At 51.8% G+C, this 126179-nt stretch overlaps 6 protein-coding genes across 6 annotated transcripts; 1 reads left to right on the forward strand and 5 right to left on the reverse strand.

The window, feature by feature from the left end:
* Positions 1–906: 906 nt before the first annotated feature.
* Positions 907–17030, reverse strand: LOC122389123. Its single transcript, XM_043380835.1, has 7 exons — positions 16913–17030; positions 15861–16001; positions 8519–9403; positions 6958–7067; positions 6263–6470; positions 5650–5718; positions 907–2286 (listed from the first exon to the last, which is right to left on the reverse strand). The coding sequence occupies exons 1-7, from the start codon at positions 16974–16976 to the stop codon at positions 1628–1630; spliced, it is 2136 nt and encodes a 711-aa protein (XP_043236770.1). The 5' UTR covers positions 16977–17030; the 3' UTR covers positions 907–1627.
* Positions 11430–13862, forward strand: LOC122389124. Its single transcript, XM_043380836.1, has 2 exons — positions 11430–11664; positions 12583–13862. Exon 2 carries the CDS (start codon positions 12583–12585, stop codon positions 13792–13794), a length of 1212 nt encoding a protein of 403 aa, XP_043236771.1. The 5' UTR covers positions 11430–11664; the 3' UTR covers positions 13795–13862.
* Positions 17031–23732: 6702 nt separating the features above from the next.
* LOC122389125 (nodal modulator 1-like) lies at positions 23733–40001 on the reverse strand. Its single transcript, XM_043380837.1, has 18 exons — positions 39838–40001; positions 39447–39546; positions 39100–39228; positions 38763–38909; positions 38329–38448; positions 37915–38111; positions 36612–36723; positions 35951–36125; positions 35684–35822; positions 35308–35451; positions 34454–34685; positions 30775–31369; positions 30414–30511; positions 29287–29497; positions 28248–28386; positions 26658–26826; positions 25667–25750; positions 23733–24696 (listed from the first exon to the last, which is right to left on the reverse strand). The coding sequence occupies exons 1-18, from the start codon at positions 39993–39995 to the stop codon at positions 24118–24120; spliced, it is 3528 nt and encodes a 1175-aa protein (XP_043236772.1). The 5' UTR covers positions 39996–40001; the 3' UTR covers positions 23733–24117.
* A 750-nt stretch (positions 40002–40751) lies between these two features.
* Positions 40752–93813, reverse strand: LOC122389126. The gene is made up of 5 exons (XM_043380838.1): positions 93651–93813; positions 77329–78261; positions 50360–50543; positions 42869–42988; positions 40752–42391 (listed from the first exon to the last, which is right to left on the reverse strand). Exons 2-5 carry the CDS (start codon positions 78178–78180, stop codon positions 41427–41429), a joined length of 2121 nt encoding a protein of 706 aa, XP_043236773.1. The 5' UTR covers positions 78181–78261; positions 93651–93813; the 3' UTR covers positions 40752–41426.
* Positions 93814–99762: 5949 nt separating this feature from the next.
* Positions 99763–102745, reverse strand: LOC122389127 (D-aspartate oxidase-like). The gene is made up of 2 exons (XM_043380839.1): positions 101867–102745; positions 99763–100699 (listed from the first exon to the last, which is right to left on the reverse strand). Exons 1-2 carry the CDS (start codon positions 102047–102049, stop codon positions 99887–99889), a joined length of 996 nt encoding a protein of 331 aa, XP_043236774.1. The 5' UTR covers positions 102050–102745; the 3' UTR covers positions 99763–99886.
* A 1518-nt stretch (positions 102746–104263) lies between these two features.
* LOC122389128 (adhesive plaque matrix protein-like) lies at positions 104264–107880 on the reverse strand. The gene is made up of 2 exons (XM_043380840.1): positions 107847–107880; positions 104264–106850 (listed from the first exon to the last, which is right to left on the reverse strand). The coding sequence occupies exons 1-2, from the start codon at positions 107850–107852 to the stop codon at positions 104451–104453; spliced, it is 2406 nt and encodes an 801-aa protein (XP_043236775.1). The 5' UTR covers positions 107853–107880; the 3' UTR covers positions 104264–104450.
* Positions 107881–126179: the final 18299 nt, after the last annotated feature.

The raw sequence follows: 126179 nt of genomic DNA on the forward strand, positions 1-126179 counted from the left end.
CATCTACGCGCAAAATTGAAATTTAGCGTCTGACATAGCTTACTTCACAACTAATCAGCCCATCAACTGATCGCCCACATTCAGTGACAGCGGCTGTCACAAAAGCAAAGGACAACCAGATGTTGATGTCACCATACAGACAATTCAAACGTCCATGCGTTTACAATAGTCGTATGCTTTTAAATCCCTGACAAGCCTTTTACGTTTATCATGGAAAACTAAACCACCATCGAAAATCATGACCCGGAAATTTCGCCGAGAACGCGGTTGTTGATTTATGGCAATTAGACCATTGTCCCATTTTTCTAAATGAAATATTGCTCTTGGTATAAGCTCATTTTAATCATGAAACAACGTGAGAAGCGCGGCGAGCGTGTGTTGGCGTTCCTCATCATAACACAAATAGCTCCAAGTCAATTAACGGTCCGGGATAGGGAAGATCATCACATCATGTCAGATCAGGCTGTGGCATGGTGGTCGACAAGTTGGCTAGCTGCAGGATATTTAGACGGATGTGCATACAAGGATAAAGCCCACCTGTCGGGTAAGTAAAACATCCCTTCGAGAAAAAAAAGAATTCCCATGAAACCCGGAGACCGTGCCTGACATCTCCTTTAATGCGTCGCGTGTATGCTAAAATCGTGGTAGAAATGCAATTAATTATCATCGTATATGTTTTATAATTTTATTGCGCTCATTCGTGTCCTACAGTACAGGCTGGTGGCTAAGGCTCCTGTTCCCCATCCTGACCATTGTCTTTGTCCTGACTCGTCAAAGGAAGAATGGGGCAAAACGGCCACCCTAACGCTTCTTACGATACCGACGCTTGATTTGATTAGTGTTTACCACTATACCATTATAACTACCTATATTATAATGGTTATATCAAATACGAAGAAACAAAAATGTATTTTTCAGTTGTATTGCTCTTCGAAATCAACGAAGCATGTCGTCTGTCATGATCAAAAGGCATGTGTCATTTCATGATTATCATCTGCCATAAGACTATTTCGGCTTGATAATACAATACCTATAGTAATGCTGAAATGTTTTCTAATAAAACATTAAATGCTTCGTAACACCTGCAGACACCTGCAGACACCTGTAGACAGCATGCTCAGTAGTCATTGGACCTAAATTTTGTCAATGAATGAACGAATGAAGCCGCGTTCCGCTGGGGTTTTTGGATTTCTACGCCGGTGGTTGGGAGGAGGGTTGCTCGAAAAACCATCCATCTAATCAATTGAAGAAGAAAAAAGCTCAATTGCATCTGAAAGTTATTCTGAAGTGAATGAGCCCAGGCGGTAGTGCTTATCGGAAAAAAATTGTCGGCAAACTTAATAAAAAGTCAACATTGTCCGTTATTAAACATTAATGCAAAACGACCAGTGTCGCTAGTTACAGAGCACGCTCATTGTATGATCTTACACGTAGCGTGTCTCTAAGCGTGAACCGATATACATTAGCTTACGAAGCAAGGCAATAACAGGATTTTCCTTTACCCAACAACTGTAACCGCGCAATGTAGTTATCATACTATAGCATCAGGCCTGAGGCCACGCTGAAGACGGATGTTTCTTATAACTTGTCCGTCCCCACTGACGGTTTGAATGGCCTGCTGGTCAGTTTAGCTATCGGCCTCTTGCTGCGCAGGCTCTGTTGGCGCGTCTTCAGAGGGCTGCTCATTCTCGGTGCTCTCCGCTGGTTCCTGTTCCTCCTCCTTGGGAGCGCCCTCCTCTGCCTCAGGGGAGCCTCCATCTGATTCGTCGCTGGGCGTCGCCTCCTCAGAGGCGTCTGCCGGCGCCTCGCCCTCGTCCTTATCCGTCGCCTCTCCCTCTCCCTCACCCTCTGCCGGAGACTCGCCCTCACCTGGCTCTTGAACATCAGCTCCGTCCGTTTGTCCGGGCTCGTCCAGCTGCTGCTCCAGCTGCTCGGCCTGCTGCTCCAGACCTTGCTCCGGGTCCAGCGTCGGCTGCCGGTCCTCCGGCGGGCTCTTCTTCAGCGCGCCGACCGTCTTCACCCAGACCACGTTCGTCGTCACCAGGGTGCCGATCTTGCGGAACGTCTCCGGGTTCGATATGGTCCTCCCCGTCTTCACCGCCACGTCCCTGGTGGCGACGAGCGTCCTGCCCGCGGCCTCCCTGGTCTTGTCGGCCGCGACTCGGAGCCGCTCTCGGAGGGTGACGTGCTGCTTGCCGTCGGGCTCCTCGAGGTAGCCGTATGGGGACCGTAGAGCGCACGTGTTGGTCCGCCACGCAATGTCATACATGATGGCGATCATGATCACTGAAACAGACAGATTGAAAGCTTCAGGCTGCTGCACTGCAAGCTTTACATGTGTTTGTGTATTTCTTACTTTCAGAATGCAGCCTAGAAATATGTATCTTCAAGTGAACTCAGAAGTCTCGTTGTCAGTCAAGGAATGTGAAATTCGCCCACTTAGTAATCCAAAGTTTGTTGCATTGATAATTTTATTATGTGCTTCTAATAACAGCAAAACGAAACAAACTTTGGCTTACCTAAGTTAAATAATTTCACATTCCTTGCCAAACAACGAGCACTCTGATTTTCATTTGATGCTAGTTGAGGCCATAAGTTGAAAATAAACTAGCGACTAGCGTCACTCGATTATTACCAGGGCCCTGTTCGGGCAGCGCATCCTATTGCAAAATTTTGCACCACGCATGCGCAGTTGGGGTCTCTCGGGTGCCAAGCTCCGCCCTTCGGCGTATGACGTCACACGTGTGACGTAGGCTCGCGCAAAATCTTTCAGTTTTGCGCAAGAAGAAAATAGTAGCTGCAGGAGGCGAAAGTGGCGCGGATTAAAGTTTACCCTCATATATTTCTTATTGATTATTTGAATTGGACAAATTAATTCGTATATAATGTAAGATAAAAACACCAAAACCACCCAACGTTTCGTGTTATTCACTTTTTCAAGGGTGATATGTATGCATATCACCCTTGAAAAAGTGAATAACACGAAACGTTGGGTGGTTTTGGTGTTTTTATCTTACATTATATACGAATATTTCTTATTGTAAGTGGTTAGTATGGTGTTATTTTGGTATCATTATCTTTCTTTTCAGTGGCACATTGCTATTAACCACATTTGAACGCATTTTACTCAGTAATTGAACGAAACACACCAGTCCATCCGCGCCACGGTTCGCCGCGTCTCGCGTGGCCCTCGGCTTTGCGTGGGCTTTGCGGGCCGGCGGAGAGGGGGCGGAGCATGGGCGGAGCCAGGCGGCTGACATCATCGCATGTGTGACTTCACACTCAGCAAAATATTTTGCGCGGACCCGAACAGGGCTCAGTATAACGCCTTTTGTGGCGACTAACGGAGCGAGCGAGAGGGTGGGCCTTGCACGTGCGAAATTGCGAGGGGGTACCTCCAACTGACTTGTGCACGGCACCTTACTAATCGGTCTCTAGCGATGTGCCAAATTTGAGCACAATCGGCTCAGCCGTTCTCGAGATCTGGAAGCGGCACCCTGCACGTGCGCACGTGCAAAATGGGTCCCAACTGACTTGTGCACGGCACCCTACTAACTGCTCCGTAACCGTGTACCAAATTTGAGCGCAATCGGTCCAGCCGTTCTCGAGATCTGGAAACGACCCCTGCACGTGCGCACGTGCAGCAGCACCCCAACTCTGGCACATGGATATGCATTGCCTAGTGGGTGCCTACCTACATGCCAACTCTCAGCGCAATCGGCCCAGTAGTTACCGAGATATTGCAACCATTACAAAAGTGACACCTCTTGGTTTTGCACGTGGCCGGTGGCACGTGCATAAGGGGTCACCCACATGCATCGGGAATAGTGCAATACTTGGTAGAAGGAATGAAGCTACCCTACAAAAATTACCGCATGTAAATCGGTCAAGTGGTTGCTGAGATATAAGCCTCGCAAAAGCGTGACCACGGCCGGCCGCTCATTACGGAGCGAGCGAAGCGAGCGGAGTCTTACGTATGTAGAACCAGTATAACGCCTTTTGGGGCGACTAACGGAGCGAGCGAGAGGGTGGGCCTTGCACGTGCGAAATTGCGAGGGGGTACCTCCAACTGACTTGTGCACGGCACCCTACTAACTGGTCTCTAGCGATGTGCCAAATTTGGGCACAATCGGCCCAGCCGTTCTCGAGATCTGGAAGCGGTACCCTGCACGTGCGCACGTGCAAAATGGGTCCCAACTGACTTGTGCACGGCACCCTACTAACCGGTCCCTATCCATGTACCAAATTTGAGTGCAATCGGTCCAGCCGTTCCTGAGATCTGGAAACGACCCCTGCACGTGCGCACGTGCAACAGCACCCCAACTCTGGCACATGGATATGCATTGCCTAGTGGGTGCCTACCTACATGCCAACTCTCAGCGCAATCGGCCCAGTAGTTACCGAGATATTGCAACAATTACAAAAGTGACACCTCTTCGTTTTGCACGTGGCACGTGCATAAGGGGTCACCCACATGCATCGGGAATAGTGCAATACTTGGTAGAAGGAATGAAGCTACCCTACAAAAATTACCGCATGTAAATCGGTCAAGTGGTTGCTGAGATATAAGCCTCGCAAAAGCGTGACCACGGCCGGCCGGCCGGCCGGCCGGCCGGCCGGCCGCTCATACTCAGAAATTTCCGTTAATCTAAGGAAAGACTACGCTCGCTTCGCTCGCTCCGTAATAACGGAAATTTCCGAGTATGAGCGGCCGGCCAGCCGGCCGGCCGTGGTCACGATTCTGCGACGCTTATATCTCAGCAACCACTTGACCGATTTACACGCGGTAATTTTTGTAGGGTAGCTTCATTCCTTCTACCAAGTATTGGACTATTCCCGATGCATGTGGGTGACCCCTTATGCACGTCCCACGTGCAAAACGAAGAGGTGTCACTTTTGTAATTGTTGCAATATCTCGGTAACTACTTGGCCGATTGCGCTGAAAGTTGGCATGTAGGTAGGCACCCACAAGGCGATGCAGATCCATGTGCCAGAGTTGGGGTGCTGCTGCACGTGCGCACGTGCAGGGGTCGATACCAGATCTCGAGAACGGCTGGACCGATGGCGCTCAAATTTGGCACATGGTTAGGGACCGGTTAGTAGGGTGCCGTGCAAAAGTCAGTTGGGACCCATTTTGCACGTGCGCATGTGCAGGGTGCCGCTTCCAGATATCGAGAACGGCTGGGCCGATTGTGCTCAAATTTGGCATATCGCTTGAGACCGGTTAGTAGGGTGCCGTGCACAAGTCAGCTGGAGGTACCCCGTCGAAATTTTGCACGTGCAAGGCTCACCCTCTCGCTCGCTCCGTTAGTCGCCCCAAAAGGCGTTATACTGGTACTCAGAAATTTCCGTTAATCTAAGGAAAGACTACGCTCGCTTCGCTCGCTCCGTAATAATATTTAATCTCCTTACGTTGGGATGTACCGATTCCAACAACTTTTACAGTGATTATACTGGTAGGTAAACACAGCGACTCATGATTTACGCTACCTATTCATGTAATTAGAAGTATTCCTTTATTGTCTGCAAGTACAGGCGGTATAGTGCACTTATGTAAGCTGTGTGTGTGTGTGCAATTGATTCAATCATAGTCATATAGTATTCATTGAATGACTTATATTGACTTATAGCACATACGATGTCACCCACCTATTCCGATGGCCAGCGCCAGATATCGCAGGTACCATATGGCAGGCTTTGGGACTGGCCCAGGAGGAACTGAAACAAATGACAGATATGCGAATTAAAATGTCATCTGTCGAGCCACCACCGACTTAGTCTTATGAGTGTGAAGGTACTGTGTTTGATGCGTATCTGCATAACTTCATAAAACACGCAATTTAAGAACAATACCCTTTCCCAAAATTATATTCCCTGTTCCATGAGATGTGTTTGCCGAGCTCGAGACGTGTTCCGGGCTGATACACCCTATCGGCGGCGGAGCAGGCTGGCTGGCCCGCACGCCCGCATCGCCCACTGACTACGTCCGGGGGCGTTCGGCCGACCGAGCTTCATTCCGGGGAATCGCACTTAGGAAACGGACCGTCATGAGGGCCGTCCGTGGCTCGACACACAGTCACGGGCAGCAGGATATAGGTGCGCTCTGGTGGGCGGTGTTCTTGGCGAATAGGTGATGTTAACTTGCTGCTTGTTGATTGCCGTTTACCTATATGATCTTATCTAGCCCATAGTCACCCAGCCAGGGCACGGTTCGTACTCGTCCTTTATTTAACTGGAATATAAACAGAGCTCTGTCACTTACTGTAGTAGCTGGTCGAGTTGTCCACTCGGATGTCGGAGACTCCCGACTCGTAGCCGGCCTCGAAGGAGGCTTGGACCAGCTCGGTCATGTTCTCCACCTCCCTGGTGAGGTAGACCTTGTGGTGGGCGATGACGCTGCCCTCCTCCATGTTTAGCACCTCTGAGGTTGAGTACCACGAGCCCAGCGTTTGGCGGAAGATACGGTCCAGCTGTAGTGGCCAAGATGTAGTTTAGAAACAATGCGGTGTTGCCACCAAATCATAACCTACAGGACTTCATCAAATGCCTCCCTCGGGCTGTTCTTTAGGCATTTAGACACAGCGTATACACATGCTGTGTCTAAACGCGTCTTTTGCAAGGATTTAGAAAAAAAACGCAATTAGTCATCATGCCACGTATTTCAATGGCAAGAGAAGATATTTTGTAGAATAGAGAAGATTTTGCTCAGAAATCGTAATCAAAACGATACCGTATTGATTGGACTGTGGACAGATATTTTAAGCGAGAACGAGTTTTCGCATTTCCGGGCGCATGATGGGAGCTCTCCCCTACCAATCCCTTTAAAGGTAACGCACTACGCAGGACACTATCAAACCATCATCGGTAATGCATGAGTTCCGCCTTCCGGTAAAAGTTGGCCAAGCTTCTGCACAGAATGCATGCTATTGAACTCCTATGAGTCCTGTGCAACCTTACCTGTTCATGAATATATTTGGTGGCCTCTTGGTAGGCTACCTCCTCTGGATAGAGCAGCACTGTTCTCCAGTGCATGTTGAGAATTCGAATGGAGCCCCAGACTCCCGCCACTGTAAATAAGACAATTACAGAGATGAAGCGCGCACTATGCAATTATGCATGGATTGTTTATGGTAATAATCCATTTCCTATTTGACAGTCGCATTAAGGAGCAATTACAGCCTATCACGCCCACGTCATCGGTCAACAAAGACGGAACTGATGACGTCATAGGACCACTGCTCATCTCGCGCGAACCCGCCGCCCACTGAGATGGCGAGTCTGTCGCTGCAGGCGCCGCGCTGCAAGGCAAGCTGGAATCTTGCTGTAGACGTTCTCTAGTTAATTGTTAAGTCCGTCTACACACCGAAGTATCTCCTAGTTATTCAGAGTATGTACACTGTACAGTTACCTACAGAGTACAGAATGATGTTCCACTTTTTACAGGCAAATGGTTGCATGGAGTGCTAGGCTGTGCCGCATCACACAAAATGAGCTCACGCGGCTACCGACAGTACCTATAATGCTATGACCTAAAGGCCTGGCTACACTATGCGTTTTCTTCGTGCGTTTTTGCGTGTTTGCGTGTTTTGCGTGATATCGTTCTAGAAAAAAAGAACGATATTACGTTTTTGTGATGTTTTTCACCTTAAATTTTAGTTACATAAGAGTTATATTAGCTTTTGTATATAACCAAAGTAAAAATTATATTGTTTATCACTTTTTTCCTAGAACGATATTACGCAAAACACGCAAACCTGCAAAAACGCACGCAGAAAACGCATAGTGTAGCCAGGCCTTAACGCTGACAATAGACTCGCCTATAATTATGTTATAAACGGCGCAACCGTTCCAGTCAACTGATAGCTTCTGAGGAGTGGAACATCATTCTACCATGTTCTGAATCTTATCAAGCTAGCGTGGCAATAACACCAGTCACACCAACAACGTATTAGTCAACAATCGCTTACTGTTGGCAACCAGCCCTGTTCATAAATCGAGAAGAATAAAGAAGATAATTGAGCTATAATCGTGGTTGCATGTAGGTAAGAGCTCAGTAACGTGTTCTGGCTGAAAATGAATGACACACCAAATCCTAAGCCAACATACAGTTAAAACCAAGTTATGACTATAAACCACGAGAGAATTTCGCCGCGCTTTGGGAGTCGTAGAAGCGACATCGAGTGTCGAAAACACGGCAGGAATGGGATATTTGATTTTCCTTATCGAGTTGAATTCGCAAAGGCAGAAATGCGATGAACGGAAGCTGAGGCATCTGGGGATATTTCTTTGATTTCTATCGAGGCAGTGGAGCTGAAGTTCGGAACAAGTGAGACAGGCCCAGACTGGTGTCAGAAATAGTCGGAACAACTTTGATGGATTAACACTCTGAACTAGGAAACTCTAATGCGTGAGATATGCCTGAAGCTATCAGGAAAAAAGGAAGCCGTTTTACTGACGGCTAATACTTTTCATCGAAGGAGCAAAACAGCATTTGTATATATCTTCTCGGCCTCTTTACCTTTCTCGGGGCAGTGGCAGAGGGAGAGCCGTCGCCGTCGCGGTTGGCCACTGGCCATCACTCCCGGGGGGAACTGACGCTCCGCCGGCGTCGTGGTCGTCACCCGGGTCGTCGTCGTTGTCGTTGTGGTAGTCGACGTCGTTGAAGTCTCGGTGACTGTCGTGTGGACTGTCGTAGTGTTGCTGATGTCAGCCTCGGTAGAGTTAAGTGAAACGGTGCTATCCTCTGTGGTGTCTGTGATATTCTGACATGTCCCGTTGAGGCACAGTTCGGTGGTGTTTGACAAAGTTGCTTCACCGTTCGTTTCTGTGGTGCTCGGAATGTCTGTGGTAGTCTCTACCTCTCTCTTCCTCCTCCGCAGTCCCTCCGGCACCGTCTCGGTTGTCGTAGATAGCTGACTGTCGGTTGATATTTCGGTGGTCGTACCAGCGGCATCGGTGCTTCCTCCAGCGTTTCCTCCCAATGTAACTGATGTCACATTGTCAGATTCTTCACTTAACCCTAGATCATTCACAGCTGTACTGTTGTCATCTGCTGTCCCCAAAACAACAGTATTGTTTGCGTCCAGTGGGTCACCAGTAACAGTCTGCGTTTCGTTCGGGGACAGTGTGGTGGTGGCGGCAGCTCTGGCAGCTTCCTCAGCGAGGAGGATCTCGGCGATCAGCTGCTCCCTGGCCCAGCTCAGGGAGCGGTCCAGCCGGCACAGACACCGCTCCTCCGGCAACAGGTTCCAGTTGGGAGGCGGCGGCGTGGTGGTCGTCGTTGTGGTCGTTGTCGTGGTCCGGGTCGTTCGTCGAGTGGTCGTGGACGGGGTCGGGCTGGTCGAGGTTTCAGCTGTGGTTGTTGTAGCGTTCAGGTCCACAGCCGTGGTGGTGTTCTCGACATCTGAAAAGGAAGCGTTTGTTCCGGTCAGGTTTCTCTGTTGACGCAGGCAGGCAGTTTGCACGGTAAACATGTGAACTAACTAAAACCGACTCACCGCAGTGGAAGTAACGCTTACCCGCTGTGGTCGTAAAACAATGCAAACTCACCTTTCGCTGAGATTATCCAGCTGAGTCGCCCTAGAGCGATTACATAAGTTTTTTGCTGATGTTCTACAGTGGAATGGCGATGCTTCGAGGTCATGCACGATAAAATAAAACCTTCAGAATGAAGCCAGCTCCGAGACAACATCAACATATGTTCTATTGAGTGATAATGTCCACGATCCATTCATCCGCCCACTAATAAGAGCTAGGCAAGGGTCAGTGGAAATGCATATTCATTGTGGGGACAATCTGAGAGTGCACATTGCATAATGCATGCTGAATCAATGCTAATTGCGCTCGTCTGAAAGCCTGCATCGCTTTGTAGGTGAGTTGAATGTGAGCGGGTGCATCCGTGCAATATTCATAACTGCGAATTGCCAAGGATTTCATGACATTTTTGTCCTCCACCTATATAATAAGCTCCTTTGTAAGACACGTGAGTTATCTATAAACTGAAGACATCTTTGAATGAAACTACATCACGTCAATCGAAGGATTCGTATGACTGTTATTTACGCACGTTTCCGTCTTCGGAGATGGTTTCTTACCGAGGTACAGTTATAGTAAACACACACGTCACACAGACTTCCTTCTAGTATTTTTAAAAGCGAACGGTAGTCACTACAGACGCTACTTACTCCGAGAACAGGGACCACCGCGTCGGCGACGCGAAGAACGGTCCAGGAGAAGGGACCGGCCGCGCGCGACCGTAAACTGGCCCAGACGGGGACGGCCTAGGTCCGGGGATCAGCATTGAGGACCAGAGACCAACAACGAGGGACCGGTGGCTAGGGACCAGAGACTAGCGATGAGAGATCAGAGAGAAATGGCTAATAACCAGTGTCTGGCGGTCAAGGACTTGATAACTGACGCAAGGTCACTGGCTCGGTGCCCCGGTGCAGCTGCGGCCACGGTCGCTAAGCCACCAGCTTGGTGATACAATAATAAATAGACTGACTATAGAATCGTTACTGATTGTGCGCCTTTAATAGGACAGTTTCCATTAATCAATGTCCGTTTACATCCGTTGTTGCATGCATTTTTAACGCCAGATTGATAATCAATCGTTAGTCGGAAGTTGTGTCCGATCAGTGGTCAGGACAGAGTATCTAGTTTTGTGCAATTACCGGAAAATGGACTCACACAGCCGGCTATATGTCAGACTAAGTACTGAACAATGTACGGACACTCGTTGATCGATCGACAAAATCCAAATATGTCACGCAGATGCAGTCGGTGAATAAATAGTCTAATCTCGATAAATATTCAAACCATTTAATTCGCCGAGCCGGCCGACCGGCCCGCGTGGGACGGAGGCCGCTCTGCCGACCCTGGCGGTGGAGCGCCGTCCTATAAACCGTTCCCGCGGCGGCCCCGGCGGACGGCAGCCGCCTTTTACGGGTGCCGCCGCAGCGACCACTCGACTTTTTGGGCGGTCGACTCACTGATCTGTCGATAAAGTGACTTGGTAACTAATGACGATGGTAGGTATGTGCTGCGCTGCCTCCAGAAATGGCCTCCTCGCTGGAGGCGGACCGGACCGAGAGACTACTCGCGTTTAATTATTCAGAACGTTCACTCGTAGTAATAGGAAGCAAAATAAAACGAATGTTATAATTTATCAAGCATTAATTCTTTTTTAAATTCGACTCATCAAACACTTTTCAGTGATAGGTTTGCTTTTTTGGCCTCCAGGTACTTACCTAATGAAAATTGTCATTAAATGTAGGGATTTATATGACCATTGGCATAGCTTTTCTGGCATTATGTTACATGCGCCCAAGCCGCTCAGTAAAACAGCAATCATTCGAAACCACTGGTGGATTCGAATGGATATTCTGTTACGGGCGGCTGTGGCCGCCCGTTGTGGCACGCCTGGCGCCGCCCGTGGCGCCTCCCCGGCTGGCCGCGCCCGGCGCCGCCCCTGCCGCGTGGCCCTGGGGCGGGGTCGGCGGCTAGCCCTGGCTGGGCGGGCGGCGGCCCGAGAGACGGGATCGGAGGGACGTGTGGAGCGGTACGCGCTTGTGCTCCCTAAACTGCAAATAGAGTGACGTTCGGATCCGGTGTGTTCAGCTCCCGCAACATTTGGCGCGGTCGGTAGGACCGGCGACGGCAACGGTGAGTCTGTTGTGTTATTATCGTTTGGCATGATTGTGTTTAGACTGTAGCCGATTAACTAATGGCCGGAGCCGAGCGGTCTGCTCGGATCAGTGGTGGATGAGGGGACGGTAGGGTTACCGCAGGCATTTTTCGGGGCGGTTAGCCTTGATTATTTATTATTATTATTTAGAGACTGAGTAGTATCGCAGGCGGTTAGCCTGTGAGACAGCGTCGTGCTTTTTTGATAGGGTAAACGGCTATTGCCTCTGTTGGATGGTGTCGCACTCGACTATGCGCGGCCCCTGTATGAGACAGGTAAAAGTTATTGAAACATAAAGGAGGAAACACTGATACGGAACGAACATCGAGTGGGTCGGTAGCATTAGCCTAGCGTGACGCCGAAACTGAGCGCGCGATGCTCCAGGACACAGTAAGTCAGCTTCAACAGGAGGTTGGGCAGCTGCAGTCGTCCTTGGAGGCACTCACTGTTGCTCGTTTCAGCCCTGATACGTCCAAAACTAGCGGGTGTTACGGGTGTGGTGCTCCTGACCATTTTCGGCGGGACTGCCCAGTGGGGCGTCTTGGTCAGCTGAGGTCCGGGACACCGGGGTCACAAAGTTGAGGTGTCCCTCGTGAGGAGGGGAGGCCGCAGTCGAGGTGGGTGCCCGTTAGTCGCTTCCAGCGCTGACCCACCTCGACCGATGTGTCTTCTCGATCCGGTTTTGCGGCAGAACAGGAGCGTGACCGGTCTATTATGTGACTAGGTCAGGATGTGTGTCAAAGGTTTCAGGCGGGAAATCAAATTTGGTCCCTCCTGATCGAAACCGAAAGTAGTGGAAGACCCTGTTACATCAAGTAGGGTGGGTGGGCAGATATTGACTTGTGCTGCTAAGAAGTGCTCGGGAACCAAAAGGTGATTGTATTTTTAAGTTTCAGATGGACCCTACGCGGCTGGAGCTAGACAGCCTCTGGACGGCTGTTGCCGAGGAAAGGGCCGAGCGCGAGCGACTGGAGGAACAGCTTCAGGGTCTCCTCAGAGGGCTCTCGGGAGGTGGTATGCCTTCCGCGGACGCCGGGCTGCCGCTGATCGTGCAGCAGGACGCGGAGCTGACTGAGGTGGTGACGGAGATGCCGTCCTCCGCACTGTGGTCGTCGCCGGCGCCGTCGGACTCGGACCTGGTGGAGGTGGTGGTGGAGGTCCCACCCGCGGATGGTGGTGCCGCGGGTGAAGCCATGTGGGGGACGCAGCCAGATGGAGAATCGTTCCCGTCTCCTGACAGGAGACGCCCGGGAGACGGCGAGGAGGGCGGCGGACGACCACCCGTATCTCCGACCGCCGCCATCCTGGCGGAGGTTTCAGTCGCGGTCGACGGTGCCGACATATTGGGCGAAATTCTGGGCGGGCCGGTATCTCCGGCCGCCGCCATCCTGGCGGGGGCTTCAGTCGGGGTCGACGGTGCCGACATATTGGGCGAGATTCTGGGCGACCCGATCGACACGGACTTTGGCTTGGGGGACATCGCTGAGGGGTCCGGCGGTTCGCCGGAGGCTGGTCCGCCGGGGTCCGCCGTGCTCTTAATAGGAGATTCTATGCTGAGCGGGGCGGACTTCCGGTGTGACCCCCCTCGGCGCCTGTCCGTGTGCGCGGTCCCCGGGCTGACTCTGAGCCGCTGGCTGCGGTCAAGCGCGACCGGAGTAAGGGCGTGGGTCTGTGGGAAAGGGGAGCTGACGGACCTCCAAGTCATCTTATGGCTGGGCGGTAATGACGTTTACCCAAGGGGGGCCGCCTTCGACCCGGTCACGGTGGTGGTGACGCTGGGGCGGCTGAAGGAGACCATCATCGACGCCCGTAGCCTTGGTTGCGCCGTGACCATCCTCGGCGTGACGCCGCGGCCGGCCCGCGACGGTGGCAGAGTGTGGGAGTCCACCCCGGCCTTCTGGCTCGAACGGGCGCTGTGCGAACTGTGCCGCGAGACCGACTCCACTTTCGTCGCGCTCGGCCGACGCCTCTGCCGGCGGGAGGGGAGGAAACGGCGCTTTAAGATGGACGGCAGGTTCTTCTCGGCTGACGGGGTCCACCTCAGCGCCGCCGGCTACCGGCGACTGATGGACTACCTGCCGGGGTGGCTCAGGCGCGGCCGACGCTAGGCGGCATGTGTGAGGGCGCTCGGGACGGTGTGTATGAATGTATGATTCGAAGTTGTCGTTTTTGTTGTTGTTGTGTTTTGTTGAGGCTGTTTTTGGTGTGGTTGTCATGCGGGGGGTCACTCGTGCTCGTGGGATGACTCGTGCTCATGTGGGGGAGGGGTGTTACGGGCGGCTGTGGCCGCCCGTTGTGGCACGCCTGGCGCCGCCCGTGGCGCCTCCCCGGCTGGCCGCGCCCGGCGCCGCCCCTGCCGCGTGGCCCTGGGGCGGGGTCGGCGGCTAGCCCTGGCTGGGCGGGCGGCGGCCCGAGAGACGGGATCGGAGGGACGTGTGGAGCGGTACGCGCTTGTGCTCCCTAAACTGCAAATAGAGTGACGTTCGGATCCGGTGTGTTCAGCTCCCATCGACAAAATCCAAATATGTCACGCAGATGCAGTCGGTGAATAAATAGTCTAATCTCGATAAATATTCAAACCATTTAATTCGCCGAGCCGGCCGACCGGCCCGCGTGGGACGGAGGCCGCTCTGCCGACCCTGGCGGTGGAGCGCCGTCCTATAAACCGTTCCCGCGGCGGCCCCGGCGGACGGCAGCCGCCTTTTACGGGTGCCGCCGCAGCGACCACTCGACTTTTTGGGCGGTCGACTCACTGATCTGTCGATAAAGTGACTTGGTAACTAATGACGATGGTAGGTATGTGCTGCGCTGCCTCCAGAAATGGCCTCCTCGCTGGAGGCGGACCGGACCGAGAGACTACTCGCGTTTAATTATTCAGAACGTTCACTCGTAGTAATAGGAAGCAAAATAAAACGAATGTTATAATTTATCAAGCATTAATTCTTTTTTAAATTCGACTCATCAAACACTTTTCAGTGATAGGTTTGCTTTTTTGGCCTCCAGGTACTTACCTAATGAAAATTGTCATTAAATGTAGGGATTTATATGACCATTGGCATAGCTTTTCTGGCATTATGTTACATGCGCCCAAGCCGCTCAGTAAAACAGCAATCATTCGAAACCACTGGTGGATTCGAATGGATATTCTACATTCGAATCCACCTAATTACTCACACACTCATCCAAGGCGCCTTCCAAGCCAAGGCAGTCGGATGTTTTCCCAGTAGTGAGCTGGGATTATTTCATACGTCTGTATATATCGTACAAGAGCGCAAACCAGACACTAGTTATATGCAGGCATGGTGGTCACGTCGCCGGTCGTGGCTACTAAATTTTACCGGCCGCCAGAATTGCGGGCCGGGTTTAGTGGCGATCGATCTTAGCTTTAAGTGCACCGCCCGGAAGTAAACCGGTCACGGGGACCAGAGCAGGACATTGAAAGTTAGAAAATCATCCAGCACAAAATCCGGCAGCGCTTTTTTTTGCTCCTGTTGAGATACGTTAGATTTTAATGAGTTGCTCAATCTGATATACCACAGATAACAGTAGTACTACTGTTATCTGTGGATATACCTATCATATATATTGTAACACATAGCAAAAATAACTGTTTTCGCTACACGCCGTACGTGTAGTTAAATTTGGCAGCAATTTTGTGTACATACGGTACGTTGATTTTAACGTAAACGCGGTAACGACCAAAGCTAAACTATATTTTTCCTATCCGCTGAGTGCCGTTCACTGAAAGCTGAATGTTTGCGCCATGCTGAATGTTTGCGCCATGTTTGCGCTACCTAAACATACAAAATCAATATTTTAGGATTGAATTGACGTTTTAAATGTAATCTTAAATTTGTTCAAACTGTGCGCTTGCTAACAACCCATAGGCAAGGTTTTATTGTCGACATTGTGCAACTTTGAAGAAAACGAGTCATTCAGTGTGCTTGCCAAAAGGGGACTTGTTATTGAACAGCTTCCCCTGATCCCAGCCATAAAATCTTATAATATGTGCCCGGTTAATCATTACCAGCTGACATATGGATAGGTAGGTATTTGTTTACATTAGTGTGTCAGCTTTTGCCGTTTTTATGCAACGCCTGTCCAGTGTTCATTGTCCAATATCTATTGTTCTTGTTCAACTGTATGCTTCATCTCCTACCGAGACGCCACTCACCGAGCCCCGACTGAGTCCATCCGTCCGTCTCACTCGTCGCCGATGTGGTGATCGTGTCGTTCCCCGTAGAGTTGTACGTCGTACGACCACCGTCGGGGTCCGTAACGACGGTAGTGCCGTCCGTAGTAACCTCGCCATTTACTGCGAAAAAACGGGGCACGAGGTTACACACCGAGGGCTGAGCTCCCTGCAATTTATTCACGTCAATACACCGCATAATTTTATCAGACATATTATATATAAATAAAGGCATGTATGTTTCACGAAATAACGCAATAAACAATCATAAGGTCATCTTAAGAAGCTCTTTTTATTGCCTATTGCGACATTTCGAGCTTGTTGACGTGGTGGGTGTCTGCAATTGATGAAGACTGCTCACTGAATCAACTAAACTTCAAAGCAGTCCAGCGAGTCTCACAGTCGCTAACGACTCTGCTATAGTTAGCAGTTACTCTGAGTTCTTTGCAGTTGGGCAAACAAGGTTGGTACATAGCTTTGTTGTAGGCGCGGAAACTTCTGTGTGAATGAGCGGCCGATAACGACCTTGTTTCGTGGCGGGTGCGATCGGGCGCTATTGCTATTGCGTCCCAATGCGGCCGCCTGTTCGCCATTGCAAACTTCGCCTCTCAGATGGCCTTGTTCTACACATTAAGAGCTTCAACGGTCGACCAAACTGATACCGTAAGATCGTCCAATTTGGAACTGATTGGCTCACATTGATGTCGAACTGGCCCTTTGAAAATGGACTCAAAGGTGAAACAGGCAAGTGCAATTAGATATCTCAGGGTAACTAGAGGGATGGTTTCGTAATGCCGGCAATATTTATGGACGCAATTGCCAGGTTCCTACTGTTTTTCAGCATGCATTGTTTTTCATCAACATTTTCTAACAATCGTCTACTAGTAGGTAATGGCGCTCTGAGAATACCTGACGCTACGTCCCTGCAAGGACGATTTGTCCCGTATAACTGGGGAAAGAAGCACTTGACTTATTGCTCCCATGATAGAGTTTTTGTATAAACTTTCGGTACCGCCTGCCCTAAGAACACTCACCAAAGGTCACGGTCTGGCCGGAGACCAGCAGCAGCGGCAGCAGCAGCGGCAGCACCCGCCGCATGATGGCGATCCCCGGCTCTGTCCGTGCTCAGCCCACGGCCATCGCCCCCCACCTGAGCGGGTCGTCCCCTGTCCCCTGACCCGCGCACCTGCCCCCGACACACGCGGCCGCTCTCACGGCAATCGAAGGCGCGCTCAATTTCTACGGTGATCGGTAAACAGGACATGGCTGTCTCCACCGGCGACCGCTGGATCGGCGCTGAATTATTCAGAGCCGTGTGCAGCGGCACTCACGGTCAGTGCAGCAGGACAGGGATGCGCCGCTACGTACCGAGACGTGACAGCGGTTAGCAAATAAGCCGTTCTAATATCGGTGGCAGCTAGTTGAAATCGGCTTGCTTGTGCCTATAACCTCATAGGTCAGCGATTAGGTAGCTAGCTAAGCCATGCCAGTTTTGGCCAATTCAACACTCCATTATGTATCGAATTCGAGCCCGTATGAAGTAAAGTGGCGCACGCGCCACGCGATAACAGCATGATACCTTTATACTGCTGTTAGTTTTCGACCTTTATGTACGAGAGTTAGGTAGTTACATGTGCATAAAAGGCAAAGCAAGGTAAAAAAGAGGAGGAGAGAGCGGGAGAAAGAGAACGATTAACAGCGAGAAAAATGGAGCGATGGGATAGAATAAGATACGAGAGAGAGAGAGAGAGAGAGAGAGAGAGAGAGAGAGAGAGAGAGAGAGAGAGAGAGAGAGAGAGAGAGAGAGAGAGAGAGAGAAAAAAAAATAAAAGGGAGGATGGGGAGAAAGGGAGGCAGAGTGAGAGGGAGGATGGGGAGAAAGGGAGGCAGAGTGAGAGGGAGATGGAGAGATCTCTCACCTAATGCAGCGCTGTGCCTGTGCATAGCTGGTCAGCGGTCATGTTGCCCAGCAATTATCACGACTCCTCTACGACCGAATGCGTCAATACGCTAACGCCAAATATATCTACTTCTCTCCGTGGTTCGCTGAATCAACTAACGAAACAGCAACAGAATCAGGATGCAATTTGCGCAGACAGTGGGAGCGGCATTCAGCCGATTGGAGCGTCTCTGAGGAGCTGCTGCGGCTCGTCCAGATAGCTTGTTAGCGCTGCTATTGTTGGCCTACACAGTTGACTTTGCGTCACCTCTCGCGGACGCCTCTGAAGGAGCGGCAACAACAGCTCTCGACAATCCGCGCACCGCCGGTCTCTGGGGTCAATCAGCGCTCCGGCGCCGACCGATGGGTACCGGTCAGGGAGCAGTCCCGGCCGCCCGGCCGCCCTGTAATTGGCCGTCCCCGGCTCCGACCACCTTTGATGCCGTCGAACAAACGCCGATCGTCGCCCTTGGAGGTGTTGGGAGCCGCCTAACGACGCCGGCGCCCTCGTTAGACGAGCACGCCTGGTCGGTCGGTCGGTGGAGTCACTGACGCCGTACACTCCCCCCCCCCTCCGATCTCCCCCGAGGGGAGGGGAGCTTCGGATCAGGACGGCGCTGCTGGTCGACTGAATAGCGCCTATCCGCGTATCTGCATTGACCTGCTCGTTGTGAAGACAAGTTGATGCATAGGATGACATACAGCATACCCGGTTGCCGTTCCCGCAACTAGCTCATTCCTGGGGCGATGGCGCAGTCCCAGGGGCTCGGGGCTCTTAACTGGGGGGGGGGGGGGGGGGAGGGGCGCACGCCGCACCGACTACAAGGTCATTTTGCGGGGCTCTTAACTTGCTTCCCGGTTGCAATGCCAGTAGGCATATCAGCGGCCAGCGACCTATTTCAAGGCCCCATCTGCCATTGTTTGCTTTAGATCGACGCACCCTGCCGCGCATATTCTGTCGAATTGTTAGGGTCTCCAAAGCTAGAGCGGGGAAGCAAGAGTGCCTCAACCAGCACGACTGAGGAACACCTGACACCTTTACAGTTTTACCTCGTTGGCAGTAGTTACTTCGAATCGTTTGAAGCTGCGGAATTGAGTGCCTCTCCAAGGAGCCAATTAGACCGTCAGACTCTCCTACTTCCTTTGTCCGTAACTGGACAGCGTTAAGAGGCACTGGTTAGCGATAGATGAACCGGTGAAGGATCACTTTGGCAGGCATTTCGATCCTCAGATCTAAAAGCATTTTCAGCACTTGAAACGCGGCTATCCAAAAGCGTGAAAAGATGACTTTCGTTGGATCGTGGTTTGCCATAAAACTCGATTCAGCCGTTCGGATGGGCCTATGGGTAGGCACCACAGAGGTGCCGAACTAGTCTATCCACTTCTCGGCTCGCGGGTACTTCACTTCTCGTACTGGGACACTGGACGTGGACACAGTACATACCTACCTAACCAGTCGCGATATTCTTCTCCAGTTTCCAGGCGATATAATGCCGGGCTAAGTCCATAATGTTGCTCCTATGATCCCAACGCCATTTCAGTCATACGAGTACATGTCAAACTTCGGTAGTTACCGCCAGACAGAGCAAAATTACTGGGCTGAGCTTCACTCACAGTCCTGCGGCAGTCTCCATGCACTGCCTACCTCGCGGTTTAGCGCCCTCGACAACCAGAGCAAGCTAGTAACGAAAATGTACGGTTTATAGGTTTCATCATCAGATGGATATTTGAGCCGTTAATGGACGGTAGGGGACTGTCAGGGCTGCGGTCCATTACGAAGGAGGGCTTGCAGCATGTGTCAGTGGAAAAAAAGCCGCGATCTGATTTACCGGATGATCGCCTACGTTCGATATCAATAACATCTAACTTACTATTCAAACAGAATCCGTCTGTGAGTCTGTGAGTCTGTGTGTCCGCACATCGTGTAGTGGGTTCAATTAACCCCGCCCACAGGGCAGACGGTATGTCGTAGGAAGTTGAAAGTTGCACACCTTATAGGTGACAGAGCGGGTCAGCGCCTTTTCTAGGTTTCGGCTCGCTGGGGTGCACGGTTCGCGCGTGGGGCGCGCTGGAAGAACGCCAATGAAATTTTGATCGGTTCGTAGATCTTCATTGAGAGCCGGGGTCGACAAACTTTGTGGACTAAATGCATGCCGATCGGTGGCGGGTGCCTCGCATTGGCGGATGGGCAAGTTTTTAATTTGAATGAAAAGTGGCGAGATAATGTATAGATTATAAAAATGCACCGTGAAAGGTGACCAAGTATAAAAATGCACCGTGTTTGCCGCAATGCGTCACATTGGTGACAACTGGCGTCATTTTTGCCGCAAATCGCACAGTTTTGTCAAATATGGTCCGATAAGGGTACAATTTGTTGCCAGGATACATGCTCAGCCAACAGGTTCAGATGCGCCGCGTTTGTCGCAATGCGCCACATATGCCACAAAGCGCCATTTCCGACAAATACGATTAAGCGTAATGGAATGGCACGAATAGGGGCAGGGCTGGGAACACTTTAAGTCTGATATTTAAGTACTGATTGGATCCAATTATTCTGTGACCTGACATGACCCGGCGGTGTTGGTAGGGGGGTAGGGGTAGGGGTAGGGGTAGGGGTAGGGGTAGGGGTAGGGGTAGGGGTAGTGGTAGGGGTAGTGGTACGAGTAGTAGTAGGGGTAGGGGTAGGGGTAGTAGTAGGGGTAGTGGTAGGGTAGTGGTAGGGGTAGTGGTAGGGGTAGTGGTAGGGTTAGGAGTATGGGTAGTAGTAGTGGTAGTGGTAGGGGTAGTGGTAGTGGTAGTGGTAGATGTAGTGGTAGGGGTAGGGGTAGGGGTAGTAGTAGGAGTAGTGGTAGGGGTAGTGGTAGGGGTAGTGGTAGAGGTAGGAGTAGTGGTAGGGGTAGGGGTAGGGGTAGTGGTGGAGGCAAAAGTAGAACAGTGGCCCGGGCTGATCCGATCGGACGAGAGGCGACCTATGTGACCTGGCCTGACCTAAAGTGACCGGGGCTGACCCCTTTGGCCCATCTTGACCCCGTATCAGCGAAATTTCATCCAACAAAGCCCCCAGAACAGCTCTTTTTTTCTCTTCACATTTCCGTCCATATCTATGCTTCTAGCCAACATATCGATTTGAAACGAACACCATTCGAAAGCAAATTGGCTGGTGCCGCAATTTTTTCCTACCACGCAGCAAAGCAAGTGGCGCAGCCGCTTGTCTATATTACTATTTGTGGTGACGTAGTTTCTGTCTATTACGAAGGTCGCGACATGGTGCTACGTAGCGCGGGTTACAGGTCACACCGTTGCACCTACCGCGCTGAAGTTTGCGCAACTCATAGAACAAGGATGGACAACGTGCCTTTGATGGGTCTCAGCTCGATCGGATCGATAGCGAGCGCGTGGCGCGTGCCCAAAAAGTGCAAATTCGCGTCATAGACTTTACATGTATTAATCGGCTGGCAAAAACGGGCGAAAACAGCCAAATTTGCCCGACACGGGTCCGGTCCCGGTGCAATATCTCGGTAACCGTGGGCCCGACCGGTACGGGGAAAACAGCATCGTGTAGAGAATCGAACGGGCTATCGAATGGTGTGCGGTGCAGGGGTTGGCACGCGCCACGTGCACCGGGGAGGACACTTTCTTTTGAAAAAATGGACGTTTTGGACGGATTTTGGAATTTATATTAATTTTAGGTGATCGTCAGACGGAATGAGTTGAAACAGCGCCTATTAGCAATAAAAATGTACCGTCTCTCATGGAAAAATTGTGAAAAGCTAATTGATCAAAAACAATGTGGAAAAAATCGCTGAATTAAATGGTATTTGTCCAAAATGTGCCACTAAATAATTACACGGATTTTGCTGCTTAACCTAATACGTTTGACAATTGAAAATGCCATCATTGGAAAGAACATTCAATTCTCTCCAAGATCCAATCATCACGTTTGCATGACAAGCAACAGTATTCTTAAAAATATAAATGTTTCAAACCTCTGCAAAATGATTTTTAGTGAAAATTATCTACGCCTTTAATTTGTCATAAAACCAGTATAACGCCTTTTGGGGCGACTAACGGAGCGAGCGAGAGGGTGGGCCTTGCACGTGCGAATTTTCAAGGGGGTACCTCCAACTGACTTGTGCACGGCACCCTACTAACCGGTCTCTAGCGATGTGCCAAATTTGAGCACAATCGGCCCAGCCGTTCTCGAGATCTGGGAGCGGCACCCTGCACGTGCGCACGTGCAAAATGGGTCCCAACTGACTTGTACACGGCACCCTACTAACTGGTCCCTAACCGTGTGCCAAATTTGAGCGCAATCGGTCCAGCCGTTCTCGAGATCTGGAAACGACCCCTGCACGTGCGCACGTGCAGCAGCACCCCAACTATGGCACATGGATATGCAGTGCCTAGTGGGTGCCTACCTACATGCCAACTTTCAGCGCAATCGGCCGAGTAGTTACCGAGATATTGCAACAATTACAAAACTGACACCTCTTCGTTTTGCACGTGGCACGTGCATAAGGGGTCACCCACATGCATCGGGAATAGTCCAATACTTGGTAGAAGGAATGAAGCTACCCTACAAAAATTACCGCGTGTAAATCGGTCAAGTGGTTGCTGAGATATAAGCCTCGCAAAAGCGTCCGCACGGCCGGCCGGCCGGCCGGCCGCTCATACTCAGAAATTTCCGTTAATCTAAGGAAAGACTACGCTCGCTTCGCTCGCTCCGTAATAAAGCACATTTGACAGATTCTGAAGTGGAAAGCATGCTTATCAGACACGGGCACCTCGATGCGGTGGATATTTTTTCCACAAACCAAAACGTTTAGCCGTCAAAAAGCAATCGACCGAAATGGATAGATAACCCAACCGACACAAGAACAACCGACCACCCGCCGATCGAAAATATCCCTTTTTCGCGTTGCGGAGCACGCGGGTCACCCTAGTTCTTAGCTATTTCCCGTCACCTGACCCCGACTTTTTCATTAAACCTTGGTCAAACACATTTTAATCTGGACCTTGGGTGACCTCTGGACTCTACAAACCTCGGTCCTCTGGTCAAATTGTCTCAAATAATTCGGACCGCGAGAGCCATGGTCCAATTATGCATGCTTTTATTTCGCTCAGGTCTTAAATATGAACATTTTTATTCGGAATCAATCACATCTTTCTTTTCAAGGCATTCGTATATAACACTTTAACCCAGGACGAGTTGTCTAAATTCTTAAAATAGGTCTATAACGTCGCACACAATTACTCCGTAGATAAAACTTTCTTCCAAATCTCATCCCAAGCCCTCTTCCCCCATGCCTCATATCCAGTGCGACCCCGCCATCCTTTCGCCCCGCAGTGCCTGTCTTTTTCTTTCTGAATCACACTGTCATCGCCTCCCTCTCTCTCTCTCTCTCTCTCTCTCTCTCTCTCTCTCTCTCTCTCTCTCTCTCTCTCTTTCTCTCTCTCTCTCTCTCTCTCTCTCTCTCTCTCTCTCTCTCTCTCTCTCTCTCTCTCTCTCTCTCTCTCTCTCTCTCTCTCTCTCTCTCTCTCTCTCTCTTTTCCCCCTCTCTCCGCTATATCATCACACGCCACAAGCGTCACCGGTCTCCAATATATGCGGCGCTGGCGATAATAACATCATATCATGTCAGCGAACACGTTGATCGGCACACAAACGGAGCCCCGGTGCCGGCCGGTGGCCACACGGTCAGCCAGATTGTGTAGAGCCATGAACAAAATCAGAGTCCGGTGGTCGGCCCGCCTTAACGAGATGATATTTCCGTGGGAGTTGTGGTCCGCAGTGGTATAATTCGAGTCCGTGCTAGATGATAAGCTATGATGATTTCGGATATTTTTAATTTCAACCAGAACGTGGCGGAAATGATAAAATAAGATCCACTATCCAACGCCAAAAGAAGAACAAATCGAATCGGATAGTTATTATTTGTAACGATAAATCAATACACCATTTCAACCAAGGCACAGTAAAAGTCGTTCACTTGACGCTGCTCCTGAAACACTGACTTAATCGCCTTAGCAAGAGCCGTTCATAAGGATACAAAGGGAGTGGGACAGGACCATAATAACAGGCCACGGCTTTTCTCGGAACATACATTCGAACAACATCTATCCCCTGAATTACGTGATATGAACCAAAATGCTGATCACCATCATTCTAAGGACTTTTCTCACACCACAACATAAACATAATGCTCACGGATATACGCATTGCACATCGCACACGTCCCGTACGAATCGTTCGCTCTACTCCCTCCCTTTCTCTCCTCTCTCGCTCTTTCTCGCTCTCTATCACACCTTCCTCGCCTTCACTTTCACAGTCACGGGCCGGACGATGACGCCGATGCCGTCACCGGCCGCCGCGCCGCCCGACTCCCGGCGCGCGGCCCCGGCCCCAGCACGAGCCTGGTACTTGGCCCACAGCTTCTTCCCCATCTCCAGACACTTGCGCTGGTTGACGGCCAGCAGGACGGCCAGCAGCGTGAGCGGCAGGCCGAGCACGGGCCCGGCGCCCAGCTCGGCGTCCACGGGTCGCCGCTCGGCAGAGAACTGCAGCTCGATGTGTCGCGCGGCCGCGTCCGCCGTGAAGGCCACCTCGGCGGAGCGCACTGTGTGAGTCGCCGCGCTCAGCGAGCTCTCTAGTCGCGCCACGTACTGGCGGCCGTCGCGGGCCAGCGGCGCCGGCAGCACGACCAGCGGCGAGCCGGCCACCGGCTGGGAGATCAGCGGCGCCTCGGAGCCGGCCGCGCTCACCACCAGCCGCAGAGAGGAGAGGTGCTGCGGAGCGGACACCACGCGTACCGTGACGTCCATCTCGCCCAGACGACGGAACGCCACCAGACGGAACCCGGATACGTCACCGTCCGCCACCTGCACACGGAGACACCGCGGTTAGAGAGTCGGGTCATGTGGTCAGGTCACGGGATCAGGTTACCAGGTCAGGTCACGAGTCATTAGAGGGAAAACAAAACATCTCGGTCAGATTGCAGAATTGGGGAAAGTGATGTCAGGCTATTTAGACCACGTCTTGTAGAGTAATACAGAGTATAAGAAAAAAAAACAATTTCAGTGAGGAATATCGGCGCACACCTACAGAGAATATGACTATTGTGCAGAGGACCCCAGCATTCACAGAACGAAGCCCACAGGCCAGTGCAAATATCGCCCAACCGCAAGAGTCCACGGCCACAATGGTAAATCACACACAACATCTCGAGTGCCCAGCATCGCACATTGAACCCTGTTTGAGTCTGCCGGCGGGGCCATTATATCGCTGCAAAGACCAGTTACGGGCAATGATGACCGGGCAATGGCGGTGACCACGCGGCAGCTCAGATGGACCTCACCACCCCTCCAACCGGTGTGGCCTCACGATAGTCTAACATACAGCGGAAACAACCACACAAACATCGACAGACTCCGAGCACGCGTACACAACACGGACAGATTCACATCTGCAAAGATGAGTGCAATGTTTGTTTGTTTTGTTGGGTAAGGCCCTTTCGGTTGATGAGACTATTTCAGAGCCGGAATGATGATAGGAATTAGGGTGAAGCATTGGTCTGGGCGAGCACTCTGGTGTATCGCCGGGGCTGAGCCCGTCCAGAGGACAGGCCGACCAGCCCCCCCCCCCCAAACACTCACTGCACCCCGCTACGGGCGTGCTCTTACGGATATTCCCGCATGGGATAAATTCTCCCGTCCAGCCCAGAACAGGGGGTTGAGGTGTGGAAAAGAACGGTTTGAAGGTCCTGAGGATGGAAATTACGGAACGGAATCGATGAGTGCATGCAACTTAGTCACTGATATATTCGTGTGAACAGGACAAGACCGAACTTACCCGAACCGTCTGCGAGTCTGGAATACCGCGGGAGAACTGCGTGTTTGTGTCCGTACCAGTCTTCATTCGGACCGTGTATTCACACTGCAACGGTAAAAACGGGCAGAATATGCATCACAAGAGTGCTAAATTACATAAATACGCGGAGGTATGGTAATGGGCGGTGAAAAAAAAAACGAATTGATATTGAGCGCGCTTCCTCCCTCCAAGTTCAGTGTTGACGTGTGCTGGGCTTTATGCCCAACCAGGAAACCAGCAAGCTAGTTACTTTAAACTTTCTGTGACCGATAGATTAGTTAAATCGACGGCGAATCTCCCGGTCCATTGGACGGCCGATCGTGTTGAAACGACGAACCCTTTTGAAACGAACCCATCTCCACTATTCAGCAGTGGCTTGCGGAATCAGACTCCAGCCGGTAGCGTTTAGCGAGAAAGCACGATAATTACTAATTCAAGGTTCTGAATGAGACCGCGTTCACAGAGTTTAACTCTGAATCAGTTGGTAGCACGGTGTCAATTAGTTGGAAGCGCAGGTTTCGTGAGCAAGTGGCTCTTCAGTGAAACACCAGGATGCCACGAGGCAACGCAGATGCATCCCTTACAGAGAATCCAGGAAATACTGTCGCAGCACATTACCTCGTTATTATTATGTTTCATCATTATCTGAACGAACCAATCGTCCTCACCCCAATGAAGGCGCAAAGACAAGCAACTGGCAAAATATGTAGAAACTGATTCCAAATGCTAGAATTCGCAGCAATACTCATTTCCAAAACAACATATAAAAACAAAGAACGTTTTAGATTCGCTATGATATTCATGCCTGAGAGCGTTCACTAAACACAGCTGAAAATATGCACCCAGGGGGAGGACGAAACCTTTCCTTTCTTGAGTACGCGTTGCCTCTCAAATAGCCACAGCGACAAAATCTAGAAAAAGTGGTATCTCCCTGACGCATTAAGTCCTTTTTTCAGCCCCGCCCGTCGCTCACCTGGGGCCGGAGTCCGCGGATGCGGAGCGCGCCGGTCGGCTCGCTGGTGGCCTCCTCCTGATGGTGGTCACACTGGGGACCAGCCACCGCCTCCACCACCACACCGGGCTCCGGATCACCGGTCAGTGTGGTGACACGGCCCACCAGGCTGTAAGCCACGCGCCGGCCACTGAGGGAGGGGGCGGGGGAGGTCAGTGACCCGACCCAACAGGCTGTAGGCTACCCGGCGGCCACTGTAGGAGAGGGGGAGGGGTCAGTGAGTAGTGACCTCACCGGTCAGCGTGGTGACCCGGCCCACCAGGCTGTAGGCCACGCGCCGGCCACTGCGGGGAGGGGGTGGAAGGTCAGGGACCTGACCCAACACTGGCTGTAGGCCCCTCTATGGCCACTGGGGGAGGAGGGATATGGGCCAGTCTGGACTACAGGCCACTCAGTTGGGGGAGGGGGGGAGGGGGAGGTTAGCAATCCTTCACACCAGCCGAGGCCATCCACCAGCCACTGGAGATAGAGTTCAGTGACAGTAGTCCCCATACACCAGACTGCAGGTCAGTCTCCGCCCATGACTACCGCCATAATGCCACTCTCCTTTCAGCTCATCCCGCATCCAGCACGTCACCGCCGCCGAAGACGGCCACCTCCCGTGACTGATGGGCCGTACCCTCTGCCAAATGCACCCCAAATCAGCCCGCGGACGTAACGTATCGCCTCGCCGGTCTGCGGGGGTCTCCCGTCAGGGTCTCATATTGAGCTGGGCGGCGGCAGTGATCGGCCCAGAGGAGGTGCAGGGATCAATTACAAGTTACAACACATCTCGGTCCGCAGTAGCGGCGGCTACACCCAGAATAGAGGCCGCCGGGTCAACGGGACGAGACGGCCCGCAGTGCTGTATATTTGGATGGTGAGGGTATAGCTTATAGAATTACTCGCGGTCGAGACGGAACAGTCCCCTGTCGGCTTCTACCGTCTACGGCACACGACTTATGGTGACCTGGGTTGTAGCGTGGTGGGGTTTAGGGACGTGCCAACAGCGGAATCATTGTGCAGATACAGAAGCGGAGAAGTGCATTTGGTAAATTACACAATACACCGACGTCAACACAGAACAGAATTATTTAGGCTGTCGAACGTATTTACCGAGAAGTAAGGGACGACGCATGGCGCGTATTTCCATCCATAGCCATGAGTTGGATATTGCCCATACACTGCCCGCCGGTTACCCCAATATTAAACTGGACAGCTTAGGACAGACGGCGCCTGCGGTCTCGGAAACCGACGAGTGGGCGATCGCGCTGTACTGTGCGGGGTTTCCATGTCAGAGACTGTCCCAGCGGCCCGCAGAGATTCGGTAAATCCGGCGGATCTAGCAGAGCCCACGAGTTAATACAAAGCCTGTCCTAGAGCCGGCAGATATTTCAGTACAGCCCCATGCTATATGTGGACAAACGCACAAGCATTGATCCGTTCTATTAGTAAAGCCATCGACTCTTCAAGATACGGCTAAGGCATCTGCGTCATAACTTGTACAACTGACCTATCGGCTGGTCCGGAATCCAGCTTAGACCCGGCGCTGACCCCGACTGGGACACTCACCTGACGGTGACCTCTAGCGTAGCTCCCTCGGCAATCTCGGCCATCTTGGAGGCGGGCGTGAACTCGTACTCCTTCATCATGGGCCGGATGAAGTACTGTCCGGGGCTGAGCGACAGGAACACCTGACGGCCGTCCTCGTCTGCGGCAACACCATCAGAGTGACGTCAGCGGTGTGTGACGTCAGAGGCGTGAATGACGTCACCAGAGGATAGACGTGGGAGTGTAGACAGTAAGTTAATTAACCTCGCCATGTGCTGACAGCGGGCAGACAGCTGGCGCTGGCTCATGATACGATAAAACACAAACAAATACATGTGTACGACAAACGTGAGCCCATGCTCAGAAAAGATCAGCGCCCTTCCAGGAGCACGAAAGCATAAACCTTTGTACAACAAACGCCTCGCGGAGACCATAGTAACTACCAGCAGCCACAATGCTTGGTAATACGCGTTATTCGGCAGGCTGACATTACGTACGTATAACACAATTAGCGGCGACCGATCAGCGGCCGCGCCGCGAACCCGGACGTCAACCGCCCAGGGATAGTCCAATAATCCCTAACCGGTGGTCATTCGACTAATGCATCTGTCGTCAGCCGAACGCCCGTCATTTTGTGCCGCTGCCGCGGCGGCTGTGTCTCAATATGAGCCGCAGCGCGGCGCTCGAGGGCGACGGCCGGCCAGTATGTACAGATCGGAGTGACTTCCGCCGATCAGTCTGGCTGATATTGACCATCAAAGCCGATATACCGGGCGGGCATATTCCAACATTAAAGTGGAGTTCAGTGGGCCGGTTAAATCATTCCAGCCGGCCTGAAGACCTAACCATGGCATGACAGGACGGGACAGACTACCGGACATACAGTCCCATGACACAGCCCAGAGAGCGGCCCGCTCCGAAAACCGTGGCGTGACGTACTAACACGGGACAGGACCATGTCATGCCAGGAAGGGCGGACGGACACATTCGTAAAGCCCACAGAGCCGCTCCCAGGACCATACTAGGACAGACAGACGGTCCGGTCCCAGCGCCCACTGACCTGTGAGGCTGTTCCTGCGATAGTCCTTCCCTCCAGAGACAGACAGCAGTACTCCGGGCAGCGGCCGACCGGCCTCGTCAGTCACCCGCAGCCGCAGCTCGGCCAGCTTCCGCGCCTCAAAGTGGCCCGCCTTGCCGTCAGTCTTGGTCAGCACGTAACCCTCCTTTTCGGCGTCGACCTCGTACTGGCGGTCCGGAACTAACGGACCGATCTGGGGGAGAGGGCGAGGGGGGAGGAGTCAGAGAGAGCCGACATTTTGACCCCGCTGCCGCCGAGTCCCGCCGCCCCCAGCGCATGTCAGCGGAATCATGAACAATGCAGAACGGTGAATGGTTCAGCCCGCTCGGCGATCGTTACATCTCACACCGACCGGCGCACGCGAAAACCGGCGGCGTCGACAGGCGGTGTTTGATTAATGAAGGCGCACTTTCGCGTGCCACGTCAGGCGCTGCTGTGGGGAGGCTGCAGGCGGCAGAACTCCGTTGGGACAGAATTAACCGGCCGACGGCGGGCGCTTAGCGTAAGGTAAGAGCGGAGGCTGGGGGGTGGGAGGGGATAGTGGGAGGCTGGGAGCGCGTGGTTACAGAATCTTAATAAAAGTAACCTAAGCAGTGAGCTGCAGGATGGAAAGGAGTTTGAGCAATGACGTGTAATTTGATTGTGAGAATATAAACTAAAATACGTAACACAACATTTCACTGTCATTTTGAAGTGAATACTCATGCCAAACGCATCCTGATCTCTTGTCACGATCTGCGTTTTTATTTCAGCTGAATATCGCATTGTTAGTTTCACAACAACGTTCGAGAAGTGGCCTGAAGACTCTTTGGACCGTCTCCGTCCGTTGTAGCCGGTAATAATGGTGGTAGTCTGGCGACTCTCCTTCTGTCTCGGCCGGACAGCGAACACTCAAAATAATGGCACGCTGACGTCTCAGTTTTTCATTGTTATTATTACTTATTTCATTCTAATCAAGAACACCAAAAGATTCATCATAGGTGCGATAGCTCCACCAAAATGCCACTGTCACTATCGGATTCAAACCCCACAATTTACTATATCATCCAGGGACACCCCTCGCCCCCGAGTCACGCGCCCGACCGCGGACCGACCGGCCGCCCGCTGACCTGATAGAAGCCCTTGTCGTCGGTGATGGCGGTGACGGGCTCCATGTCGGCCGCAGATACGGTGATCCGGGCACCGGCCAGCGACGGCGAGATGCGACCTGACGGGGAGAGTACGGGGTTAGACGGGGTATAATTTACAGGATTACATACTGCACGACACAGGATTACATGGAAAGACTGTCAAAAAGCAAATACAATAAATAATTCAGCTATCGATCACGCACGAGTTTAGGTACGAAAGAAATCAGAAACCCGATAGATGAGTTTAATTCAAATCCTTATCCGGCGCTCACCATCCCCCAGCACACCCTTATCCCATTACTTGCTCCATTCCTAGCCTGACCTCCCAGTGCCCACTTACCGCTGATGAACGTTCCTTTCCTGGCCTGGAAGGTGACCGCCTCCTCGGCGCAGTCCTCCCCCGCCGTCAGCTGACGGTACGTCGGCGTGAACAGCATGGTATCCGACTGCGGCTGGAAGGTCATCACCTGTCCCGGCCGGGCCTGCACGGAGAAACGGTGCACCTTCCCGCCGTCCTCTGCTCGAGTCTCCAGCTCAGTCACCTCCGTCTCCACAGTGAGCCGCACGCGGACGTCTTTAGTAGGCTCCCGGCAGCTCACGGAGCCCGAGACGCGGTGGGTGACGGCGCGCAGCTCCAGCGGAGTGGTCGAGGTCGTGTCGGCGCGCAGGGCCGGCTCCTGAAACTGGTGGCAGCCGCGCGGCTCCACCTGGTATACGCCGGCGGCGGGCACGCACAGCGTGTTGGACCCGGCGGTCAGTGTGGCGTAGTCCGCGGCCGGCGCGGTGGAGCCGGCCGAAGCCAGTCGGAACAGTATCTCGGTCGAGTGAGAGGTGACGAGAGTGAGACGGTAGCCGGACTGTATCAGCTGGAGACCCGTGACGTCCGCGGCGGATACCGTCACCGGCACCGAGGAGGCCGCCCAGCACCACTCGTCCTGAGGGAGGGAGACGGGAGGGGGGAGGTCAGACCCGGTACAGGCGACACGGAGGAGGCCGCCCAGCACCACTCGTCCTGGGTGGGGGGGGAGGGGGGAGGCAGCGTCAGACCCGAGACAGGCGACGCGGAGGAGGTCGCCCAGCACCACTCGTCCTGAGAGGGGGGGGGGGAGGGGCGTCAGACCCGGGTACAGGCGGCACCGTGGAGGCCGCCCAGCACCACTCGTCCTGAGGGAGCGGGGAGGGGGGGGGGGGGGGGGTCAGACCCGGTACAGGCGACACGGAGGAGGCCGCCCAGCACCACTCGTCCTGAGGGGGAGGGCGAGGGCAGCGTCAGACCCGAGACAGGCGGCATGGTAAAGTGCACCAGCTGTGGCAAATTAGCCCTTGCATACAGTATATGGGGCGGGGGAGACGGATGGACCATCTCGTTTTTTTCGCGAATAACTCGTGAAAAAGGGGCCGATCGCGGAGAAACTTTTAGTAGTCATCGAGTTATCAATCAATTTTACACATAACCTGAAAATTTCATGACCCTGACCCCAACGACCTTTGACCCATTATTTTCATACAGGATCAAAAGATCGTTAGAATGAGATGCAGGAATAATGCTATGCGATGTGATGAAATGATGCTCTGTGGTATTGCATGCAGGCCATGCAATACGACAGAGCACAACGAAATCCACCAAGCGCGGCCGGCCGTGCGGCTTCCTCACAGTCCCACGTCCCCAGCTGCGAACAATAATCCGAGATTGAACGATCGGAAACTTCGGCACGGGCCATGGGACCCGCCGCGTCACGTCCGATCCCGCTGAAACTGTGCACAATAAGGGAAACTCGCAGACATGTTCCTGCAGCGACCCGCTCAATGTTGTATGGCCAATCGGTTGGGCAATCGCCAGAACGGGCAGCCGAGCTAGAGATGCCACTTTTGAACCCGCGAACCCGCTTTCCGCGGGTTTTCAAAACCCGCAGGGTTTTTGGCGGGTTCGAGAAGAAAAACTTGTCGTGTGGCGGGTATTTAGCGGTCAGACTTAAGAACCTATAAATTTTATCCCTTTATTTTTTTAGATGCAAAACACAATGCCAAGTGCATTTGCTCAGGTTAACAATACAATACCTATTCATCAAAACAACTTTTAAAACAGAACCAAATATAAAAATATATCAAGGAAGCACATTTCAAATGCAAAACTGAAAACAACCAGCAATAGCATCCACAGCCTAGCAATGACCAAACCAGGATACAAGAAACAAACTACAAAGCATAAATAAATGCTGATGAAAGCATCCATAAAACATAAAAGAGCCTGAAAGCAAACTTATAGGAAGCTGAACTGAAGTCTATGTGCAGTGTGCACTAGATATACATTATGGAAGAACCCAGACTTAAATGAGATGTTGAAAATCAGAGCAAATGCCACATGTTACTTTATTTGCGTCTGGTCGGCATAAAAAAGAGCTATCAGCTAAACAAAATTTGATGGAAATTCATTGATTACCTACCTATCCTACTCTGTTCTGTTCCACCCTATATTACGAAAATAACACACCAATTACCCTTACAAAAAATCAAAATATTGACTGGCATGCGGCCCAAACATAACGCAATACAATACTGGCGCACTTCCGACATTCTGACAAGGATTGGCATTTGACTGCGTCAATTTTGATCTCTGAGGCGAAGGAAAGCTGTCATTAATGACGCAATAATTTTACAATCAATTTTTTCTGTCTTGGTTTCTGAATGTCTCAAAATAGTAGTTCTACATGTTACAAAACCACGTAGCTGGTCGCATTTATTTCTTTTTGTCTTTTTACGTCCTTATCATTTGTATGCCAAAAGATGACCAGCCGGAGAGCATTACCAAAACCATCTATAAAATTATTACATTTAATTTAGCATTTACTCTCTCTTTATTTCTTAACCGGTGATTAACCTCTGAATTGTGAAACTTTAGCTGTTGTGTAAAATAATTCTATCAGAATGGCACATGAATATGCATTATACAACGGTGTTTTCGCAACAAGTTCGCACTAACTACGGCCGCAATAATTTAGTCGCTGTAACATTCCTTGCAATCAGCTGTTGGTGACGCTTCTGACGCATGTTTCCAGAAATGCGTGGTTGTTAGTTGGTTTTTGCTGGGATTTTGGATGATTAGTTTGATGTGTAGATCGACTGGATACTCATTATTCACCGTATCACTATCATTGAGAGGGAGCCAGAGTGAAATCTTGATCCTCAGCCAATGCTGAAGGGTAAGGTGAGAGAAAGATTTTACTGAACTCTTTTCAGAAACGAATTTCAAATGTATTGATGCATTTTTCATTTTCCACTATCCAGTGTGCACTTCCTGAGGACTTAGCATAGCAATTTCAAGTCCTTACTATTTGTTTGGCTGTCTTTTTCTGCACAGCAATGAAGCAAGTAAGGTTTATATAGCTCTAGCATTGACCCAGCTGTATTTTTTCTTGCAAAATCAGGTTTTTAAAATTGCGGGTTTTTGCGGGTTCGGCTCAGCCAAAATCAGCTTGCGGGTAGTTGTGGTTGGGCAAAGGGTAGCTGCGGGGCGGGGCGGGTAATGAAATTGCAAATTTGTGGCATCTCTACAGCCGACCCAGGCAGCGGGGAGAGCCCAGAGTGAGACGGGGGGGGGAGCCGGGACGGAGGGGGACGGACGTGAGGTCTGCTGGGGGCGCGGAGTATGCACAAACTGAGACGGATAGCAGACACGGGCGCCTCCAGCAGCGCAACGAACAAAGACCGGGGATATGTGACCAGGGGGAAGTTACGGGAAGGTGGCTCGAGAGAAGAGCTCAAACCACTAGATATTGCTGATGCTATATGTTTACGTGTAAAGGAAAGCTGACCAGAAAATTACGGGCCAATATCTTTTCGTAGACGCCGGTTACAAAGTTAAGATACGAAATGAGATGCTATGTTAACCCGAATAACTTCTATCTAAGTACAGATATCAGACCAAGCTGAGCTAAAACAGCGATCAAACCGTCTCGCAAACCATGCCGCCTAACCTATTCCATCACAACGCAACCACTCCACCTCGATACGTCACTGACCTTGGTGACGGTGACCTCGTACTGTCCAGGCAGGACGCCGTCGAAGGCGAACCGTCCGTCGGCGGCGGCGGTGGCGGCGCGCGGCGGCAGTCCCTCGGCGCTGAGCGTCAGCTGGAGGCCGGCGCACGACTCCAGACAGCGCACGGTGCCCGACACCCGCGCCCGGAACGGCGAGAAGGTGACCCCCGAGACGGGCGCCGACACGGCCAGCTCCTGCTGCGCAGAGCCGAAACTGGACGCGGGGGGGGGGGGGGGGCAGGTCAGACACGAAAAATACAGGGGGAGAGAAAGGAGCAGATAAGTCGCAACACACAATGAATGGCGAATGATGGGCAACTAGGTAACACTTCATAAAAATATGTTAATCCAGAGACGTCGATGTGGCTCGAGGACTAAAACTTATGTCCACATCACTCTTTTGTTTCGACATTTTTTTTTTTATAACACACTACCCCACGCAGTGCCATCCTGTCTTACAGTCCAGATATGTGGCTGTGACCTAAGCTCTGCAGAACCAATTGAAAAGTCATCAGAAATCAGTACTACAAAGTACAATCTACATCAGTCATAGCTTCCTCACTTCCAGAGTCTCATCAGACCTACTGAACAGAACCACTTTTCCTGTCGACAGCATTATCCCCCTTATCCCCACTCCCCAGACCCACCAGATCCCACATTTCCTCCCTATTACAGAGCCCATCAAAGTCCTCGTTTCATCCCTATCCTCACCTGAGTCCCCGTTTCCTCCCGTCCTCACGTGACTCTTAGTCCTCGTTTTTCTCCCGTCCTCACCTGAGTCCTCGTTTCCTCCCGTCCTCACCTGAGTCCTCGTTTCCTCTCGTCCTCACACTCACCTGAGTCCTCGTTTCCTCTCGTCCTCGGAGACCACCACTCTCAGTCGGTAGGTGGCAGGACGGAGGAAGGTGCAGAACGCGCCGTCCGCACCCGTCACAGCCGTGTACGCTGTCTCTGAGCCGGCCACCTTGAACTCCACAGACCTGATATGGAGGAGAGGGAGTGATGTCAGTCAGTGCCGATGTAGGATGTAGGATGTCATAGGATAAATGACAGCACAGTCGGCGGGGCAGCTACGTAGTCATGCTCGACAAAACATCACAACCACAGATTAAAGCATTTTGATTCTCGCATGGAACAGGATGGCTCGATTGTACGTTGACGCGATAATGCACTGCCTCAGCTGAGCATATCACGCGGAGCTGAAGCTCCTACCTGGGTCCGGCGGAGACGCCGTCGGGCAGATTGGAGAGGTCTACTTTGCCGCAGACCTGGAACGCGGCTGCCACGAGGTCGGGCAGCTGGGGCGCCGACGGGCTGACTGTCACCGTGCGGCTCTCAAACTGGACGGAATCTGTGGGCAGAGTACAGCAGTGGCTCTCAAACTGAGCGGAATCTGTGAGACGGGAGTTAACAGCAGTGGCTCTCAAATTGGACAGACTCTGGACGAGGAATACATCATCGGTAAGCCGCCCTACGTACCGGCCTCAGCGGAGAGCCGGAACTGTCCGCTGTTGGCGCCCTCGATGGTGTATGATCCGTCCTTTTCAGTCACCACACTGCGGGCGTCCAGCCGTACGGTGGCGCCACCTAGTCCAACCTTCTTCCCGCCGGCGACAGATGTCAGCACCCGTCCGCTGATGGTGTATCCCGCCACCTGTAGACCGGGGCAGAGGCGGGAGGGGCACAGGTGAGAATTAATTGGGGATAGGCGCGTGTGTGCGGGATAAATGCGGCAGCATGTGTCATTGACCGGCAGCGATGTTACAACTCAATAGACGCCCCTGGTCCACTTCTTTTATTGAGGTGATCTTGATTCTTGGCCCACAACTACCACATCTTGTGTTATTAAACGGTCAGAAATACAAAAGGACGGGCACCGGTCGACCTGAAATTGAGAGCATACGAATAGTTCTGGTACGTTATGGAATACCGGCGATTTACGCCGCTGTCAACTGCACGGCATGGAGTCTCAAGAACAAGTAAAGACACTAAGAGCGCGAGAGATGATGACTCCCCATTCACGTAGCCCACGGCTGCCGTATCCCTGAACTCCCACAGGGCGGCACTGAAGCTGTCAGTCACCGTCTCATCGACGGGAGTTGGCTCTGCTCGGTCGTGAGGAGGGCCAGGGGACACCCACCTGGAACGGTTCGCCGATGGCGGCGCTGTCCTGCGCCACGCGGACCTCGACCTCGGTGGGACGCACGTCGAACCGAGTTCGAGCGCCGGCGTAGAACGGCACCACCACGTACCTGTAGGGGAGGTGGGTAATGGGTATAATGTTAGACGTGTGAATTACACCCAGCACCACAGCACGTAACTGAGTACAAGAGAGCAATACCATTTAAATGGTATCAACTTCAATCAACATGCAGGACATTAGGTGCTTGAACGTACAGGCATGTCGGACGTTAAAATATCAATAACTGACGAGTGCTTTTACATTACCGGAGCACCACCGACCAGATACCTACAAAACATCGCATATGTTACCAGTAAAACGCCTTTTGGGCGAAGGACGAGCGAGCGAGATAGTGAGCCCTGCACGTGCGGAAGGGCGAGAGGGTGCTTCCAACGGGCTTGCGCAAAGCACCCTTCTAACTGATCGCTAGCGGTGTGCCAAATTTGAACGCAATCGGCCCAGCCGTTCCTGAGATCTGGAAGCGGCATTCTGCACGTGCGCACGTGCAAACGGGGTCCAAAATGACTTTTGCACGGCACCCTACTAACTGGTCCCCAACCGTGTACCAAATTTGAGCGCAATCGGCCCAGCCGTTCTCGAGATCTGGAAACGCCCCCTGCACGTGCGCACGTGCAGTAGCACCCTAACCGCAACACATGGGAATGCATTGCCTGGTGGGTGCCTACCTGTATGCCAAGTTTCAGCGAAATCGCCCCAGTAATTACCGAGTTATTGAAATGGGAACAAATTTGACACCTCTTATTGTTGTATTTTGCACGTGCACTGGGGGTCACTCACATAGATCAAGAGTATCCGACCTTTGGTAGAAGGGATGCAGCTACCCTATAAAAATTACCGCAAGACAATCGCTCAAGCCGCTGCTGAGATATGAGCCTCTCAAAATCACTACTTTTGGAAAACAGCTTGAACACCCTTGACTTTTCACGTGGCACGTGCCACGACGGTCACTGAGACGTATCAAAAGTAGTCAATTACGGGGTAGAAGGGATGGGGCTACCCAACAAAAAAGACCGCAGGCCAATCGGTCCAGCGGTTGCTGAGATATAAGCCTCTCAAAAGCGTTACAGGCCGGGCCGGGCCGGGCCGCTCATACTGAGATTTTTCCGTTATATTGAAAAGACTCGCTTTGCTCGCTGCGCTCGCTCGCTCGTAACCACCATAGCCTGAATTACCTCTATCTTATTCTGGCGACGGTTTACGACATGCCCGACCTAAATTCCCTTCCCTAACTAGCACTCACTCTCCGCTCGGCACCACGGGGAAGACGAAGCGTCCCTGTGCGTCCGACACCACCCGGCAGAGCGCCGGCGGCAGGCCCGACCGGGCCGTGTAGCCCGCCGCCGGTGTGACGTCACAGCCCGTCAGGGGCGCCGCCTCCGTCCGCCGGCCGTGCAGCACAAACGTGACGTCAGACACCGGCTCGGAGCCACTCACAACCTGAGGAGGGGCACGGGTGACGTCAGAAAATAGCATAGAAGACACCCATAACCCATCAAATACACACTTCAACACATGGCCAAATAAACCCATCAGTTCAGTTTAACTTTCAACAAAAGTGAAATAACAACGTAACCCATTCAAAAATAAAGCATGGTAAGTCAACAACAGTGATCTGAGGAGAGTCTGACAGCATGCCGCTCCCACCGGTCCGCACCATTCCGGAGACGTCGAACCCGGCCACAGCCAGCTGCGTCCCCACGTCTCCGTTGTCACCTCTCACGGAGACCTGGGTCCGGTGGCGCGCCAGCTTCCAGACAGGGTGGCTGGCCGTCACCTGGCGTCAGAGGTCATATGTCAGAGCTGTGGGAAACCACTGGGTGGGGTAGTTAGTAGAACCAGGTGTGCATGGGAGAAACAGATATCATCTACCTAAGTGTTAACTTTTGTAATGCGACAAGACCATCACAAAATGATGATAGCAATGCCCCATTCTCACGCCTGTGATATTTTATGCATCGGTAAACCTATTAAATACTCCACTTCATCTTCAATTTCACATACAGTCTCGATAACAGCGCTTCGACGCGTCAAACAATCCCCCTCGTCCGGTCGCCCAATTTCGGAGCGCCGGGGGTGCGTGAAACGCACCTCGTAGTCGCCAGCCGGCACGGGACTGAAGGTGAACCGTCCGGCCGGTCCGGTGGTGACCTGCGTCTTGAGCCGGTCCCGGTCCGAGGTCGAGGTCAGGGTGACAGTGACCCCAGCCGGGCCCTCGGTGGAGCCCAGACTGACGACCTGACGGACAGACACCGTGGTCAGTCATACTTGGGGTGGGCAAGGGCTGTTAAACAGGGCATGGGGTAGTGAAAAGCTACAGGTAGGTACCAACAAAGACATGTTCACATGCTTAGTGGTAATGTCTACATGAGCCAGTTATAATTTAAGCGAATGAGCAAAGCAGATTCTATATAAGAGTTTTACATACCTGTCCTGTGACTCCAAACCCTTGGAAGGTGAAGTCGACATCCTGTCCCTGAGAGCACATGTCTGTCTCCCCGTCCACGCTGAGGGCCACCTCTGATGGCTCGAAACTCCAGCCATCGGGAGGTGCCAGCTGTGGCAGGGGTTAGTGGTCAGGTCATGGGTCATTTGGAGGCATGCAGGTGGGCCAGGCCAAAATGCTGCCAATATCATTCCACTTTACAGCAAGATTGAGATACTGATGTATCTGTCAAGGACGGTGGTAGCCTGTGCAAGAGTACAGGCTCAAATGCTGACAAAACACCATTTAAACATTTGAAATGAGTTTGTAAGGCATCTTAGTGAGCTCACCTTGATAATGTAGTCACCCTTATCATAGATGGGCATGAAGTAGTACCCATTGTTGGGTGCACAATCTGTCTGGTACTTCAGGCTGCCTTGCTTTGTGTATCTGAAATACAGAATTTGTGCATTAAATCACAGTTGTGATATTAACTGGGTTCGTGCCTTCATAAAAACCACAATTAAAATGCTGAGGAACACGTCTCCGGACACCAACCCTTCATATTTTTAAAGATTGCAACAAGTTCAGAATGATTTTCTATGCTTATTTTGTGCCTTATGAGTATGAATTAGTCTGAGCTAGGATTAATTAGGGATTCACTTTAAATATTACTATAAAATAGCCTCCAGAGACGAAAGCGTCACAAAATGACTTTCAATAAGCAATCATAATACTTACAATTTCACTTGAACCTTGGAATATTCAATGTCAACAGAACTTCTGACGAATCCACCACATCCCAGGATGCCATCTGAATAGCATCTAGCAGTAAAACAACATAAAATTATGAATATTAGTGGGATATGCCTGAGCGACCCCATCGCCGCGTTCGTCATCTTGCCGGGTGCATTTGGTAGCACTATTTCAGCCATTCTGCAACTTGTACTTCCATATCCGAACTTCCTCTGTGCATAGGAACAAACGGAAATTAAAAGCTATGCCGTTTGATCGTCAGATGATTTCTAAAACATAGATTTCTAATGAAAATATAAAAAATTATCAACTTAATTTCGTACAAGAAAAAAATTGTGCTGCAATGTGTTTTTTGGAAATTCATGCCTAAAGCAAATGAAGAGAAACCTTTGCTGCTAGGTGGCGCTGTATAGTAGTTTTGTATGATACAGGTGGCGCTAAGTGCACACACCTTGCACACAGAACTGCACAGAACCACTCAACTGAGCACTGATAGGAGCCAGCGACTGCAGCCAGTAGAGGCGGAACACCTTCAATTAAGGAGGGGGGGGGGCACTGCCGAATTTTGGTCCCATTCTTTCCATGCAACGCCCATAGGGCTTATGTTAAAATGCCAAAATCAAAGGGGGGCACGGTGCCCCGGTGCCCTCCCCGTTCCGCCGCCTATGACTGCAGCGACTGATGTGGTTCTTCAATGGAAATGTGATGCATGCAGTTTTTTTCGTTCTATCATTCGTTAGCACACTTCATCAGAGTAATTGGCGTTTAGCCGTTGTAGAATTAATAAAAAAGACATTCCAATTTCAAAATACCACCATTTTGTGACCACCAAAATACGGGTTTGGCAATTGACGCTGCAATGACCGCTTACCTACCACCAGTACAGATCACACAAGTTGCAGGTATAAAGTAGGTATATTTATTTGATGGCTTTCATTGAAAAGGTTCGATACAGAAGACACAAAATTATACAAATATATACTAATTCAGAAAGCACAATTCATATACAAATTAAAAGCACCGACACGTCTACAATATACATTTGAGAAATCATTTATCCGTCACAACAGTAAGGAAAATACTTGCCATTCTTGCTCACTTTAGCGCTAGCCTGCAGCGCTTATGTACAAAACGTTGAAAACTCTACACAAATCATCGCTACACGGTCGGCTCGGTCCGCTGAGTCGATTCCAGAACAGTCGCAGAGTTATTTCTGCATCGAGTTACTCAACTCACAATCATACTCGATCCTCTCACACACTCTGTCAGCATGAACGCTCACCGCAAAACTCACTAACATCACTAATACTGCCACACCGGTGGGCGCGGCTGAGGTTGGTTGGTGATTCGGCCACCAGGCGTCACCACTTGCATCTCAATGCAACCACTGAGCTCGTGCTCGGTATAAAACATCCCCCGATAAAAATTGTGCCCGACACGGCCGCTCCAGAGCTGCGGTTTTGTCATTTCCATCACGGACATTCCGGTGCCATGTTTGCCGCTGCCATTCGGGGCAGTCGTGACACCGAGCCGACGGCAGGTGGCACGTCACTCGTTCTGACGGCAGCGCGCGTTCACAGGAACCCACTAATGAACACCTTCTGGAAGTCGGGCACACTGCGCGAGTGGTGGCGGTACACCTCGCCATTGTCCAGATACGAGTAGGGCGTCAGCGCCATCGCCTGGTTGAGCGCCTCCACGGATACGATCTCGGCGCGCTGTAGCCGGTGCTCGGCGCGCGGGCCGCTCAGCGCCAGCAGACTGTGACCCTGCCGGTGGACGATCGCCGTGCGCACCGGCGCGTCCCGGGACCGGCGGCGCGGCGCCGACTTCTTGTAGCGCATGGCGCGCTGGGCGGTGGCGCGGGGACTGGCGCGCTGCCGCGGCGAGCCGTCCCCGGCCGGCGCTCGGCCGCCGCTCAGGTCTGTCTCACTGACACACGGCACGCCGTAGCAGGACATGCGTCCGGCGGCGGCCGGCGGGCGCTCCTCCGCCACACCCGCCACGTCCAGGTCGTTCATGGACAGCGCCAGTTTGCGTTTGAGCGAGCTGGCGGCGGCTGCGCGCGGCCGGTTCAGGCTGGGTCGCGGCGGCGGCGCCGGAGGGCCCTGAGGCGCCGGCGGAGGACACCCCTCGACTCGGATCGTCACACCGGTGGCCGTGGAGCAGATGCTCATCTGGTCGGCCCTCGCCGGCTGCTCAGGTGTCTCTCTCCTACTCTCCGTCTTTCCGCCGAAGCGTTTCGATCCGCGGAACTCGAAGTCGTCGTTGGCGATGGTGGTGGCGGAGTTACACCGCTCGGGACTGCGTCTGCCCGTGCTGAGGGTGGCGTAGATCGGCTCGTCGCCCGGCGGCAGACATTTGATGATGCTGTCCAGACTGGCCGCCTTGGTGATGGGGTCCGAGTAGAGCGGCTCGGAGCGCGTGTCAGCGGCCGGCGCCGACCGACTCGGGTCGTACAGCGTCGGCAGGAAGCGCGGCGCCTTGTTGGCCGGCTCGCCGAGCATGCCGACACCCATCTTCAGGCTGCGAGACCGACCTGCGGGCAGCGGCAGGGGGTCACAGGTAGGTTAGAGGAGGGTTTAGAGGCTAGAATGACACCATTATGACTCAAAGATCGATCTTTGGGCAGCAGAGATCTACTCGCACTACAACCATCTGCGAGTGCCCGGTAGGTACATGATCTGCAGTAAAAATGCCATCCAATATACATACATCCGCAGACCAAATAGCGGTAAGATACAAACAGCAACATTCGCACAGCCTTGACAAGAGGACTCGCCCTTTCGCACAGTCGTTGCTAAGCACCTAGAAATGACGTTTGGCCAAACAAGCACTGGGTTAACAGCATTTAATAAATCACAAATTAACTAACAATTCGTTTCCATTACGAAATAAAATTGGCCTCATCACCATTATGGCACCAATTTTAGCGACATTACACATTGCCCAACCACACAGTGATCATAAATTAGCCACAATTTGCCCCATCCTCCGTTCGCACAACCCGCCGCACCTGCATGCAGTGATGTGCCGTCCTGCAGAGAAAACAGAGAGCCGTTCGTGATGGGAAACTTGGCCTCGGCTGTCTGCGCCGGGTCATTTCCGCGTCCGCGAAACGGAGGACCTGCCACTCCTGAAACGGAACAGGGAGAGAGAAAACTCAGCGGCCAGCTCGCCCACACATGGCAGGCGACACGGAAAATGAACGATGAGCACACCGTACGCAAGGAGGAGAGGGAGACATGAGGCGTGAGTGATGGAGAGACTCGTGTAGAGAATGAGACAACGTCTGCGCTGAGAGTGAGACAAAATTACTAATGAGTTACGCTAGCCTCAGACGTGATCTCCGCATGACCGTCTCGAGCAAGCTATCAAATAAACGCCAGCAGTTACGACGAGGACTAGCATCAGGTCAGCCTGCTATTTTTATTGTCACGTTTTCCGATCCATGACTTGGCTTCTACCATCAGTCCATTCCCCGTCACGCTCTAGCCCTATTCCTGGCGGGCTCCGCCGGGACAAGAAACTGGCGGGGGGGGGGGGGGGGGGCGATTCGGCCCCCCTCTGAGATCTCGAGAACGAAGCAAGATAGCGACAAACGGTAAACGGCATCGGATACGCACGGTCAAGATCTACAATTTTTACTAAGGTCATTTTCAGGTCAGGTCAAAGATGACGTCACAGGGGTCGAAAAAGTCAAAATGGCGGCGCTAGATATGGAGAGTTTTTCTCGAATAACTTTCGAATTAGTCAAGATAGGAACAAACTAAGGGCATCATCGTGATCCTCTCGTCAATCCGCATCGAATGATATATATGTTGACCTCGCAAGGTCAAGGTCAAAGGTTGACCTCAGGTCACGTGACCTCGAGGTCATCATGTATATCATTCGATGCGTCTTGACGAGCTGAACACAATGAGACCATCCACGCGTCTGTATCTTGTTCCTGTACGGAGTTATTGGCCAAAAACCTTTGGTGACCTTTGATGACGTCACATGACCTCACAGCTGCCCAACAGCAAAACAGACCTCAAGGTAGTGAAGGTTGATCGTATATGAAGTCATGTATGGTATATGGGGCCATTCCGACCCGTTTTAGTGGTAAAAACAGGGAGTTGATTTTTCCACCATTGACTTATAATGGGGAGGTCGCGAAACTGACCTGACCTTAGGTCACCGATATCAAAATTCCGAGATATACAAATTGCACATACTGGTACCCTAACTAAAGCCTGAAGAGAAGAAATTGATCGGTCAAAAACTCTAGCTCTGGCGTGATTGCAAACTTTTCTGAGGTAGGGTCACCAAACCGCCTCTGGTGACCTGACCTGAGGTCAGATCAACTCAAAATTTTCAGACATGTTGCGTAGAAGCCTTTTAGGAAAAGTCAGAAAATTTGAGCTTCCTAGCTCAACGCGTTTGGGAGAAATAACCAAAAAACCTCAGGGGGGGCTCCTGAGGCCCCCCGCCAGGAATAGGGCTAGGCGGCGGAACGGGGAGGGCACCGGGGCACCGTGCCCCCCTTTGATTTTGGCATATTAACATTAGCCCTATGGGCGTTGCATGGAAAGAATGGGACCAAAGTCGGCAGTGCCCCCCCCCCCTTAATTGAAGGTGTTCCGCCGCAGTGGTCACGCTCATCCCAGTCGTCCACAGACTGGGACGCGCTACTGTTGACAGACGACATGTCAGCCCTCAGCCACTGAGAATGGCACGCACACCACACGCCTTCGCCTCTAAACATGACAAACGGCCGTTACCCGCGGCCTTGGACTGGGTCAGAGCTGCGCCGCGGAATTATAATCGAGTGTATCGTATAGGGGGGAGCTCAGGGGACCCGGAGAGGCCCGGCGCGGCGACGGGTGTGAGCGGCGAGCGTCGGTGACAGCTGAGAGGTGTCAATGGAGATGGATGGGCCGCTGTCAGTGGCGGAACGTCGGCTGATGGATAGACGAACACCATGAGACGGAGCGAGGTGTGTGTGTGTGTGTGTGTGAAATAGGTGGAGGTAAATGCTGGGGTGGGGTGTGTGATTGGTGGTGAAGCTGGTGTTTGTTTGGGCATCAGGCGGCATTTCTTTCAAAGCTATTATAGTAGGTAGGTATTATTTATTAGTAATGGTTGCACTACGTTGGCTGAATGCCCCGCAGTAATTTACACGAATTTGTGACATAGCAACAGGAATACCTACATAAAATTGTAAGACGTAAAAATTAAAATTTTATGTGCGGATGGACTCTGGAAAAGGAGTTAACTACACCTTATATGTAGTGTAGTCATAGTGAGACACCCTGAAGTTAAAGTGAAGTTGGCTTTAAAAAATCAATTTGTTGCATTCATCAAAATAAGTCATGTAAAACTGTGCCTGGCATGAACTTTGCGTAATGTTCTGCAAGACTCATGCCTAACACATCTTTCAAAAAAACGGCCAGTATTTCCATTCACTCGATTTCAGCTCGCTATAGTTGCGGCATAAAGCTGATACAATTTCCATCAGCTTTGTGCCGCAACTAAAAGTGAAGCACCCTCATGCTTCGCTTTTTACCTATCGGTGAATCGCCTGCAAGCCCTATGCAAGATGTAGGTGGTAAAGCTTGCATACATTAGCCATCAATCGACTTTACGAAATTCACATCACTAAAGGTAGGTATCTATCATGCCGACGAAATCTAAAGTTTTCGGCACGCAATCCTACCGTTCACTGTTCGCTAATTTGTTTTAATCGGCAATCGGTATGCCATCAGCGGTTACAGACACGCAACGGCTGATATTTGAGCCCGGCAACAGTCCCTGTTTGACATCCAGGTGCGTCTGCACCGACAGTCTCGCTTATTTAATGTCGAACAATCAGCGTTTATGGGTCGGCCACTCCTCAGTTGTGACATGAGGACATGACTTACACTGAGCGGGAATTTTAGCAACGCATCGTGTTGGGTAACGTAACGAATAAAAGAGCAGTATCTGAATACGAAATGCGTCGATGAGTGAACATTACACTTCGCGTGTGAGGCAACCGCTGGTCATCTAATACCTACTGACTGATGCCTTGCACTAAATCGTAGATATAATGCACTCAAGGGCAATACATCACATCACAATGCGAGAACGTGTTAATAGTTTTGTGATTTTCTTTGCCCAACAGGCAACGTGCAAGCACTAAACCACTCATGCAAGTCGCAAGACATGAAATGGTGGCCTAAAAGAGCAATGAACACATTAACACGTCCTCTGACAAGAGTAAGTAACAATACAACGACAAATATATTTAGGTGTGAGGCAAAGATCCACTACGCATACCGAAAGAATTAAGCCACGTAATCGGTTAATGCAGAATTTTGGTTAAGGCCGCAATGCTGCAAACTAAGTCATCGTTGAAGGTGCACTGGTCCAGGTCACTGTCAGATGAACGGTATCAAGACGGCTCAGCTTCCAAACAAACCAATATGTAATTACGCGAATGAAGCATGAGGAGAAAGAGGGAATGGAGAGAGGGAGAAAGCGAGGGGGAGAGAGAGAGAGAGAGAGAGAGAGAGAGAGAGAGAGAGAGAGAGAGAGAGAGAGAGAGAGAGAGAGAGAGAGAGAGAGAGAGAGAAAGAGAGAAAGAGAGAAAGAGAGAAAGAGAGAAAGAGAGAGAGAGAGAGAGAGAGAGAGAGAGAGAGAGAGAGAGAGAGAGAGAGAGAGAGAGAGAGAGAGAGAGAGAGAGAGAGAGGACAGAGACGCGATGTGCATCCTGTGTAACTGCAGTCATCGGTCCGGGGCGATTATCCTGTGATCAGGCTCGCCATTGCTGCGGATGGAGCCGTGATGGCGAGCGCCAAATTTACTACGCAAAGTTACGAGCGTGTGAGCATCGTAAAGCGTGATGTTTTGCGGCAAAAAAAGAGAAGGGCGGTGTATCTATGTCAAGCATGTATAGGCGTTCGATAAAGTGATCGCTTCTTATTTCTCGGCCTCTAATTACGGAGGAATCTTCAATTATACCTCCCTGTAATCTGCCAAGGTCAATAGGACATAAATGAAACGTATCATCGACTCTGAGTCGATGTGAACGACTTAGGCGCACCTACACCAATAAGCAATTCTTTGCAGACAGCTCAAGCTGATTGTCTCCTGTCTGTTTCCGAAATGTCACTGAAAAAGCAGGTGTTTGGTAAGCTGGAGATCTTAGTCTCCGCATGCAACATTTCACGTTGCATGATTCCATATGCCCATTTCTACCCGCCCTGCATGCAGCTCGTGAAGAAAGCGTGTTTGTCGGAGTAAAACTGCGTCAAACGATTTACGTCAGGCACGCTGAGTTCCAAGTAGCTGGTCTGTTTCAGGGGCCTCCAACCGAAAACATTACATGATAAAGGTAGCAGCTACGGCTGGAAATTCAAACACAATGCCTACTGCAACATGTGTGCCAACTTAGGCAACCGTCTGGTATATGCGGGCTTGAGAAACGTCCACAGTTCAGACTTCAGAGAATGCAAAAGTGAAAATACAGATGCGTTCAGGCATTTCAATATGGCATAACACAGAATGGCTGAAACTGGAAAGGCAACAATAGTGCACTTGTGCGCAAGGGTGTTCCAATGCATTGCACTTTACCCTTATTACTAACGTAATGGATGGAAGGAAATGCAAGCGAACATTCAGTAAAGCGCACGGACCAGTTTGAAGCTAAGCAGCTATAGGGGATCATATTTTCATCAGGCTTTCCTCGGTTGTGCCCATGTGGTCCTTCCTTCTGACCGCATTTTTCTTCTGTTTATCGTCTGTTCTCTCCTTTTTTAGTCATCCATGACGCGACCAGCATGCGAGTCCCGACATCCAATCTCTCCATCTCCCCTCCGTCTCCCTGTTTCCGTCTCCCGCTGTCTAGCTCCCATCTTGCGATTCCCGCCTTCCGTGTTCGATCACGCCCGCTCACGAAGGCGGCTGGGGGCAGTCCCGACCCCCCCCCCCCTGACCCGACACATGCGCCCATTGTGCTCGAGAGGAACGCCACTTCGCGTTCCGAGGGCACTCCATCTCAGGGAGGCAGCTCGTCAGGGTGCGACCTAACGCAGAAACAGAGGACACACAGAGACTGAGGGTCAGAGGAGAGGAGGAGGGTGAGAGAGAGGGAGGATAACAAGACAGAGGGAGGGAGATGAGACAGAGGGAGCGGTAACGAGGTGGAGTCGGAAGCGGAGAAGATGATATGCGACGCTTCCTCGAGCTTTAATGAGAGCCACTTGGGTGGGTAGGAGATGGAGAATGGAGAGGAAGAGAACCTAATGATCAGGTAAATGAGCAGGCGGAGGAGAAACTGAAATACCGAGGAAGGCTAGGTAAACAAAACTGAGGGAAATGACAACGTGGTCTCTGAGAAAGGATAATGACGCTGTGGTATCCGAGAAGGCTACGGGATACCGATCAGGAGAATGGACTTCTTGCATCCATTCTGGAGACGGCATGAACAGGATCGGGAAAAGGCAAGACCGGAAATACATATGGACCGAGGAATTGAAATGACATCGGGTAACGTAGATAATGACTAATGTGGACGGATAAGACTCCGACGTAAATAATAACTTAAACACCTTATTATTAATGCTCGACTCCGGAATTCAGAATGGCAAAATAAATGCTTCATATCCATCTTTATTTTTGTATATAGGTCTCAGCCATCCTGAGGTGCCTACTGAGAGAGTGTTTGGGGACAATTTGGGCCGCGGCTCCTCTCCGGCTTGGCCTAGGGGCGGGTCACATCGTTAGCGAACTGGGCCACAGGCCGCACCCGTCATCATTCTCAGACTAAGGGTCATTACTGAAGTCTGGGTCGCATCTGAGTATGTGTTCATTTGCCGAAATTTTGCCGGCGGTTACCTACAAATGGAGTGGACAATGTTTGCATGGCGTGCACACTTTAACTAAAAGTATTCGAAATACTGATCGGACACAGTGAGATAGGACGACATACATTATTCTTTCTTTTATGAGCTATGATGCATATTTATTGTAGCGATTGTACATGAGCTGTATGAACTGTGATAGATACTTATGGTAGCGTTTTGATCGAATGCAGTCTATCTTGCTGTTTCAAAAATCTTGATTTTTTATTAATGTGATACGTTTACCCTGAAACACCTTCATTACTCTTACAAGTGCGTTAATTACATACCAATATTGCAAAAGTCACTGTTCTGTGTTTATGTCATTCCACTGAAGAAGGTCCAGCACCGAAAATATATTTTGGATTAGTTTTTGGCTTCCCTTATTATCAGCTAAAGGTTATTAGTCATTCTTATTACGATTTCTGACCAAATACCAGTCTGGCAGCGGTTCAGTTTATTTCAGAATTGGTTAAAATGAGAAACCATTTGAAGTTCGTTGGAAGCATGAGTATAACAATGAAAGAAACAATAATTTAACAAGCCAACGCCGACTGGCGGCCAAGGTGTTAGTACGCCTGTGGTCGCCGGGCGCCCCACCCCAGCACGGGGCCGTCATTATCCATTCCCTTTTGCCTCCTACACATTAGATTAAACAAGTGTAGGTTTTTCCCTGCGCTCTTTGGCTTCAGCGCGGGGTTTTCCCCTTTGCAATAGGCGTCAGGTTTTTTGTTATTTAGGACTTTTTCCCTGACCAATACACCCCACACCAGTACACTGACACCTTGCACAAGTGTATGAATATGTGATGTGAATAAATGTTACCGTTTCTTCATCTGTGTTTTTTGTTCCGGCTTTTTCGGCACTTCGGCAAAAGTAAGTTTCCCCATTAGATTTGCTCACACACGCTAAGGATAGGCTCCCACGTTGCTATTGCTTCCGGGTTAACATAAACCGGCTTAACGTAAAACTTTGTTCCTGGCCAAAATTGCCAGATGTAATGACCCCCGGCTCCAGACTGGCTTTAGGCTGGCGGAGCAAAAAAAAAAAAAGATTTAACGATGCAAATTATTCTGTGATAAACAGCTGGAAATGCTACCATGTCACGCGAATGACGCGAAGACTGATGCCACGCTGGCATGAAACCAGACATATCAATGAGGAAGGCTGAAAATAACTTATTCGCAGTAGTTTTGTTCTTGGGTCTAAGACGTTCGTCGATACACACAGTACATATAGGAGCCTCCAACTACTGACCTGCTTCCTGAATAAATAATACCTTGCTTGCAACATTTATATTTAAGTGATAGCTAAGATATATTACAAAAGTTTATGGTACTCGTCGATGTTGTGTTCAGTGTAGCACCTCTCAGTATATGCACCTACCTGGGTACTCGTCCGTGTTGTGTTTGATGTAGGCACTAGGCACAACTTGAACTCTCCCTATATGTACACTTACCTGGGTACTCGTCGGGGCTCTGTTTGGTGCAGGCGCTGTGTAACTATCACCGCACATACCTGGGTACTCGTCGTTGTTGTGTTTGATGTAGGCACTAGGCACAACTCTCCCGCTACACATACCTGGGTACTCGTCCGTGTTGTGTTCAGTGTGTTCAGTGTACTCAGTCTCATTACACACCTACCTGGGTACTCGTCCGTGTTGTGTTTGGTGTAGGCACTGCGGACCGAGAGCCGCAGCACGGGGTCGACAGCGACCAGCAGCGGCGCCAGCAGGATACCCTCGGCCAGACTGAGCCAGACGGCGATCGTCTCCATCGGCCAGTCGGGCAGCAGGTCTGGCAGGAACGTGCCGAACACCAGCAGCACCTGCAGACAGCGCCAGCGGAGACAGAGAGTCAGTGGAACGTGCCGAACACCAGAAGCACCTGCAGATAGCGCCAGCGGAGACAGAGAGTCAGTGGAACGTGCCGAACACCAGAAGCACCTGCAGATAGCGGAGACAGACAGTCAGTGGAACGTGGCGAAGACCAGCAGCACCTGCAGACACAGGAGACAGACAGTTAGGGAACAGACACAGCTGTGAGCTGACAGACAGAGATAATAGGCTAGTCACTGGTCAGGCACACAGTTACACGGCTGTGCAAGCTCATATGACGAAAATTGAACGAAAGCGTACGCACATGAAGCACAACTTCTTATCTTCCACCCATTAGTCTTTGCTCTAATAAAGCTGTTCAACGTCATTTAACCCCAGCACCGTGTTGGCATTGTTCCACCCTCGACCAGAGGCGCAGATGTTTGGACCATAAAATGCACAGCACCGTGATTCAAAACTTGTAACACACCGAGGACAATGGCCGTCGAACGCACGCTGTCGCTTCTGTTTAGCATTTTACACGGCACGGACAATAGCGGGGCACTTTCCCCGGCCGGCGGCATCGTGCCAGGAGCTTCTTAATCGCCGTCTAATGAAGGGACCTGAGCAGAGCGGCGGCGATGGCGGCGGCAGCGATCACGCGCGCAACATACATGCGCTATTGTTGTCGCTCCAACAATGCTGACCACCTGCGTTGATGATACCGCGTTGGTAGTACCCCGGGGGAAATAAAACGAGAGACTGCATGAAAATTCTAATGGCCAGTCGAATCGATCATTTGTATTTTATCGACTGTAACTTCCGAGAAAAAGCTAAAGGATCCGAAAGATTCGAAGTCAAAGTGGGAATGTCACTACTTCAGTGGTTGGACGGGAGCTGATATTTTCAGCATGGTATGGTCATTGCCATACCATGCCATAAGGTTAAGAGCGATGCGCAACGTTTCTGTGTCCAGTTCCCTCATCTTCGCTATAGTCTGTCTCTTATCAAGCTTGCAGTCGGAGTTTCTTCGGCAGATCGCTCCTCCGCTCAACAATTTATGTCTTAAAATGTAAGAGCTGTATATACAGAAATCACGCACTGCTTTCAGCGTGGCACTTCGGCTGCAAACTTGAAACGGAACAGAGTATAGTGTCATTCTGAGCGACATAGTGAGGCGGACATACCTCCTCAACCCGTTTATCCATGTCGAAACACTGCCATAAACCACGCTCGGTCGTATAGGTCACTCGGTCCGGTCGGAGCGTCGACAGAATCCTCAGATGATCGCGATGGCCGGGCCGGCCGGGTCGTCACCTCTTCTCGAACCAGTTATCTCCCCAGACCAGTGCGTGTAAGCCGGCAGTTCAATTTCCCAGATACTCATCTACAACAACAAGTTTCAATGGAGCAGGCACGGCAGGAACCACAGCGGCGGCGAAGAGCAGTCAGTCACGGTAAGGTGGAGGGAGAGGGAGAGAGAAAGAGAGAGAGAGAGAGAGAGAGAGAGAGAGAGAGAGAGAGAGAGAGAGAGAGAGAGAGAGAGAGAGAGAGAGAGAGAGAGAGAGAGAGAGAGAGAGAGAGAGAGAGAGAGAGAGAGAGAGAGAGAGCGACAACAGCCATATGGCACCGACACCTTCTCACGTTACTCAGAAGGCATATTCAAAGTTGTCGTGAGTCGCCCCGACAAACAAAGAACAGGTGCTCTCAGGAAAGTTCCAATATATTCGTTTTCACTTCTCTCGACCGACATCCAATCGATTCATTCATCCTGTTTGTGAAAACACCCTGTGAATACATACGAGTGGGTGGGGACAAGTATGGCTGAATGCCCATGGAACACATGACGATGTGTTCATTTTGCATGAGGAGCCAGCTTGGCAGCTACCTGATAGGTATAACAACTCGCCAGTGCATGTGTTCGATGATGCGTGCAAAATGTCGCTATAGCAACTAGCAAGTGACAACTGGCAGCCAGCAGGCGAGCGTAAATTGTTTACCGAAGCCATTAGGTCTTCCGGGTGATCCAACCTTTCACTTGCGGTGCAAGTTACCTTTGCAAGCATTATTAGCCAGTTTTTTTTTAACAACGCTGCTGTTCCTGAATGTCCCCATGTTCCAAGATAAAAGACAGTACACATTTAAGTTTTAACAGAAAACTTTTCTCACAAGGAAAACAATTGGTGTGCGTTGTTCCAGCTGTAAATACACGCAGGCATTAGTGATGTAATTTGGGTGCAACGTGCCCGATTCTTAAGAGTTTTGACACGATCGCAGTGGAGATTAGGGGTATGTACGGTCCTTGCAAATGCACAACGTAGCCCTGGTTCATTGAACCGGTGCCGGCGGCTTAGGTTGAGGACCTCAATGGACTGTTTTCAAGGAAATGGGACTGTTATTTGTGACATTGGGATTAACAGCTTGTCTTACAGTTTTCCTGAGTGTTTACCTACAAATTCTGGGACAGAGAAGGAATTCGCAGCAAAAGTCACAGGTGGTCAGAATTGCTTCCGCCTCCATGCGAACACCCTTATTATGGACAATGTAAAAACAGGGCAAGTGCCAATCAGATTGACGCATCTTAAGCTTCGTGTGGGTTAAAACACATGTTAGTGTCTTCACATATGATTCTGAAATATAAATGAAACTCTTGCTCCTAGCATGCCTACCGCCCTGTCATGAGCCGATCGTTCAGCTGCATTCCTATCAATTCGTCTTTTCGGTATGTTATATCGGCAATACCTGCCAGCCTGACCCATGAACACAAAATAATATTTTCAATAAAACCCCCTGTTCCGTTCTCGAACCTGCGCGGAGTGTTGGAAAGCGAATGCAAATTCCGAGAGCATGCCGCGAGCTTTGCTTGGCGATATGTTTGAGTACTACGTTGCAGTCTCTGTCTTGGCGTTAGAGTATTACTTTGCGTTGCAGTCTCCGTTTTGGTGTTAGAGTACTGCTTTGCGTTGCAGTCCCCCAAAAGTGTTAGCGCATTTCTTTTCGCTGCAGTATTCGTCTTAGTGCTAGCGTACTTCTCTACGTTGCAGTCTCCGCTTGGTGTTAGCGTATTGCTTTTCGTTGCAGTCTCCGCCTCGAGTGCTGCTTTGCTAGAATCTCCAGTAGTGATACCGCTTTCGCACGTCGCAGTGTTTACTAGCCGTGTTTTATCGGCATCGTAATCGATCGGTAGTGTAAACATAGGATTTGGCATGCAGCAAACTGTCCAAAAACCGAAGCAGACTGGTATCAAACTGCGCTTTTTTAACTGGATTAAGACTCTCAACTCGGGGTAAGATCGAAGGAGCTCTGCTCGTCTGCGGGTCCCGTCGGCGCCGGACCTGGCGCCTCAGTTCCGGAGCGGTCGGCTTCACCTGATCCCCGGGACCGCGCCGACACCACTGCTCGGCCAATTACCGGCAATTGGATCCGTCTGAACTGGCTGCGGCCGCCGGCGGCGGGCGACCTCTGACCTGTGGCCAGCGCCGCCGGCACCGGCACCGGTAGCCACATGGAGGCAGCGGGAGCCGCAGCTCAGCCCGGCAGTGGAGAGTCCGGGTTATAGTGTCACTCTAGGACAGTCTCTGCACCCCGGAATCCTGAGGGGCAGTCCAAAATCCCCTCTACCACGTCGTGCATTATGCCTGATTGTAATGAAACTCTGCGACACGTATGACATTTCCTTACATTGCCCGATTCCCCGATTCATCCCGCTAAAATGCATTTCGCTGCCATATGAATGGCAGGCATGAAACCCTGTGTTGCTGGCGGAAGGCCATTGTAGCACACTTGCCGGTCACGTTTTGACACTCAATCACGGGAGATAAAGATGACAATATATGACAAAACAACAGCGATTTATCCGTAAAATTAGGTAACAATACACATGCCCGCTTTCTCGAATCTCTCAGCGCGACCCATTAGCTAACCTCAAACCTGGAACAAAGCGGAATGACATTTCCGCAATGTAGCGCGGCGGCTGATTTCACGGCTGTGCGCGGCCGACGCACATTCTCAACGCGTGCCGTGCGTGGCCGGGCGAGTCCACTGCTGACCCGGGGGGAGGTCGGCCGCGCCGGCCGCGCAGGGTCACGAGGTCAGCTTCGTGAGCGGCGCCGGCCCGGCCACGTCGGACGCACCTTCACCTCAGAGGTGACCATAGCGGCCACCCGAGCCGGCGCGTGGTGGGTGGCGAGCGGGAATAGAGGCGGCCTGGGCGGACGGACCTTGTATGGGCATACCGGCTGCACAGGCCTGGCCTGTCTCCTAAGCAAAGTGATGTCGCTTCTTTACAAGATAATGTTTTGGATGATACCATGGATTTGATTTTGTTCACAGTAAATGTCCCGAGCTAGAGACATTTCCCGGTGAAATGGCTACATGACACGGGTGTCAAGATTGCAGGTGTCTCTATTTATTTAGGATGACAGGGCGCGCAGGTAGGTAATTGACCAAGTCACTCGTCATGCTAGTTTGGAAAGAGTTAACCATCAAGGTGAAGGCACACGTAAGTGGCTGCTGGCATCCTCATACGTTGGTGATATTCCACCGGTTGCGCCGTCATGTCTGTGTATGTACATAGGGAGGGAGAAGGACAAAAGAGCAGTAGTCTGTTCCAACAAGAAAGCACCGCACTCCGATAAAACTTCGCCATAGTCGTCCAAAGCCGATGTTGAACTGGCGTTTACTGTTTATTATTCTCCGGCCTTCGGCTGCCGTTTACCTGAACGGCCGAACGGATGTCCCGCCGCCGCCGCCATAACACCTCCCATTCCGACGAGGCCATCGGGCGCCTCTGGCTACCGAAAACCGCCGGCGGCAGCATCGGGCGTGACGGAGCCACCCGACCCGCGGGCGGCACACCCGACCACGAAAACGGCGTCAAAACATCGCCCAGGGCCAGCCGCCGGACACTCACGGGACTCGGAACAGAGCTGACCTATGACAGCAGCTAGACGGATCGGAGCTACGGATTAGCGAACGGCTCCGGATCTTATGTGTCCAGAGTGGGCAGCAGTCATCCTCGTGTGAGATCGCATAGATATAGAATGATATGTTTGAGAGAAGCATGACAAGCGAGACAGCACCAACTCCCACACCAGTTACTAAACCATGCCATGCCACTACCAAAACCCACAACAGCGCACCGGTCCGTTCGGAGATTCTCCGATAACTGTGCCCCAGTTTATGACCACCCACGACAGCGTCTGTCACCATTAAATCCCAGGGCACACCGTTCTACCTGTCCCGGCTGCCAAATACACATTTGTACTCTGGTAAACGATTGTAGCGCTGCGTGACAGAAAAGTGGCGCACAGCGCAGCGCCACGCCGCACCACGAACAGTGCGCCGCATTCGTCGACTGAGCGCATCCATCACCGAGTGACGGCAGGCGGCACGAATGTGGAGCGTCAGAGGCAGTTGTGGCGCGCCCAGTTCCGGCCCGAGCTGCCGCCACTGAGGACATCCGTATCAGCCCCAACCAAGGTCTCACGCCAGCTTAACCAGGCACTGTGCATGCAATAGACCTTGTTAAGGCCTGGCTACACTATGCGTTTTCTGCGTGCGTTTTTTGCGTGTTTGCGTGTTTTGCGTGATACCGTGCTAGTAAAAAACGATATTACGTTTTTGTAATGTTTTTTCATATTCAATTTTAGCTAATATAAGAATTGCATTACCTTTTATACATAACTTATGTAAAAGTTTTATTAAATATAGCTTTCTTCTAGAACGATGTTACGCAAATCACGCAAACACGCAAAAAACGCACGCAGAAAACGCATAGTGTAGCCAGGCCTTTACGCTCAGCACATTCGTGCTCGTTGTTAGGCGTTATGACACCTCCTTCTTGATAAGATCGGGGTTACGACATACGAGTTTGATATGTGCTCGGGTTACTAATTTCGTATCTTGTTTTACAGGTGTTCCAAAACACGTTCGCACGACATGCACACGAACGCTATCAGAATCAGTTAAACCCGACATTAGAACTGAGTCCAGAATTGAACATCAGGAAATAGTTTCACACATGCTTTCCACTTTTCTCAACACCCTATTTCTGGTATCTCGCGCGACGCGAGTGACCCTCCACAGGAAACTTCGCGTGACGCCGGCCGTCCCATCTGATTTGGTCGTGACGTGTCAGCTCATTAGTGCTCTGGAGCGGGCCGCGTCCTATCGGTAATGGCTAATTGAGCGCGCCCGAGGTGCGCACGGACAAAAACGACCACGACTGAGACCGGCGACCTCCGCGGCACGCCGTTCACTGAGCGCTCAGCCTCGGGACAGGGGCGGCCGTGAAACTGACCCAGCGGCGAGCCAGGTCACGGTGTGAGGATGGTGTTAATGGTCAGAAAACCACCGACACCGTACAACTGTCCACGGAGGGAACGTGAGTCGAAGATGGCGTGAAACATCAATGATGTATGACTCTGTTGTGCATGCACGGCGTGGAATTTATTTCGCCAAGGAGGAAGGAAACTTCAGTGATATTGACCGGGTATGGTCATGTTTGACGTCAATGATTACCATTTTAGTGATGTTTGCAATTTGTATGGACTTCTATCGGTCCAGTCCTCAGGTCCAAGGGGAAAAACAACACCAAATATATACAAATTTCCTTGTTTAATATTTCAGAGCCACACTCGGGCCAGAGGTAAACATAAACAAAGACCTCCAGGCTAACATCAGTCATGGGGATGAGGCCGAGTCTCATTTTCATGAATTTCATGAGATGGTGCGTAGGAGACAGGTTCTATTATTTGACGATGTGTGACGCAAGTGAGACACACTGGTCAAGGCCGTAAATGCGGTCTGACTCGCATAAATCGGCGGTCGGAGATGTGAGTGGAATGGACGGCCCTCAGGAGGTGTCTGTTTTAGACGGATCGCGTGCCGCCGGTGCCACTGTGTGGGCACTGATAGGTGTAAATGACGCCCCCAGAGTTAACTGAATTAATTTAACGCCACTGATGATGCTACTCGTAAGACTTCGGGTCTGTGAGGAAACATCGAGAAATATTGGGGATTTACAAAGATATATAATCAACGGTAAATGCAACTCAATGCCACTTTCTGAATATATCTACGACACTATTTCAGTCAGGTAAACTGAATCGATAAGCATTAAAATAATTCCAATTAAGTTGTGTTTTCGAACGTGTTGCACACCATAACCATAAACAGCCATTCATCTCACGGCCTAATTGAAAACAATTTGGACCACAGAGTCGGTCAGTACCGTTCTACCAGGCTCAGCGGAGTCCATTCCAGTCCAACTCTGCCCAATTTACGGCTTCCAAACACCTCTCTGCTCCAACTGACTGCCTTTCTACCGTCCGTCCGCCTCCACGAAAACCACCATCACCTTCCAACTCCCCCCACGCACCCGCCGGGCCCCGAGGGGGCGGGGAGGAGTGAGGGGGGAGGTTGCGTCATGACTCGTGCCTCCCCCCCCCCCTTCGTGCGACCACTCACCTGTCAGGCCGAGTCAGGCCAGAGTCAGAGGTCAGCCGAGCGGAGTTTTCTCCCCACGGCTCGGCCCAAGCCGTTGCTGTTGGCTGTCTCGACAGAGATCTGTTTTCACTCGACCCATTCAACCGGCGTTAAGCGAGTCTTAAATTACGTCTATCCTTGGCGAGAATTTCTCCGTCGTGAATGAACAGACTGATAAAGAATATCGCCTTCGAAACACATGGTGTAGTTACTTGCTTTCAATGGTGATGATCAATTATCAGACGGTAAAATCATTGAACAAAAACACTAGTGATGAAAGCCGAAGACGTAACCTCTTAACGTTAAGGTAGTGTTATTGGCAGGGTAGCTCTTTCACATCAAAATCATTAACTATCAATTCATTGCAAGATACTTTGTGGAGTAATAAAAATGTTATTGCAGAGGTCCCGCAAAATGCTGAGTATTTCTGTCCGCGAGAATTCCCTGTACCAAATTGACCGAGCTCAATGCTGCGGCCCGCTGTTGCAGAACGGACAGCACAGAAGCTGAGATATAACGACCTGAATTTGGTCACGCATGGAGTGATGTGATTAATTACCTTGTACTCCCACCATAATGAGTGTTGATGCCACTGTGACTCGACAGCCTGAGAAGTGTGTCAGTGGCATCATGCACTGGATTTGTGCAGGGAGCAGCCATGACGGTGTTAATATCTCCGCCAATGAGGTCTGACGGCTACTGGAGTGTGTCCTCAATGGGCGCTAGGCGGTCCCTCAACGAGAACGGTATGACAAGGCAGCACGAAAGCCCTCAGGGAGGTCAAATATATAAGAAAGGCTTGGGGACACTTTGCCAGTGTAAAAATCAGATAACTTGGGAGCAGGAAATTATCCCTCATCTTCTTAGCAATTCACAATTAGAAATGTCGGACACAAACAAATCATTATAATTGCGTCTAGTTCTGTTAATGGTTGAACAGTGCAACCTTCAAAGCACATTAAAACAATGAAAATACACAATACATCATAGCAAACACTTACAAATGAATGGTCATGGTTGCTGAAAATGACCACTACCCTTTATCCGCGGGCTCCCGCAGGGTAGTGTAGAGGCTCCACTGGGGCAGCAGCGGCAGGTCACGTGCTCCTCAACTCGGTAATAGATGAGTGACACGTGACCCCGCCATGGGACAAGGCCACTGCCTGCACGTTGCGCAACAACATGCATCACAGAGAACGTCTGCACTCTACCCAGACATTAGATTAGCCTCTTATGGGTCCGTGAAACGGCAGTTACGGAGATCAGCATAAATAGGTATAACAATTACAAGCTACCACCGCTTACGTCAAGTTATAACAAAAGCTTGAAAGCTTTATTCTAAACTTAATTTAGAGCAGTGACGATTCTCTAAATGTATTGTTCGCCACAGACCATCACCCTGTGTTAGTCAGGGCCATAGGTGAAGTAATGCTAGCCCCATCATATGACCCAACGTCTCACACGTGACATTTCAGTCCCGCCTTCGGCTGACCATGTGACCTCCCTGGGCCACCCAGCGTTAACCACGTGACCTCAGAGCCCACCCAGCGTTAACCACGTGACCTCCCTGGGCCACCCAGCGTTAACCACGTGACCTCCTGATCACCCACAGCGCTGACCACGTGAGGTGCGTGAGGTCCATCGACAGGGCCGTACAAATGGCTGAGGCACACGCGGCGCATGCCCGTAAGCGTAAGCCATAGGTCGTATAATGCTGAGCAGCGAGTTATGAACGACTAGTTACCGGCGCGGGTTCAGTCGGCAGGCGCTCCGGTATATACGGGGTTTATTAGAGGTCAGTGGTCAACTGACCAGAGCAGGTCACACTGGGTCACCAGGCCACCACTCGTTGAAGCCAAGAGAAAGCCGTTCGAGCAGTGTCGCAATATTTCCAGAAAAGGCCTCAAAATACTTGGAGAAGACATGAACATAAAACACCTCTAGCATTGTACAAAACAGACACAGTGAACCCAGACAGTTGGCCCATCGCGGACCCGTAGACTCAATGTGCCGCTGACCTGGAGCGGGTTAGGCGCGGCGGTTACACCCGTCGAGCTGTAAAATATTGCTCACCATTTAGGGCGGTCGTTAGGTGAGGCAACCGAGCGCCAAATGAGGAGGAGGCGTCGCCTCTAACGCGGTTAATAAGGCGAGAAGTGAAGGACTCTCCCAGCGTTGCCGCAATCAGCGCGGCGAGATCGATGACAAATGGTAACCAGCCATTGAGGAAGAATGGACCAATGTGCTGAAAGGCTGGGCAAACATACCGCGCACGGAAGAGCCGTGCTAAAATAAGCAATAATCGTTCATCGATCTCGGTTGACAGACGCCTGGATTCTCGAGTAACATTTCATAAAAATGAAATAAATCGATGGAAATTCAACGAGAAAGGATAAGCCTGAGAAACGGAAGAAGGATTCGGATAAAACTTCTGGCCGAAACACAATTTGGCCAACAGCGTATGGCCCTGGCCAGCAAACAACGAAGCATAGCCAATGCCTGGCCTCTTCGCGGGCGATTCTCTGGCATTCACTGACCGTTCCTTTACTATGTGGCTGAGCCTCTAACTATGTTTGCCGCGCACTAATCACCCCGACCCGCACCGTCCCGGTGGAACAGCAGACAGCCGATGGGAGAGTTGCCGTGAAATTCCCCACGGGGTCACGACGGCTCGAGCGGGGAGGGGAGGACGGAGGGGGGGGGGGCGCGTGAGCTCGGGGAGGGGAGGGGTGATGGGACCACGGCTAATCGCTTCTGGCCTCGTGACCCCATCGATGGCCTCATCAAAGTTCTTTGGCGGCGGGAGGTTAACGTGGCCCCAACAGCGCTGAAACGTGCAGTTGTCCAGTGCGGCATATGATAGGATCGTATGAAGGTAAGACAAGGGTGGGGCATGGCAATTTAGCGACAATCTTAGCCGCAGATTGGGTCATCTGTATTTAACAACATACGCGGTATCTTTATTGTGCGTAGAAGGCTACATGATTGTAATAGTCCACTCAAACACACTGTAAATCTACAGGGCGAAACAAAGCATTATGTCGCACTGTCTCTCGAATCTTGCACCCTGAAGGCCCACCACGCCCTGCAATATGTCGGCTATGCACCCTCGTTAATAGCCGCCACAAAGACACGATCGGCAGTACCTATACCTACTGCCGGCCCAAATAAGTACAAGGTCCAGGGGGCTATCGGTGGAGCGTGCTACGCTGTCCAGCATGTAGACAGTTGGGGTTTCCTGTCATAAGGAACAGTGCGTGTCGTAGGGCATAATGGTGGAGGCTGGATGAGGATGGGTGTGGCGGAAAGCTCATGGCAATGTATTACAGAAATCACTTCTTTTTAGCCCAAGCCGTGGCACGCGTCGACATAAGGAAAGAACTACGGCAGAAACGGACACAAATGCATACATCTATCTAAATATGTAAAAAAATAAATAGGCACATACTCTAAGAACACAAACACATACACATACTCTTTACAGAAATGACTTTCCGTTGTGGCAAGAGATCCAACATCATGTCAAAAGAGCATTCAAAGAGCAGCTTAGCGGCCATCGTGTGTATGATTCATAGCAATGACCGAGAGCATAAGCTGGAGCGCCCTTTCACTTCCTGACAATCGCATTTTTCGCCACGATTCACGCAACACTCCTGCGTTCGCTGCCATCCAGGCGTGTTCGATCACCAAGGCTTACCATTGTCATCAGTGGCCATGGCTCGCTGCTATTGGGAAATGTCGCGATTTCGCTGCCTTATCTAGCCAAACCGGCGGCGTCCGATCAGGGCGCATTGATGTCACTCGATTTGTGGCAGTCACAAGCCATAACACTTGTACCAACAAATTGTGCTTATGGAATCATCCAGTGTCTGGATACATAGAATACGCGTGTGGGCGCAGATAAATACCAGATTTGGCATCACATAAGCAAGACGACGCCATCCGGACCGGAGTCCAGTGTCCGTGGACTAAGTATACTCCCTCTGCGGACATCGCTCACGGAATGTAGTCCGTGAGAACTGACGGACAGAGACACACGAGAGACGACGACCGCCCGCGGAGAGAGACGTCCGACCACGTGAACCGTTCTGCCGGCTCGTCCGGAGACGTGGCGCGCGGCGGTCCACCGACTCCCAGTGCCGCCTCGGCACCGCCGGGCCGAATGACATCAATATCTAGCGCCGCGCGCACCAGTCCATTAAATAGACTTCAATCAGTTGGCATTTTCTCTACGCTGAGATTTGGGTATAGTTGGAGGATTAGAACGTCGCCCAAACAAGGAATTACTTCTCAAGCACAAAATCGCCTGATGCAAATCGAAAATGCACACGAAGATGCGCATGCAGTACCTTCATTCATATACGCAACGAACATTATCGCGTGAATGTAAACACAATGGTATAAGTGATACGCAATCACTCCGGACAGAGCTGTGTTTTCTGTTACCTGTTTGTGCCTTTGTCAGCGCCGGAAACGGGGTGGAAACGGAAACGGAAAGCCCAGTCAGCTGATCCGATATGACGTAAGCTGTACAACGTGCACGCTACGGATAACGTGCTACCGTATTACCTCTACATATATGATACATATAACTCCGGTTTACGTGGATCAGTGTTCTCTATCATCAGAATGTTCTTCCAACCCAACTTGACTGGACAGATAGGTATCAGTCTTCAATCACGCAACAGATTCGAGTGGTCTAAGCTAGTGATGTCAGTTACAGAACATCTGAATACCGATACCAAACCAAATCCCAACATAAACCGTAAGGAAATACCGATACCGAACCAACTTCAGAACATGAGGGAAATACCGACTTTTTACCAATTTCTCAGCCTTCTTATACCGTAAGTGAGGGCTCATAATACCAACAAAATACCAAGTACATTAGGATAGGAATACCAAATACAAAGTTGGTATCGGTTTGGTATCGGTATACCAAAAAGTTGGTATCCTATTGACATCTCTAGTCTAAGCCATGCGTTTCAAATGTCAAGATATGCGACCCAAACGATTTCAAAGAGGCCTGTTTAGCTGACAGGGAGTGCGTTCGAAATGGCAGACACAACAGCTGGCTGCGGGCGGGTTCGGACCGGTAAATATGGACAGGATTCCGTTATACCGCTGGGCGTGGTCGCTCATTAGTGGCGGCACGGTACCGTTTAATTCACATCGGAATCGGTTATCGCCCCTGATCATCCGGTCAAAAAAGGGCAACACCCGGCTACCGGACCGGACGACTTTAGCTCAGACTTAACGTTAGTTAGATACGACACGCAGCCATGCTCAAAATTCGCATATTGCATGCTTAATTTATTAAACGCTTTGAAACCCAGCATGAAATGCGCATCAACTAAACACGCATCAACAATGTAGCTGGGTCTTTCTGACCTTGTCCAGAGTGCAGTGACCGGAATATTCAGAGCTCCCGGACGGAATTCACACAGCCTTGAAACCCCTCCTCCCCGATCCGCCACACCCAAACCCGCTCCGTTCTCACCGGCCCGGCCTCTGAAGTCCACCACCGTGGTTTTCTCGGCGTGGCCTCAACCAACCATTAAAAGAGAGCAGAACATTGGATCTGGCGCACACAATGCGGCGCACCAAATCGCCACTGTCAGTGAGGCTTCAGGGGCGATCTTGCGTGTCACGACCAACGGCAGCGGATACCATTTCTCCTTGGAGTCACCGCAGTGGAAGGTACTCGCCAGCCCGCTCTCACGCCACCGAAAACAATCGATTCTCGCGTACCTCCGAAATCGGCAGAATTGCGCTCAATGTCAGCCCGCCTCCCTTGCGTGGTTCGCCCTCATGTGTGTTCCCACGATCTGAAAGGTATTTCGCGTCACCGCACACCGCGCTCGATCGGGTTAAGCGGTTTATGGCGCGTGCTGACCGCTCTCAAAGGGTAGCCCATGGGCAGCAGCTGCGGGGACCGTCACGCCCTGGGGCCACGAGCAGGGGTTGCCCCGGGGGAACGAAGGGTTCCGGTGGTAATAGAGAGCTGTCAAAGGCTGTTTAACCGTCCGCTGAAGTGTCGGATGGAGTACAGCTGGCTCGGACAGACGTATGACAATGGAGCACGTTATCCGAGCGGGGCTTATGGGGAGTAGACGGTACGCTACATTGCACATGATTTATCATAGAAATGAGTGGAGGCATTGGTGCACAGCTAGCGTAACATGGATAAGTTCAAACCAATCACGCGATGTAACCGACAAAAGTTCCACAAAGGATAAAATCCAGGCATCTCATAGACTTCTCTAGCGTGAAAATAATAAAAGCAATGCAAATTAAAGCATTCCAAATTCAAATGAAACTGAAACGCTGCTCAACGGGAACGCTGTCGCTTACATGACTGATGACAGCGTACAGTGGCTTTCTCCGTGGTCAAAGTTACCAAAATCAGTGGCTATTTGTAATACATATTTCGTAATTGTATGTACGGCGCCGTAAGAGACCCGCCGCTCTACGACACATGATGAGGCGGGATTAAACAATCTGCTCTCTTCCTGCGGTGAAACTCACGGTGAAACGCAGTACCAAGCCAACGACAGACCATCGCCATCCATAGAGTCGTTCAGAGGACTTATACGCATCATTAGGTAGTAATTACCCTCATCAGGCTGGGCCTCTTGGAGATTTAGCTCCCCTCGTATCTCCTACACGTGCTTGCCCCGAGGGTTCACTTGCATGATGTTTGCTAATGATTCCTACATAAAAGCGGTGCAGATTCTGCCGGCTGCTGACGTTTCCTGAAGATTGCCAACGGCGGAAACGTTCCTATTGAGTGACCCTTACAAAAATAAATATAAAACATCTTTGAATAAGTGGACATGCGAGTCATTTAGGTGAAACGCGGCAAATGACGCGCATCAATAGTCAATACATGATCAGTAGATACAACTTTAGCACAACCTTGAAGGTCGAACACACAGCATCATCAACGCATCTACAGCTCCCATGTCACCACACTGAAGCACTCAGTTTACAGAAGAAGCTCTGTATCTGTGGCACATAATTGGCTGGACCGTTCGCTCGGCAGTCTCGGACCCAGCACCTCACCCACCGGTCCAGCCCCCGCCGCCGGCACCACATGCCTCATTTACCCGTCAGTACACGGTCGCGGTCCAGTGCCTTCCCTGACCGCCTCCTGACCGCTGGCCGACTGTAAAAGACCCGTCAGACTTCCGTGAGACGTCCCTCCACAGTCTGTCAGACGTCTTACATCGTCTATCAGACGTCTTATATCGTCTGTTAAACGCCCTCCGTTGTCTGTCAGACAGCTGTCAGATACCAGTTGCACGCCAAAACTGAAACGTGGGTCACTCCAATGTCTGCATCTCCAGCGTCGTTATAGATCCAAGATCGCAGCTGGCACTCTTGATCACGAGATCTGTCATCTGGTCAGGTTTAGTAGTCTATTACATTATTTGCGGCAACATGTTTGGCGCTTACTTATCTCGCATTCACAGCTCATCAGGCTCTATGTGACAAACGAGTCTTGTAGCTCGCTCGAGTCGATCCATATACCGTTGGACACCCCACCGCTGGACGCTGACCCGTGGTGTCCCGTTCATTCCCCTGTCGTCGTCTCCGTCGCCCGCATATCTTCTGCCGCCCTCTCGGCTCGCTCTCAGTTTTCGCTGGAAGGCAGCCGCTGAACGACCGACGGTATAGACCAACGCGGCACTAAGTAGCGGGAGAAGCGACATTGTGCCCGGCGAGGGTGCCAGACGCTGACGCCAACGCCTCCCCGGAGACACAGCCAGGGGAAGACGGTGGTGGCCGTAGACGGCAGCGGCGGCGGTAGCCGTGGCAGTATCTCCAGCGGTGACGCCGGACCGTTACCAGTCGACAGATGCCTGACAGGGTGCTATTGTCGCCAGGATGGGCGGCTGATCGCTGAACCGGCACGGGGAGACGGCCGAGGGTGCCGGCCGGCCGACGACCGGAGAAGCCCAACGCCGCATAAACACCACAGGACGGCCGGCAGAGTGGGAACCAGGGCCGAGCCCAGTCGGTGGAGGGAATGAGACGAATGCACCCCAGAAACCAGACGGCTATTCTTTCAAAACGCTCATGACATATTCATGGCTTTTGCGGTTTTTATCGGTTGACCAAACCCCCTTCGCTGGCTGGCCGTCGGTTGGGTCGTGACTGACGACCGCCAAAAACCACCGGTCAGATTGAGCCGGCCTCAATCGTGGGTACGTTCGGAGTCATGCCAGGTGCGTACTCTGACTACCAAAGACTTGACCTGGCAGCCCAGTTGATAGACAGAACAAACCAAGTGGGAGAACACAAAAACTAAGCAGCTGAACAGCTCATAGCCGAGATGCCGGGAACTCAGCAACCAGAGAGACACAATGGCCATGTCAATCCAACAAAACGCACTTAGGTCAAAGGAGTCCCGGCACGGCCTTCGTTTCAGATTCCTTTCGATCAAAACATTGCAATCTTTCCTAAAATTAGGAACTGGAACTGAATTACATTGTGCAGTGAATGGGTCATTATTTCAGACAGATATTTCCTGAGAGGAGAGTTATGCCGTCAAATTTCGACGGATCAGCCGGCAGATGGTAATTGGTCACGGCCGAATGATCATAACGCAGCTGTCGCCGCCCGCAAAATCATGTCAGATAAATGGAACGCCTCTGACTGACGTCATTGGCTGTTTTTGGGGCAGTGGATAACTGGCTGAAGCTGGACCATAATATGGCCGGGACATACTCCACTAGGGAGGCTGACAGAAATAACCAAAATCAAATGCCATGATTTATTGCCTATGCGAAATAGTAGCCCGTGACAAATTAAACCCATTATCGATCACGCTCGAAACAAGAACCTAAATCAGATCTCGCATAAAACTATCCATCCAGATATGCGTGAATGAGTTGTGTTCTGGCCGTCTCATTTGATGGCGCTGCTCGTCTCGTCTGACAGGCCGGCAGGCCGGTCTGGCCAGCTGCCCCCATTGTGGCTCGTCTGACTGATAGGTGCGTAATATTCATGAGCAGCCGACTGCATGCCCCGGCCGTAGCGGCCGCTTTGTTCACGAAGCTACGGCTCCGGGGTGAATTTACATGGTAAGCGGCCCAGAGAAACAAAGGTGGGGAAGTTATGTCTAGCATGGGAGAGGGTAGAGAATGGGGGCTATATGCTGTAGATCTCAGTCATAGAGAAGCAGTGACTGACACTCGCCTATCGCTTGCTGGTGAATTATTAGACTTCATAGCTGGACTGCTGGGCCTGGCCTTACAGAATCAGACAACGCTTGTGTTGTCAAATTCGATAAGCCGTGAAATAAAAGAAAGGAAAGGGATACAGCTTGATTCTTATGAAAGAATAAAGAAGCAAACACTTCCAAGACAAATACCGTGGAAAGTCAAGCCCAGAAACTAGACCATGGCAATCACCCCCCAAAGTAGCCGAAACTGAAAGTATCCCACGACTTCGCCAAGATTTTCACGGCGGCATTCCCATCTCAGCCGTGGAGCCGAGCCGATCTGACAGTCCAGTCCCGCCTTTCCTCACGGTCTGTCTGCTCTGGGCTTCACGCCTGAGCTGAGAGCTGGCAGCGGTGGTCGAGAGTCGGGGCACCATTGGAGGCCACCAATGCCCCCGGGGTGTCGGGCCCCGGGCCCCGCCCATGCCGATAGCCTCAGCGTGAACCGGAGCGAACGGGTGCAATTGGTGGGCTGGGAATCCACGCTAGCCGTCAGCTCTATGAGCCAATGGGTCGCTCGGCTGCTTCGAACCAGACCCGAGTGCCTATGACGGACTAAAACAGTGCAATCGGGCTGAGCCTAATCACTCAATTGGTAGAGCAGTTGATAGTCTGGACGCGGAAGTGAGAGAGCAGCGATCAGTCCCATCTGCCAGTCAAAAGCGTTTAGGTGTGACCGTTAGTTCAACGTACTCATCTTATAAGAGGCTGGAATAAAAGGATTTTCTTAGAACTGCCTCGCTAATGGTCGAATTAGGTCGTGCACGATAAATTTGCACGCATCACTGATAATATAGTTCAGGAATTTGTAAAAAAGCAGTTTGTAACATTGCCCATTAGCTCACGAGGCCAGGCTGTTTTCAAAGCCAAGCCATCGCACCCTACGCTCGAGAGAGTCCAGACGCTGAGTCCAGCCGCTGACCGCGGCCTTGCTGGATGCAGCAGACTGCGACGCCGGCCACAGCTGCAGCTGCAGCAGCAGCAGCTGCAGCTGCCGGTGGCCTGGTAGCCGCGGGGCTCGTCAGCGTGCAACTCTGGATCAGGTCCGGGACAGAGCGGAGCTTCCCGGCCAGGCGGCGCGGCGGCTTCAGCCGACCGCAGCCGGGGGCATGACAGTATAACCGCGGTCTGAAGGAGTTATACCGGTGTTATGTGGCAGAGATATCGGTGTAACTTGAAAGGACAGAGCCCTCAGCCGGGCTTCTGCAGCCCCTCTCGTTGGGTCTTACCCAGCAGCGACTGGGTTTTGACTGGCGAGATCCCCGCTCATCCCCGACACACAGCGTCCAGTTCATCACTCGTCAAGGTCTGGGCCTCCCAGCTAACCACCGACCACACGCTGCAGGTAATCTAACTAAGCTGCAGCATCCGTGGCCAGCGCACGCGATTCACAGTGTCGCTAATTGCGCGCGATGTTGATTAGTGATTAGCCACGCGGTAATGGACCACTTCAGCCACAAACAAACACTGGCTGGGAACATGGGTTGCGCAACTGCGCGCATCATCACTGCGGCTCTGATCGCGTGTCGAGGCCGCTGGTCCGGCAGTCACGACCTCTGATGCTACTCGGTTCTGTTCACTGTTTAGCTCATGGCCGTAGCACCATGCATGGTGATCAGTGGTATTGACTACTGGCTGCTGGTCAATGGCCGTTGACCGCCGGTTGCGACTGCCACCTGGTCGAAGCCGCTCGTACAGATAGGGGGCGAGAGGTGAGCGGTATCTGAGTAACTCCCTGATTGTGTGTTTGTGCGGACAGCAGCAGTGATAATGTCAGGTAATGACAGTATTCGGAGGCACGCAGCACGGTATCTCACCAACTCGCAGCTTCTCGCAGGCTCGGAGAGCGGGCAGGTAACTGTGCGTTACCGACAGTTTTCAGTGGTTACGTCATAATGGTCTATCTCTAACGAGGCAGTTTGGTATAAAGAGCTATATGTTACAGGTGGCAGGTCCAGCGTGACGGGGCGTTACGCGACGATTTGGGCTGACTCACAGAGCACATGCATTGTGACAAACAAGGGATAATCTTCAAGTCCAGTTCGTGTCATAAAATGTGTGGCAATAGCGCGGGAAGCTAAATCACATGAGCTATCGAAACTTCGATAAAAGTGCGTCGTCATTTGTCACGAATGAACATCGTCATCCTCAAGATATCGATGCTGAGTTTCGTCTAGTTTCACAACTTTTATCACAAGTCAATTAATCTTATTGGAAAAGCGCAAGTCCGGAATTCCAATATTCCTAAACTGAAATGAACAATGTGTGAAGCGGTGTTTCAGTGCGCCTGTACTTAACAGGATGTTCGCATCTGTTCACTTCGCCAGCCAAGCAAACACTCAAGGTGAAGGGTAGCTCCGCATTCAGGATGTTCAGACGCATTTTCGCAGCCGAAAAGTGACTGACAACTCTTCCACAAGGTCGCAGCGGACCCCAGCCCGTCTGGGGCAAGTGGTAAGGAGACTGAACTTCAGCCATGTGAAAACTTCTGGGATTGTTAATCGTCTGGGCCTTACGGCAGTTAAGAAGCTTGTGAAGCTCCGGCATTATTTTCATCCCATGATTCACTGTATGCGACTACGCAACACAGCCATGTTTGTCCAAAGCTGGATCATCATTAGCTCTGAAATCCTGCTAACAGACCAGACAATGACCAGATTTACAGCACCATAAACTGCATACATGGCCAGGTACGCAACAAATCCGGGAGTCTCTAAATACCCTGAATATCCGATTAAATACCATCCGGAATCCAAACCTGTCTTAGTCGGAACCACACCCAAGTTCTCTGTCTGGACGTGCTATGTTATGCACTGATCGGAAAACCCAGCGCTGCGCTACGGTCAGTATCTCGCTGGTATCAGTATGGATCCTGTGCAGTATCACGGCCCCACTACAGCCCAGTGGCAGTATCGGTATCACCACAGGCCGCCGGCAGTGTCAGGATAAGCGGCAGTGCAATACAGTACCACTGTACCCTACCACGGGCTGGCACCCACTGGCACCGACCAACGGCCACATCCTGCCGCACATCCGGTGGGCGACGGGCGGGGGCCACCGGCCGCACCCTGCCCCCGCTGTGAATGCATGAAGACCGGGCGAGAATGATGTGCCACTGGTCGGCCATGCTCCCCAGCCTAGCCCAACCCGTAAGGCTGAGGCTAGGTATAACAAGCAAGATGCCAATGGTTGTGATTGATTGGTGTAGTCGTGTAAGTGGTCCGGGTAGGATTGAGATGTTGATGAAAGTTACGATAAATCGATATTTGAATTGCAAGGAGTAATTCCATTTGTTCCACAACAAAAAAGTCATTTAACACCACACCGGTACCCGATCTTCGATTCGTCTTCAGTCCGCCCTCGGAGAGCACTATCTCTCTCCTACCTCACTCTCTCCCTCTATCCCCTCCTGACCCTCTGGCTCTCGAAACTCCCACGCGGCTCCAAGGACCCCGCCCACGGAGCCCCAATGTCACAACGCACGCTGACAACTCAACATTGCACAACCTGGCCGGATTACTGGGAGCAGGCGCAACAGACCGGGATAAGAATAGAGCCGCCGACATATCACCCCAATCTGGGCCGATGTTTGTCCTCAAACACAGGGCTGAACGGAAACTGAGCGAACTAAGCCGGATTGGAGAACTTCAAAGTCAACCACAATGTGGCCTAACAACTGCACGGAGGCGCTGTTGGAACAATCCGCGAGGGTGGACCATCCCGGCACGTGGAGCCGCTAAAAAGCCATTGTCACCGGTCTCATACAGGTAACCAAGGTCAGCATGAGTGGTAAGAACTACAATGGAGAGGGTGACCGCGGTCAGCCCCCACAGAGCTGGGGAGTCCAATCATTGTGCAGAAATCAACGGCGCCAGCAGTGCAGCGCATTTGGATGAGTGCGAGGATAGATAGAAAGGAGAGATGGAGGAGAAGAGGGCGAGAGGGAAGGGAAAACCATCGCTAGACAGGGATGCGCTCCACTGGGCGTTTTGCCACAGCGCTAGATGATCAGCCGATCAATCTGCAAGTTGTGATCAGTTGGTAAGAGCAATGAATAATGAATACGATGCATCAACGCTGTGCTGTAGATACAGATAATCCTTTGCCGATGAGCCGACCAGGAAGGATCGGAACTTCCTGACACGTTCACTGCTGAGTCTCTAATGCATGCATTCCTAGAGGGGGAATTATTCGTAATATTACATCGAGGTGGCAACAGGAAACAGCGAGCAGGAAACAGCGCAGTGTGCTTCAATGTAGTGATCTCTTCTTGTGCGAATTGGCAGTCGCCGAGTTCGATCTCGCACCCTGCTTCCCTCGGCCAACATGGTAGCCTACACAACCAATTTTTCTGGCTTAGAGACTCGTGCACATCTGGCACGTATGGCGTGCCTGGTTATACCTTTCACACACCATACTCTTTTGTGATTCCCCACACTCAGACCCTGCCAATGTCGTCTCAGTGAACATTGCTTTCTTGTCACTCTCCCGCCCTTCCCCAAACAAAACCCCCACCGCAGACGGCGGAACTGGGTCGGAGCGGGATGATACCCTCCCCTCGGCCCGGGAGCACAATGGACCAGCGAGCAGGCCAGCTTGACATGTAAATAGGACCGCTCAGGTGACTGACTGCGTACCGCAATAGGTGTTTAGATGGTATCAGCTCAAAGAATGTGTCCTATTGGGTCAAAGCTAACAAAGCGTGGAGCCATATTTAAATAAAAAATGGGACCAAGTGTCATCAATTTTCTTCAGACGGTAATGATACGGATTTGTTTTCATAGAATGCAGATGCGACCTAAAATGGTTAAGCGGCTTTGGACCCACATATATTTAGACTTATTATGAGGCGACTAGTTTTTTCATGTTGACTGCTAATCTCCGATTAACTTGTGTACCCAAATCGCATTGAGGAACGTTACATGTCCCGCATAACTAGAGCAAATTTGGTTGTTAACTGTTTAGCCGGTCAGTGACCTATGCAACTAAAATGTTCATTTAAATTCGTACCATTGCCTACCGTTCATAAAGATGAGCCGATAGAAGACGAATCAATGAAACAACTCCTGCATTCATAATGGCTGAATAAATAAAAGTAATAAATCATCATATAAAACTGCAGATTTATCGTTGAGCGCTCACATTATCAGCAGTTTATAGCCGAAATAGTGAGTGAAGCTGTTCTAGGAACGGACGATCGTGTCGGGCTTCTAGGACCTATTTGGCTGCCCATAACTATCAATTAGGCCGGCCTGCACAGCTGCCTTTCCCAATCGCGCCGCCACGAAATGGATGTGTGCACCTACAATTAGCCGCGCTTGTTCATGCTGATGTCTGCTGGGATCCGGTTCAAGGTTCGCATTATCCATCGATGGTCCAGTGCCCAATCAAAACCGTCGAGAGGGCCTGGCACGAGTGTCATCAGCTTTCTCATGGAATTGAACGAATACGCAAGACGACGTTTCAGATCAACTGAAAGGACAAACATTTCAGCTGAATGTCATATCGGACTGTTTAAAATACGATGGCTGTATCTTCTGAAACAACCAATCTATTCGTATCCTATTCCATTTACCTCCTAGCACGAGCCAAAATTGGTTCACGGCCGCGGCCGGGTCCTTTCAGAGCCGTACGGCTACGCCCGTCTCCGGCCAGATGGTGGGATAAAAGCAGCAACAACAGAGCCTAACATGAGTGTCATGAGCTTTCTGCAACTCATCAATCAGGCCGCAGCCACCAATTTCTAGTCTGACGTTTCAATTACGACACGCATTTGTTTTTACTACTTTACGGCAATTTACTAGTCAAGTCGTGCCAAGCCTCTTGACATGAACTATGTCGAGCTGCTCCGGACACTTTGCACAGCGCTCGCTCCAAATACACCAGTCATCCAGCCTACCCAGCGCTGGGCACCAAGGATGTCCTTGGCTCCATAACACTTCTCTAATCGATAGGACACCTAAGACAGTGATGACTGATGACCATTGAGCAGTGAGGTGAGGTAGCAGCAGAAAGTGGTAGCCATAGCAACCATAGTGACCGGTCAGAGCAGCGTCTGCTTTCCTGACCAGCCACCCAGCCAAGCAGAGCCCGCGTGGCGCCGCGAGGTGCAGGAGAGATCAGGCTGACGTCCGACGGCAGGTATCTGGCACGCCGGGTCGGGTCGGGCGGCCAGCTGACCGCCGCATCGAGCCGGTCAGCTGAGGGCGCATCCTGTTCCCGATTTTGCGGCGGCCGAGGACCCGGCGCCGAGAAGTGTCGGTGTGCAGTGGCAGGGATGGAGACAGTGGTCAGCATGCGTGGTGAGAGAAAAGGTGCTGTGGAGAAGAAAGGAAGAGAGAGAGAGATAGAGAGAGAAGGAGACAGAGAGGGAGAGGGCGAGGGCGAGGGAGAGGGATAGGGATAGGGAGAGGGAGAGGGGAGAGAGAGAGAGAGAGAGAGAGAGAGAGAGAGAGAGAGAGAGAGAGAGAGAGAGAGAGAGAGAGAGAGAGAGAGAGAGAGAGAGAGAGATGTAGGGAGCACCTCAGCTCCTCAGCTCGCCCCGGCCCTTGACCCGCCAGTAGCCTCTCTGTACCGACCGGCCCGACACGTGCATGAGGCACTACAGAGCGGCACTGAGTACCCGCCGCAGAGCCGTCAAACCGCAACTCATCTGCGAAACCTGACCCTGTGTCGCCTGAGGCGGCGCCCGGGGCAGCTGAGGAGGAGGCTGATGCCCTCTGATGAGCGCCGAGCTCTGAGCAGCACGATCTAGCCCCGGGCGACGGCTGATCGGTGTCTAGACGGACGGGGAATGTGCAGCCGAGTGGGTTGCCTAGCAACGGAACGCCTCATGACGGTATGATGAGTTGCGGCTTCCGGAGTTGTCCCCGAGTGCTATTGGGGTGTGGCAAAGCAAGCTTGACAGATTGAAGACTGCTTACCAAGTAGCTGGCGAGTCATCAAAATTTTGCATGCGTTCAGCAATGCAGCGCACAATTGCGCAGTGTATGCAGTGCGCCGAATTCAGACGTGCCTCAGACGCGACTCTGAATGCAGCGCGCTTGTTACGATCATGGCGAGAGCGGGCCGGCATGTGCTGAAAGTGGCCGCTGCAGCTCTGGCACACATACCTGAAGGTACTCGTCTGCTCAGCGCGGCCTGCTTATCTACTTCGGGCTGTCCGCACCGACCCCAGAGTCAATGTGCTTGGTCTGAATGTCCCCAGCCTACGAATGAAGGCCGCCGATACGATCTCACAGTAAAGCACCAGATATATCGACTTGGCGCAGTCTTTGATATGAAGGTTAGATCAACGCTCAAACGGGTGATACGCAGAGTGATAGTGACGTTTTCCGCTGGAGTGGCTCCACCGTGGCCGGCCCGTGACCTCGGCCCGACCTTGCCGACGCACCTCTACCCTCCCCTCCCTCCCCCTCTCCCCCGCTGGGCCGTCCGAGGATGCACCGTGTTGTGCACGCTGCTAACGCCAGGCCGATGACATGTAGCCGTGTTCAACCCGTGTGCAAACAAGCTACAACGCCTCTTGAGTCTCACCGTCCATCCTCAGCCCCGAGCCCCGAGGGACAGGAGCTTCGTCAGCTCCGCGCTTTTAGAGACAGGGGTTGTGCCAGCTCTGGGCTGTCACAGCCCGAGGATAAGGCAAACCTAGATCACGCAGCTATTGCATCCTAGGTGTGAAATATCTTCGAACTGTCATACATAACCAGAGGCTGCTGCATGGAGCCTTGAGCTGCGCCAGCTCTTGACCAACCCGAGATCTCACAGCCCCGGGGAGGCGCCGGCACAGGCAGCATGTGACAGCTATACGAGCCTTCCCGCGGCTGGGAAGCCATACGAGTGCTCGGCCGTCTCCGAATGACCTTGGGAGCAAATTTAGATGCAGCGTGGCGGCTGGACGCACTCTTATCGTACCCAGCGGCTCCATTGTTGAATGCAGACTCAGAGGTGCACGGGGAGGGCAGTGTAGTATTGCGCAGTGTGGGGAAGGAAGCCGGGAGGGAAGGAGAGGGAGGAAGGAAATGCAGTGTGGGTGACTTCTGATTCGGATTACAGGTGCGATGCTATTGCAATGAAGTAGTGGAAGTTGGAGCAGGAACTATTGAGCTACCAGCATATAGCTATAGACGCATAACTCAAAAATAAAATACCAGCAAGCTTACGAACATTACTAGACAAGAACCTGTGTAAGCGCCTTGAAGAAGCTTATCTGGGGTGCGTTTTTTTTTTCGGAACTCAAGGTAAGGCATCTCAGTTAAAGACAGCAGTATTGGCAACACTGCTGGCTCCTCTCGAACGTGCCTTCAGCCATTAGCCACTCGTCTAAAGGTGTGATTACCGGGTTGATGCTCCCTGATGATATTGCTACCGCAGGGAATAATTATGTATGGTAGCAATTCAAGAGCAAACGGTAGCCCGCTTAGTGGATGAAAATGACTCGCTCTGCATTTTATTTGCAGATGAGATGGGATACGGAAAAAGGTGTGGCAGCAAATCAAGGAAAATGAAAAAACTGCAAATTAAATGCATGTAGGAAGTATGGCTATGCATTATAGGACGGCGATATTTTTGACAAAAAAAGCATTTAGTTGCGCATTGATTAGCACCCTAATCATTTATCAGTAAATTTCAAGAAAAAAAACAGATGCTAGTTCCCATGCATAGGTAATACGACAGTAATTCATGATACCAAATGGCCATACTATTTTCCGTTTCATGGTGTTGCATGCTGCACGAGCATTTATCATGCCCGGGACAAGCCAGCCAACAATTCACTTTGCACTTCCCACATGATGCAATGAGCAATTTTGATAAAATCACACACTGCTGACACTACGACAAATATCACGCGAACTTGAGTATAATTACTGTCCATCGTTCCTCAAAGCAGAGCGGCTTTAGTGAGCCGCCCTTCTCCACAGCCCTTCGGCCGTCGTCCAGCCAAATCTCGGCTGCTAAGTCGCGCCGTGAAGCGCGCATTACGGGCAGTGAGTAGCGGGTCGCGCGCTCCTAGAGTGCGGTGTGATATCTGTCCACGTGTTGACTCTGGTGTCGGCTCCGCCCCGGTCAGCTCGGTTCAGCCTGACCGGCGCTGTTGGGATAACGGGAGGACGGTCGACATGTGGCGGAGTGATGACGCGCGCGCCGTATACACGGGCAGCCGCCTGTCTGTCCGTCCGACAGGCATCCCGCTGCTCTCGAGGTTTGCATAGCCTTCTCCCTCTATCTCTCTTTCGTTTCTCTCATTCGTCGTTCCCTTTACGTTCTTTTTAGTTTCTGCTCTCTGCTCTCTACATCGTGTCTTTTTTGTTTCGATCTCTGTCTCTGTTTCTACATCATATTTTATCTCCACTCGCAGTTTCTCTCTCCCACTCTTTCATTCTCTCTTTTTTCTCTCTCTCTCTTCCTCTCTCCTCCTCCCCCGCTGTGCCTGCTACCGGACTCGGAATGCGTACCATCATCCCACCTAACCGCCGTCGGACCGGACAGTGCCACTGCCGTTCTGACACCTCCATCTAACTGTCTCCGGTCGTCCCCGAACGGTGCAGACCGCCTGCCGGCCGAAAACCGATCGATTTCCGGCTAACAGGCGCCGTGTAATAGTCGGTAATGGTCGTATCGTCCACAGCTAGTAATGGTCGCATCGTCTACGACTGTGCTCCATTAGTGCTGATATGATACCTCGGGATTGTGCTAGGCGAGGGTCGATTTGAGCCTTGAGAAAGATGGACGTTGTGTAGGAGATTCAGCCGAGGATGGAAGCTCATATGTCATCGTGATGTATCGCTGTGTTTTAATGAGGCGTAGTAAATCGCCAATATGCGGATAAGGATGTGTTTTTCTTGGGTTTATCGTCAAATTAACAACTAGATACAAGGAATCAGATACGACATGACAATGTAATATCCTATTCATTTTTATGCTGGAATATGCTCGTTTCCTTATCAGGAAATGAGAATGTTTTCGACATCCTTCCTTCCTCTGTTATTATCACCATTCATTCCCACATCTTTCTTCAATCTTGCTACCTGGTATATCCCGCGAGTGAGCCCAGCCCACGTGACCCGTGTTGTACTCACCAGGTAGGGCAGATGATTGATCACGTGACAGAGGACGGTCACCAGCGCCACGGTGGGCCAGCGGAAGTCCCCGAGTCGCCGGACGGCCCGCCGGCGCCGCCGGTTGACGGGGTGCGGCAGGGTGGCCACGCCCGCCCCGGCCGCCGTACCGGGCGTCATCGCGCCGTAGCGCGGCGCCGCGCCGGCAGACGAGGCCGACGTGTCGGAGGCGGTGTGGTTGAGCGGGTTCAGGTCTGAGTGGGCGTGCCGCAGCCGGGGGCGCAGACAGAGCAGCACCTGCACGGCCACCACGGCGGCCACTGTCACCACCGCCAGCAGCACGTGCAGCGACAGCAGGAACACGCCGAACTGGCCGCTGACCCGGTACGGCAGGAAGGTGCACTCGCCCGGCGCCGGGACGGACGCGCCGTCCGCGCCGTGCGCTCCACCGGCCGAGAACAGCGCCGCCGTACCCACCAGCACGGCCACCGTGGCCAGCACGCCGATGTGGTACCGGATCTGGTTCCGGCGCACCGAGTACCGGTACTTGTACGGCCACTGGGCGGTCAGGACCCGGTCGGCCGCCATAGACGCCACGGTGGAGGCCTGCAGGGTCCGCAGCGCCGTCCAGCCCCAGGCGAAGGCCGCGCACGCCGCCGCCGCCTCCGGCCGCATCAGGCGCAGCAGCGAGAAGCCGAGCGCCAGGAGGGCGGCCACCAGCTGCTGCGCCACCACTGCCACCAGGAAGAGGTCGACGGTGCGCCAGCGCGCGCGGCCCGCGTGCAGCAGGCAGAGCAGGCCGACTGCGAGCGTGGCCTGCAGGGGCGCGGCGGCGGCGGCGGCCACCCAGCCGTACAGCTCGGCCGGCTGCATGGTGGCCTGGTGGGAGAGGGTGGCGGAGAGGGTGCTGGAGCGGCCGGCTCAGCGTACAGCGGCCATCAAGGTGGTGCGTGCCTGGGAAAGAGAAGACAAAATGTGTTAGTGAAGTGAGGAAAAAAACGGCAAAGCAGGTTATGAACGCAAAAACAGACATTCTTTGGCTACTCAATGACATTCGCCGCATTCAATCAAGCTACGTTTTACGGACTGAGCCGCCTGCTGAAGTGTTCATAGGAATAACTATTGATGTGGTACCTTTCGACCGTGAACTGTGAAATCATATTTTCCGGCGTCAGCCCTCTTCAACCGGAAAGTATGACTGTTTTAACAGACGATAACTAAGCTGGTTACTGGTTACATGCTTCGTTGGTCCTTTCTCCACAAGTCTCCTCCAACACATGAACACCCACGGTCCATTGACAACGTCTCACTCTGACTGTATCATCATGTCTTTTTAAAGTAGTATCCATCACACGCCTCCCTATTCTCTCACGCTCTCTCCTTGAGCACCAACAGCCTGACGTCTAACTTGGAGGACTTCAAACAACAGATGAAAGTAGCAGCAGCCATCGGAGAGCTGCAGAAGCCATTCAGAAACAAACTACGTCCGATTTCACCCACTTCAGTGAACAGTGGGGTATGACACGGCTGCTGAGGCGAGCAGGTTGGGTCCCTGCGTTGGGCAAGTTTGTTCACATCAATCAACGCCGCTGAGAGCTAATGACTAATGAGTACGGAGCCTTGATGCCTGACGACATTCCTGTGCCCACTGGACAGAGGCACAGAGCGGGTGGGAGCATCGCACTCAACCGGCTCGTCCCTGGACACCGACTTACTGCACTCAGTAGCCACAGAGGTCATCATGAGCTTTAAAACATGAGTGTCTGCAACACAACATTCAGCATGCCATTATAAGTATTGCATGATACTAAGTTTCGTAAGAAGTTGTTTAATATACCTGAACTACAACCTCATTTATCGGATAAGCATGTGAGCTTTTTTTGCGGACCGACAGGTACAACCAGCAGCTTCACTTCAACTGAAAGCTTAGCTTTTCTGGGTAAAGCAGCTACAGGTGCAATATGCAGTCCTGACGCAACGCGATGACAAAACAATCCAGATTCCGTGCAACAGCAAGCAACAATAGCCTTCACCTATTCATTCCACAATTATGCCGTCTAATTCTTTCTCCAGCCGTTACGCAGTTAAGCCAACCTGGGCTAACCCGGGAGGACCCCTCCGTTCCCCCACGGTGACCGAGCTGGACCGCATCGACGAGCCAAGCGCCATCCCCACAGGTCACATCAGACGGTCAGACCCAGCGCGCACCGCAACCCGTTCCAACATTACACCATCGACGCGCCGCGCGTGCAAAAGTGAGCGTAAATGAGCACCGGACCATGATAGTCGGTCACTGAGCGGGCCTATAACCGTGAAATATCGCGGACCAAGAGGCAGAAACAGTGGGGTAAAGGGTCCGTAGTCACCGGACGATAGAAGATGACCACAAGGACAATGGACCCGAGCCATAGCGAGGTGCGACTTGGCGTGAAAGAAGGCGGAGAGATCTGCCTCTCGCTGTGAGATGACCTCAGGTGAGTGGGAAGGTGAGACAATGGCAGTCGGTATGGCGTCAGGAAAGCTCCCAGCACCACGCTGGGCCGACCATTCGGGGACTGTTGTGAGGCTGGTGCGACGGATGGGGTCGTGTTGTCCTATCTTTGGTGCCATCGCGGTCAGCCCGGTCGTGTGAGCTCCCCGAGTGGGCGCGCCGCGGAAGGGGGGGGGGGGAATAAAGAGGTTCAATCAGAGAGTCGAGCGTTTCGGTATGGTTATAGCGTGTTAGTGCCAATGTTGGTTTCGGTGTTGTCAGAATATTGCCGAATGTAAAATGCGTCCAAAACTATGACGAATCGCGGTGTTGTTGCGATCTTGTTATAGATAGTTGGCACCTTCTCACTAAATTACAGCACATTTCACTTACCTTACCGTTCTTTTTAGGGTATACCTACGAGCTACGATAAGTAAAACTATAAATCATCACAGGGCATAGATTGCCCTGATTGGCTAAATCCCCTCAAAACATGGGATACCATTTTGTTTGCTAGAAATCTGATTTAACGTGACAGTTTCATAATAATCTGAAGAGGCACGGTGGAATCGAGCCACCCATACCGTCCATTGGCCATCTGTCCTATCACGTGACCCGCAGTGACGTATGGGTACCGTTTCCAGGTAACGGCATTCGGTGGCGTCGCCTCGCACCAAAGGCCATTATGTGGCGGCTAAAAACGATAATCCACCGCCGCGGTTGATGATAGAACACGTGCTAGCTCGGAGGACTCCATCGCGGTCGTCACGAGGGACTTAGGTGGTCAGATTGGTCGTTTACCGCGGTGTCAGTCATCAATGTGTCAGTATCAGTGATACGTCTGACAGAGGAGACACAGCTGCGACTTCGACCACAGCTTGGAGGGAGCTTAGCCGAGCCGAACTCCCTTCGAACCACAATCAGTGGCGCTGAAGGCAGCTGAGCTGATGGGTAGAATCCGGGAGAGAAGGCCCCAATAACGGCAGAACAACACAGACATCGATCCTGACTATTGTGAAAGTGAAACGGGAAAGGAGATTACACGGAACAATGACTCGAGTACTATTGTGTCTCGCTGATGCAGATATACATTGAAAGACTGCGCTATTCACGCTCAACAAGAAAACAAGCGACTGAAAAGAAATGCTGAACATAGGTATATGCTGGATATTTGGATAATAATTTAATTTAAAAACATCCAGAGAGTCAATGAGCTTCCCGCACACCATATGACAGCATACGACAGAATTGCATCACTAATGAGCGTAAAACAGCATGTTACTCTTTCAGTGTCACTTTTCCTGAAAGGCCGGCAGACTGACGATCGTGTCCAAGGATGAAAGTCGCGTCATTGTCCCATTGTTAGTGCGTCTCAGTCCGCGTCTCACGACCACGTGACACCGGCAGCCAGAGGCGTGTCCTGTCACGTGACACCAACAGACGGCTGACAGCCGGAGTCTCGCCGGCGGGACGCCACTTTCGCCTCTCAGTTCGCACTCGACGGGACGAGTCTCGCGTGCCGCGCGGCGTTTTCAGATGCGTGGCGCTCCTGGCGCGGGCGGCGGGCGGCGCGACGAGGTAAACAGGGCCACCGGCGCCGACAGCCGGCCGCCGCCCCCTCCCTTCCAGCGATGAATAGTGGTGGGATGAACCTCTCACGGGAGCGGCTCCGGTGGTCGGGCCTCCCGCAGCGTTTTGACTGGTTTGGGGTTAGAGCGCGCCTCTTACTAACTGGGTCAGTCGACTCCCCACGCCCAGTGGGTGGCCGTATGACCATTGGAACAGCCCCGGCCGCGGCGGACCTTTGAACGGCGCGGCCCGCCCTCATTTCCGGCCCCGCCCCTCTCCCCACATGTCGCACTCACCCCGCCTCTCTGCCCACATGTTGTCCCTCGACCCCGCTCACGCACTGGGAGCCAACTCGGGGACTGGGACAGAGTCCATGCGCGCGCCAGATGTGACCTAACCGGCCGGAACACACCGTCGATGGTTTCTCAATGGCACGTCACGAGCACGGCGCTCCAACAGCCCCGTCCGCAGGGTGCGGTCTTCACTTCTACACGGCACAAATTTACGGTTCTATTTGTGAAGGTGTGAAAGCACTTACGGCACCGGCCCGTCACGCCTGCTCTCCGAGTGTCGAATAACGCAACTGTCTATTGACGGGGCACGGATACGGCCCAACACGCCTGTCGTTAAAAACAAAACAAGTCAACGCTGCACGGCGCCCAAGGGTAAGTGTGGGTAAAAGTAGATGAAAGGTAGCCGGAGAAAACTGGCGTAAAATAGTTTCGTGGAGGAAATCAATAACAACAAGCGATGATCTTGTTCGTCCGAAACGTTCTTACCGCTAGGTAAACTACCCAGAAGTAGCATGTAATTAGTCACTGGTCAGCGCTGTCAGTTCTGAAATATCGTGTCTTTTCCAGTAGTGGTGAGCGGTCTATCCTATTGTTTGTGTAAACATTCCTGGTCACGATGTCACTGGCCGGTACGAGCGGAGCGGGCAGGTGCGACTACGGGTCACACCAGTCTGACGACAGCAATTGTATACGGCCGTTTAACGGCATATCAAGTCTACAGGCTTACAGGCTTACAGGTACGCGCCCTGCCAAATGCCGGCTACATTCATCAGCAGCTTCACAACCCAAATAAACGTCGTCTTCACACACGGTCTAGTAGATAGTCAGCTACATAGCCTTTCAAATGTCGCACACAGAGCCTTTCAAACGTTAGAACTTCAACTTTTAAATATCGGATAGATAGTCTTGTCAGGATTCGGCTCCACAATCAGTCACACGTCGGGCACACAGTCTGTCAAACAGCTCATGACGGACGACCGTCTATGTTGAGCGATGACCCGCCGTCTCTTTTATCGCCGTCCGGCCTAACGGGCAGCTCCCAGCGGGAGATCCACCCGAGACGGCCGTGTGACGTGTGTGACTTTCAGCTTGAGAGTTTCCGGCACTGACCAAAGTGATCCAAAGAAGCAGCACGGAGTCCGGGTTTCACAGCAAGAAACCATCGATGCATAGATAGCTTTTGCATTGAGGTGCGGGTGCTTTTGTAAGGCACGTCAGCTTTCATTAGCTTTCCCGAAGCGTCGCACGTTTTACTAAGCGTTCCTTTCACAGTGAAAATGTAAACTCAAACAAATCTCGAGCGACGGTGGGATATGCAAGCACTACTGCTGTCAGCGCCATCCAACAGCCATTGCCAGCTCGTATGTTGTTGAAGTTAGAGCGAGCCGGACAGGCACAGACATGAGTAGATACCATTTACAAATGCCGATAACCTGCGAGAAGAATATAAATCGCAGGGACACGTTGACGGACAATCATCCGCCAAAACGTGCGACAGGTGTAATATCACTTGAGGAAGAGCTCCCCTGAAATTTATGCAGCATTCAATACGCAAAAAACCAATCACAAAGTTTCACGATATTGCAGACTGCAGTGCGATTTATAATGATATGACGGAGAACAGGGCGAGAGGAGCTGACATATCCCGGCAGGCGGTGGGCCTCCCGGCCACCTTCCGCGCGGTGGGGAGGGCAGTTTTTTGCCCCCCCCCCGTATCTCCGAAACTACTGGACGGATCCTAAAAATTCAAGGGGCGTTCGATAGCCCTGTCAAATTTGTCGAAGGAAACTAAATTGCATTGACCTCGGGGTCACCGATGACGTCACAGGTCAGGTCAAAGATAAAATGTTTCACCGTTCACAGGGCTTCTAGGGAACACCGAGTAAAACGCATTTTGTCGAAAATCAGCGATAGGGCATCAGTTGTCTAGTACATATGTTGCTATTAGAGGTCACTGGTCATACCAGGTCAGGTCACAGGTCAGGTCACCAAAGGTCATCAAGGGTCACCACATGAACCCAACTTTACTAAGGTTGTGCGATGCATGTTTTATGGCCAATTTTTCATTTCCAACTCAATGGTGTTGGTTATAAGACCATCAGGTACGGTTTAGGTTACTTTCTGGTGGAGGTCAGGTCAAGGTCAGGTCAAGGTCAGGTTAAAAAGGTCAAATTTCAAAGTTGATATTTTTGCATAAAATGGGTATTGATTCGATGCAGCTTGTCACGGGGAGTCTAATGGTGGTCTTCGTTTTGCGCTACAAGGTCTAGAATTGCTAAAAATTAAGTTTGAAAATTTAACGTCATCAATTTTGAACAGTTTTTTCGCTATAACTTGGCCCAAAAAAAAAGAGGTATCGATCTCAAATTTGGTATGTGGATAGAACGTGGTGGGAACTATCACATATATTCCGTTGTTTTCGAAATTCAAAAAACTTTTTGGATTTTTCGGCTATTATATTCAAAAATCTATTTTTTTATTTATGGGGGTCAAAATCCAAATATTTCAAAAATCCGAGATAGCAGTTTTGTAGCCCTCCTAATTCTACACCTCTTATGTCTGAAACATTTTTCTGTATCTCTAAAGCTGTAGGCCTGACAGCTCTTCCCGCGAAACTTTTTTTTTGTCGAAAATGGCAAAAATGACGTCACTCTGACGTCATTTCTCATTAGCGGCCAACCTATCATAGCCTTTCGAAAAAATTTGGTCACAATGTGCAATAGCTATTCACGGGAGGGTACTGAAAGTTTGGTGACGATCGGCGCAGCGGTTCTCGAGATATATCGAAAAAAAACTAAGGGGGGAAATGCCCCCCCCCCCCACCGCCTGGAAGGATATGGAGAGAAAAAGATGAGGAGATTAGATGAGATGAGATGAGATAAGATGAGAGGAGAGGAGAGGAGGGGAGAGGAGAACAGAGCAGAGCAGAGCAGAGCAGAGCGGAGAGGAGACTATGCGGACCCAGCGGCTCGCCGTGTCAGTCCGATCCGGCGGCCGATAACGGTGTCGGTTCGCCATTCGGAGGCGGCCACCGTGAACGACTGCACATTCCCATATGGCGGCTCAGGGAGTCCAGCTGGGACTGCGGCGCCGCGGCTCGGGCCACGGGCCGCTGCGTCCGTGCGACACCTGACCGACCGACCGACGGCCAGCAATGGCGGGACTCGGGAGGTAAGGGAGGAAAGGGGACGACCGACAATCATGACCGCCCGCATCCAGAACGAGGTGGTAAAAGCGAAGCCAAGCTCAGTCCAGCCCAGTCCTGCAGAGTGCAGAGCCCACTCCCGTTCAAAAGTCAACCAAAATCAAGCCTTGTTGAGCCCAGCCAAGCCCAGCCAGCTCAATCACAGCACATCACAGGTCAACCAAATCCAAGCCCTTCCACCCCACAACAGCCTGCAGTCGACTCCATCCCGGCCCCACCCAGTCAACTCCATCCCAGCCCCACCCAGGCCAGGCCGTGCCGACCCCAGCCGAGCCGAGGCGGGTCGTTCCGATCGAGGTCGGCTCACGTCCCGCCCGGACCGTCAGTGCCGACCCGGCGTCGACCCGGCACACCACCGCTGACCCGGATCGGTCACGTGTGCCCTCGATCGGCCGCCGCCAGACGCCAGACGCCTGCCGCGCCGGTCTGCAGACGGAGCAGACGGATGGATGGACGGACGGACGGACGGACGGACGGACGGATGAGCGGGCGGAAGGAGCTAGCGGGTATGTACCACCCGCTCGCCCCCGCAGGCTGGGCGGCCGCAGACGAGCAAGAATGTTTTGGGGATGCAGTAGGGGGCTAAATGGTTGCCTGAAGGCTGTGGGTGTTGTGGGTAGTAACTGGTCGTCTGTGATGGCTGTGGCTATAAAGGAAGGTGAGTGTATAAGATATGGGAATAAAAAGCAATAGAAATGAAAAAAAAAATATGACGGAGAGCTGGTCAGAAGAACCAGAGCCGGTCTAAAGAAAAGGTCTAGACCCCATCAGAGATGTTGGAGTGTTGCGGCTAACCCACTATAACGTCCCCCACCAAGAAGCTGGCGGACACCCACCCCCGCGAGCCGTCCGTCCCTGTGCTGCCATTGACACACACCATTTCCATACATCACTCCCTGGCTGTCGGTCGGCCGTCTGCGCGATTTTCGCCGGCTCGTGCCTCTGACGTGGGTGGGCCCCATGCGGGTGGCTGCGAGCTCCGCGGTATCTGATTGTCGGTGAGACAGTTTCCTGTATACAGCTCAGCCGCCACTCCTTGGCGTCAATAACGCCTGAAAAAGATCGCTGCGCTCGATTCCGTTTAAATGGCTCGTGAAGGTGATCGATGTGGGTAAGGCGTTTGAAATTCGGTCAGATGGTGTACAAATGTCGGTGAGATACGAATAACTGATCGGTTTGGGAATATTCACCGCCATGAGAGACATTCCCATTTCCAATAGCCACATAAAACTGCTGAGCATGTGTTTAAATTGTTAGATTTTATGCGGTGAATTTCCCTTTTCGGCATTTGTAAGCCAGCGAGTAGGGCCGAACGGAGAGGTCGTGACCTTGATATATAATTCACATTCCCAGCTCGATGCTCAGTAGATCAGACACCATAAACATTGCACACGCGCGCTGGGGGAATCTGCGCACTAAATGTCACGCTAAAGTGACTTAAATGCTGTGCAATTGCGGTTATTTCTCGGTCTCTTGCCGCGAGCATCATGCCATGTCGAACGGGACGGGCGACATTCAACCTCTCTCTTCACAAACAGACGGTGGGTGAGTGGGCGGGATTTAAACGGATAGACTGAGGACGAACTGACGAAGAACTGAGGACGAACAGACTATCAGGGGTGAGAAAGAGATGGCCGATGGGAACTGGCGAGGCGGCGAGAGCAGGGGGTGGTATACCTGATTGTTGTAAGCATGGCATACGGATTCGTTAGTGCATTCCCTTGGAATGTCAGTCGCGACCTCTGTCACCTGCCGTCCTTCCGAGAAGCGGAGGTCCCGTGCGGGGGCCACAGGTGCACCTGCTCCTAACGGCCCACGTCACGTCACGTCACGTCACGTCACGTCACGTCACGTCTCGTCACGACGTCAGGTGCGTCACGTCACGGCGGCCACCGTCCCGTAATAACGCCCCTAACGAGGCCGATAGTGTCGCAGAGGGGAAGGGTTACGTCCCCGCTGAGGACAGGGCGGAGACAGATGACGGCTTAGCAGCTCTGCTGACTGCCAGCGGCCATGTAACGGCGCGGAAATCCTTGATGTCAAGCTGGCAGTGGAATGAAAGTGACGATTCAAGGATGTCAGAAAAAAATGTGATCTTTTTGACAAAGAGGAATGTTTGAAAGATGTCAATGCCTACCATAGTGGCATTATACATTACATAGTTATTACGGCAGTACACATCTGATATAAATTCTTAGGCGTCTATTAAAACCTATGAAGAACTCCATGCGTCATTAACCGCACAACAAGAAGCGAAAGCTTGTAATCAAATTGTCCAGCATTGTGAGCACGGTTTCCAAGAATCCTGTTCCATCACGGTAAATCCGAAAACCTCCATGAATGCTGATGCATTGTAATGTCGTTTGCCAATTGGAAATGCATGTCTACGCCAGGGCGGAATTTGTCCGATTTTGACCAACAAAGAAAAATATCCATCACAGACACCTTATTGTGTCGGTCCTCTTATAATGATTTGTGCAAAGCACGCAACTGTCACTGTACTTTCCAGTTTCCAACCATCCGGTTAACCCGTCGTATGTCCTGATAAGAAAACCATCCGTCATGGAACATTAGCTGGATGAGGGGGTGGGGTGGCGGTGGCGGTGATGGTGGCAGGCGGCGGTGGCAGCACCATTCGACGTTCACGGACAGGCCGGGCGTGATCGCAAAAAAAAAAAAACGCCGCCCGCCGCCCACCCGTCCGTCCGTCTGTCCGTCTCTCCGTCCGTCTGTCCACCGTCCGTCCGTCCGTCCGTCCGTCCGTCCGTCTGTCCGATCCGCGGTGAGCCGCACTGTTACGGTCCTCGTGTGCTAATGACGCGGCCAAAGGCACCGCCGGCGGAGTTGACAATTGTGGTCCGAATCATGCACTTCCCTTATATGAAGCTGTTTCGACAAGAACATTCACTCAGCTTCCATTAAAAGACACGCGATGCATTTTTCGCCCCTATTGCTTTTGGCAATGAAGACAGTTGAATTGTTTTGAGTTTACTTGGTCATCTTTTGAATCGTGTGACAGCCATATGCATCAACAAGGCTGCAAGACGATTTTAAAAGGTCAAAATAATTGTTCGTTTAACAAAAAAAAAACAGTGAGTTTCAAATAAGCACATGTAGGGAGCAATACAGTGTTCGCCGGCTCAAGGACGACGAACGGCACTATTGGTATACATCAGTGTAGCATTTGTGCATTATTCGTGCCCTTCGTAATGTTTGAAAGGAAAGGCGCCATGCTGTTTTCTGTTGGTTGGTAATGGATAAGACACATAGCCAGTCCAATTTTTAATGGTAATGCTTACAACAAGAACCGTTATTCGCTTTCAGAGGGAATTTATTGATGACACCCGGCTTTTTCAATGATTTATTTCATTCGATGCTGAGAGCTAAGAATCGATAAAGCGGATAGGAACCACGAAAGCCGCTTTACTATATTTCAAAATACTGTCAGCATCGTACCGTATCAGTTAAAGCCGTAAGGCTATCACACTTTCTCAACAGCCTTTATCAATCAGCACTTTATGTCAAAGAGTACCTAACACAATCAAAAGAAAGCGCAATCCACTATTGTTAGCGCGAAGCTCCGTACCGAGCCCATCATGCCTGTGCAATGTTGCATTACGCTGGTAGATAGGTACAATGCACCATCGCATTACCACAGACACAATCATCGGATAAGCAACGTCTCGGTGGCATATTCATTTTCCTAACCTAGTAACATTAAACCGGGACAATCATGCTAACCGTCTGGCTACGGGTCGGTCCAATACCCGTCCGCCCTTGAGGTCTACACAAACAATGGCCGGTACCCAGGGCTGCGGAGTCGATGGATTTTCGGCGACTCCGACTCCGACTCCGACTACGGCTTTCAAAAACCAGCTCCGACTCCGACTCCGACTCCGGGCAGAATTGTCGACTCCGACCGACTCCAACTCCCGACTCCGACTCCGCAGACCTAGCAGGGCTGCGGAGTCGACAGATTTTCGGTGACTCCGACTCCGACTCCGGCTCGGGTTTCTAAAATCGACTCCGACTCCGACTCCGACTCCGGTCACAAGTGTCGACTCCGACCGACTCCGACTCCGACTCCGACTCCGACTCCGCAGCCCTGCCGGTACCATTCCCGGGAACAATGCTGTGAACATATGGCGTGCGTTTATCTCTGCCAGCGGTCCTGGTAGACGGAGCTGGGCAATGTCGGTGCTCAGTGTCAGGTCAAGGTGTTCACTAGTGTGTGTGTACGGTGAAGGACGGACGGAAAGACAAACGGACAGACGGACGGCCTTAACTACACCTTAACTACACCTTAACTACACTGGCAGTACATGCGTGGGAACCAGGACTAGGAACTCGGGGGGAGGGGAGCTTCTGTGCACTGTAACGAGCAGCATGGTACCATGGGCTTTCAAAATCACCTACCTACCTAGCTATCAACTATACAATGCAACAAAAATATGCAATGGGACATAAAAAGTAAGCTAAAAATGCCTCATGTCCTCAAGCACATTGAGGTATAGGTACTTCACATATATGTCTATATGTGAATTCGCCAGGTTTTGAGGGGAAATAACATTAAGGGAAACAACAATATTTTCAATGCTCCCTGGCGTTTCCCTCAGACTCGTGTGACCTCCTGTGGTTCACAGCCAGCGTTGATACACGTCCTGAGGAACCCCGCATTCTCACAACGAGCCTGCTGCCGAGCCACAGCCACCACAGGGCCATCACAGATGCCAGATAAGCTCCAGCGAGATGGAAAGCCCAAATACGGCACATGCCAAGATGGCGCTTCATCTGGCTGGAATACAGCCGCTAACGAGCGGCAGTTATACCCACACAGAGTGCCCTCAGTTGTCTGACAGGACAGACGTCTCAAGCATCCCTTTTATAGGTCTAACACACGCCTTCCTCAGTCCTTACAAATAGGACACACCTACGGCCACGCACATGTATGTACAGCCACAGCACCATTAAATATCGGCACAACCCCAGCCCAGTCCGGCCCGCAGCACGTCACGGTATGTAATCTATGCTATGTTACGTTAGGTTACGATACGTTACGCCCTTTCCTCTCCTCTCCCCTCCCACGCACGGCCGCCAGGCAGAGCCACTTCGTGACTCGAGAGACAATGTACTCATGCCGCGGGCGCTGCCTGACCAGTATATCATACTTATACGGCCTCATTACAGGCTGTAAATCGGCGAGATTGACTGACTTGTGATCTGGGTTACAACTAGAGGTCAGCAGAGAAAATGACCCGATTGTTTGACGGAAAAGGTGAACGGTAAATCGTGCATTGGAGCGAGATGTGGGAGGAAGGAAATAACTACAGGCTATTCACTGTCAGGGTGAGGCTGTTACCGCATACAGCCACACCCAAATAATGCTTCCATTCAGGGTTTACAGCCATGCCGCCTCCCATTCACCGGGACAATATCGGAAAACCATCGAGTGACGTCAGTAACGCCGCATCATCCGGTTGACCGAGCGCTGCCCAGACCGAACGCTCTCCTTCCTTCATTATTCCCTTCTCCACAAACTCCTCTTTGGGCTTCCTCTCCTGAACCACACCAGGTCGGGAGAGCGACGGTCAGCCGCATCGGGCCCTGTGCGGCTCGTTGCCGTCTCACACGCGGCTCCCTCCCGGTCCCGGTGAGCGAAGGCTCCGCCCTCAGGCGCCGGGGTGGCCAGATTGTATCGGCAGATGCATGCGTAAGCAGCTCGGCTGCCCACCGACGAAAACAGGTGCCGGCTATGGGATGGATGCCAGCGGTAACTGGCGGACCGTGATATGCAATAAACGGGACCGGTTACAGACGTGGGTAGCAGACATGGGGGGGGGGGGGCAGGGCGAGGTCACACTGCAGAGGCGTGGATTGAAGGCGGTGTCGAACTGGCCCCACATGGGACGGTTGAGAACTGGCCATGTTTCCTTTAAACATCTAATTGGAAATCGTCGGCACAAAGTTCAAAGGAAATGACGAACACGATCTACTTGATAAATGATATCGGGCTGGACGGGGACATTTCCTACACAACACCAACGTAAGTAGTCGGAACTCATTCTGCGAAATACGTCACAACAACACACAACAACCCATTCGAGTCGCATTTCCGATACCCGCTGAACGAGTGTCCCTATCTCGCATCACTCATGGTAAATTACAACTGCATCATTCACTCAAACGCCGACACTTGGAGCCCAGTGACCATTTTTGGGTGGGTCATTATCTGACCGATGACCAGTGGTGACCGGTGGTGAACGTTGGTGGCCAGTGTAGTGACCGGTGGTGACCGGGCGATGACCACAGCCACGGCGCTCCGACCGGCTCCGTCTCTCACCAACAGCAGCAGGGGCGGAGTGGACGTGCTGCGGTCTAGCAGTAACGGATCCACCCGCCGGGTCCCCACTTTACCACCAGCAGCTGGCGCCTCTCGGCCAAACGGCCCGCTACTCGGCGGTCGCCGCCTGGGAAACGTGCGGTGGGTGGCGAGGCGAGATACCCACAGGATGTGCTGAGCGCTCATCAGCTCATCGACACACGGTATCCAGCACAGGGACGGGTTACTGGCGAGATGCCGATAAAATGGCTACAGATACATCACAGCACGTCGAATGGGCCACTGGACTGCATCATCACACAGAACCACATCCTGAAGATTCGGCAGTTTTGACATTCCACGACCAGTTTCACCAGCTCCCTGCCATTTCTATTCCGACCCATTCCTTGCTGTCAACTGGCACGTGCCCAGGGCTCTCCTCAGCGGATTATACCAACTCGTCTGCGAGCAGTTCGCTAACCAATACACCGTCACACAGCTTCACCGGCTGCTGAGCGGAGAGAAAGCTGGCCGGCGTCCGATAACCCGTGCCGTGCCGTGCCGGCGGGCGCCGCGCCGAGTGTGCCCAGCTGCCTGAGCTCTGCCATCGCGACCGTACGGAGAGAGAGGCCCCGGCCCGCTGCCGGAACTCCACTGGGAGAACCGCGACAGATGTGCACAGAAGAAACCGACCGGACTGGCCTTTTCACCTCGACTGATTGGCGCTCACTTTCTTAGGAGCGATGACTAGTGGGTGATGTAACTATCGAAAAACAGCAGATGCACTGACGGGGAAAGGACTAGATGTCGAGCTGCGACGGATCTATACCATGAGGGATATGGACGCTGAGAGGCGCCACCCTGACCCAGTGTTGCAGTTCAGACACCACCCAGCGCGGCGGCCGAGGGAGGCCGGTCAGTGCGTGAGGCGACTCCATCGGGCGTCAGCCGGCCGCCGGTCTGCAGCGGCGCTGACCCGGATTGGGCGGTGACCGTGCTGTCGAACGGCCAGGGCGGAGGCTGAGGCACGACGCCGGCCCGGCCCCTCGAGGCGCCGCCGCAGTCGGCTGCTCACACACGGAGCTAACGAGAAAAACACGCCGTGGCCGGCCCCTAACAACATCCGGTGGCAGCGGGGCGACGTGCAGGACACAGGCGGGGCCACGCCTCGGAGCGGCGCCGGTTTTACGGCCAGAAAATACCGGGTGCTATTTTACGACTTACTGATGGGAGTAACAGAGGACTCATAGATCGGAAAATTAGTCGGCCGATTTATCTTACTGGTCATTGATGATCAGATTCGTACCCCGCAACTACATTAAAACAATAAAAAGGGAAAAGTGACATTTGAAAAGAAAGTAGATAGGTGTCATTTAACTGAATGACAAGACAATTTGTTGTGGCATTATCTCAGCCATACTACGGTTCTTTTCATACACTTCCCTTGATATCTTTCGCATGCCTACCAATGCGTACCCAAGAACCAAGATACCATCTTTTGCCCATGTCATTTTTTCTGCTCGTTCATCGAAATTCGGCATTTTAGTCAGAAACGTCTGACGTCACGAATAAATTCGGCCGAAAATGGACATCAAAACGATGCGCTATTCATGGACTGTGTCGACTCTTTTATTGCGTTACGGGGGCAGGAAGCGGTGTCCCACACTCAAAGAGGACGTGGGAAATGGCAATTGACCTGTTGACACCGCCCGGGAGGGCGGCCGACTCCGGTTCCGACTCCGACTCCGACTCCAGCCACGGCTCTGACCATGCTGGCACAGCACCTGAGCCTGTGGCTGTCCCTCCGGCAACTGCAGATGCGTGGCCGAGTGACATGACGCAGTGCCGGACAGCAAGAACCATCATCTCCTGGCGTGACAACAGCAAGGCTTGGACCGATTAACCTATGGAATTGGAATGGGCTACGAACCAGTAACTAGAGCAAACCTTGCCGCAAAAATGCTAGGAGAGGCGTTTGGGTCGCTGACGCCAAACTCAGCTCAGCAGACAGCAGGTAGGTATACCTATCAGTTCATGCCAGACGGGCAGATAATCATCAGCATCATTGCATCGAGACTCGAGCTATCACTCGGGGCTCGGGCCTACTTTCTGGGCGGCTCCTAGCTGCAGACTCCCGGTATACCTAAGCCCAGGCATTGAACCATCGAGCATGGATACCAAACCTGAGGTATGCATTATGCAATACACATCAGACCTGCCATAGGCGAAAACTACCGTCCGTGAGAAAATTGGAATGCATTACATTTACATGCAGCTTACGCCTTACGCAAATTGGACAAAAAACGATCACTCCAAACGAGCAATATTACAGCTGGCATTTGATGAAAGTAAAACGAAATGATATCCGGATGTCGGTAAGTAGGTCCATTAGCAAATACAAGAGCATCCAATATATTCGCGCTCCCCGGTGTGCACCCCTCCCCCTTCCGGATCAATCACAACGTTCGTTCAGTAGTCAGTGCTCACCTTGCTCAAGTCTCCCTGGTTCGTTGGTTGACACGCTGGTCTCTCGATGAATCTGCTACCTCGCCATCCACAGTCCACAGCTCAGCTCTCGCTTTCTCAATCAGTTCGGTCACAGCCTCACAGAGCAGCAGCACACACCCCACACAGCACCGGGCGCGGGACTAGCGGGCGGGCCGCGCGTGCGACGCGACGGGCGACGGGCGACGGCCGCGCCGCTGTACAGTGCTGCCATCTAGTAAAGACAGGAGGCGGTAGGAGACGGGAACTAGTCTGACATCTAGTGAGCAGTTGTAGAAGCTGCCAGTGGTATAGGCGACGGGCTGGTCGATTGCTTTCATTTCAGCTGCATGTTTCAGTTCAGTTTGAGGTTTCTCGAGTTTGCTGTGTGAAGTTGTGCGTGGGCGATGCGAGCAGTGTGTGTACGTGTAGTGATAATGCCGATGCTGGGCGTCCGCTGACGATCGAGGAGGAGAGGACAAGCAGGACATACCTAAGCCGGAACTCCCGTCTCCTTTTCAGGTCAGGGGCGGTCGCAGACTTGGAGTTTGGGGGGGGGCCAACTTGTCAAAGGGGCCCCTGCGCTGACCCGGGGGGCCCGGTGCTAGCTTAAAGGGGCCCACGGACGTAGAGCACGGGTGCAGAAATCCAGGCCATGGCCGGTGAAGCGGGGGGGGGGGGGGGGTAGTGAGCGGCACCCGAGAGGAGGCTCATTGCGAAATGCGAGCTTTGAGGGTGTACCATGTCGAAAAGGTACCGATAAGTACATTTTGAAACATTGATATTGTCAATAATTCACGCAACTGTGAATGGACTACCGCAAAAGTAAAGGCGGCGCGGCTAACTTTGCCATTTTCTAAGATCATCGTGCTAAAACTTTTGACAGTGGGTCATCGGTATCTGTTCACTGTTCAATCACATGTGTTCCGTTTCATCTTTTTTTGTTTTTACTTGAACACAAATGTAAGTTTTGAAGGCCATTACAGTAGCCAATACTTCGGAAGATGGATAGTGGGCCAAATATCCAAAATTTGTCGTGCTGCATGGAAAGTAGTGTTGCTGAGAAAAGGGGTTTTGTTCCAGATTACTGTGGATGCAGAATACATTGTCTGCACCCACTGCAGAATTATTGTTGGTGCAACTGCGCCCACTGCACCCATGGTTCCTACACTTATGGGCCCATCGATAGCGCTTCGGCGATACCTATCGCCTAGAGGCTGCAATGGGGCCCTTAGAGTACGGTGTCAGACCCCCCAGAGGCCGGCGTTGGACCCAAGGGTCAGCGAAGGGCCTCAAAGGCCCCAGGTAGGGCTCCAGAGGCTGATATGGGCCTTAAGAGGCAAGTGCGTGACGCCCAAAGGCAAGGCTTGAGCCCCCCCCCCCCCCCAAGAGAACATAATAGGGCCATCAAAGGCCGGTGTGGGACCTTTAGAGGCTGGTTGGGGCCCATAGGGGCCAGTTTAGGGCCATCAGAGACCAGTACAGGGCCTGCAAAGGGCAGTTTGAGACCATCAGAGACCGAATTGGGCACTCAAAGGCTAATGTGGGTCCTTACAGGCCAGCATGGAGCCCTCAGAGGTTACCGTGGGGCTCTAAAAGACCGACATGGGCCGGCGTTGGACCCCAGAGGCCAGTAGAGGGCCGTCAAAGGCCAAGACGGGCCCTCAGAGACCGATGCGGGCCCTTAGAGGCCGGCATCGGGTCTTCAGAATCCAGTGTGGGGGGCCCTCAGAGGCTAATGTGAGCCCTTACAGGCCAGCATGGGGCCCTCAAAGGTCAGAATAGGACCCTAAAAGACCGGCATGGGCCGGTGTTGGACCCCAGAGGCCAGCGGAGGGTCCTCAAAGGCCAAGATGGGCCCTCAGACGCCGATGCCGGCCCTGAGCGGCCGGCATCGGGTCTTCAGAAGCCCGTGCGGGCCCTCAGAGACTAAGGTGGGTTCTTACAGGCCAGCACGGGCCCTCAGAGGTCAGCGTGGGGCCCTAAAAGACTGGCATTGGCCGGTGTTGGACCCCAGAGGCCAGCAGAGGGCCCTCAAAAGCCAAGATGGGCCCTCAGAGGATGATGCGGGCCCTTAGATGCCGGCATCGGGTCTTCAGAATACAGTGCGGGGCCCACAAAGGCTAATGTGTGTCCTTACAGACCAGCATGGGGCCCTCAGAGGTCAGTGTGGGGCCCTAAAAGACCGGCATGGGCCGGCGTTGAACCCCAGAGGCCAGCGGAGGGCCCTCAAAGGCCAAGCCATGGGCCCTCAGACGCTGATGCGGGCCCTGAGCGGCCGGCATTGGGTCTTCAGAATCCAGTGCGGGGGCCCTCAGAGGCTAATGTGGGTCCTTACAGGCCAGCATGGGGCCCTCAGAGGTCAGTGTGGGGCCCTAAAAGGCCGGCATGGGCCGGCGTTGGACACCAGAGACCAGCGGCAGAGGGCCCTCAAAGGCCAAGATGGGCCCCCAGAGGCCGATGCGGGCTCTTAAAGGCCGGCATCGGGTCTTCAGAATCCAGTGCGGGGGCCCTCAGAGGCTAATGTGGGTCCTTACAGGCCAGCCAGCATGGGCCCTCAGAGGTCAGTGTGGGGCCCTAAAAGGCCGGCATGGGCCGGCGTTGGACACCAGAGACCAGCGGAGGGCCCTCAAAGGCCAAGATGGGCCCCCAGAGGCCGATGCGGGCTCTTAGAGGCCGGCATCGGGTCTTCAGAATCCAGTGCGGGGCCCTCAGAGACACTTAAAGTCTAGTCTTGGGACTCGAGAGACAGAAATGAGGCCACCAGAGGCCGGTGTGAGGCTCTCAGACGCCGGTTGGGCCCTTGACGCCGGTTTAGGGGCCCTCAAAGGCCAGTGGAGGGCCCTCAGAGGTCAATGTGGGTCCTCAGCGGTCAATGTGGACGCTTGACCGCCACTGAAGGGCCCTCAGAGGTCAGTGTAGGACCCTCAAAGACTGGTATGGGAGCTGTTAATAGCTGGCGTGGGTTTCTCGAGCCTCGTGACAATCGAATACGGGCCAGGGCCCCATACGGCCATGGGGGCCCATCGGTTGTTTGGGGGGGGGCCAAATGATATGATGGCCCCCCCTGATTTGGCTTTGGGGGGGGGCCATGGCCCTGATGGCCCCCCCCCCCTGCGACCGCCACTGTTTCAGGTACGGAAATATGGAATAATTCCAGCATTATTTCGTGACATGATCTCCGTTCTCCTTTCGTATTGCAGCGCAGCATATTTGTTTCTGCCTGCATGCTGGCACGTCTCTAGATTTAGAGCATTATTTGCATCAATTACAGTTGTACCAGGTCCGGTCAGGTGGGACAAGTGCGTCTCAGTCTGCAAAGTCACTAACCGATAATATTTAAATATGTTGATGAAATTGACCAATAACATGGCAGTGAGGTGTATTTTGGCATGTAACAAAAGTAAGCCGAAAATACAGAACGAGCTTTCGTCTTACGACATCATCGGGTTCTGAGAACCCGATGATAATGATGTAACGAAAGCTCTTTCTATATTTTCGGCTTTATTTTGTTATATAAAAATACACCTCACTGCCATGTTATTGGTCACTTTCATCAGCATTATTATATCATGGCAAAACCGACCATTCAATACATCAACCGATAATATCATTCAATCCCTCTGAACCGATTTAGGCATCTAAAGCATCGCTCATGATTACTCTCACTGAGATTTCTTGTTAAGCATTTATTTAAAAATACAGGCCAGTGAGTTTGGCCTCGTGTCTCAATCTGTCTGATCTCTAGTCCATGCTGTCTTGCGTCTTGTCTCAAGTCTCAACTCTGGCTCAGGTTTTGAGTCACGAATACGATATACCTATTATAGACTAGAAGGCAGAGTAGAGGGCGAGTGGAGTCCCGTATAGGTACATAGCTGTCACCTGGCGGTAGCTACTGGTACTACCGCCAATGAAGGTGGCGGGCCGGTTTAGGCAGGAGGGTCGCTCTCGGTATTGCCGCCGCTTCACACAGAGAAAGGGGATGGACGATGCAAAATGGTAGTGTTGGTGGTGGTGTCGTGGGAGGGGGGGGGGGAGCTGTGAGATTTTAGGCCAGTCCTGCTGTAAAAGGAATTTTTACTGGTTAGCCGGTCCCTACGAACGCCTTTTCGCGTTTTTCTGTCTCAGTCTGTATTAATTTCTACAAGATCATCATTTTTTCTTTATCATCACCGTCCTTTCTAGTTTCTAAAACGTCAAAATTGGCTCAACCACTCCATGACCTTTGTAGATCGTAGCACATTGTGACAAGGAGAATCCTTCATTTACACATTTACGAAACTCGACTCTATGGACACGTGGCGACTGGCGACACAGGCGACAGGCGTGCGGAGTTCGAAAGAGGCTAAAAAATCGCGAAAAAAGTAGGCACATTGCTCCTTTTTAGGTCAGGTCAAAGGTCAGGTCACCAGAGGACATTGAAGGTCAGCTTTCCCGACTTTAGCATTCACATAAGATTTAGATCATCGCTTGGCCGGGTATAATGTTGCATATCAGTCGATCCGTATCGTTGAACAGAACACATCGAAGTTGTAGCTTTATTTATTCATCGCTCTGGCTTGTCTCTCTCAAAAGCAGTTGTTGAAAAATTGCTTGTAATGTCCATGAATAGGTGACCCTATGGATATAAGCTCACGGCTGACATTTTCTAACTCGGTTTAGTTTTTGATACATGTATTACCCAGTATTACCTGTATTAACTGTGGCATGACGCTTGAGAGTTTGAGCATTGTTTTCGTCCACAAAGATGCTGTTGGCAAAATTCACATCGATTTTTAATCGAGGGTGTACGCAAAATCAACCTGACTTCGATTTATTTTGACTATAGGTATAGGTGACTGATATAAAAAAAAATCCGAGATTGACGTTTCAAAGATCCTGCGCGTAAACGTGCGCAATTTACGTACGCAATTGCTGAAAATTTCAGAGCAATCGTTAAGTGCGTGGGTAGGTACGTACAGCTATCGCGGGCATTTGCTTTTTCTTGGGGCGATGTTACTTGACGTGAACTGGGACCCTGACCAGTGACCTATGTAGAAACTAGAAAGACTTGGCTAGGGCGGAACTGAAGTTCCTACATGTACCGAAATGGTATGGTATAAAAATAAAATATGCCCGAAACAGTGGCTCCGTGCGCTGCTTTAATAATTTTGTAATAACAGAAAACAAAAGTAAAAACTTAGTGTGCCCTAAAAGCGGTTCGCATCGTAAAACCCGATCGACCGACAATTGCGTTATGCAAAAGATCGTAGGTATGGCTTATAAGCGCACCACTTTGGCATTATTTTTCGCCTCAATAATGTACTTATTATATCAGGCCTTGTCGCACTTTTCTTCTAGGAACAGGAAGAGCTCGGCTGATAGTTGGGCTCTGAATTGACCGGTGTTTGATTGCTCTCGGGGATAATGGCGCGTTTTCAGGTCAGTCAAATCACGTTCCAATACCGACTTCTACTTATGATCCAATCGTGGCGTGACCCGTCCTTCGCTCTGCGGCTGGAGTCGGCGATTACATCGCGCCAGCCGAGTTTTGAACGTCATGCTGAGCCTCCTTCACACAACGTTGCATCATCAGATTATAATGAATTATATCAAATGGTATATTAAATGAGCTTCAACAACAGTATAGCCTATTCTGCGCAGCAAAGACTTGGGTGTTTCTCGGTCTAATTTTGATGAATGCTGTGAATGGCCGGTGACTGATATGCCGGCTCCGTGCAGAATACCGTACTCGAAATCAGTGAGGCGTGAGTGCTGATTACTTTATTCCACTACTGTTTATAACTCACGCATCCGTATGAGTACAATCGTGGTAAGACTGAGTGACATAGGTAGTAGGTACTTATATGGGTACGTCAGTAGCATGCATATAAACTCTTGTGATACTTTGTTTAGGATTAACGCCTTATTACTTATAAATGATTTAGAATATCAGTCTCCAGACTCTGAGAAAAAAAAAACTGAATGGTATTCGAACGGTGTGGGTGCAGGAGAAGCCATCAGTACCTAAATCGTGGTTGAGTTTTGACGTCTGAATGATCTGATGAAAGTGGGTCCTCCGAGGTAAATTTGGCGTTCTATTCGGAAACTCAAAATAGTTGTAACCCAAAGGTAATAACTATTCATTTTAACGTCTATTATTCTTCTTTCTCAGATCGGTAGCATAGATTCGCTAGCAAACAATGTGCAGCCTGAACGTTTCAACCGAACGTTATCCGCCCCCCCCCCCCCCCGCGCGGCTACAGTTTGCTCTTATTCTGTAACCGGCTAAGCTCCCGTTTCACCAACTCGGTCACCTGGAGGGCGCAGCCCCAGAACATAGTGACCCCGGACCCTCCGTGACCGTAGTTGTGCACCACGGGCACCTCCCTGTCGGCGATCATCCTGCGCTCCACCTCCAGTCGCACGCCGCCCTCTCTGAACGGACGCAGGCCGGCCCACACTCGCTCCACCCGCGCGCTCTGCAAACTCGGGATCCAGCGCCGACAGCGCGCCAGGATCGCCGCCGTGTCGCCGTCGTCGATATCGACGCGCCAGTCGCCGCGCTGCGCCGTGCCGCCCAGCACGACAAACTCGTCGTTCGGGATGACGTAGGTGCCCGGGAAGCTGAATTTGGCGTTTTTCACGCTCGGCGCGTGGACTTTGATCACCTGTCCGCGGACCGGCATCACCTTTTCATCCCCGACCAGCTCTCGGGCTCCAATCCCCGTGCAGTTGACTATTATATCATAGCCAGGGAGCTCGTCCAGCGTCTTGACTCGAGATTTGATCACCTTTCCTCCTAGATCGCGGAATCGTTTCATCAGGAACGGCAGCATCTTGGAGGGCTCGGCGTAGACGGTGACGTAGCGGTATCCCTTCTTGCCCTGATGTCCGCCCTCGGCCAGGTCGCGCTCGGTCATGGGCGTGCAGCTGAAGGGCACGTCCTTCCAGAAGGGCTCCGGCATGTTCTCCTCCACGTCATAGGCGGAGACGATGCCCAGCCCGGGACACTCGCCCTCCTGCCACAGCTGGTGAATGAAGTCGTGAGTGAGCCGGCCCCATTTGTTCAGCTGCCGGAGAGAGGTCAGGTCAGGTCAGGTCGACCGTTCACAGCCGTGGTGGGCGGGCCGGGTGACGATTTTAACTAGGTGGGGGGTTGAAGGTCAGCTCACTGAATGAGGCTGGTTTGGAGCTATGGAGCTCGTTAGAGCTCTAAGGATGAAAAGTGAGACTTCGATAATTAAGACAAACAGCTCGGGAACATGCGGGCATTTCGTGTGCGTGTTTTGCTCGACGCATGCCCTTTCGTATGTCAGGGACGGGGAAGAATGAACGTTTTGTGCATCTTCAGCCCTGCTGAAAGGGGAGACGCACATCCCTTCCCTCATACCCAGAATTGTTCCCATTCAGGTGATTGAATGGGAAGTCTGCTATCAAACCTTTCACATCTGTTTGCCCAACATATGGGAAACAAATCAAGCATTTGTACCAATAATCCGTTTCTTACTTACATCGTAAGTACTCAAATTGAGCGCCTTTGCATGTTGTGAAAAATAACAAATCATGTTTTTGGCACGTAAAAATCATACTTATCCACCCCGTAGCGCTCCGGTATGTGATACGTCCTCCCAAATCTCTCCTCAATGCCATCGGGCAGCCACCGGACGTTGTCTCTCGACACTAATCACCCGATCGGCCGCAGGGTGTCGGCGATAGGGCGTTCCCCTTCCCCCGTCCTTGTGATGGGGTGTGAAGGACGCGGCCATCCGGAACACAACAGCGTCCGTGTCACCCGCCGGCTGTTACGGAACTGACCGTGCCGTTAACGGACAGGTGGGGATCCGGTCCAGTCCGATCGACCGACCGTGCCGACAGGACGGACACCCGGTCACAGATAGACGGTCACGTACAGGCGATATTTCTCTCCTGTCTCGGCCTTGGGTTCGACCTTTAAGGTCGCTTTTTTCGGGAATGTGGATCACAATTCTGGGGCTTTTTGTGACAAGTTACATCTACCTAGTACATTTGTATAAGCTCAATAATTGAAGCGTTGGATCTATTTCATCGAGGACATTTATGAATGACAGTTACGGTTGGGAAGTCTGATAGACTACGTTTTATTGCTTACTTTCAGTAACATGAAACGACCAAGCAACAAGCACCTTCGTTGGTAGAATCGATAAAGGCAATAGTACAGTACATACCCAACACCCAAGCACACACAGGCATGCACCCACCTGGATGTGCGGCCCGGCGATGCTGCGCGGTCCCCAGACTCCGGCCGAGCCGTCGCCGGTGGTGTCAGGAGTCAGCTCTGCTCCGATCAGGGTGACCTCCGCGTGCTCCAGGTCGGTCCGCAGCGCCAGGGCCGTGCTGACGCCCACCACACCGGCTCCTAGCACGGCTACCGACGGCGCCATCAGCCGCTCACGGAGTCACGACTTCACGGAGCGGGCGCGGGGCGCGTCAGAGGAGGGAGGGGGCGGGATGTGGGTCACGTCAGGGGCTAGGGTCACGTCAGGGAGAGGGCAGTCAGTTTTGGGCTACGTTAGGGGTGGGTGCAAAGGTCATTCGGAAGGTCGAGGTCACGGGCAGCTGCAGAGGTCAGTCAGCAGGGCACAGGCCAGGATTAGGTGTCGGGAAAGTCTGAGGGACGGAGGACGGTGCGGTCAGCCCGGTGTCTGTTGCTCGTCTGACGGCAGACCGGTGCCGGCTCTGGTCCGCTCGTGACGCGGCTCTGTCCAGGACTAGAGAACTCGGGAGTAAACAGACCCGAGCGCTGAGTTCACCGGTGTCATGGTGGCGCACAGGACGGGCGTGATATAGCGCATATCTTAATGACAACGGTAACTGACTGGGGTTTATTGACCTTCAGAGATAAACCACCCAAGTGATAAACAACATAAATGTCCGCATGTTGGTAGGTTGCCAGGGCCATTTGCTGCGCCACGGCGTGGCCTGACCCCGCTCTGTTCGTCGTCACATTAACTGCGAGGTGGCAGGGCAGGGCAGCTGGGGCAGGGCACTGGGCAGGGTGGAGGGGACGCTGAGATGTCCTGGCCGGCTGCCAGGAGCGCGGCGGCGCCCCGCCCGGCCCGTGGCCTTGTCCCAGGAGCTGCCGCTCCAGTGCGGAACCACCGGCCGCTGCTCTAGGTCAGCTGCCGCCGCGCGGAGACGGCGCCGCCCGGTAGGTCGCCGGCGGAGGGCGGGCGGCGCCCCGCGCGGCCGGTACGGCCCGCCCGCGCCACACAGGGACGCCTTATGGGCCCCCGCCCCTCCTCAATAGACGCTGCCACCGGCTGACACCTTCCAATGGAGCGGCGGAAAGACGCCCTTTCAGAAGCGTGAATCTGGTCATCCCGAGCGGACACCTGCGTCGTTAAGTTTTGAAGACGCAATTAATTATTCTTCCGGGGTAAGTAATATAAAAACAGCGGCCTTGGACTGATTAATTATAGGGGTAATGCCGCGGAGAATGGGTCGGGGTGGGGTGGGCCTGTTTGGTAGGCGTGCCTCTCGGCTACTGTCCAATGGTGCATTTCGAGTTTCGCAACACCACTTTCAACTTTCAATGTCAATGACATAATACACCCCCGTATCTAGGTGACCTGTGGTTTGTGAGTATTCTCACGATTATCTGAACTCGACCACTTCCAGGCGCATATTACGGTATAGGACACTGGTGTTTGTTTTCACATTATCGGGACGCACCATGTAGAATGTAAAAGGGGCTGAGCAAACAAGGGGAATTTTCTGCAGGCAGTGTTTTCTTGTTTTCCCGATGAATTATACGGTAATTGTGGTAAACGGCGACCGATTTACATATTAATGAGTTAGATTTATATTTATACCATTCTTTTGGCAATGGACTGATGTTAACTATGCCTTCTTATTTTTTTGGATTTTTCATTAATCGTTAGCTTGACTCGAACCATCTCTGCAGTCTGCATACCTAAATTTGTCGAAATGATACGAAATGATGACAGAAGATGAAAAGAACAATGATGTTAGAGGGAAACAACAATTAAATGAAAATTGATACGTTATTGCACATGCGAGACGTTGTTCAGAGCATATGGGTTTAGGTACGATGGATTAGTGACAGCATACATTGTCTCAGTGACGATTTTAACGTCATTATTCTCCTAGTGACCGGTCATGAAATAAGCCCAGCTCGTTGGTCGAATTGCAGGGTTACTGTTTCCATTTCTCACACGGGTTCCTTTTCCAACGAAATAAGCAATTTATAATCCTGTTACGAGTTGATATTTGTAGTGGTTTCGCTTACATCGGCTGTGATTTTCACAGTACAGCCATGCGTGAGTAAATGGATACTACGTCGAACGATGTGTAATTAGAATATCATTGCATGTTTTCAGGACAGTTCCTTTATTCATCGCTTGTCTTGCTGTGCCTGAAAGCATGAGGAGCTGTAGTTTGTTTAGGAAGCACTCCATGAGTGATTAAGTTCGTAACGTGCCTATTTGACCTAAGGTGACAAGATATTTATGCATGACTGCTCAGTTATCTTCCGTCAATATGTCAATTTTTCACCGACTTTACCGCTGTTCTCAAGACTCGGTTACTTGTAATATCCATTCGTAAATGATAACCGTCTCATAAAACCATCGGTACGCACGTATTCAAATGTATTGGCACCCGACAATGTATAGACCTCACCTAAAATCACACTCCAAAGCGCACATTCGCACATAAATTACTTGCACGCAACAATGTAACATGAGTAAGTATCACTAGCTTCTGCTGATAATTTAGCTACCATGGCGGCATACACATTACACAGTTACAAAGTTGAACAGCCTATTCAGACTTGGTCTTGTGGTACGGCCCCGGATAGTACACATGCACAAACTCAATCTTCTTGGGAGGAGTCAGCGGCTTGTGCACAACCTTCGGGGCGTACGTAGGCTTCGGGGTGTAGGCATGCACCGGGGCGTAGGCAGGCCTGGGGGTGTAGGCGTGCACCGGGGAGTGTCCCTTGCCGTAGCCGGACGCCTGACCGTGCTCTGGGTACGACTGGTGGCCGTAGCTGGGGCTGGGCCGGTAGGTTGTGTGGGGGCGGCCGTAGGCCATCGTCGGCGCGTAGGACCGGTGGGGTGGTCTGTACGGGGAGCTGGTAGGATGGGGTTTGTACGAAGGAGAGGGCTTGTATGATGTGTGAGAGGGGGCTGGTACCTTGTACTCGTTGTGGGAAGGCGTCTCGTAGGACGGGCTATGGATGGGATGCGGCTTGAAAGACGGAGAAGGCTTGTAGGAGGACGGATGGGCGGGCTTCTCGGCCTTGTACGAAGGGGCCGGCTTGTAAGCAGGGGAGTGAGTGGGCTCCGCCTTGTAAGCGGGTTTCGGCTTGGGGGTTGTGTGCGCGGGCTCAGCCTTGTATGAGCTGGCCGGCTTGGCGGGCTGGGGCTTGTAGGCGGGCTCCGGTTTGTACAGCATGGTCGGCTTGGGGGACGGCTCGGCGTGGTACGACGGCTTGGGTTTGTACGACGTCTTGTGACCGTAGCTGGGCGACGGCTTGTAGGCGGTAGCGGGGTGCGCGTAGCCGGCCGCGGGAGTGTAGGGCGTGGGGTGGCCGTAGGCCGGGTACGACCCGTAGCTGGTCGCCGGCTTGTATGGCGCAGGGCTGTAGCCGTACGACGGCCGGCCGTACCCTCCGGCAGAGTACGCCGGGGCGGGCTGATAGGGGTGGGCGGGGTACGGTGCGGCGCCGTGGGCCCCGGAACCGGAGGAGCCGTGGCTGGCAGAGCCGTAGCCATAAGCCGGCATGTAGGATGAGCCGTGGCCGTAACCTGAGCCGTACCCGTACGAGGCGGGCGGCTTGTAGGAGGAGCCGTGGCCGTAAGAGGGCGGGGAGTATGGAGTCACGGGCTTGTGGGACGGGTAGCCGTAGGAGGGGTACTGGGCGTAGCCGTAGGTGGACGAGGGCTTGTAGCCAGCAGAGTGGCTTGAGGCCTTGGGGTAGGACGCACCGGCTCCGTAAGAAGTGGAGGGCTTAGCATCAGCGCCGTACGAAGTAGAGGGCTTAATATGAGCACCGTAGGCGGTGGAGGGTTTGTAGGCGGGCGAGTAGCTGGCGTCAGCGCCGTAGGATGTAGAGGGCTTAATGTCAGCGCCATACGAAGTAGAAGGCTTGTAGGCGGGACCGTACGAAGTGGAGGGCTTATAGGCGGAAGAGTAGCTCGCGTCAGCGCCGTAGGACGTGGATGGCTTAATATCAGCACCGTAGGAAGTGGAGGGCTTGTAAGCGGGCGAGTAGCTCGCGTCAGCGCCATAGGATGTCGAGGGTTTGACAACAGCGCCATAGGAGGTGGATGGCTCTTCGTCGCCGTCGCCCGAGTCGGAAGAATCAGCACCATATGCGGTGGAAGGCTTGACATTGGTGTCATAGGACGAGTATGCCTCATCTTCAGCGTCATAGGAAGAAGCCTTAGCGTCGGCGCCGTAGGAAGTGGAGGGCTTGTAGCTCGACGAATAGCTGGGAGCCTTGACATCAGCTCCATAGCTGGTGGACGGCTTGGCCACGACGCCGTAGGTGGCCGAGGGCTTGACGACGGCTCCGTAGGCAGTGGATGGCGCCTTGTAGTCGGAGCTGTGACTAGACGTGGGGTGTTTGCTGGCGGTGGAGCCGGCCTCCTCCGTGGACGGCACGCTGTAGCTCAGCGCCTTGGTGTGCGCCGGCGCCGCTCCGTAGCCCGAGTGGCTCGGCCCGTAGGCGGGCCTGGCGCCGTAGCCGCTGTGCGGGGCGTAGCCGGCGGGTCCCCGGTATCCCTTGTAGCCGGTGCTGTGTTTGGGCCTCAGCGGGTGGACGGGCGCCGGGCCGTAGGCGGGTCGGGACACGCCGTGCGGGCCGTAGACGGGCCGTGGTGAGCTGTAGCCGCCGCTGCCGTGGCCGGCCGGTCCCTCTGGGTACTGCGCCACGCCCTCGTAGGTGACGACCACGTTGTATCCGCCGTCGCCGACCTCGTCAGCCGTATAGCGGACGTGCTGGACGCGGCCGTCGGGCAGGTTGACCGAGTACTGGCCCAGCACCGTCTGGCTGTCGCTGTGCGCCTCGTGCGAGAACACGGTGCCCGTGTAGGGGTCCGATACGCCGTACTTGAACTGGTACGGCCGGGCGTAGCCGTACTCTGGGGCGTAGCCGGGGTGCGGCGGTCCGGCGGCGGACGCCAGCGCCGCGGCGGCGGCGACCAGCAGGAGGACCTGCGGAAGACAAACGGTCAGCGATGTGCTCTTAGAGGAGGGACAGCCATAAACGGTCATCGGTCTGCTCTTTGGAAAACCTGGAAAATAAATTGTTAACGGTTATCCCGCGCGGGGGTAGTCCACAGATCATCGTACTGCTCTTTTGGGACCTGGAGTAAAATCAACGGAGCCAACAACGTCATCAGCTCTTCAGTAGAAAGCCTGACGTATCTTTTGCTCAATTCTGTGGCGGAATTTCAGTAGATATCAGTTCTTGCATAAATTTTATAGATACCATGATATTTTGTTGTATATATGAATTAAATACAATTTTGATACAGCTTTATAAATTGCATTATAATGAGATATTACAACAATGAACTACATGCATTTGCGAGCTAGACACTGTTTATTACTGGCAGTGATTGGCTATGTTTTATTTGTTTGCTTGTTCGCTTTTTTATTTTTTACTCCTTAAAAACCGTTGTCCGCTCATATGTAAAATTTAAGATATCAGTGAGTAAAAACAAACACAAGATGCATTACATTGCATTAATTTCGTTAGAAATAGACAACTGAAAAGGCACATTCTCCTCCGCAGCTCCAAATATCACCAGGGATCTTTTAATAGCAAATAAAACTAACGATGCGTTAACGCCAAGGCACTAAACATAATGCAACTCGAAAACTTGCGAATCACGCCTGATAATGACGCGGCTGTTGCCGGCCTCGACGGAGCTGCCGTCGGAACAGCCTGCTTCTCACACCACGGGCCATTGGTGAACTACGGGGCGTCGCCACGGACCACCGAGACTGCGACCTCGTGTCAAAGTCCCCAGTCATTCCACACACTTCTTCACACGGCTCCTTCTCCACATCTCAGAGCACCCGACGCACAGCACTCGCTCTCCTCTCGCGCTCTCTCCTTTCCTCGCGATCCGGTGTCCTCCGATCCACCCGGCGCGGCGGTCCGCGGATCTGTGTGCGCGCGCGGCCCGGGTGTGGTCTGGTTACCTTCATGGTGCTGATCTGAGGCGTCACTGACGGGGTGGCCGCTGGTGGGGCGCGTTTTATAGTTATAGTGGGGCGCGGGCTGCCCTTGACATTGCTCCAGACAGCAGGCTGGCGCCGACCAGTCGGAGCGGCGCCCTCATGGCCCCGCGACGGGCGCGCGATTCCGCCTCGGAGGGCTCTCCTCCCACGTCCGCGCCGGCAGTGTGGAGAGGAACAGTCCCCAGCCCGAGGACCGGCAGAGGGTCCTCATCCCACAACAGGGCCGCCGACCAGCAGCCCTCGGAGGATCACTAACCGAGGATTCTGATCAGTTCTGCTCCCGGATGAGCAGTAAACGCGGTGGGCAATCCACGTCCGGTAGTCCGCAGAGGACCAACCAGGGTTCCACGTCCAGCAGTTCTCAACGGACCAATAAAAGGCGCCTCCACCCACATATCTGCGAACAGCCGGTCACTCTGTTCACTGGACCAATAGAGGTCCTCCCTCACGTATCAAAATACTCGGTTGTCCATCAAAGGATCGCGTCACGTTCTGTCGTCACTCGGAATGAACTGTTGTGCGGGTCTTGCTTCCGTTCCACATAATGTGGAAATGACGGGCGGAACTTCCGTTTGCTCGGATCGTGCTGCAGCGATTGAAAGCATAATTATGTTACAGCGTGGCGAATCTCTAAGTGTTTGTTGCGGTCTTTCAATGCTATACTTCTGTTGTACTCACAGAGTTGTTTGCCCTAGCCAAAGAAACAATAAGTTAATTGGTTTCACTGCAAAGACCAGTAGGCAGTACCTAAGTTGTTTATGGAATAATTTTATGTGGGTAACAACAGTCGTATTGGGGGTGAATGGCGGGGCTTCAGACGCTGATGGTATTTTTCCGTTCAGATTACAACAAAACTTAGGTGAAACGAAGCCGAAGATAGATCGATTTACATGTCATTTTAAGTCTATGCCATTTATGGACAGTTTAGGTACTTTATAGTCACTCTCCGATAAGCATGTCTTAATGTACTGTATAAAGCACCCGCAGATAATTCTGATCTGGCGCTTATGATGACAGCCATCTCAATAAGATTTTAATCGACTGCTCAGATCATGGACAGGGTCTAAGTGCATGTTTGCACAGACTGAGATCTTGTCTGATAGTGACGAATGCAGTGGCTCACTCCCGAATAGCTCAGGGGCCCTGTTGTGGGGACCGGGATCGGCCTGAGTCCAGAGCTAATCTATAACCTCAACGGGTGGGAGAAGGTTTTTTGTTTCTCGCGGAAACGCCTGGCAATTAAAGACGAATGCAGCTAAGCTGTTGCACTATCGGTATTAACTGCGCAATGTTCAAGACTCATTCAGGCCAAATGACAGCATTACTGTGATTTTGGTTCGCGATGTATCATCCACTAAACAAAGCATGCCCGTCTTACCACACTTTTCTCTACCAAAGAATTAATGCCAAATATTGTTTCCCTGCATCCCCACTTGACCCAGTTTAAGTTGAACGCAGTAAGTGACACCCGGAGGCTCACCTATGCACTAACCATTTGATATCGAATTTGACCCGTCATCAGTGCTCTAATTGGTCCGATCTGTGTGCGGTGCGCCCGCCCGCTGAGCCGCCGCTTACCGTGCCCCCCCCCCCTCGCTCAGCCGAGCCAGAGCAGGGCGTCACCCGACTCCCCCTTCCCAGCGCCCCCCGCTGGGCCTCTTATCACCTGTCACAAATCGAGCCATTTGGACAAATTACGTGCTCTTTTATAATTAATCGATGGTTGACAGCAGGAGAGATCACTGCGTGGCCCCCGGGTAGGTCGAGAAGTCGGCTGATGTACCAAAGTGACGTCTTCGAAATGACACTGAGCACTTAGATACGAGCGCAAAGGCCACACTGATATGAAAATGCATTTGCGTGTCTTGGTAAAGTGGTTTTTGATCGGTGTCTTGTGTTCGCAACAACACACCAACGCATTATTGTAATACACTTTAGACTGTCATTTCCTTACTCACTCTTACTCATTTTACTTTTAATATCCCATTAACAAAATATGTGAGCGGATACTCCAGCGATAAATTTTGTAGAGACTAGAGAGTAGAGAAACCAAATAATCGTTACAAATTCCTTTCCTCTCGGTGGTAAAATTTTCCAACACATGTTTCCTACCCTCACAGATTATTTCCTCCTTGTTGGTTTTGTAATGCGCCCGTTTTTTTCTAGATCGTGCTGTACTCTGCCACCGCCGTTTGTTACACGTCCGTTCAAGGAGAGGCTGCCGTTCGGTTTGCAGCCTTGTTGGCGCCGCTCCAGGTCCCTGACCTCATCAACAACTGGATCTGTAGATACCGCCCCGTGTCACGCGGCCGGGTAACGAGAGCTCGTTCCGCCCGCGTCCACCACACTTTGGCGTTGTCTTTAGGCTTTATAAGCGTGAAAGCTGTTTTCACTTACAGTCTGAAAGTTGTAAAACAATGAAATTCACTGTAGGTATACACTTTTTTAAAAGTTGGAGATGATTTTTGACTAAACTCGTATGAAAAAATCATCGCATTTTAGAGAACACCGTTTCTATATCTTCCTAGTTGAGTTTTATTTGCCATTGGGTCTACAGTGCAGGGATATACAGGGTGATCCAAAAAATTGGAACCCCTAACCCCTAAACCTAAAATGTCTGTAAAAAAAAAACCCGAACCCCTAAAATGTCTGTAAGCCCGAAGTTTTCACTTTATTGACAAATTGCAAACACCATTAGAAAGAACGTTCAATTTTTTATAAAACCAAGCTGATTGAACTTAACTATTACCATGGATGAGATAATAATGGATTGGTGTCTTCGCAGTTTTGGGCGACATTGAGCTCAGGCCTGCCATCTAGCGGGAGAATTATCGTAAGTTAGGAGCAAGCCGAGTGAACGCCGCTGATTAGCATTGTGACACACGGGAGTGTCGTGTAGTAGCAGGCTTGTTTTGCAATTTTTCAAAAGGTTATGTCTTTATATGTCAGCAAAAGCGAAGAAATTAGTAGATTTATGTGCAGGGTCAGTAATAAGATAAGCAGTTCCATGTTATTTCATCATTAAATCGTGAAACAGGGAGTTATTGGAGGCTTCGCCAGCACGTGTCGTTTTCGCTATTTTTCACATGAGTCTTTACTTGGCCTAAATCAAACAAATTGTCCGATCAAAGAACAAAATGAACGTAAGTACTATCTATAAGCCTAATGAAAAAGTTAAACGGAATTGCTAACGTCATTGCCGCTCAATATGTCATTCAAGACGCTCTATGAAAAGGACCCAACCAGTGCTGCGTAGTCGATGAAATTTCAGTGACTTTGGCTCCAACTCCGACTCCGGTATCCAAATATCGACTCCGACTCCTTCGGGCAGAACTGTCGATTCACACAGACTCCGACTCTGACTCCGACTCTGCAGCCCTAGTAAGTCTGTGGAGTCGATGACTTTTCGGTGATGTTCGACTCATACTCCGACTACAGCTTTTGATAATCAACCGACTCCGAGTCGGAACAGAACCGCTGGCTCTGACTACAACTCCGCAGCCCTGGCCCAAGATAGCCGCCTAAAACTTTGATGTGTGATCTTCTTCGTACATTGTGAATGTTATTTTAAACAAGGAGTGGAAAAGGGAGACGAAGCCTTCACAAACAAGGATCTCCTGTTGCGGATCAATCAGCTGCTGGAACAGAAAGGCATAAACACCACGCATCTCATTTCATCGTTTTCCTAACGACTCCAATGTCAGCACTGATCAATGCAGTGCGAGCATCGATGTGACATTTGTGTACCAAGTTTGAGTGTTATCCGCCCAGCCGTTCTTGAGATATGGAAGCGACACCTCGCACGTGAGCACGTGCAGTAGCACCCCCATAGTGACACATTGAAATGCATTGGCCTGTGGGTGCCTAACTATTGACGAAGTTTTACTGTAATGGGCCCAGCCATTGCGGAGTTACTTTATGTGGAACAATTTCGACACCCCTAAGTTGGCACGTGACACGTGCCGTAACATTAACTAAGATGAAGAAAATCGGGCGAAATTCGGAGAAGAAGGAATAAGCCTACCAAATGTGTATGACATATTGTCAAACTGCTGTATACCATTGTGAGTAAATGGCCATATAAAAGCTCGTACAAGCCGATGGGACTGGGCGTTTCAATACACACCGTCTTACGCATTTTATTTTCGTTATTACCTAAAGGCTGCTTGACTTTTTTGGCTTTCAAGCATTTAAGACATTTTTTGTCGTCTCAGGTCCAGTAAGATTACCTCCAACTCGTGGGAATATGCACTTCGAGCCAACTAACACCACACCCACGTGTGTCATAATGCTGAGAGATGGCGTTCACTCGGCTTGCTCCTAACTTACGATAATTCTCTCGCTAGATGGCAGGCCTGATCCCAATGTCGCGGATCCCAATGTTAATTTCCACGAGACACCAATCCAGTGTTATATCATCCATGCTATTACTATAAATACCAGTAAAACGCCTTTTGGGCGAAGAACGAGCGAGCGAGATAGTGAGCCCTGCACGTGCGGAAGGGTGAGAGGGTGCTTCCAACGGGCTTGCGCAAAGCACCCTTCTAACTGGTCGCTAGCGGTGTGCCAAATTTGAACGCAATCGGCTCAGCCGTTCCTGAGATCTGGAAGCGGCATTCTGCACGTGCGCACGTGCAAACGGGGTCCAAAATGACTTTTGCACGGCACCCTACTAACTGGTCCCCAACCGTGTACCAAATTTGAGCGCAATCGGCCCAGCCGTTCTCGAGATCTGGAAACGCCCCTTGCACGTGCGCACGTGCAGTAGCACCCTAACCGCAACACATGGGAATGCATTGCCTGGTGGGTGCCTACCTGTATGCCAAGTTTCAGCGAAATCGCCCCAGTAATTACCGAGTTACTGAAATGGGAACAAATTTGGCACCTCTTATTGTTGTATTTTGCACGTGCACTGGGAGTACCCACATGCATCGAGAGTATCCTATTTTGGGTAGAAGGGATGCTGCTACCCTATAAAAATTACCGCAAGTCAATCGCCCAAGCGGCTGCTGAGATATGAGCCTCTCAAAATCACTACTTTTGCAAAACAGCTTGAACACCCTTGACTTTTCACGTGGCACGTGCCAAGACGGTCACTGAGATGTATCAAAAGTAGTCAATTACGGGGTAGAAGGGATGGGGCTACCCAACAAAAAAGACCGCAGGCCAATCGGTCCAGCGGCTGCTGAGATATAAGCCTCTCAAAAGCGTTACAGGCCGGGCCGCTCATACTGATATTTTTCCGTTATATTGAAAAGACTCACTTCGCTCGCTGCGCTCGCTCGCTCGTAATTACCCTAGACTTACGCCTATAAAATTTGTGTCACGAAACTCAGTGAAACGGATTTGAACATTATGCGCAAATCAGTGATTGACGGTTTGCTGTTCTGACCATGTCGCATGTTGGAGGTTCATGAAAAAATAGCTCATTCACGTGCTATTGTTAGGAAAGGAAAGGCTGACGTTCACTCAATATACCCTGAGGCTGACGGCCTGCTGGGACCAGTTGTCCCAGAGACTGCTGGTCCGCGCGGTCGGAGTCGTCCCCAAGCGACTCCAGGCCTGCGTGACGGTCCACGGAGCTCGCTTTGAGCACATGCTGGGATGAACAGAGGAAGCTAGGACGCGTGAATCTGTTCTATTGCGTGCTTCTGTGTAAACTCTTATGTAATAAAATTGATTTTGGATGTGGTGTTATTCGCAAAAAAAAAAACAACAGATAGAGTGCTAATGGATTTCAGTGCATTGTTAAAATTTGGTGATTTCATTTCAATTTCACTCAGTTTTCTGACGCTCATTCCGAAAGGTAATAGTGTGCCAATGCTTTACAACATGCATGCACCAATTTGACGTGATTTTATAGAGGATTTAATACTTTTTCTAATGGTGTTTGCAATATAGTGAATACTTTCGGACTTATAGACATTTTAAGTTAGGGGTTCCAATTTTTTTTCATCACCCTGTATGTCTATCTCGCACTCCTCTAAGATGCAAAGATACCACTGCGTGCTAACAACCGTTTTAGTAAAAGATTTAAAATCGTTAGACTTCTGCGCTGACGTCACACATTCAGAGGGGGCATCCAAATGCATTAGCCCCTCTGAATCCAAAGCCCTGCAACTTCGAAATTAGATATTTTCGATTTGAGACATTTCTCGATGTTGTGAGTGCTCAAACCGGTAAGTGCAAGCCAGGGACCCCATTTTGGCTATCTCAACTCAAAACTAATGTTAAGGTGGGATGGTCACTTTAACATGGATCACACGGCGAATTTTGAATACCTATGTAATGGAAGCATTCACTTAGCGGAATGGAAAGTAAGATGTGGACACAAAAGCTGGCCGTTCGCTCCATTCTGACCATTCACTGTATCAAGTGGTCATGATCTAAAACTGTGAATTGTCTATAGCCTGTCATCTCTGCACCTTCACATAAGCAAACCTCGGCTGCTCGACGGTGCCTCTTTTGAAACCGATATGAAGTGAGATGGATCGGCAGTGCCGAGTGAGTTTATTCAACAGGCGCGCCGTCTATAGGAAGACGGATGGTCCTGAGGCACGATGTGTGCACGTCAGCCGCGCGCTGTGCGTCGGTCACCGATCAGTCTAGCTGTCCAGCTGCCTCACATCTCTGACCTTGGCGCTTCTCGGTCTGTTATTTATCGGCACTTTTGTTGAGATTATCTTCCTGTTTATTGTGATGTGTATCGTGAAACAAACGGTTTTAAAACGGCTGCTGAGGAATGCATGACTGTGTTTCGAAGTTCAAACTTTTAAATATTTTATTTTTCATGCTCTTTCAACATTTACAGAATAACACTTTCTTAACCCGGCAGTTGCTGGGGTATTTCGCCACCCACCGTTTGCTGGGGGGGGGGGGGCGTTAGACGCCCCCAGCCGATAACTCGAGAACCAATAGGCGCAGCGAAACGCACGAGGCGGCAAACGAAAGAACGCGACGAGACGCTTCAGATGAGTACTTTAAGTTGAATTTTGAGGTCACAGGTCGGGTCAAGGTCAGGTCAAACACCTGAAATCGGGCTTTCAGTAGCATGGACTTCAGGACTTCGCAATGGGCGCCTCTCGTCATAAACTCTGTCAAAACGGTGCACAATCCATCATAAAAGGCCTACAAGAGTGTCAGCTCCATGTAGGGGTCAGTCAAGCATAGGTCAGGGTCAAGGTCAGGTCAACTGGGTAGGCACATATCCCCGAAAATCAAAACTGATATTCGCAGCCTGTGACACATGTTTTCTAGGTAATTTGGGGCGTAGAACGCGATGGTGACATTCATTTTATCATATGTGTACGTGTTTGGCTCAAAAAGTTCAATTTAAGAAATGCATGTATCGTGGTCATGAAGTAGTCACGAGAAATGGCCAAGATTCAGTTCAAGATTATGGAAAATGAGTAACGATAAACAATAATCGAAGATAGCCATTTGATTGATCATGGTATTGGCAGTCTAATGGCGCTTACGGCATGTCTGTATGTCTATTCTGTGATTTTATATGATTTTTTGAACATTTTTTTTTTTTTGAACATTTTGCCGTTTTTGGTCGAAAACTCAGAAATCATGACGTCACTAAAATCTCGATATCTCAAAAATTTTCCAACCGATTTTTTGAAACTTTGTCAATATAAACTTCAATCAATTCCCTACAGGTACTCCTCATTCTCGTCTCAGCAAACTATTCAATTGCACCAGCGAATTACCATCCAGCCATTGATGCCGCGTTATCCCGATACTCAGTCCATTGACACGATGTTGTCGAAAAGGTTGGTACGCCACTGCGCCAGTGCGACAGCTATCGTCAGGCTCCTCGGAGCCCTCCGCTGACGGCTGTGCGGTAAGAGCCTGTTCCGACCTAGTCGGCGAGCCGGAGCAAGGCCGTCAGCGGGTCGTTTCGCACAGTGCCGCTGACTAATTTCAGTCATCACTGGGGGACACGCTGTGCGCGCCGGAGCCCTGAGAGTCACTCTCACACATTACCGGAGCGCGTGCTGGTGCTCTGACGGTACTGTGCCGAGCGAGCGGGTTACGGCGTGTGGAACGTGTCGCCCGTGGTAGTAACAATCCCGCTTAGGTAGAACGTTTCTCGGCGTGGAGCTGGTTTTACGCGACGGTTAGCAGGTGTATCAAATCGATTTGGTGCAAGGTTACCTTCTCGGGACACTGAGTTCTGATTGATGTTGAGCCTATGATTAGGGCAGAACGCTGACCGGACATTCACTCATGAATGCTGCGGTTGTCCGCTAGACTGGCTGCCGCTGCAGCCGCAGGATTCGCACGGTGGGAAAATCGTAGCGACCTTTCCCATCGTAGGGGCAACAGCCGCCGAATTTCTCCCTCAATTAGGAAGGCTAATTGCGGCGTTTGTAACATGCCTCTATTGGAGCCACCTAAGGGAAGGCGGCAGGTACAATGGAAGCGTTCGCATGTAAAAGCTCTTTTAACAAGTCATAACGGTTGAAATTTACAAGGCTTGCGTAGAATCCCATTCATTTATACCTACACCAATGGCATGCCGAGCTCATAAACCGTTTAACATCTTCGCATGATCCCCCATGATCCCTTGCAAATGTACACTTATGAGCTAACCTCTTCGCATAACAACTATGTAGAAGCTGTTGAGCTTGTGATTACCTAACCCTGCATCTGTAGGCATCTGCTATTGAACCAGCTATGCACGCACAACGCACAATGCACATGCTTGCCTACTTTTGCACGAGAATACAGACGCGAGGTAGTACAGTGACTGCCGACTGGCATTTACCACAAATTCGCGTTCTTAACAACCACTAAATCAGGACCATGGCAAATTGATGCTTTTTTAGGTGGTTATGACCTGCAATGCGCTGTACTTACTTGGCACGTAGTTAAATTCTCAACCCATGCTCGCAACATTTAACTACTTTATTTCAATGTCCATGTCATGAATGATCTAGAAAACCTTTTTTTAATTACTGACGCTTAACCCTGTGTCGATTTGATTTATTTGCTGCCATTGAACATTGAAACTTCGCTGCACGCCAATTAAATGTTAACAGTTAGCGTTTACCTTTCAGTCAACCTCACATCCATGGCTAAGACAGGCGAAGTTACGAAGCTCCCTCCCTCCCTCCCTCTCTCTCTCTCTCTCTCTCTCTCTCTCTCTCTCTCTCTCTCTCTCTCTCTCTCTCTCTCTCTCTCTCTCTCTCTCTCTCTCTCCTTCGATCCTGCGATTCACGGTGCCCCACGCCTCTTACCGTGTCCGGCGCCGCCGGTCTAAATCAGCAATCGTGAGCTTACACACTGCGTCGCCTTCACGCTGAATTATATTACGGAAAATCAGCATCACTCTTGTACCTCCCCTCATTCTAGCAGGATGGATTCCTCACGTTTTTCTCACGGGTGTCTCAGGAGAAATACCCGCAGGCTAAATGACCAGCGACCATACGTATACCCTGTCAGGTATGCAACACTCCTGAGAAACCAACTCACTTTCCCATGAACGGCGATAATGAATACCGACTACGGCTCACCCGTCAGGTATATGACTAACTTTTACTAACTTGGCCCAGATTCCATGTCAATTGCTGCCCTGAGGCCGAGGTGCCAACATCACCGATGTAAGTGATCACGCTTTGCCCATCATTGTCACTATCAAGCATGGTGTCACACCCTCATCCTGTTTACGTGATGCTTCAGATATGTCTACAATGAAGTTCTACAATCACAGTGGCGTCATCCTGGTCACTTGACACATTTGCTAATAGGAGTCATCTGATGCATCCCCTCGCTCCTTTGTTAACCACTTCCTAGGCTTACAAGCCGAGCTGACACGGGCTGACACGGACTGACACGGGCTGACACGGACTGACACACCCCTGAGGCTGACTCACAGGGCTCCCGTCGCCCGCTGGGCAGAAGCCGGAGGTGCCCGGTACTGTCCAGTGTCAATGTCAGCTCGCGCTGCACGGCTCAGCCGGCCATTATGTGGCATAATCAGGCCAGCGGCGGGCCGGCCTTGCGGGGGCCATGGCGGCCTGTGGTCGGCGCCCGCCGCGCCCGCTGGACGGATTTATCGCCGGGCACGGCCGGGAAGCGACGCCCGATGGCTGTATTTATGACCGCGATGTGGTCGAGCTACTTGGCTTAACCCCACCCACTGCCGGGTCTGGCAGAAGGCTGGCGGTGATGCTGCGGCGAAAACGCTCAGGAAATGACCGAAGACGATTACTTGTTGAAGTGGCTGAATGGTTCCAGCATATGTGGAGACAAAGTTATTTTATTTTGGTGTTTATCAGCGTCGGTGTGTCCTAGATTCGAATGTTTTGCTCTGTCCTATCATCCCATCGCAAGTAGCTCAGTGCCAAACCCACGCCTACCTGACGTGCAAAACTGTATGCTCAGGCCGACTTGTGACCTCCAAGCCACGTCTTTATCCTGCTTGCATGCCTGGCTCGGATAACTATACGTCACCTGATCTCGGCCCATATCCTGGCCGGCCGACCAGGCGAGCCTTTGTTCGGAGGCAGCGCCGGCATGCCACGGCAGATCTGGGGCACCGATTGGTAGCCGATCCATTAGGGACTGCCACCGCCACCCTCGCACGGGTGACGGTCCCCATGACGAGTCCTGGACGCCCTGTGACATGTCAGTCCGCCGTGAGCTGTCCATCTCTCCTGCCGGCGCCGCTGGTGGTCGAGGGCGGCTCTGGACACCGCGTGGGACAGCGCTCTCGAGCCTGACGGCGCTGACTGACCCCCGACCTCACCCTGGCCTCTCAGACCGTGATATAAACGCGCCCAGTCACGATAAACCCAGAGGGGAACCGCCCAAACCATAACGGGAGCGACACGACAGATGAATACGGCACCCAGGGACGCGGCGCCGGCCCGTGCCAGGCCGGCGGACGGGCGCCGCGCCGGCCGGGGAAACGGAAACGGACGGTGACAAACAGACGGAGACAGCTGGAGGCCGCGGGTCTGGAGACAGCGGCGCAGGCACAGCGACCTGACACAGGCTGCGGCGGAGGAACAAAAACCTAGCAGAGACTGCGACGGAGTGTACAGAACCCTACCGAAAGGGATTGTGGCGTAGGCACAGCATCCTAACGGGGACTGCGAAGAAAACACAACAGCCTAACGAAGACTGCGATAAAAGCCCAGCGGTTTCACTCACTGCCGACGGAGGTATTACAACCTTGAACCTAACAACAACTGCAACGAAGACACAGAGGCCTAACGGAGACTGTGACGCAGGCACAGCAGTCTTCCTGCGGAGGCTGCGATGTAAGCACAGCAGCCTAACGGAGACTGCGACGGAGGCACAACAGCCCAACCTAGACTGTGACAGTCACAGGCGCAGCAGTATAATACGGACTGCGACGATGGTGGTACAACAGCCGAACAGAAACTGCGATGGGAGCACAGCAACCTGACAAAGACTGCGAAGGAGGAACAACAACCTAGCGGAGACTGCAACGGAGGCACAACAAGGTAGAAGACTGCGGCGCAGCTACATAACAGCTTACTAGAGACTGCAACGCCGGCACAGCAGTCTATCAGCGACTGCAACGCAGGAAAAACCTAACAGAGACTGCGACGAACGCACAACAACCTAACGAGACTGCAGCGGAGCCGCAGTCAGCAGCCTCTAACGGAGACTGCGATGCGGGCATAGCAGCCTAACAGACTGCGACGGAGTCAGAGGCAGCAGCCTCTAACAGAGGATGTGACGCACTAACGCAGACAGTTGTCTAATGGAGACCGGGCGGAGGAACCGCAGCCTAACAAAGACTGCGACGGAAGCAAGACAACCTAACAGGGACTGCGACGCCGAGCGGACACTAACACCAGCCGCTGCTGACACCAGCGAGCTGGTATTAGATGATCTTACGGAGGCAGTACTCAGACTGTCACATTTCTTGTCACACTGCCTTCATTTTACAACAGCTTGCAGCAGTTTTGGTCGCATGCTACGTCTCTCGAGCATATATAAACATAATCATGCATTCAGATTGCCATAAATGGGCAATGAAATCTCTAATGCCTATCGAATTTCAAGCGTTTGTGTTTTGGTGGCACTCGAAAGAGAGGGAGAGGGGCGAGAGGGACGTAGAGAGAGAGAGGGACGTAGAGAGAGAGAGAGAGAGAGAGAGAGAGAGAGAGAGAGAGAGAGAGAGAGAGCGATAAAGAGAGAGAGAGAGAGGAAGAGAGAAATAAGGGAGAGAGAGAGAGGGGACTATGGTTCTCCAAATGGAGAGCGCTTCTGACGACAGTAGACCCATGCTGCTCGGTAATTCGGCACGCTAATTCCATTTAGTAGTCTCGGACCCGCCCCTCTGTATCTGACCATTATATTTCCAATCGCAGCGAATAATCGCTGATTAGTTCGCAGCCGACATTGGAGCGTCGAGCCGCGCCCACAAATCTCGCGGCGTTATGGGCCCATGGAAACCTTTGAGAGGGCGGACCAATGCAGGCAGAAATCACTCTGCTCCGGCGGAGAATGTGTATGATAATGGACCTCATTGGCCGACATAGCAGTATTACTGAACAAGGGGGCTTGCGGCGCTCCCTTCTGCATCTCTTTCTTTCTCCTCTATCCCTCTCTTACTCCTCACTCACCCTCTCTCACTCCCTTTTTTCTCTATACCTCTCACCTCTCTCTCTCTCCCCTCTGTCTCTCTGTCTCTCTCTCTCTCTCTCTCTCTCTCTCTCTCTCTCTCTCTCTCTCTCTCTCTCTCTCTCTCTCTCTCTCTCTCTCTTTCTCATTCTCTCTCTCTCTCCCTTCCTCCCTCCCTCCATGTCTCTCTTTCTCCCTATCTCGCTCTTTTTCTCCTTTTCTTTCTCTTTCCCTCCAGTTTCTGTTCCTAATCTGTCCCATTTCCTACCCGTCTCGCTTCTTTATCCGCTTCTTTATCTTCTCTATTCCTCACTATTCCTTATCTGACTTCTTCCTCTGTCCGCCACTTCCTCTGTCCCCAGCACTGTGTATTACTAGTATGCGCGTATTCTCCTGATCCCTCATGCCCGTGAACCTATTATTTGACGACCAAATGAGGGTGATCACTGGCTGTTTACGAATACAACACGCTGCATTCAAACATCCAATCGTGAAATTGGGATTACTCGGCTCAGATCGGTGACGAAAATTCGCCCCATGACGCCCTTTGCGGGACCATTAGTCACGGCCTGACCCTCATCTGACCAAAAACGCTCCGGCCGACACCCACCGCAGTCGGTCCTATTCAGCAGCCAATGGCCGACCTAACTACCGGCGAGATATTTATGGTCGTGAATAACGATCTAGCGTCAAAATGCTGGAATCCATGTCGTCGCCCTTCACCCAGAAATCAGCTCGATGAGACTAGATTGGCGGTGTTAGTCTGAAGGGACTAATGTTTGAGTGCTACTGAAATAAAGTCCTTCGCATGTTTGTGGTGTAATGCTGACGTTTTTTTTTCAACAAGCAGCGTCGGTAGTTATCGTTTCTTATCACTCATGTTGACAACCATTAATGCCTGCTTCATATGGCTTGATAGCAGCCCGAAGTATAAAATTACAGGTGGGGTTTCCAGCCATCACATCCCGCGATATATCTCCAAGTGTTATATTGCATGAATGACTTGCTAATGACACATTCAAGACATGAGCCGCGATTACTGTGACTAATGCACATGTCCCATTGATTGTTCATTAAGTCGTCTTATCACAGGAAGAGCTGCATACTGCGCTGATAATTTACAACTTATCTTCATGTCCCAGTGGGTCATGGCACTCAGCACTCAGCATGCTCAGCACTCAGCTGCTAAGAGGAAGCGGTCCACAAACCTTCTCCGGTAGATACAGACAAGCTCCAAATCATCACCAACCGACACATCGCAGGCATAAGTTCTCAGAATGACCTGCGGCTTTATGTGACGTTCTAACTTGAAGTATTGACTCGTAACTGTATTTAATTGGCTCCTACCGTCTCCGTTATCCGACAGCCGCGGACCAACACCTTGCAAGGCCGACTGACGGACACCCCACTGTGAGGGTAGCCGGCCGAGGCTGTGCGTTCCTGCTGTAATAATGGACGTAACACTTCAGTGGAACGAGACGTGTGCTGTCGCCGTTCTTAGAAAGTTTTGCCATGCATTTCAGAAGCTCTGTCGCATATGTTTCGCTTGCATACTAGTTCTGCTATATAACGTTGGAGCTACTTTTATAAGTTATGAAAACGTCCGCAATTGGGCATAGATATACAAACTGATTATCCAGCCTTTTGTTACAGCTTCAATTCAAACGCCTCTCCTTCCATGGCGGCATTATCTTTAGGAAGATAATGCAAATCGTGAAAGAATCTTTCGACGATAAGAAAGATTCTTTCCTATCATGGCTGATGAGCGGCAGCACCGTGCTGTCAGTATACCACGGCCCCGTGTTGTGGAGCCGACTGCCGAGCCGAGCCGGCCGGGAGGTCGAGCGGCCACCCCGGCTCGACCTCGCCCGTCGGCGGGGGGTCCGGCTCGACCCGGCGGTCACCGGGTCACCACGCCGCCAACGAGCCGTGACGAGTGACGCCCGGCCGTGACGTGCGACGCCCGCCGGCAGCGTCACGGCCAGTCGTGTCACAGCCGCCGCCTCCGGGCGGACCAGGGAATACCGGCATTCCAACGCTACAGCTGAGCCAGCGGTGGCAGCCGTCTGAACACCACGGGATACACAACTCAGTCGACTATTCACAAATAGGTGAGGGACATATTCACTCGCTATTAATCACCCACTGTATGAAGGCGGACGGATTCGGCGTGTTCTCTGTTCGGACATCGGAATCGCGGATGTAGATTGGCTGCATCGACACGGCATAAATTAAGGTCAAGTGAGACGAATCGCCGGCCCAATGGAGCGAGTGCTTCCTGACCTTAGCCGGTCTGTTGCGGAGGTCAGCGGCGCCGCGCCGAGCCGGGGTGTGCCCGTGCCGCCCAGTGTGCCGAGCGGGGGGCGGGGGCGGGGGCGGGGAGGGGCGTCAGAGGACCCCGCCCACCCCGAGACGTCGGCGGCGGCGCGACCTTGGTGCCCGGGTGACCCCCTTCTGTGCTTTATGGCCGCCGTGGCACGGGGTCAGCCGGCACACAGCCGACGTGATCGATATAGTGACACCGGCTGATCACTCCGCGAGGTAATCACTCATCCTATAGTCCCGCCGGGAGTCGAGCTCGACTCCGGGGTACAGGCTGCGTCCTACAACAGCATTCCTGTGCGAAATTGAAGCTTCAAATGGTGCTTTCAACAAAAAGTGCAAGAGAATTGCTTACTATTGCATTAAAACGCATGTAAAATAAAAACAAAAATGTTTGGAATAGATATTAATAGAATAATTTGATACATCACACGTGATCAAGGACAAATACTCAGGCTGTTTAAAAATCGTGCATGTATTTTCTGACCATGGTAAATAGACGCCAACTTATCTCGCCCCTAGCCTGATCTACATACCATTACCGACCATAACGGCCATGCCTGACGCTGGGCAGTTCCTATTGCAGCTAGTCTGGCTGCAGTGCTATTGATTGGCGTTATTGTTGCGGCCTCTCGGGTCGCGCTCGCTCTAATCCGACATGATTCATGCCAACCATGATATAGCAGAAATAGTGCGCTCCCGTTCGGCCCTACCGTAGCATGCATCGCGTGCCGCGCGCCAAGTGGCGGCTCCGCGGGGCCGATGCAGTTGTCTGATGCAGTGAGCCCCGTCGGCCGGCCGGGCGGGGCCAGGCGGTGACGGTACCGCGGGCCGGAAGCTGACCCTGCCGGCCTTGTGTCCTGCCAGTGCAAGGCCTTGCAAGGGACCTGTGACGTCACGGTCATGAGTGACGTCACCGGCGGTCAGAGGGCACCGCGCGGAGAGCGTCAGCTGCGCACCGGCTCAGCATTATGTGACCGTGAGCGAGAGTTAATGACGGAATGGTATGATCTGGGCAGATATAATAGTATAGTAATAGGAGCAGCGGGAAAACCGGGCGTGGTACGGTGAATGGGGATGCCACGGGTGGTACAGGGAGGTACTGAGAACTGCGGTGTGAGTACGCTGATGACATACGTTCGGTGACGTCATGGCCTTAGAGCGCGGCCGGAGGAGATAAGTAGACGTCGGGGAAATCCTAGTCATAGATAGTAAAAATAGTTATTTTACTTGGATCTGCAGCGTGACTGTGCACTTTTTTCTGATGCTGCTTTTGAAAAGGAAAGTTGTCTCAGACACAGGGCCGTGACGAACACATATCATTTCTTGATATTGAAAGCGCTTCATTCAGCCATTGCCTTCCTCATTCAACATTGGTTGGTTTGTTCTGTTATTTCCTAATCGGAGAGAAGTGCCGCGAAACATCTTGTCCATATGAGACCCACTTTTCCAAACGCCTCAAGGTGACTACCGTTTTTTCAGTCTAGCTAGATGTTGTCTCCAATAAACGCTAAAACGGTTCTGTTCTTCCATAAATACTTCAGAGATTTGGGAAATAAACAAGACGCATTCAGACATGGAACACATCTGTGGAATCCATATTAGGTTACACCGCCCTGAAGTGTCGGACACAATCCAGAAGAGTCCGTCTCCGGCGGTCGAGTGCGGTAGAGAGCTGGCAGCCCCGCCCTCGTTCCCCCGCGCGGCGTTCACCTCTGACCGTGACCCCGAGCGTCGCGCGTGCGCCACACACGTCACGACAGCTGATATTGGCGCGATAGTGCACACGACCCAGAGTTATTTCCCTCTGTGTAGAGGACTGAGAGTGTGCTACGGCTCGTTTCCACGGTTATTCATGAGATCGGAGGCCATCAAAGGCCTGCTCCGTTTCAGGACACGAAACAGTAATTTCTTATTTGAGCGCAATTTATGGTCTCCTATCAAATGACTCGCGCTCTAAAAACGTCATTCAACATGCAACAAACACTTATAGGTAATTACCATTTTGGCAAAGTTTGAAACACCGCATGCCCGACTGCAAACACCTTTATTGATTCGTCTGTCCGGTCAGCTTCTATTTAGCTACCAGAGGAAAATCCCTTTATAAACCCATGGACGATGAAATGATTTAACGTGTGTCTTCTCAATTTGTCTGGAATTTGCTGAAAGTTTTACAATGTAATGCAAGCTAGCCAAGCATCACTGGTGTATACCTACTGTATAGTATACCTACCGTACCTCCGTAGGACCTACTGCTTGTTTTGTTTTTTAAACATGCCGAACATTGGAGCCCGTTAACGATATTCAACAGAAGCTGGAATGAATCATTCTTGCATTTGGTAACAGCCCCGCGCCATGATTTATATAAACGTTCTCTATGACCCAATCAGTATCGGTTACCCACTTGGTCCATACGTGGGTTGTGAATCGTGACCGGTGTCTGCTGGAGTGTTCTGTTCACTTATGTCCCCATTCAGTCGGTCCCCATAAGCGGATCGGCCGGTAACGAGCACGGCTGACCTGGCCTCCGCCCCTATCGGCAGCTCTCAGCCAAGGGCGGCCAACCGCGCCCCAATAACGGAATGTGCCGCCATCACCGTCACCGCTCGATGAATGCTTGTGTTTATTTATTTATTTATTGGGGTGGGGGGGGGGGCATGCATTACGTACTTATGCATGTCCCAGCTAAAAACCAGAACGATCCGATTCACACTTTACTCTCGAGTACAGGCAGTCGATATAACGGTAATCACCTATCGATATTGGCCTACATATAGGCCTGCCAGTGGCCTTGGCGGCATGAATAATAATGCGCTAAGCGTGACAGGGATTAAAAAACTGCTCCAAGATACATATTTTCAACTGTTAATACAGCGTCAATTGCCAAATTATATGTAAATGGTGGCCCAGTATGACCGCTATCAACACCTGGTGAAGGCTTTGATGTGTGACGAATATAAGCAGCGGAAAGTTGAGCGGCTCATTAAAAGCGTAATGAACAGCCGAGCTAATAGCGAACGCTGTCAATCTCCCACAATAGCCGGGTGTCTAACGAGGTAGTTCAGGGCAACGTGTCCTCTGTCTCCGGCAAAGAAGGCCAAAGTAGCTGTATTTTTATACGGCATGCTGCAGTTATATGAGGTACCTTTAGGTACGAGAACCCAATCTATGTAGACATGTAGGACGTAGGTAAGTAGATATGGATCGCGCGCTTTATTTTGAATTGTAATCGTGACGTAGGTATGCCAAAGGACCTCAGCGTCAGCAGTGGGCGCGGTATGTCCCAAATAAACAAAGTACAAACATATTTTCGCGTTGTTTCAAAGCATACTCGTACCTATCGCTTATTACTACATAAGC

This window comes from Amphibalanus amphitrite, unplaced genomic scaffold, assembly GCF_019059575.1.
Source record: "Amphibalanus amphitrite isolate SeventyFive unplaced genomic scaffold, NRLGWU_Aamphi_draft 000344F_arrow, whole genome shotgun sequence".
Lineage (NCBI taxonomy): Eukaryota > Metazoa > Arthropoda > Thecostraca > Balanomorpha > Balanidae > Amphibalanus > Amphibalanus amphitrite.

Excerpts from the sequence above, each read along its gene's own strand:
- LOC122389124 (XM_043380836.1), top strand. The coding sequence starts at position 12,583 with ATGGACCCTACGCGGCTGGAGCTAGACAGCCTCTGGACGGCTGTTGCC.
- LOC122389123 (XM_043380835.1), bottom strand. The coding sequence starts at position 16,976 with ATGCGGCGGGTGCTGCCGCTGCTGCTGCCGCTGCTGCTGGTCTCCGGC. Across the intron at positions 16,002-16,912 it reads CGGCCAGACCGTGACCTTTG|TAAATGGCGAGGTTACTACG; the intron begins GTGAGTGTTCTT and ends GTTTTTTCGCAG. Across the intron at positions 9,404-15,860 it reads ATGGACTCAGTCGGGGCTCG|ATGTCGAGAACACCACCACG; the intron begins GTGAGTGGCGTC and ends CTTCCTTTTCAG.
- LOC122389125 (XM_043380837.1), bottom strand. The coding sequence starts at position 39,995 with ATGACGAACGCGGCGATGGGGTCGCTCAGGCATATCCCACTAATATTC. Across the intron at positions 38,112-38,328 it reads GGTTCGACGTCTCCGGAATG|GTTGTGAGTGGCTCCGAGCC; the intron begins GTGCGGACCGGT and ends GCCCCTCCTCAG. Across the intron at positions 25,751-26,657 it reads TCCGCGGACTCCGGCCCCAG|TGTGAATACACGGTCCGAAT; the intron begins GTGAGCGACGGG and ends TTACCGTTGCAG.
- LOC122389126 (XM_043380838.1), bottom strand. The coding sequence starts at position 78,180 with ATGCAGCCGGCCGAGCTGTACGGCTGGGTGGCCGCCGCCGCCGCCGCG. Across the intron at positions 42,989-50,359 it reads CAACACGGACGAGTACCCAG|GAGTGGCAGGTCCTCCGTTT; the intron begins GTAGGTGTGTAA and ends GTTCCGTTTCAG. Across the intron at positions 42,392-42,868 it reads CGGCACATCACTGCATGCAG|GTCGGTCTCGCAGCCTGAAG; the intron begins GTGCGGCGGGTT and ends CGCTGCCCGCAG.
- LOC122389127 (XM_043380839.1), bottom strand. The coding sequence starts at position 102,049 with ATGGCGCCGTCGGTAGCCGTGCTAGGAGCCGGTGTGGTGGGCGTCAGC. Across the intron at positions 100,700-101,866 it reads TCGCCGGGCCGCACATCCAG|CTGAACAAATGGGGCCGGCT; the intron begins GTGGGTGCATGC and ends TCTCTCCGGCAG.